The 113,099-nt window shown below is 31.1% G+C and overlaps 6 protein-coding genes across 8 annotated transcripts; 5 read left to right on the forward strand and 1 right to left on the reverse strand.

Annotated features, from left to right (window-relative positions):
• The first annotated feature begins 5,233 nt into the window (after positions 1-5,233).
• Positions 5,234-96,529, forward strand: LOC126843273 (adhesion G protein-coupled receptor E2-like). The gene is made up of 4 exons (XM_050580684.1): positions 5,234-5,593; positions 88,415-88,520; positions 91,036-91,313; positions 94,380-96,529. Exons 1-4 carry the CDS (start codon positions 5,439-5,441, stop codon positions 94,870-94,872), a joined length of 1,032 nt encoding a protein of 343 aa, XP_050436641.1. The 5' UTR covers positions 5,234-5,438; the 3' UTR covers positions 94,873-96,529.
• A 1,265-nt stretch (positions 96,530-97,794) lies between these two features.
• Positions 97,795-98,808, forward strand: LOC126843226 (casein kinase I-like). Its single transcript, XM_050580604.1, has one exon. It carries the CDS (start codon positions 97,795-97,797, stop codon positions 98,806-98,808), a length of 1,014 nt encoding a protein of 337 aa, XP_050436561.1.
• Positions 98,809-99,506: 698 nt separating this feature from the next.
• Positions 99,507-101,196, forward strand: LOC126843275 (adrenodoxin-like protein 2, mitochondrial). 2 transcript variants are annotated; one of them, XM_050580688.1, is made up of 5 exons: positions 99,508-99,736; positions 99,823-99,935; positions 100,009-100,141; positions 100,232-100,315; positions 101,076-101,196. In XM_050580688.1, the coding sequence occupies exons 1-5, from the start codon at positions 99,645-99,647 to the stop codon at positions 101,080-101,082; spliced, it is 429 nt and encodes a 142-aa protein (XP_050436645.1). In that variant the 5' UTR covers positions 99,508-99,644; the 3' UTR covers positions 101,083-101,196. The 2 variants fall into 2 exon arrangements, with proteins under 2 accessions (XP_050436644.1, XP_050436645.1); XM_050580687.1 differs by lacking the exon at positions 101,076-101,196 and having other exon boundaries at positions 99,507-99,736; positions 100,232-100,325.
• Positions 101,008-101,790, reverse strand: LOC126843276 (dolichol-phosphate mannosyltransferase subunit 3). Its single transcript, XM_050580689.1, has 3 exons — positions 101,498-101,790; positions 101,357-101,434; positions 101,008-101,235 (listed from the first exon to the last, which is right to left on the reverse strand). Exons 1-3 carry the CDS (start codon positions 101,642-101,644, stop codon positions 101,182-101,184), a joined length of 279 nt encoding a protein of 92 aa, XP_050436646.1. The 5' UTR covers positions 101,645-101,790; the 3' UTR covers positions 101,008-101,181.
• Positions 101,791-101,886: 96 nt separating this feature from the next.
• Positions 101,887-103,373, forward strand: LOC126843274 (RNA pseudouridylate synthase domain-containing protein 1-like). Its single transcript, XM_050580686.1, has 4 exons — positions 101,887-102,138; positions 102,200-102,446; positions 102,686-102,962; positions 103,051-103,373. Exons 1-4 carry the CDS (start codon positions 101,968-101,970, stop codon positions 103,205-103,207), a joined length of 852 nt encoding a protein of 283 aa, XP_050436643.1. The 5' UTR covers positions 101,887-101,967; the 3' UTR covers positions 103,208-103,373.
• An 855-nt stretch (positions 103,374-104,228) lies between these two features.
• LOC126842883 (phosphoinositide 3-kinase regulatory subunit 4) lies at positions 104,229-110,760 on the forward strand. Of its 2 annotated transcripts, XM_050580095.1 has the most exons (25): positions 104,229-104,308; positions 104,703-104,826; positions 104,900-105,080; positions 105,145-105,294; positions 105,377-105,549; positions 105,632-105,733; positions 105,818-105,944; positions 106,003-106,178; positions 106,248-106,358; positions 106,445-106,550; positions 106,656-106,796; positions 106,882-107,152; positions 107,226-107,374; positions 107,457-107,609; positions 107,750-108,061; positions 108,152-108,280; positions 108,356-108,561; positions 108,631-108,719; positions 108,783-108,972; positions 109,082-109,297; positions 109,358-109,560; positions 109,637-109,762; positions 109,833-109,990; positions 110,171-110,346; positions 110,410-110,760. In XM_050580095.1, exons 2-25 carry the CDS (start codon positions 104,735-104,737, stop codon positions 110,618-110,620), a joined length of 3,948 nt encoding a protein of 1,315 aa, XP_050436052.1. In that variant the 5' UTR covers positions 104,229-104,308; positions 104,703-104,734; the 3' UTR covers positions 110,621-110,760. The 2 variants fall into 2 exon arrangements, with proteins under 2 accessions (XP_050436052.1, XP_050436051.1); XM_050580094.1 differs by lacking the exon at positions 104,229-104,308 and having other exon boundaries at positions 104,600-104,826.
• Positions 110,761-113,099: the final 2,339 nt, after the last annotated feature.

A 113,099-nucleotide genomic window follows, 5' to 3' on the forward strand; every position in this document is an offset into this window, starting at 1 on the left:
TGGAGGAGGTCTGGTAATGGGAAACTGCTGTTACATCTTGTCTGTACATTCCGTCGTCGGCCAGAAGCAGAAGCAGTACTACCGCTAAGGACTTGTATTCGACCGGTGTACGCTTACACCTCAGGCGAGAGTGGCACTGCTGTTCTTATAATTGAATCAGAAAATCATCCTTTTGTTTTGCGTGGTGATGACGCAACGACGCAAAAAAAATTACATAATACACTACTTAACCGACCAACCGTAGATGACCTATATAAATCTATGTTTTATAAAAAAAATCATCTTCAAGCAACAGAAATTTATAAATAACTATCAGTACTAGGATTTTCAAGCACTTGAACAATGAACAAAAAAAAATGTCAGTCACATTCTTTTTTTAACAAGAAAAAACAAAAAAAAAAACAAATGACACTATCATTATAATCTACTTTTTGTAGATTATAATTTTTACCGTACCTATTTTTTTTTTCTGGTAACTTGTAAAATTAATTTTGGCTCTGAAAAATTCTAAAACAGCTCTTCAATATTTGTTTCCGAGTAGTCGTTAACTAACTAGAAACATTCAATAGATTTCTGTTGCATTCTTTTTTTTTTTAATTTCTCACGAATAATAATATATTTGTATCAGTCAGTGTTAAATTATACTACACGTACGCTTACTATTAAGTATTGACCCAACAGCCGCAACTATTTAATAAACAGGCGCGAGTAAAAAGTGGTTAAACAAAAATCTACTTGACCTTTTATATAAAACTGTAACGAGTCATTATATTTTCAGCGAAAGTTTTTCTTTTCGACTTTCATGACACTGCGAGTGCTTTTTAAGACTGCTACCAACAAAATAAGTATTGCCAAGTCTATAATCGATTAAGTTTCCTTTTTTTTTATTACTCATATAAACTTTTTCGCAACTCAAATTTTAAAGGCCGAATGACGCGACATACTTAGCGACAGTGCAAATGTTACACAGCAAACTGGTGTTATAAACGATATTGTACGAAAAATACTGTTTAATTCGAATTTATTTTGCTCTAAGCAATTTATTTTAGATAATTCATAATAACATGTACAAATAATAAAGTAATGGCCACTATTCCAACAAGTTCCTCGCCGGTCGACCGCGTTTTATCGGCAGAAGTCTCTCAGGGGTTATGTTTCTAACTCGGGTATTGTTATCAGTATGAAACTTTATAATTAGATTGATGTCCACACACAACAGTTCATTAAACGTGTCTTTTGTTGCGCTGCAGGAAACACCTTAAACCCGAAAATCCCTGTTAGTAGTCGTATAGAGAAGAGGGTTAAGTGGTAGACGTTTATAATGAGTTATGTTAATATTATTTAAGTTTAGCATTATTATTATTTTTTTTTACCTCGCATACAGTAAAACTGCGGTCTTTGCGGTGATATTTTTTCACCGTCACTCTTAATTAACTGCTGGAAAAATGTCAGTTTTTATGTCAGACGCCGCACTGGTGTATTATATGTACCCTGAACGTATATTCAACATGAAAAATGGTAATTTTTAATATAGAACCAGGAACTCGTTCAACGAAAATTTTTAAATAACTGTGAAAAACAAAAGCCACAAACTATGTAAAATGTCACTTACAACGTATGTATAAGCCAGAAATTATTTATGGAAAAAAAAGAGTGACCAGACGTTATAAAAATGTACAAATATCTTAGAACGTGCCCACTTGCCTATTATGTTTACTTAATTATGCCTCGATTCAAATGCTGTAAGCACATTTTTAATCAAATTGTCTGGTATTGTACGATAATCTGATAAAGAAGAGGAAGGCTATTGTCGTGCGAAAACGTGATATTAAATCACTAAAGTAATAATTATGGATTTTTTATGTTATGGAAGAAAAAATACACTATGTTAATTGACATTGGCTTAACGTCAATGTATTTCAATTTGTATTTATTTGTTTTTAAACCAACTCGACATTTTTTTTTTACTAATTTTTATTTAATTAAAAAATCCAATTAATTTTGATAAACTTTATATAGTGTAAAGCCTGTATACGATATTTTGATAAGTAATTGTAATAACAAATCTTAAAACGGCCAAAATATTTCTTAGTAAAATTTCAGTGAAGCTTAACCAGACGCCAGACCATTTAATGAAATCTTAGGCTGAAACATTTTAATGTATTTGACACATTGTCATGAATTATTTTACATACATTAAATGCTAAATTAAAAATCGAATTATGGAAGCTTACGTAGAATTGTTTTTTAATGTATTTCTGGCGTAAGAAATGTATAGTACAAAATTAAAACCCGAACCTGAAAACAAATTTAATAAAATATTTTACTTGAAATACATAAATATATTTTTAACGAATTTTACTGGCAACAACTGTTGATTGAAAATAAATGCGACGTGATGTCTTAATTGTATATAATTTTTTTGCTCGAGAAAATCGAAGCTTTAAGTCTTTTTTAGTCAAATTATTCTTAAATAATTAAAGTAAAACGTTCATATTTATATGATATATTAATATGTTATATTCACCTATATAATAGCCCACAAATATGAAATGGGTATTTATTGAATTTTTCGTACCTCATAGCTATGTTATTTTTTGCTTTCATTCAAAAACAATTCATATTATAATCAAATAATAACATTTTTTTTAAGGCAAGGAATGAACTCTAAGGTCAATTGGGTGTTTGTTGTTAAAGTATTTCTCTTAAAGTGACATATTTTATTTTTTTTTAGGTAACGTAATTCTCTAGAAGTTGGCTTTGTTTTGTTATTTGATTAGATGAAATAAGATGTTGCTGCGGGCGCTGTATTACTTCTTGCAGCGATCCCGCATAGTTTTTTGCGTTTTTTTGATCTCCGGCTTAGGAATATAAAGCGTATAGGCTGTAAATATTGTTTAGCGGTACTTAAGTGCTGTACTTACATACCTTCCAGATGTGTTACTGGAATTTTAAAGGAACGTTTTTAAATATTGCACATATCGATAGCAGGTAAATATATATGAATATTACATACTAGACGTCTGGGAATAAAAGATAACACAGGTTAAGATCTCAACACTAAATTATTATATTCCACAATCATTTTTAAATAAAACATAGGGTACAAAGATATAATATGTTGTGTTATAAAATATATAAAAGAAAAACGTTTTAACCAATTGGTGCAGTTTGGCTGTAAAAATATTACCGTAGCTGTTGTTCTATCATATTTTATTTTTGATGAGAAACTGAAAACATTTCGAAACGGAGTATCCTCCGAATGCACTACGTTTTATTTTCCTTATATAAATATATATATATATGCGTGTGTGTGCATATAATGTATATTGTTCTTCTGCGAAGTATAAGAATAAACAATGAAATTATCATAATTTATAAAACATACAAACAGCATTTATTGTACAAAATAAATTGTAAGAGCCGTTTTGGATTCAAAGCAATACTATATGTTATCCGAATAAATGCACAAGTCGATGTGGAACGTTATGATTTATCGTAGTAATATGTAGATAAACGCTAAAACAACTTAGTAGAAGTAAAAATAAAGCCGCACTTTACATTCAATGTTGCATTGTCTCATTTTGATCTGTATGAAAATATATATCATATTTTTATACAACATTGTTTTTGTACAGAAATAATAAAAACACATTTCAATGTGTCCTGAGAAAACCAAATATAAGCGTTATGTGCCACAGCGGAAAAACTATCACATTTGTGAGCTATCAGAAAATATATAAAATAAACTTTTAACGCCCTCGACGATATTGAAAATTAATTTAGATTTTTTTTTTCTTTTTTTCATGGGCTTGTCACTGTTATTTTTTTGTTTGTTAAATGGCGTTTAATCGTTATTCTTTTCAAAAGAATCTAAGCCGGTTAGAGTTTGACCGAAAAACCATTAATCTTCATCGTCGTCATTTACCCTGTCTTTTTATCATAAGCTTTACACTCAAATCAATCTCTACATCGATACCGGTCGTCGGATACTACTCAATCAAAATAACATCATTATACTAAAGCCTCTGACGGTTCTCGTTGTCTATATATATAGATTATGTCCAATACTAATAAAACGAAAACCGTCATGTCCAGTGTCGGGTGATAAATTTCGTTAGGGCAATAGTCACATCCCCCGCGAAATACAACCACTGGGATAGACACAAAGAAGGGTGAATATAAATTGACAGTGTTATACTGTTATGGTGCTTAAAGTAAAACGATAACCCTACTTTACATTTTACACCGTCTCACCACTGTAATTTTATTTTAATCATAAAACATGCAATTTCGCCTGAACACTGGTGCAAATGAAAAATAAAAATTATACTTTAAGATTTAATACTAGTCATCGAGGCCCTTTAGAACACACTATGTAGTTAGAACGGAACTGCGAAATCCGGATTTAATTTCAATTCTAGTTTGATAATAAATTTACTGTTGCAAAACTTGTATATGTATATACACACATTTTGCATTTATAACGTCTATATAAAACAATAATTTTATTGCTTTACTTAGGTAGAAAAAAATATAATAATATCCAAAAATCCAGGATAATCCGTCTAGTCTGAGTTTTCCAATTGGAGATCTGGAATACTGAATCATTACTATATATGTTATATTATATAATCTAATGAAATACTTCAGGTTTGAAAATTCCGCGAGCATTGAAATGTACTTTTTAGAAATTATGAAATTCATTTTTTGGCCATTATTATTCAATACACCATTAGCATGGCTATTTCGAACACACTTTTCAGTGCTTCACTGAAAACTCGCATTTCGCTCAATTGTATTGTTGACGAATTTTCAACGTAGAACGATAATCATTAATTTATAGTAATATTTCTAATAATAATTATTCGTACCACGTCTCTCCGAAGAGAGGTAATTGGTAATTCTATTGTATTCGAACGATTCGGATTTATAAGCTAACCCCAGCGTATATACAACACGGGTTTTGAAGCTTGGGCATTACTGGAAATCGGGGGAGTTTGAGATACTATAAATACCTTTAAACTTACAATTAGCGCTTTTCAAAATACCCACGTTTATTTTCTAAGCGAGAGATTCGTTGAAATATAAATAAAAATGTACCATAGTCTGTGGCGGTTAACAACGCCGGCACCCCGGTAGATGACACACAGAGCGCGCCGCCAACACGTCAACAGACACGGGAGAGCCAAAAAGGAGACAGTGGTTCAGTCGCACAACGCGGCAACGACTACTACGTCATCGGTCGTCTTAGCTGAGCGGTCAAAAAAAAAAAAAAAAAAACTTTTAAAAAAACCGTTAACTTTAACAATACAATATTATTCGAACGTCGGTCCTTTTCGACGGACAAACCGGACACGGTTAAACGGCACTCGAACAAAGTTTACCGGCCAATAATATAATATTGTACATTGCGTTGGATTGGATATCGCATATTGATGGAGAGCATTTACCCGAGACGCGTTCCCATCGTGGGCAACCTGACCGGGACAGGATGGACCGTGGCCAGCCAGGAGAGCATACTTTCCTTGATCGTCGTCCTGGGCAGCAGCGTATCATTGGTGGGACTCATATTCGCGTTCATAACATACAGGTAGGTACAAGCGCTGCATTTAAATCACTTTACAACGCACCGTAGTATAATGTGTAATAACTGCACGACAACAGTATATTTACGTACATTGTCTCAAGGTTTATTTTTTAATTTTTTATTAATGACTCATCAAACGTCGAAATGGACGATTTTTATTATCTATACGATTTCCTAAATTCGACTGAGACTTAAATAATTGCTTCACGCTCTCCATTCTGTTAAAAAGTAAGTGGCCACAGACACGTGTAAATCAAAATCGAGGACTACGATTCAGACCACATGTATACCGTTTTGCTACCACTCGATAAAAAATCATATTTAGTAGTAAAAATTTCCCCCCCCCCCCAAAAAAAAAAACGGTTAGATACATTTAAAAAAAGGGTACATATAGGATTCATTTTGATACTGACGGCGTTACAGCTCTTCAAGCGTACCTGTGAACTTGTTTTTGTTAAAATAGAAATACCTTAACGATAATAAATATAAAACTGCGATGACAAAATAATAGCGAACTATAAAGAAATATTTTACAATATCGGATAAACGTTAAAATATAACGCAATAAAAATAGTGTAATGGCTAATTTTAAACTAACGGCTCAGATGCTTTAATGTTTTAAAGTGATATAAATTACTTACAAAAAAAAAAAAAATCATAACGTTAATCTTTGTTTTACAATGTTAAAAAAATAGTCTAGCATGTAATGTTTTATTTTTATAATTAATGATTCGTGTTAGATAGTAATATACTAACCTCGCGTCAACACAAAGTCAAAAAAATTAATGTTGAGATAAAAAGAATCTATGTTTTGTCATGCACCTAAGATTTATTAAAAAGGTTTCAGTGTACAGTAAATGTATTAACCGTATTATTAGTCTTACATACACAGTTTTGAGGTGTGTAACAAAATACATAAAAGTCTTGAAAGTAAATTTGTAAAATTCCTTTGGATTTCAAGCCGTGTCGGAATTTTTGGGTAATGAAATTGCCGATCGTCTTGCCTTTGCTATACAATTTTCCATTTTAATATTTCATCATCTGACTTGCTTTTTGGGCACCGTTCGCTTTTACAATCGTACATGGCAAGCCAAATGGTCCATCCCTCCTACCCAGTTACGCTTCCGGGAATAGAAATATCTCACCTTCAATTGCAACTCGTCCGTGATTCTGAGGTCTTGACGTTCCCAGACATCTTGTAGTTGACTTCTCTCGGTTAGGCACCGGTCACAATTTGTTTCTCTTCTATTGTTATCGTTTCTCATTCAGTTATTTCCCTCTTTGTCTTTTGCACCTACCATAGATGAATTGCGACATTTCACATATCCTTTTCAACTGTCCCACTCTCCTTCCCAGTCGTAAATCACTTGTTTCTCTTATGTCCTGCATTGGTTACATTTTTCTTGATATCCAACTTTATCTAAAATTGCCTTTATATTAAGCGCTAGCTACCTAATTTAAATATATGTAAATATTAACTATTTATTGTATTATTTTGTATCATATAGTGTGCTATAATGTGTAATCACAAAAGCAATTTAATAACAAAAAAAACACAAAAATGATATTTTACTCGTATTAAAAAAAAAGGTATTAAATATTAGAAATTTTCCATCTCAAAATTCAATTAAAAATAATGACCTTTCAAAAAAAAAAAAACCCCTTGACGAACGAAATATTTAAAAAAATATATATATACATATAAATATAACAATACTTCATTACTCTGGTTTAATCAGTAAAACTAATATCCACCATTCAAAATGTATATGGTACTAAAATACAATATAAATGATTTATGATATACCATATTGAATGAAAACCATAGAACATGTTATAGCTTTAGTCACTGTGAATTAATATGCATTAGGTATATTATAAATATTTTACTTTTCCTCAGAAATTGTATTTTGTTCTCATAAAAACTCAACAATGACTTACTGAAAGTTAGACATGACCAAATTCAGTGTTATTATTATTCAATTATTATTATCTTGCCATCCGCTTATAGTTATGATCACCTATTTATAACTGGTATTACTATTATTGTAGTTTATTTATTTATATTTATTCGTATGTGTATTATTACTATTACTTTTATATTGTTATTATTTTTAATTTTTGTTTGTTACCTATATTTTAGTTATAATTTGTACGCCAATACCATGTCATATGCAAGAAAAAAAAATATCATTAGTTATATATTTATTCGTACACTATATAGTTAAATTTAATTTAATTCTTCTCAAAGTTAGTAAGACTTGAGTGGGGTATTGTATTTACACTATTTACACAACTTGCGGTTATTCCCACTTGAGTAGTTTGACTGGCCTACAAACGTTTCGGAATACTTGCACATTCCATCTTCAAGGCTGTGGTTCGATGTTGCTGAAGATGGAATGTGCAAGTATTCCGAAACGTTGGCAGATCAATCAAACTACTCAAGTGGGAATAACCGCAAGTTATGTAAATAATGTAAAATCTTCTACTTAATATAAGAATATTGATTTTTTTATAAATGTGTACCTATACTTCATTGGCATTGTGCATTGTGCAAGAAAGTTTTATTTGAACGTTTCGATAAAGTCAATTATTTTATTTAGATGTAAAGAAAATGATATATCAACTATATGACCTGAGATTTTCACATGTTGAGTATGAAATGAATGTCAAAATGCTTTTGAAAATACAAAGAAATCTTGTAGGTCATGATAAAGTATTAAAAAACAAAACGGATTGGATTTAGATAACAAAAAACAGTATGCATAATTTATTTAGTTTTCCTGGTTTCCACGTGGAAGGAAGTAAGAAATCAAAATAGACAATATTTTCTCTGGCTGTCGAAAAACAACAACAATAGGAGTTTCTGATTTGAGAGTGCTCACGTTGTTGTCAATAAAATAGTTTCTAATATTTTTAAAGCTGTGGCAGAATGAATTCGATAACAATTAATAATAAATATAATATGCTATTCGTTGAACAAAGATTTTGTTTTGATTATTTGACTTTTACCAAAAACATAATAAAATATATGTATAAGTACAACTTCAACTATGAGCATATGCCAAACAGAAATTCGTTTAAGAAAAGCTATATTTCCTGTTCAAGTTTTTCAAATAAAGCACCTTTTTCCAGTTCCTCGTTCTTTGATTTTAAACGGAAATGGTTACACGTTTGTTCTTACGAAAACAGCTTATTCCAGGAATCTGTTTCTCTTAAGACGAGTTCTCCTTTGAATCTGCTATACACAAATTAATATTGAACAATAAATTATATTCACATCAGCCAGTTCAAACGAAAATAAAAATTAGTTTTACATAAAACACGTGTAACACGTTTCGTTAAATTAAAATTAAAAAATCAATAATGTTATAGTTAGTATATCTTATCGCACACAATTACTAAACTGCAGTTAGTAAAGTCTAATAACAGAAGTGTATAGCTTTGTAGCAAGTTCAAGGACAATAAATTACTCGAGTAATACGTTATACTATGACAATGTCATATCTGGTGTTTTTAAAAATTAAAATTGAGAGCTTGAGCTCTTCGGAAAAATGTTATTTTGGAAAGTAGTTTATAATATAGGTGCGGTATATATTATATTGTATGCTAAACTTTTAGAGAAAATATATTAAGAAATAACAAGATTCGTTTTCCGTTAATTTAATAAAAAAAAATAACATAAATTTGTAATATTAAAAGTATGAAGATGTTCTCAATTGAAAATTATGTTATCAGCGTATGCCTGATAGGTTTAAAAAAAAAACTCAACCGTTTTGCAAACTTGTGGGATCGTCGGAGAGATTAATAACGTAATTGTTGCGAAGTTCGGCATAACAGTATTTCATTACTTTATTTAATCATGAAAGATGACAAGGATTAACCGCGGGATAGCGAGAAGAATATTGGATTGCAGAACATATTATTATAAGCATTGACTTGGCGTACTCTCAGAATTTAGAACTCTCATCGGGCCCGTATTGAATTTGTATAAGCCAAAGCCTCCTCGGACTCCGAGTAGGTAAATCCTTATTAAATTGTTAAACTCATTTGGGGTTTTTTTTTTTTTTTGTAATTTTGTAAAAATAAATTAAAATAAATATCTACCTACGACGTCTGCGAGACGTTGTTGTGCACAAACTCGGTATTGCAAATAAAATACAATGAAAATCATTAAATTTTCAAGCACGGTATAAAGTTTTTAATTCAAAACACGGCGAACGTTGCTTTTGTTTTCCTACGGTAATTGAAAACACCGACAAACGCGGCCAAGTCACGGCTCGATATTTGCCTCTACAGCTCGGGTACTTATGGCCGCATAATAAAATAATCATTGTTTTTTAAATTATGAGCGCATTGTTGTAATTTCCACGCGATTTTCGAGATTAGAATTCATAGTACTCGTAACCAAAGTGACTGCACACGCAAAGGGCTCGGGCTGTGCCGTCGCCACTAGGTTTTGAAAAATGGGTCGGCCAGAGTAGCTGATTTCGGAAAAACAAAAACACTGACAATAAAAAAAAAAAAAAAACAACAACAACAAACAAGAAAGAGCGCATAATATATAACCGAATCGCACGGTACATAAGGCGATTTTACGGACCGTTGGGCATGAGTGTCTTTTATAGTACAGACAAAGTGCCCGTGTAATAATATATATATATATATATTATTATAGTGTATGCATCTGCCTGCACGAGGGGGGAAAAACGTCGTCGACTATCAATGTCTTCGCGGAAAGCTCAATTTACCGGACGGAGCCGACAAAGCGAAAAACTGCACAAAGGTCGGCGAACAATTAATTCCACGATAAAGCACCCGGAATAACTATCTTATCCGTATGAGCCTCGCATGGGATAGCTGGACGTTATCCGAGATGGGAACGCGCAGCAGCACTGGAAGTATGGCGATAACGTTTTTGTGCTTGATCCATCTTTGTTATATTTCCAACAACGACCGTATATATGTATTTAATTGTAATATATGTTTTCCGCCGATTAGGTACTGATAGAGTTGCAAACGAAACAAATGCACCGTTTTAATAAAAACCATAATCATTCCTCATACCGCGTTGGAACCGACTGAAGATATGAAAATCGCCCGTCAATTAACGTGCTGCCCATACAGGACATCTGGATTTGAACTGATTAAAAATTTAAAACCATAATAAACTCTCAAATACTCGGGTAACCATAGCGATTGTTGTTAAACACAAATTATTTCCATCGACCGGCCGAGTGGCTTGTCTAGATGGAATGTCTATATTATTATTAGCTAAGTATAGAAAAACCAAACGCCCGTGGTGTTCTCACGACATCGGTTGTTTCAATCAATTCTGACTTTTGGCGGTTAAGATATATTTTGAAAACCGCCGTATGCCCGGCACCGTCACCATCAATCAAGCGGAAACAAAACAAACGGCTTGAGACGTATACCGCGTCCCGTAAGACTTTCTGTTGGGACCATCAGATCTGCTATATGCTGTTTGAAAACGACGTCGAAAATCGTTTTGAGGATTTACTTGCCCGGAGTCAAATGTGTTTTCCCCTCGACGCCAAAATTCTAACATTTGTTCACAAAAATATAGCCAAACATTCAATAAAACGTTGTATGGAGCATATGTGACACACAGACATATTTCTCAATGGTGAACGAATATTATTGCACGCACTAGCCAGTCACAGTATAATGAAAATAATTGTTAATAGGAAATTAGGGCAATAATAAATGTTGTATCGCTTTAAAAAAAAAAAATTATCGATTCTTAAAAAAATAATGTGTATTATTTACATTAAAATATATATTTTATATTCTACCATAAATAACGAGACTGATGTTTAAATGTACCAATTTTCTTGTGTTTCTCCAAATTTTGTTTGAAACGGTTTGAAGGTTTCTTTTGTCCACTGATCGCTTCTATGTATGACCTTTGACCGTCTCAGCCTCAATATGCTACGTCCTACTTTGTCACATTACTGTCTTTTTTTATTTTACTTTGGAAAACTTTGTATGTTAACGCTATGTCAAAACTTTTTTAAACAGGCATATGTTTAATAAATTAGCAACAAGTTTAACAACTTGGTCTGACATAACTGCTGTTTTACAGCTATTTCTTCTTCTAAAATTGTATATAAGTACTCAACCCCGGTTAATGATATATTAGCTTGTTTATTAAAATAATACTTGATGAATACAATACAGATAATATTATCAATTGGTTTTTTTTATGCTAATAAAAATAATTATACTGAAAACAAACAAAGTAATAAAACAAACGGATATTATGTTTGAACCTAAATGTTATAATTTCGCATCCGGCTCAAAACGATCAATCTCATGTTTAGGAGATTTTGGTTATTTATTAATATGAGCATTAAACATTTATTTTTCCATTAGGACGTGAGGTTTTATTTTTGTCTTTTTTAACCACGTTTTTAGTAATGCTAATAGAATTATGATTTTTTTTTGTCGTTTATACGACACAATGACATCCAATTAATTACACAATGATTTGTGTGATTGCGTTTTTTAATATTGTATATTTAATTTTAAATAATTAAATTTCCTCCAAAAATATCTGAACGAGTTGATGCCTAACCCGAACACGTCAATAGCAGTAATTAGTGTGGGCTATCGAACGGTGTACCGATTAATATTATAACACACAAGTTACTACTAGCAGTAAATGTAAAATTACAGGAAATCATAATATTGAACGTATGATTGTTTATAATTTTGCCGAACACCAGATGCCTTTCCGCAGCTTTCGCTGGAAACAGATTATTAATCAACATTTAATTATCCGTTCAGCCTAAATCACAATCATAAATACACCAAAGTATACAATTTGTATCTTTTGATAGAAAAATATTTGTTTACGGTTACCGGCATATTTCAGTAAAGTGTAAAAAATGTGTAAACTTTTTTAAGGGTGATTTTGTACTATATATCTTAATAATGATGTTTCTCCTTAGGGACTTTAGCGTACTTATTGTTAATGTTTCCCTTGGGGACAAATTCTGGTCCGGCCTAATAACGTGGTTCGATAGGAAAAGCAACATAATCATTAGAACGGAGCATCCGCCGCAATCAAATACTATTAGTCGGATTTCCTTTATCTTGTCAAACATTCCGCGATATTACATATTATGTACTTGGTATTAAAGTCCAAAATATTCAATAATATTATATCCGGTTTCAAGTGTCGACAAATTTAATGCCTCCCAAAAAAGGATTTGGTAGGTATCAGCATGGCCACACATAGATGACATCGAATTCACGTTTTAGGTACTATACGTAAGTACATAATAATATATGCAATCAACCATTGGTTTTGAATTTTCATGAATATTCAATACGGTTACCGCCGGACCCATAATGCGAGTCCAAGTCACGAATGACGTTAAATCGACCAAACCAACACGGTACAAATGATAATAATAACATCAAAAGTTCAAACAAACCGTTTGAACCGTACATCCATCATGATAAGAAAGATCTGCATTCAAGTTTATACAGACAAAAGGGCTGTAGGGATTTCCGAGTCAAAAATGTGAGGAACATTAAAATGTTGAAAATATTTTATATTTATAATTACACAACTCAGGCTGTTGTGCTAACCGTTGAATATCGTTAAACGTTAAATTAATAGTAATTTATTTTTGAGAGGGGGTTGGCTAAAATCTTATGTGAGAAGACTAAGCCCTTTCAAAATTCCCCCAAATTACGCCTACGCACGTATGATATAGAAAAATATTCGTATGTGAACAATAACTTAGCTTTTATTAATATATTATTTATAATTTTTCGGGGAATTCAGATATACAGGTACATCAGCTACATCTTCAGTCTACCTATCTATCTGGCCAACACGAATTTGCCGCTATTTAAAAAGCATATTTAATGCTGATTTTTAAATTGATTCTAACTTATCTGGAAGTATTAAAAACACACATTTCTATCATAAATTAAAAGATTACTGATAATGTGAGCTGTCTAGGGTCTATTTAATAATTACCATAAGTAGGTATATTCTAATGTCAAATTAAGTGAAATTTTATAATAAAAACGACTTTTCTAATGTTCAGTGATTAAAAAGTCACAAAGTGATCTATAATTGAACCATGTAATTTAATTAAGCGATAAATCGAACACCGCGTACATACTGGTTTTAATAGCACATTTTATTTACAGGTTTATGATGCTAGAAGCAAAATTTTATTGTGAAAAAACATAAATTCAAGCAGACGTTTAAAACAGCGAAATTAACAACCCTAAGGTCTTAAATAATAACAAAAACACAATAAATCCCAGTGGGACATCCTCGCTATAGACGAGAAACGCTATTTTCCGTCTGTAAAAAAAAATATTCGCGCTGTAAATAATATCTTATTCTTATTTTTCAAACCGCAAACCGCGGTGTTTGGTAATTTAATCAAATCGAAATTAGTATTTTGATTTGTTGCCAGTAAAATGGAATTTTAATTAAAACGACCGAAAATATGTTTTCGATACAAATACTTATGTCCAAAAACAGCCGACAATAGAGACAAAAAAAAACATCTTATCAGCTGTAAATTTGCACTTATTAATACAATTAATGTAAAACAATCGAGTTACCCACATACACTTGCCGACTTGCCCTTCTTCAGATATTGATTGTCAACATAAGACAGATAAATTGCTGTAACGTTGAAAGACAGTTCGTGCTGTTTTTGAGGCACGAAATATTTTATTTTCTCTTAAACAAATTCGGTTTAGAAAGGCTCTTTTTTGTATTAAGGCTTTAGAATTCCGAAAATTGAGTCGAGATTAAATAAAACATATATTTTTGTGCATTTTTAGGCCATGCAACATTTGGAATATCGTTGCACCGAAAAATAGTTCACAAAACCATCCGTCGGATTCGATATACTGGGAAAATGGATTGTTTTGTTGGCATTTAATTTTTTTAAAAATACCATTTTAAGATGACGAAATATTTATATTTAGGTAGACACGTATAAAGCTCTTAGGGTTATACACTTCACTCAGACAACGGAATATTTACCGGTGCGGCGCGAATATAAATCCTCTAATTAAATCCACGGGTATGAAAGAGTCAATATTGGGTCTCGAGCAATGTACACACTGTAATATACAAACTTGACGATACATTATGGACACGTGAGTGTTTGCATAATAATTATAGGCATAGCCACGATGGTTGTGTAGTACACAGTTTTCCCTAAAGTGCTCTAAATGCTGTCCGTTAAGTGCGCGAATAAGACATTTTAAGAATTCACAATATATTTCTATCGTTTATAATACCAACTCATTATCGTAATAGCGTCTCTTCTCCGTCGAATGAAAATCGAAGGCGTGACACTTTTGTGCGCTGCATTAACATAATTGCCCGGTCAACCCGGCCAGGCATGTCTGCTCGCGAAATGGTCATAAGTATTATTGTCCTGCGCAAAGTGTGCGGGAGTAGTACTTACTTAGGTAGAAATTTCTATTAAAGCGATGGCGACCGAAGACGACAGCGGTTCGTCCGGCGAACGCACAATTAGCTGTTATTAATCGTTATAGTCGTTTTTTTTTTATAACGATATCCCCCCCCCCATCATAATATACCAAACAACCAGAGCGGTATACTCGTTTTTCCATTAATTTAGATGGTAACAAAAAAAAAGTTTACTAAAATTAAATCGACCTTACCTCTAAGGTGTCGATTGGATTTGTACTGTCCAAGTGAATTATCTTAAACATCGCATCACATTAAAAATTGAAAATTATATGTACCTATATAAAATATATTTAATTAAAAAGCCAAATATAAACCGACAGTATATGTTCATTAACCACCGGTAGTTTTTGTTTTGCCATAATATATGTATAGTGTAATTGTAGAATCGTTAAAATCTCATTAGCTACAATGTTTTTCTTCCTATTTGAACCGGAATTATAAAAAAAAAAAAACAACAACAAAAATGTATCCAACACACACCCTGAGTAATTAACTAGGTAACTCGTTGTGTTTTACAGTATTTATACAACCGTTCTTCTAACGCTGTATTTTTTACATTAGCATAAATTCATCAAACAGAAAAAAAAATACACAAAATAGCGCGACATTTTCGGCTGCCATAATGTTGGCAACTTAAATTTACATTAGGCGTTCCTGGAAAAAAATGTAATAAAACTATTTTTTAATGATTTGAAATCGACGCTATTCCGAGAATCACACGTAACACTTTGAAGGAAAAATAACACCCATATTCATTTTTTATTTAAGTTAAATTTTATGCAAAAACAACAATTCGTATCAATTTCGGTTGTTTTAGGTTTAAAAACGTTAAGCGTATTATTTATTCAAAATAAAAATGACCAGACTGATACAAATTTTTTTTAAAAAACCGTTTCAGTTCTTTATCCCTTTAGACATTTTTTCTAGAGAAAAAACATAATTGAACACCACAAAATTTAAGTACGCCGAGAGGCTCAAGTTTATTACAATATAATATTATTATCTTAATAATAATATATTTCTGGAAAAACGGTTTTTTTATTAACATTTCCAAAGAAATCATTTTTTAAAATACACCCGTAAGCGCATTATTTTGAACGTTTTTAATATAAGTAGTAGGATGTTATTATTTTTAATATATAAGCTTTTCCGTAAAATACAGTCAACACAATTTTAGTAATGCCAATAATTGGATAATCGATTTGGACCGTCAAAACAAACATATTGGTTTTGGATAAAAAACGGAATTGTTTGTTTTGTGCGTGAAGTACCCAATGCCCGAGGACAGTAATTTTTTTAATAATATTAATTAACAAATAATTACCAATTTTACATTGTACCCGGCATGTAGATTAATGATGCAAACATTGGATTCAATGGCACAACAAGGGGAATGTACAACGCGCTGTTGTTGTCCAAACACAAAAAGGCATTTTAAACTAGTTAAACCGTATTGGCAAATTATTTCATTGAGTTATTCGCTTACCACGGTTCCCGTTCGTATTTGGTCAATTAATTTTGACGGTATAATCAATAGTTTGAAATTTGAGTTCAACGCGAATGTATATTATATTGTATGATAGTAATTGTCATAATAACAATAATAAAACACTTTTACGATCATTAATCGAATAAACTGGTACGACAAATCATTAAGCGATTTTCCAGCTGTGACAAAAATACACACATAAATAAATATACGCTATACACCCGGTTTAACGTTGGGTTTAGTTTGGAAACTTTACAAGGTACAAGTTTTAGTTGCAAAATGGTCTATATTATACTTAAATTGAACAACGGAGAAACTTCATAATTCGTCCAAAATCATGTCGGAACAGTTATGGAACAAGTTGTTTCCACGCGACATTATCAGTGTATATGTTTAATTCGACAGAACGCATTATTAGTGTTACAATAATAGCTCAAAAATATTAAATAAATAAACTTATTTTTCGGTTTTACTGTAAATGTAATTACGAAAATAATCAGTTAATGATAAATTAACAGTGAAAAAACATTGAAGCGAGTAAGAAAGGTAATTTTGAAATTTCCAATATTCAGAGCTGCTATCAAACCTGCTCGAAAAAGTCTGCTATACAAGGTGGTTCACTAATTATAAACCAGTCAGTAAGGTATTAAACTTTTAAAAATAATTATTATTTTGGCACTAGTTTTGAATATTTACTTTTAAGATTATTAAGGTTAAAAACTTATGGCCACAGGAAGGGTGGGGTGTAGTATTATTTTTATCTGCGCGCATTGATCTACAGTACTCCATCTTCCGTCCTAAATGAAAAATTGTAATAACTTTAAAAGTAATTATCCAAAACTAATTAACGCCCAGTCAAAATGTTCAGCAAATTATTCTTAATTTAAAAAGATATTTAGGGTATTGTTTAAAAATCTTAAGTTCGTAGGGTTTTTGGCACACAGTTGAAAAAATATAGCGGATTTACTGAAAACTGTGAAAATATGAAAAATCTAATATCTTTTAATATATCGACTGGTCCATAGCTGTTGGTGAATCACCCTGTATTATTGGGTTCTTAAAATGTATTTTCTAGAGCCAACAGTAATCCAACATAGTATAACAATATTAAACAGTGTGGTGTAGCTGCCTGGAATTTTCGTTGTGTCCCGCCGAGCGAATTAAACGAGTTTACCTAAGCGTTGTTATTAACTTTGCGGTGTAGGTAGGTGTATAATAATACGGATAAAGACTATACTGAAAACCTATTGAACCGAGTGTGCGTTTTATAATACTGCATAATATCGCTTACACGAGTAAACGGATATACCCCCTATTATAATAATTATTTGTCATTTTGCACAAACTTTCTAACGTTATTAACGAAAATAAGTTTCGCGTACAACAAAGTTCATTAATTATATCAATTCCAAAAAGGGGTTTAGAACGCGCGCGACACATAGCTTACGCCTATGTAAAATTGTTTTAAATTAATACTACAGCGTTACGCCAAGCTTCGACCGTGTAATATTTTACTATTGCACTGTGTATGAACGTTCACTTAAAACCAGCAGCCAGCTGGTATAACTTTGAAACCCATACTTTATTATAATATAGTTTAGAGCACAGGTTGAAGGTATTATTTTAATAGGATATTCATCAAACTATATTAACTATAGATCAAAATGCGTTTAAATTATTATTGGTATTTAATTTTCTTTTTTTTTTGCATTTTCAAACCACTTCAACACTGGCGAGTCAATAACTAGTCCCGAGTAATTATTTCATTATTTACAAGCATTAGAGATTTGAAAATACAGAAGACAAGACTGTCATGAAAATTCTAAATTAAAACGAGTATCTCTCGAATACGTCCTCTCTGTGTACATTTCTCTACATAAAATAGTATATGAACAATGGTTTAAATAATTAGGTAGGTGGCCGCTCGATGCTATCAGTGCCCTCGACAGACAACATTCTATATTGGACCCTCTATTAATATGACCTGTATACACGATGACGAATAACTAAAGTTTACAATATGACATTATCTCTTGAGATTTAAGCAAACATTAATTTGTTAGTGAATGATTTATTTAATCTTGTTTCAATATTACAAACATTTGTATTAAAGAATGAAAATATATCTCAAAAGTCCAAATCGAATTGATAATATACATCCATAAATCATGTTTCAATAATTGAATTAAAATAATTATTAAGGTTTTTTAATTTACTTTTTTACAAATTATTTAATAGAACGATATCACAATAGAAGCAATGTTATAAGTTATAACTATTAAAAATAGCACTTTTAAAATTGTTAGATTTTAACTTGATGACTTTTGTCAAAAACTAGGTGTTATGATCCTATAGAGTACTCTTATTCTTCTTCTTTACCTTCGCCTTACACTCCCAATTACATGGGGTCGGCCACCTTAGTCCTACAACCCCATAGAGTTCCATAGATGCTCCTTAAGAGTACTTATAGTATTTTATTTATTTAATCAGGGCTTGAAAAAGTTTTACTTAAAAAAAATACCGGAGGAGAAGAGTGGGACGGGAGGAAGCTGAGAAATATTTAGAGAATTTTTTTTAATTTATTAATTCTAGCTATAACTGCTGGAAACTAATAAAACTTTTAAATTAAAGTTTCTAAAAGAATACAAAATTCTTATCTTACAGAAACTTTTATTATGCACTTAAATTTAAGGTCACCAATTATATGCCGTTTGGCTTAGTTTAATGAACCACGGTTTTATTCAGCTGCGGAAAATAACGGCATACTATACAGATGATAATAATAATAATAATAGTATCTAGACTTGTGTAATTAGTTATTTTGTTTGTAATACCAGTAGGTAGCTTATTCCACGATATTAATGTGGGACAATTAACAAACACGCCGTGTAGCACGATGATAAAATGAAGATAAAGTTTGAAATATAGGTACATATTTTATTAGTTACATGTTACACTAAACTGAAATATTTTAGCAGCAATACAGTAGTTTGCTAGAAGTACAAACACTCGGTTGGTAATAACAATTTGTAATCGTAATACTTAAACGTTATGACAAGGATTACACACTTTTATTATTATTGTTTTTTATGATACGCCCATAAATCGCTTAATCATTCCAGTAATTTGCAACGGTTAAAGGTAAACGAGCCGCTTGCAAATTGCGCACGACACGTTTCAAATGTAGGCATGGTCCTTGAGAGTGCCATTGAACCGTCCACTGTTCAGTTAAACAATCAAAAGCGGTTAAATGTAGTTTCTGTAATTTTTTTTTAATATTTTTGTCAGTGCAGCGATCGTTTGATTAATGAATTATTTAAAATTTTCTATGTAAAGTAGACAAATCGGATACGCAGACAAAGCACTGTAAAATTAAATACAACTGTCATTTTTTAATTAAACAAATGTCGGGAGTAGTAAACAAGTATTAAAAGAACCATTTATTCGGAACAAATTTCTAAGATTTTTTAATCATTCGAATGGTTGAAACTAAAATTTGTCCGATTTTGGTTACAGTAAAAATCCTAATAACGTTAGACGTTTGATCTTGAACGGCGGAATTGGAATTACTCAAAAAATGCATTTAATCGCCGCATATTACAATTATTAAATATTTTAATCGAAAATTAAACTCGCCATCGAAACAGCCGATATAGCCGTTCGGGTGTTCTGACTGTCTTAAGACACCCTCTGGTGCCCTATAACGTCTACAGGACGCCTAACCCGGTGGCGCTCAACTTAAACGGGTGCCGTCGTTAAAAAAACAAAAGGGTATACGTCATATACTTAATACTTATTATACATGTTTAAACGTGTGCAAGCCAAAGCGCAAGAGTTAATGAGACGGTGAGCCTTTGTGTGTGGGCCGTTTTTCTCCATAGGTGGGTACACAATACACAACAGGCGGCAGATAGACGGGCGGTATACGCGACCCCCGAGCAAACGGATGTCCGAATATTCGGAAACGGCAGTCGAGCACGCGGACCGGACTAGTTATTTATGCGATAACGTTTCAAATTAATAGCTTGTGCGTTTCTTATAGGAGGGACGGCCCGCCGGCAAACGTCGTTTTGCATGCCAAATTGTGTGTGTGTGTGAATCCTTTAAGCTGGCACAACAGAAAAGTGGGAAACACGAGGTGGAACAGCGGGTCAACGGGTAAAATATTATTGTATACACCGGCGGCTCCTGTATTATGTATATCGTGTATAATACAGCTTGCCCGGTAATCGCCACCGAACGAATCTACCCGTAAGCCGTCTAATTTGCATACAGCACACACCCAGCCTTCGCGCGAGTCCGTGTGTATGGCCGTTTGCGAGACAAGACTACGGGGAAAACAATGGAAATGATGAAAATGATGGAAAACGTTTTTAAAAAAATATCTAAAAACCGAATTACCGCCGAAAACGCGCTCCGTCCCTCGGTGGTCCGAAAACGTAGAAACCAGGAGAAAAATATTTGTTTTATGTGTCAATCGTGAATTTTTTTGAAATTTTAGATTCTCGTTACTCTTTTGTCAATGCAGTTATGAGTAGAGAGCGGATTTTTATGTTTTTACATATTATATTTTTTGGATTTATGCGGCTCACCGTGGGGGGTGAAAAATCTAGACGATTTGTCGATTACAGAATACGAAGAAAGAAATGTACTCTTGCTTAATTTGCATAATTGTCTGTAGAAAACCATATTTGTTAATTTCACGGGTTTGTATGCTTTTTTTGTTATCGAAAAACACTTATTTTATCATGAGATATAAAACGACACACATTGTATATAAGTATATATATATTAATATGTCCAATAACTTGTTTGTGATTAAATTGGTAATGTTGGTCAGTGGTCACTCTATCTGTTCTTCTAATTGTGATTGTATTTTCTTACAAATATCCATACAACCCTTGTTTTCAATTAAATCTGTTATCATGACTTGACATTATTCACAACATAATATGCATAATATATATATTTTATAGGCTTCATTCAGCTTTACGGGGGTGAACAATTTGAAACATGTGTTGATCAGAGAATTTGTTGAAAAAATATTATTTTACATATTAGAGCATGTATTTTGAAGAAAAGAGACTATTTCGGGTTTGAGCATTTTCTCGGATTTTATTTTAAAAATTTGTTAGCGCATATTAACATCAAAATATGAACATGAAGTCGGAACTTATCAAGGTTACAAAAAGTTACCTATTTTTGATCATAACAGGTTACTAAAGGTTACTACCTTTGTTTTTTTTTCTTTCCGGAAAATAAGTAGGTATACCATTAAAAGCTGTCGCTGTTGTTGTCGTGGCTGTCACCGGATCTAATGGTTTTTGTTTTGGTCGTCGCCCAGCGATGTCGGTCGACAGAGCTGTTGGAAATATAAAAAAAAAAAAATGAAAATAAGAAGAAACTTTGTCGTTCGGATCGGAAAATACATTTTCAGCTGGCAAGCGGCATGCCCGGAATACTAATATTACAAGACACCGTGATATCGTTACGATTTAAGGGCAGCCGGGTTGTGTCGTCTCAGCAGCAGCGGCTTGTCGATAAACAACGATTTCTGATGGGCTTTTTTCTCCTTCTTATTATTACTTTCGGGTACTTTTGATGAAATCCAACGCCTTCATTATCCGATAACCGTTTTATCCCGACCGTGCGATATTAGCAAATGTTCCGGATTACGGTTACTGTTATTGTTATTGCAATAGTAATGCACGGTTTCGGCAAGTGCAATTTCGGTTTGGCAAATATGTACTAATGGTAAACAGTGTTCGACCGCACACAATTATTATTATCGTTTCGGTTGGCGTTTGGTTAAAGCGGTTTTATCCAACACATTGCCACGGCAAGACTTTAACCGAACCGGCGTTTACCACTGCCGTTCCTGTTAACAGCGCCTGTTCCAGGACTCCTCGACCACGAGCATAACAGTGCACGCCATTGACTGAATGTTTCAATATGGCGTTTTGGTTGGCAACGGCTCGTTTTAGGGTTTCGAAAGAAAGGAGTTCAAGAGAAGATGTTGTTTTCGTTGTTTTGTCTTCACCTTCAATCGAAATAACAAATTATTATAAGCGTGATGAGACTTGCACGGTTTCTTGCATCTCGGTTGATTTTTCGCTTGTTAAAAATCAATTAAAAAATAATTTAAAGAGATCGTCCATTCAACGTTTAAACGTACAAATGAATCCGAATTAGTGCTTTATCGATACTCGTTTTCCGAGCTATTCAATTTAATAATAAACTTTTAATATAATACAACATTAACTCGTTTGAAAATATCATTATATTTTTATTGGTATTAAAATATATTTTTGATGGCCCTAGAGAAATCCTACGGAAGATTTTCCCGAAACAATTATACAAACAGACAACAGTTAACCGAAACTAATACAGCTCAACAAAATTTAAGCTCATCCTTTTTTTTTTTTTTGAGTGTAGTCGCTATATAAATAGAAAAATTAAAAATCATTATTCAGTTTTCGTTAAGCCAAGGGTCTGAGGTTAACTACGCAGCCCCTCCCCCCCCCAAAAAAAAGGCGATGCCGCTAAGTGGTCGAGGTTTACTCGGTTATTGACCATCGAACACCGATTGCGTGCATTCTGATATCTTGTGGTCATCGATTTTGCCATTAATAATGTCGATAAGTTCTTGACCAGTCGCGGGTCACATGCTTGATCTGAACATCTGACATCAGAATGAAATCTGGCATAGCTCGAAGATAATTTTAAAGAGTTTCTAGCTGCTTCGCTCTGGGTTCCAACACAAGGACCGTGGACAAGTGTGCCTATTCCGTGTATTTAGTCACCGTGCCCGACATCTTCGACCATTTTTACCGGTCTGTTCATAAATTAAATCCTCGCGAGATAAGAAGAAAATTTTAGTAAAATAACGCGAACCTCGGTAACTGAACCGCCGTAAGAAATTCCACGGGTTAATTAAAAGTTAACGAGTTTCTCTTCCGACCCAATTAAGTAGGAATTGCACACTTTATCCGTGTCTAAGTGGAGACCGTTACTTTTACCATTCCAAAAATTACACCAGCTACCACTTGTAACAACTACGAATCGTGGAAATCCTACACCGGAAATAACACTTAGAAATTTCCATTAGATGGCCGTGCGTCTTTGATTGTTAAACGTGTTTTGTGATACTTACAATGCAAAAATTCAATTGAAATAAACACATATTATTTTTGTTTCGATTCGACGGTCAAGAAGATCATTGATTGAAAACCCGAAAACGCTGGTAGACATGCAACGACGTCAGGTTGATTACGGAGTTCTATAAATCATAGCACCGGTCGACGGTGCCATAACCTTTTGTTGAGATCTTTAGACCACCGAGAAAAATATGTGTTCCATTGCTAAGGTTTTATCTTTTATTTTTCATTTTGCTCGCAGTAAGGAGGCTGTATTTTACGCCTCGCTGATTTATTACCACATCATCTTAGTTTTATGCTAACAATAAGTCAATTCTTTATTTTACCACTTTCCTTAGCTTATTCGCACGCGAATGAATTCTTATTCCGTGTTGGCCGCACCTACCCGGCTTATTACACTCATGATCATTTTTAGAAATTTTTCTCCAAGTACTGATTTCCATTACGAAAATCTCTCATATTTTGCTTTTAAGCTTTCTACCGATTCGTTATCTGCTAACACATTGTATATCATCATGTAAATCCTTGATAATTCCATCGAATACTAGAATAAACAATAAAATAGGCTCAAAGCTAAATCCTGGTGCACTTTCAATTTTGACCTAAACATTTCTGTGTCTCCACGGTTGTCACTTTATCTTTTATGGGTTATCAGATTTATATTCACTTTTGGTACTCCCTTTGACGTTAACCAAACAACCCCTTAAGGATCCTATCATACATTTTTCCTAATCTATAATTAGTATCACACTTACCAGGTTTCCTCTTTTGGTACCTATACTCCTCTAAACCTTGATTATACATTTTAAAATATAGAGCCAACTTCATTAGTTTCCTATCTAGTTTCCGTTACCGTGACAGTCGAGTAATGTTATTTTTCATAAAAAAAAGAACTTGAACAACCGATTACAGTTAACGAATGAGTCGCGATAACGTATATTTTAACAACTTCAAATTTGACTGTAAATTGAATTTGATAGATAAGTGTTTAGCTTCGAGAAGATATTGATATGATGTTACAATTTTTTTATTAGATACCTTTTATAGCTCACTAAAATATGTACTTATGTCATAATTTAAATAAATTTCATAAAGTTTGTAGAATTCTCTGAGTTTTCAAGTTAATACTTCCAAGTAATTTTCACCATACGACCAACGTTTGTATGATTAACAAATTGACTTTGGGTTAATAACCATATTTTCAAAAGTATTTACCTTATATGTATGCACTCGAACCAAATATACAACCCACGTGACCTAATAAAGACAAACGATCAAAATAAAAAAAAAAGTTTATACAACTTTTATGTACTTAACAATATTATTTTTACAGTTACATATTATGAAAACGCAAACACGTCCCTATAAACATGTATGGTATCGTTTACATCAAGCCGGTAAAGTGTCAAACCGAGAAGTTTTTATATTTTTTTTATTCTTAATTGAAAACAAAATACAATAATTTATTTAATTCAGAAAAAATATTTCAAACTGTTGTGTAAAAAAACAAATAGCGATTCAAATATTACAAATTTTGTATTATTTATTTCATACTTTTTTTTGGTCTCATTTCATTTTTTAAAACCCACAATAAAATCAAACGTATAAAAATAATGTAAATGCAAATACCTATATAATTTAATTACATTGGTATTTTTAATTACTAGGTATAGAACCTCTTTTTTTCCTCTTATATAATAACACTCAATGTGACCCTAGACGCATATTAAATACACACACGTGTGTACTGTGTGTAAATAATAATACACTATATATATATATATATATCTGAATAAATTGTTAAGCTCACAACCCTTTCGTGGAGTGCATTCGAAAACAGTTATACAATATATTTTTATTTTTATTTCCGTTCTATTTCACTAATAAATACTTTTTTAAATTTATTTTTAAATATTTTTGTATTATAATAGATAAGTTATTTTTTTCATCAACTAACCATTCCGAAATAAATACTGTATAAAATATATTCCGCTAAAATTAACCTTAATATGTAGCTAGGAAAAAAATTGTTTATACTATTTTATACATTTTCAAACTTAAGTCGTCCTAATGGAAATTTAATGGCATATTATTTTATAAGACGGTGTAAAAAAAAAAATACTGTGTGCTAGTGAACGTTACTACATCTATCGATTGTGGGTGCGCATTCATCATTAACGATGCTGGAAAGAAGCCCTTTTTGTAAATAATTAATGTTGAACTTTTAAGACTTAACAAACACAAATACCGAAACACACGCGTAAGATATGCCCGGAAATATTTTTGAAAGCGGATGTACAAGATTTTAAAAATGGTCTCTTAGTTGTTATAAATTACTTGGCTAAGACCTCCAAACAAATTACAGTAGCCTTAAGACATGTTTGCGAAATTAGTCAAGTGTAAAAGTTTACCGAGCTAAAAAAATATAGTCAGGACTGTGGATAAACGTTTATCTGGCAAAAAGTTAAACCGCTATCAAATTTGGTCGTACATAAGCCGTAATGGACGGACCATAAACAATTTAACGTTACGTCGTTACTTATAGTACCGTGAGGGAAAAAAAATACCGTACACGAGCCGTTTTAAACGGTGAATACACTACTTTACTGGACTTGCAGTATCCACACACAAGTCTAGAAATTGGGAGTCAGTAGTTCTTAATTGGGCCAAAATACTTTAGCAAATACACTCAACAATTGTTATTTTTAGTAGGGTTTTCCTCCTGGGATTTCAATTTCAATTTTGGATTCCATGGTAATTTATATAAAAAACCTAGACCAAAGTCGAGTCTTAGCAAAAGGTGTGTGAATAATTCCTGTTCAGTACTTTGAGCTAATTAAAAAACGTTTTCAGAATTACTCAATTTTATTTTTATTTATAATAATAAGATTTATTATAAAAATAGATTTTCCATATTTTTTATGTCTCATCATACCTCATCATTTTTCGTTTTAACCATGAAATCGACGTAATAATATTATTATTTTTATCTTTTGTATAGGTTCCAATAAAATGATATCCAACAAAGTTATATAGAATATAAATTATTGACTTTAATGTTTTTGCTACATAGTTAGTCGCGGGCACTATGATTGGCGTTTAGAAGGCTTGCCTCCGCACGTGTTATTGACGTTTTTAAAGATAATAGAAAAATTGAGGGGGTTCTAGGTACAAAAAAAAAAGTTAATTAACTTAGGACCACTCCAATGTTTATAATAGGGATAGGTGTGTGAGAAACGGTTCAATCCGCTTTTGACGAACCCGGCGGTCCGTGCAAGCTTTATCAACAGCTAAACACGAGAGGGTAATAATTTATGTTTAGTAAACAATATTGTATTAATTAGGTATAATATTCCGTACACACTCTCTCTCAAAATAATCATCTAAAATTATTAATTACAGAAATTAGAACAAATAAAAATTGTCGGCGCCTAGAATTGTATTGTCGGTGTCCGTACTCGTTTTTCGTGTGGACGAGTTGAATTATTCCTTTTTGTTTTCGCAGTTTTTTTTTTTTTATTCGATGTTTGTCATCCATTGATAATAATTCTTATTGTGTTTCCTCGGTGAACGGTACAGTATACTTTAAGACACTTCAACGTCCAATCTCCTCACGGCGTTGACGATCCGTAAGCAATTGTTGTCACGTTAGATCGGTGTCGGATTTTGGGTATTTTTCCAACGTTGGTACCCATTTAAAACGGTACACGTATAATAATGTCAATAGAAATGCAAACGGTATGAAAACTTTTATCTCGGCCAATATCCTGTACGGCCGTCTCGGTCGGGTTCTGCTGCATTAAGTGACAGCCGAAAGCCACTCGGGTATATTGGTTTCGCGGGATAAACATATTTTCCAAAAAAAGGCAAAATCGCTTCGCAAACAATATTTTCTCTCGTCGTATACCTGATATAGAATTTTGTATTTTATTTTTTTATTTTCTTACACTTTCGAGTCAACGTTTCCATGTCAGAATTATTGTCAAACTAACATAATATAATTTTGACAAGACGGTAAACACAAACGGGTAGAATATTTTCTAACTAGGTGACGGGCGCGATAAAGATTGCGGCCACACCTTGTTTGATTGTCAAAGTTTTATTTTAATGATGTCTTAGGTTTTTATAGTAATAATAATCATCGTAGGTCACGTCTCGACAATAATAATAGTAATATTTGACTTAAACGTATTTTCTAACGTGGTTTAGCCATAACGCTATGGTAATTGTACTTTTTGAAATTGAACGTATCATTTCATATGGACATTATATTGATTTACGATTTTTCGTTTTGTTTCAGGTAAACGAATGGAGTGGCCATTGACCCATTGGGACGGGATCGAATATTTCCAAACTATTTCGTAGAGTTTTCAACCACCAACATCAGTAGGTGGAATGTTCCCGGCTAAATGCTATCTATGAATAATGGATATACCTACTAAACACAGTTGAACATTTTATAACACGATGGACTAATAATAGTAGTACAAATATATGAATTTAAATAAAAATAAATAATACAAGGCAGCTAAATAGTATTGAATTAGGTATCAGTATAGTAATAGTAATAATTGGACTGATTATAGTGAGAATATTTAACTAATAAGGTCGTGTGGACGACAGCGTCTTAGGCGTCGTTGGATTGGTGGATTTATGTGTAGATTTAAGTGAAGTGAACCCTGTTTGATTTCAGCAGTAAACTATGGAGTTGTTCCGCTTGGGTGTTTATGAGGTCCTGGATTTTTTTTTGTCTTTGTGTAGATTTTTATTTCGTATGAACCAGGTGGCGTTTGTTGTTATTTTTAGTATCTTATTTTGAAAAGTTTTAAATTGTTTGAATTGAGTTGTCCAAGTGTGCAGGTGCGCAATTGTCCCAGATAGGGTTAGCATAAGTGAGTAGTAGACGTAGAATTTTGAACATTTTTTATTTAATATAAGAAACAACATCGTAAGGCGTTGGTATGCTTTACAACAAGCTTTATCAACCAAACTACATTTCTGCGCTTTTATTTATTATGTTCTACTAAAATCTATTGTCTAGTTATAAGCCTATTGTACGGTTTCGGTCGGTACACTATGATTTCAATATTCTTGTTCGGCGCCATGAGTGAATTATATCGCACAGTTGACACCCGCGAAACTCTACTCTAATTACGGCACGTGCGAAATAAACGGCATTCCTATTAATTTTATTCACCGATTACGTTTCTCGCATCAATTACTTCACAGAAGTACACAGCCTTTGTATCAAACCTCCTACGTGCGTTGCGCAGCCACAATATAATACCAAGTTTTAGATATATGCGGTGTATAAATCAAAGATAGACAGACTTATAATATATATATATATATATATTGTTCTTTCGGCGAAACGTCTCGGCGCCTGTACCGTCAAAAAGTTGCACGTGGCAAAGACATAAACATTTGCTCATAACCGAGTTCTTGATTAATGCTTTTTTCCCTAATTGGAAATCATTCGTATAACACAATGTAATAGTTTTACTATTGTCTAGATTTATGGCGGGTTCAATGAACGAGAGTTGTATTAACCATAAAACATTTCATAGTCCCTTGAATGTTTGAGCGTGACCGGTCGATTACAATTTACTGGCCTAGTAGAGGGGTAAACATTTTTTTTATGCAAATTGGACATTTCATCAAAGTTAAAAGAAGGTTCGCGACGGACTAATTATTGTAAAATAATAAAACATTGGTCGTATTGCTCTCACATCAATATTTCATCTGCTAAACGTTGTCTGTGTAGACCACCATCAATTGCTTACCGGGCACGAGGATCTTTTATCTTTAAACGTAAACTCGGCGTGGCGTTGTTGATTGCGGCGGAGAAGAGTGTTTTCGCGGAAAAATTGATAATTAATATCGTTCAACCGAACCGCCCCTACTTTGGAGTTTTCGGATAGTTGTTGTCTCTCGTTGACGACCGCAGCTGTCGCGCACGCATTAGGTGTTTAATTGTTAATGGCTTACCGCCGTTTCCGTCGAGGACATTTTTCTACCGTCTTCTTGCCGTTAACGTCTTGACAGATACCTATTACCGTCGGGGGGCTGAGGCGGAGGGGTACCTGTCGTTCTATACAACACACCTGGTAGTCGTCTGTTGCTAATTAGAGACAGGCCATCCGCACTGTGTGCAGACATCCCCACATCCCTCGAGACCCAAAAGCAGCGCCACGTGTCACCGACAACACGGTAAATCAGATCAAAAAAAAATAAATCCGTAAATTATGAGGGTTTTTTTTTTATAATTACCCTTGTGGGATAAAATTTAATTTGTAAAACCAACGTAGGAAAACAAAAACGGAATTAAAAAATGATGTCAATTCTCCTCATACGTTCGACCCATATCGATATGGCGAAACATAATTATTAGATTTAGTTCAAAGTTTATGGTTTTTTTTTTTTTATCAGCCGGGCGAAGAGAAAACAAATTTAACCGAGGTACTATCGTTTTTATTATTATTAGTCTCGTTATGTGTGTACTTTATTTTTTCCCCCTTTCGACTGGAATAAGCCACGTTTTAACCGTTCCGCTCTTTTTGTCACCGGCGAACACACCCAAACGACGACGAATTGTAAATGTTCTGCGGCCTACCTAAATGTTAATTATTTTACAGCGCTAGCCCTATATGATGTATATTACATATACATAATATAGAGGTCTGTACTTTGTCTGTATGTATCTTAAGTATAGGATATTATTCAAAACATTCCGTTAGGCTTCGAAACACCTGGGTGCTTTTTTTTCGATAAGTACTATAATATTTCAATTTTTAAACATATTTGTATATAAACATATTATATGTTATATTTACACAATAAAACATGTACGTCGTTTAATCATTTTTACTGGTCAGTTTATCGATTTTCATTTTAAAAAGAAAACGCCGCCAGTCGCTGAGACGCCGAGTTTTTAGCAAACCGAACGGACGGGAATGCGAACTTAGAGAAACTTCTTCTTAATATCCATTGTCGTTTTGTTACCGAGAATCGGTTCATTCGAAATTCTTCGCCAAATGATATTGTAGTTTATTTCAATCCAACGTCCAGTGTTTACGTTTGTCAACTACTCTTTGATTCTCGACCGGCGTTATTAAAAAAAAATACCCAATTCGTTTCAACAACTATAATATTCTAAATACAATCCAATAGTGCACGCAAGGACACAAGGACTTTTTCTACTTTCAGTCTTGTAACGTACATTCGACAACGGTTGAATAGAAGTACCGTAATTATTTATTTCAACAAATCTCTCACTAAAAAAATAAATGTAGGTATTTTGTAAAGCACTAATTATAAGTTTTAAGATTTTTGTTATCCCAAGCCCCTCCCCCTCCCTGATTTCCGCCAATATAAACTTACATACGTTGTACACAATGTGTGTAAAATATAAGTTCCGTTTTACTATATTTGTATATTTCCTTGTTATTATAATTAATGAAGATTGTAACATTTTGGTAAGCTCATCATTGTCCTGCTGGCTATTGAATTTAATTATATTGTTTATATTGAATTTAATTGAATTGATTTTGGTTGTAGCGGTATATTTTCTCATTGGGTTTCCACGAGCACAGGTGTACAACAATTACTATACAGGCGGAACGAAATTGGCATTTTTATGTTCGACCGAAACTTTCTGGGCCGTTTGTAAATCTAATACAAAAATGCTCGCGTTTTTCAAAGTAATACAAACAGTAAATAATATTACTGCGGACTTCGGATCTTATTATATTTGCACGGTCGTCCAAGAGCCAAAAGAAACTAATTATGTTAACAGAACAAAATACACCGTCCTTATCTATTGGTCTGATTATTAACGTTTTTAACATCACACTGCATTACTGTACACAACTTGACACACGTTGGATAATGATAATAATTTAAAATTACTCTCTCGGAATATTTTTGTCTAAGTTAATTTGGAACACAACAGTTTGAACATAACAACAGATCTAGTCCACTAAACATACATAATATGTATTGATAGTTCCGCTTGTTTTGTGATTGCCGGGCTCAACGCCAAAACCGTTCGTATACATTTTTTACTTTATGCTATTGCGAAGGTCGTTGACATAGTTTAAACGACGCAAGATATGCATTTGAAAAAAAAAAACTTAACAACATCGTTTTACATCAGTCAGGAAATTTTGCAAAAATTATACAAAAGATTCAAGACTGTTTTGTTTGCTTTATGACGGTTACTTAATGTTCTGTACAACGCTAACTTTTAAGTATACCTAACGATTCAATTGTCACGATTTTCAAGTAGACCATACACTGCATTGTGTACTGAAACTTTTTCCCCACTCCTCATAAGTGTGGGATAAAAATAGGATTTTTCGTGGGTAAAATGTTTCTTTTTTGTGTTCTATATTATCATTTGTCAACGGGCGGAATGTGCTTACTTGTTAAAAGCTTATCCCTTTACGTTCTACCGGAGATTGACCGTTTGGATGTTTATAACGGTTGTCGGGTCTACGTCTGCATTGATCTATCGAATCGAATACCACTTAATAGTTGTGGTCCGTACCGGTTAAATCGTTTTGAGCGATAACAAAACTTCAGTACCTACAGAAATTGTGAAGTGAAAAATTGTCAGAAAAGTTATTACTTTTCTTTTTTTCACGTTACATTATTAAAATATTACAATTACATTTCAATGCAAATAACTAACTGTCCTAGCAAAAGCAAAATTGTGTCAAGACGTTTGAACAAACAAACGGCTATTGTAAAAATAATTACAATATTTTACTGTTTTCCATTTTCCCTTAAGTAATTGAAACAGTAGACTGGAATTTAAAATGACTTGCTCTTACACAAGCCTGTACATATTTTATTCAGCAACCTCATTTCCAACATTTATGAGAACAAATATACATATTTGGATAAATAAGACAAAGCAGCGACGATTCAAGAATTAAGGTCAAAATCATTATACGAGTTTACTCGACAACGTCCCGTGGTTACTCTATAAAAATAGTTCTTAAGACAATGTTGAACACTATCGATGGAACTAAATCTTTATTCTAAAACGCAATATCTATATTATACGAGCTTTAAAACTATACAGAACGTATCTTAAATACCTTAGGGGAAAGCCGTAAGTTGAATCCCATCAAAATTAATGTGCGGTCATCGGTTTCAAAGTTTATTTGGTTTAGATAAAACCAACTTTGATTAAGGTCAAATACGCAAGTCAGAGAGTCCCTTTATTACTAAACATATCTTCTGAACATTATCGTCCAAAGTTCTATGAACCACATCGATGGACCCGTCTGGTCTTGAGGACTTCAAATCTCAGAATCGGCCAAATCGTCAAACACAAAAGCCGTACAAGATTTCCAATCCGTTATTCGTTTCCATCCAGATTTGTCACCAACAACAAACTGCAACTTTGTATAAAATCTAAATATATATTGAGTTGACTTGAGTATCAACTGTATATTAAAAAACAAGGGAATAAACATATCTTCGGAAATTCGTCAGTTTAAAGATGAAATTGTTTAAAAGTCTCATTTATTGAATTATTTCAAACGTATTGTACCATTAGGGCGTGGTGAGAGAGTGAAAAAAAACATTCAAAACAATATGCGACCAAGAATACAACGAAGACACTTTTTTTTCGTGGGATATTCTAAGATGGCAACGATAAGCTATTCGTTTTTTAAGTTTGTTTTATCGTGTTGTCGAAGTCTCATGTATGCTTGATTTATAGTGATTCGCCGCTATTTTTATTCTTTTTTTTTTCGCAAGATTTATTAGTGTTACGATATCGTGATTGTGCTATTTATGAACAACAGTTAAATAAGAGTAAAAACTAGAGAGCTATTCAATTTATTGCAAAATACAAAACGCGTGTGATAATTGATAACGTTAAACCATAGACCATAGTTGAAAAAAATTGTAATTCTATTGTACTGATTGAAAAATGTATCATAGAAATTATAAAACAATTTTTATTAAAACTACACTATTTTTTACCCTGTTTTATATTATGTTTTAATACGTTTTCCACATAAATATATTATGTTTAACCGAAGTGCAAAATTACAATACATTTTTTTATGGACTTTTAATAATGATTGTGTAATAATAATTTTGTTTTTTATCAACACTAAAATCGTGTGTTATTCTTAGTTGCTCATTATTCTTTCATATTTCATTCCAAAAGTCTCGGTTGTTTTTCAATTCCGTCCATCGTCTTGGAAGTTACAACCTGAGAGCCGGTCGTCGGATAGGAGAATAGAAGGGTTAGCACAAGGTATACTAGTAGTAATAGTATTAATAACGATAAAGAAAGCAATATGTATACAATGGACGACTTGTCTAACTTTTTTTGCTGAAACGACAAACGTGAAACAGGGTGTGTAGGTTTTGCTGTGTAGACATTTCGATCATCAATTTTTACTCCCTGCGGATAAGAATAATAATCTGCTAGGCGATTTTCCACATAATCCCAAAACAAGCAATACATGTTTTCGCTGACATAAAAGTCGTTTATAACCAAAAAAAAAAAAACACCTATAAACGTTTAAAAAAAAAAAAAAGACTGGCCACTGTAAAGGTGTAAGGCCGTTGCGAATAAAATATAATGTTTTGATTGATTGACACAAACCCATACAGAAAAAATTACAAAAAAAATAACGCACGAAATTAGCAAGCCATTGTAGATGGTTTCAAAAAAAAAAAAAATGTTTATCATGAAAATTTGTAGTAGGTTTTTGTCGCTTTTATCACTATACATACTACCTACTGAAATATGTTAAAACTTTTCTAAAATAAAAAACCATACTTACAGTTTTTAAACAATCGCATTCACACCAGTAAATATTATCATACAATTTCTTTGGCAATAAATTATCATAAAGAACCCATTATTCTTCGGTGTAAATGTTTTAGTGTATTTTTTTGTTTTTTAGACTTTGTATCCCTTACATTTTAAAATACAAAGATCTTACCTTACATTGAATTATTCAGAACTTTTATAAAGATAAAAATTCTGGTTTTTAAAGGTATTATTTTTTTCTTGGAGGGATAAGAAGATTATTATTTTTTCCTAGGTTGTCGTAAAATCCTACAGAAATGTTTTCCACGACTTATTTCATTTTTACCATTAGTGCTATAAAGCAATAACACTAAAGCAAGTCGATTTTCGAGGCTAAAAAAGTTCTGACCTTTAGACGTAACATATCATTATCACTCTTGCTAGTAATAATTTCTTTCACTCACATTGATGCAAACAAACACAAATACATTCATCCGATCGCTTTTCACATAATATATTAAAACCCACTCTGACATTTTAACGTTGACTCTACCGGTTACATTAATAAAACATGCGCAAGCCATATAATTTATTCATGTGGACATTTGAAAGCGGTACGTATTCATTAACTGAGGCCATTTTGTCGATTACAGTTTATTTTTAAATATTGGCATACATAATATAACATTTGTACATATACATTACATATAGTTCGAAATAGTTTCCTAATGATACACATTTATAACAGGACGACTTAAAGCGTGTAATACATGTATTTTATTTTCCGCCAAATACACAAATAATTTCAAACTTGTATTACAAGTAAAAGAAATCATTAGGCTAAGTAGTAGGTGGTATAATATGTTTCTTATAAAATATTTACCTCAGTTAATCATTTTAAGCATTTTAGCTTCGATGCGGAGCAGCGATGCTATTATTTAATAAATCGCTCAGTATATCTATATATATTATATAAGTTTATAAGTATATCTATACATAAATATTATTTTTAAATACATAATAAAAAATGTATAGCCACGAAATATCGACTTTTGTGGATAAAGTTGAAAACTCGTTGTATCTATCAACAATATAGTACAATCTGTTTATTATCAGTATTATTTTTTAATATAGTATTTAAGCTCTAAGAATACACCACTAGCCGAATTATTTTATTTTAAACTATATATAATCAACCGACCGATTCGGGATAAATGCTGCAAATCTTATATTATATATTTTTTATTTCACTTTATGTACAAAGTATTGTGTTTATTGTAATAATAATATTACGACGGAAACGATGACAGAAGTGCGGGGAGCACCGTAATTTTAACAATTTATCTTTTATTCCTTGTCGGTGGTATTGTATACAAAGTCGGTTAATCCATAATGTTTATGCAAAAAAAGCGCCTCGAGAGAAAAAAATCGAATTTTTACACTGGAAAATAATTCCGTTCTCGACGACGACGGACTCGGATCTAGTTTAATCCCTGTAGAAATGCCGACGGTGTTCAATGACCGAATACTTTAAGTGCATCGGACCAATCACAATGCGTACCGGTTGTCCGTGCTTGAGCGTGACGTTAAATAATGTGCTTTCACAGTCAGGAAATGTCGCCATAAAACGCGGTATATTCCCACTGTGTTGTTTTCAGTCAACTTGGTAAAATTGTCATTGTGGCCCTGTTGGATTCAGTGTAATTGTTTATGAATTACCTACCTATATTTTTAGATACGGCAATAGGTACACTTTGGCATTCGTTTCCTAATACTTTTCAGTATTTCAACATTCTGGCTTCGACGAGAAAATTAACCAGACCAGATCTTTATGAAGTGTATATAAAATTCTATAGCAGTTATTGTATATTATAATTTACTACTAAAGAGTCGGAACAGAATATTATCAAAAATGTACACTCCACGTCATGGTGATGTAGTCGGCCCGTAACGAATCCGAAGAAACTGAATCAAAGGCTTTCGAAACGTACAGCTTTACAAAATTATAAAATACAAATGCATGACTTAAATCGAGGTTAGAGTGTAGTGTTTCTGATTAGTTTCCATGGTTACGGGTTATTAAATTTACCCCGATAACGAAAATACACGATGAAAGTTTTTGAGAAACGGTCCATGTTTAGGTAGCCAACATTTTATTACTTAAAATTAAACAATAATAATCGACCGTTGTCTTGGGGATCGTTCGGGCCGGTATCGCAGAACGTAATCTGAAATGGGACTAAAACTTTTTTCAGAACTCTTTTTAATTTAAAAAAAAAATATGTATAATTTGTTTGACCAACAAACCTAATCGGAGGCCCAGTTTTGTATTAAGCGTTAATTAAGTACAATCATATTTATAAAAACCGCGGTTAATTGACTAAATCGGTTCATCGCTAAAAATTAGTATAATAACGAATATTGAATTATTTATTTCCATTACACTTTTATTACTTTAAAAAAATAACATTGTTCGTTTATTATACTACATCGACCATTTCATTATTAAAAAAAAAGTAAGTTAATGAATTTATAAATGTCTTTTGGAAATTGAAAAATGTACCCTTAGCGAACGTTAACGCTAAACTATAGCAAACGATTTTATTGCTTTTTTTTTTTTATAAAAGTTATTTTCATTGCAGCAAAGTACTTTTTGACACTAATGATTATAGTTTTATAACTGTTGTTGTTTTACTGTAGCTCCGAGAAAGTTGTTTTCTTTTAATTTTGTTTCTAGGCACAGTTTTTGAAACTCGGAGTCTGAAAATTTGATTGAAAACTTACATACAATGTACGTCAACTTAACACAATTTCCGTAAATATATAAACACAAAAATAATATTAAAAGACGTTCCAATGGTGTTCTTAAATTTCCTTTTTTTTTATGGTAGGTATACTACCAACAAATGTTGTTTGATCCTTTTATACTATACTACATTATTTTCTGTTTTTTTCTTAAACCATTTTTGTTTTGTTTACTCTAACGATGCTATTGTAGTTTGTTACTTAAACTAGAAGTACTTCAGAAGTCTGAAGGTATATTTTTTACTTTTAAAATATATAAAAAAATACCGAACATCCGTTTGGATAGCAGGTAAAATGTTTTTGAAAGATTTTCAGTTGCGTCACACATTTATATTATCGCTGTTTGTTTCATGTGGATTATAGAAAATCCGTTTTGTTTGAACATAAAACCTTGAGATTGCAATCTTGTTGAAGTAGTTATTGTATTTTTGTTTTTTTTTTTTTAATGTCATTTATTTGTCAAAAGCATTTCGCTTAAATTAATTGTTTTACATTTGTAAGTCAGTCGCTTTTGTATTATATTCTTGCATTTTTTTTTGTTATATAAACCGTAAAAGATTAGAATAGGAACTTTTTTTACTAGATAGTAGTTTTCATACATTTTTAAAAATGTATCATTTCAAGTGAACTCCAAATAAGCCTTATTTATGTCCTTAGGTAGATGAATTTCCAAAATGTGGATTTCAGACCTCATTAAATTAAAAGTACTATTTATGATGTACATTTAACATTTTCTGGTTAGCTTGAATAACTAAAGAACGTTCTTACACTTTATTTGAAATCTATAGATATTGTTAAAAATTTTAACATTTTTAACACTATATAATATATATATATATATGATTTATGGTATGTTTTTATTTAATTATAAACAGTGTAAATACAAAAGAAATGTACATGTACAGTTGGTACGGAAACTTTTCTGAACATATTAAAAAAAAAAAACATTTTAAAACAATTTTTAGTAACAACTCGAGTTCATATTTTCCTCTTAATAAACACATTGAAGTATACAGAATACGAGATGGTCCCTGGAGTTTGAGAATACAAGCCATATCTTATATGTATCGACTGAGTTGATTTCCAATGTGATTTCAAAAGTTTCGGCTTAACTCTAATAAAATATTCATGAAAACTTTACATGGATAGTATTGATAAAGTCTATCCTTGAATTTACAAGTAACTTTTAAATACGATATCCAAATCATGTTCAACATGTATTTTTATTCAGAACGCACTTAACAAGGATTAAAGTTTTCGAAAATACTTATTATACAATGAAGTAATATTATATACTGTTTCTTCAAAACTTTTATAAGTTAATATAAAACATGATATAACTTTATTATTTAAGGCCAACACACATAATAATATGTTACAGTATTTTACCATTTACAGTAAAATCCGCTTACTGTAATAACGGTTAATGTGATCTAACCTATATAATATTGTTAAGTATAGGCCTGATCTGTCTTATCTGCGTATTAGCCTTAGTATTGTTTTTACCTTACGAATGCGATTCAATTAAATAGAGAAACATGGTTAACCTTAAATTAAAATTTTTTAAGGAAAAGATAAAACAATTTTTTTTTTTAAATAATGAATTTTCTCACAAAAACCGTTGACATCTCTATTCGACTTACAATAGCCTAACATCTAATAACTATACCTATTATGTCACTCAATGATTTTTGAATTGCATTTTATCGACGGTTGTATTTTGCCAATGTTGTGTACCAAGTTAGATAGAATAAAATACATTTTTATTAATAAAACCGTAAATAAATTGTAGTTAAGTAAATTTTTCTGGTCAGGTGGCACTGCTGAGAGCCTTCCTATTCACACATTATGGCATTGTATCATCAGACTTGCTGATTATACATATTTTGTATAAATTATAAATATAGGAAATATATTTTTAATAAAAAAAAAAAAAAAGTTAAGTAAATCCATTTTTACTCTTCCTCGAGTACTACCTACCTACGCATGTGATGACAATAATTATTATAATAGACATGCGACAGAGTTCATAACAACCCCTAATATCGGATTACATTGAATACTGTAAACATATTAATTTACCAATAGTAGCGCTCTCCAGTTGATATATATTTGTCAATCGATTATTAACACAGTGACCTATTTTTTTTTATATCCATTGACAACCACACACATAACATGCTAAGTTAAAGTATACTTTTAAAAATTTTTTATTTTTGTTACTACTAATATTTTATCAAAAGATAAAAAAAAAATTGTTTATACAATTTTCGAACCTTGTAAAATTGACAAAATTTAAGACGATTTTTAGTAGTTAACTCGTTTTTTATTATCTACCTGCGATTATAGTAGAATACATATTGTAATTAGTAATAAACAAATAAAAACCGATTTTTCGCAATATGTTTAAAAATGCTAATTTAAAAATATAAGCCACTTCGAAAAACGTATTATCAGTATTGCATAGGTATACCAGAGAGCCTATAACTTAACAACACACTGTTTATTAAATTACGAGTATGTTTTACACGGTTCTGTGTTTATAATTATCAAGCAATAGGTACCTAATGAAAATATATTATTAAACAATAATAATGTAATTTTTCATAACATGATGTTTGCATGCAAAATTAAAAACGTTGTTAATAACTCAACGTAACTGAATTGTGATAATTAATTAGTTTAACGTCCGAGAGGCGTGTTTGCAAGTACAAATAAATAAAAAATATACAACGTATTAAAAAAAAAATTATAATAACAAGAAGAAAAAAATATACAACAATATAAAATAACAAAACTATACTAAAAATAATAAATTTTAAATATAAACAACGAAAAAATGCGACAATAATCGATTAATGTATAGGTTATTTAAAAAAAATCACTTCTTTAAAATTCCTTCACGTCAGAACAAACAAAAAAGTCGAATTCATCTTTGAATTCATTTCACATAATTTTGTAATTTGTTTGGAATGTTAAAAAAAAAATAAATTACAACTATCTTAAATAAATATTTTTTATCTTTCATTTTCTCATAAAAGCCTAAGTCGACTCTTTAAAAAAAAAATTAAATAAAGTAAGAAAATTGAAAAACCAGCTTTTTACACAAATAAACTCAAATTTAATTTAAATTTGATATACATACATAGCTTCCATTTGTATTAAAACCCTATATTAACATAATATGGTATGGTTTTTGTAGATAATTAACATTTTAATTTTAATGTCGTTTCTGCCACGGTAACTGGTTTCATTTAATTAAGTTTGTATTATTTGTTTAAATCATATTATATAGTTAAGGTTATTTTCTGCTAAAGAATTAGTTCGTTACCGCGTAAGAAATAATCAAATTCAATTTACAAAATTAAAATACTTAACAAAATAATAATGTTTCAACTATAAACTTTGCTACGGTAAAGCAATGTAATTTCGTTCATTGACAATTATTACCGTAAACGTGTTTTTAAAAAAAAAATCATCATTTTTAAAATAATATACAATATATTCTTGATAAAATAATGCTACAACAATTTAAATTTTCTTTAACAGGATTTTTTTTTTGCAAGTTAACGAGTTTTTTCAAAGTTTCAGTAATGCTATTATACTTATAATAAACATGTTCGATTCGTTGTTGACTTTTGTATATTTGGCGTTGACATAGACAACTCCGCGATAATGTGCTTTATAGGGAATTCCTCGAGTTTTGAACCGTTTTATATAATGTATAAAGTTTCTCCATTAGTTAGAGCTTAACATATATTAGCGGAATCCAGACTTTGAAGTATGAAAGACATTATCTCAAATTATATGGACCCTATACCGAACACTCTAAAGTAATTATTAGCTATCCAAGACGGCCCATACATCCATGATGGTTAGTGGTGACAAAGCACAGTATAATTATGTATGTAATGCGCGATTATAGGTTTCCAACCCATTACTACCTTTATAGTGTCGTATTCACTTCTTCTCATCACATGTCCCAACCATGCCTCTTGTCTCTTATATAGCTAGTAACTCTGACATTAATCCCATTTCTTCTGGTAGTTCTTTTCTAAACATTGTTCTCCGTCCATTTGTCCTGAACTGGCCCACATAGGAATCTGCGCATTTTGTTCTCAACATATTATGTCCTTTTTTGGTCTTCCATCGGTTACGAACTTGTAGGTTATTAATAATCAAGTTGTTTCTTTCTGTGCACGTACCGGGACAATATTGCTGTTAACCGGCGATAATATTATACAGTGTTATTTTTTTAATTCGATACTTCCAGCCATCTGTTGCAGTTGGCTGTGCCTCGCACACGAGGTAATGAAGTCGGTCGCACCGGTAACCCTTCCAAAAATAAATGGCCTCTGCAAAGCCGTTGATCGTAAAAGTAGGATCATTAATCACCAGTGTCCATCAGTGACCATCCTAATGGAGTCGGGGGGGAGGGAGGGAATGAACGTGTCCCCCGACAAGGGATGGATGTCCGCCGATTCCCCGGTATCCTACAGGAGTGCCGTTTTCGACGCCGCTTCCAATTGTTATTGTTCCCAGTGTCATCGCGTTATTGTCATCAGGTATCGACCACAATCGCTTTGTCACCTGGATGAGTATTTATTGTAGTTGTAGGTATTATTATCTACGCACTGAAAAATAAAAACCCGAAGCCGCTGGAACGTGTAATGGGACAAAAAAAAACCCTCTCAATTCAATTTTACACATTTTATTATATTATCATAACAGGATTGATCTGCCATGACCATAATATAATAAATAGGTACATAAAAATGTAGTACCCATTTGAAACTGTCAGACGCACAGTGGTGACTATATCGTTTGACGGGCAAAGCGGCTTGATGAATAAAAAAAAATTTTTTTTTTTAATAAAAGTGCACGCCCGACAATAGAGGGTTTTAATTAATAAAAAAATGTATGAAATACGACCGAATCGAATAAAAATTACACGAGCTTAATTTCTCGTCCCGTCAACGTTTTGAAAAATTAATATGACGATGTATACTGCTCGAGAAAAAACCGTGTATGTATATTTTTTTATCAAATATTTTTCCTACGCTTGGAGATTATTATTCAAACAAACACAATCGACCTCCATTGTGTGAAATTTAATTTAATACAGCTTATATGCATGTGGTTTACCGTTTACGGCACACGTGTGCGCAGTGGTTTTGCATACTGCGCTTAATATCATATTAATTTAATAACCCCATCAAACAATCAATATAATATATATTATATATATAGCTAAAATTAATTTAAAACCCTTAATTCCAAATGGTATTTACTAATCTTCACTACTTACATAGATGATATATTATTATACGGTTAGGTCAAAATATTATACAGGTTTTAAGTGCAATCGTTATAACATAGAAAATTATCAAAGATAGTACTTATTTCAATACATTATTAATTATAGAATATAGCACAATGGAAATACTAACTGTAAATTTTATGAATTTAGTTGAGACTTTAACGAAACTGACTGTTAGGGCTTAGGATGTCTAGGATAAATTTAGACATGTACTGAAAGTGGCAAACAGAACGTTTTTCTCAATACCTATCTATTTTAAACACAAACACCTAAGACATTAAATAGGACACTACATTTGGAGAGTAGCTCGAGAAATGTATAATGCTATAATATTACCTCAAATATAAAGGTACCCATTTCACAATTATGTTATATTTTATTTTTTCATAGCGTTACTATAATAGAATACATTTATTTTATGCATATTTATATTATTTTTTATTGTAGTATTATTTGTAATTCTTAATTGCTTATTGTATTATAAATAAGGTTCTCCAATTTACATGTAATTTTATTACCGTTAAAAATATATTGCAATCGTCATCACTCAAAAATAAAGTTTACGAGGGTAAAACATAGTTGTTGATTGTTTTTATATTACTATAGTTTACACACTTCGAAACAAAAAAAAAAATCTTAAAGATCAATCAGAAAAAAAATTAAAACTAAAATTTCATTTTTACGATAATTTAAAAATTTAAAACCTACCAGGCGGAATGATACAAACTGGTTTTTTATATATTTTTTTTATCTCAGCATAATATTTTTGTTTATAATTACAACAATTAGTCTGTAATTTTGAAAATTAAAAAATGCATGATAACACTAATATTTAATTAATAACATAAGAAAATAACATTTTCTGTTATAAGTATATATGCACTATATAGATTTCTTTTTTTGACATTTCAGAATACAATTATTTTATACTGTCTAAATATACCTTGAAAACTATATCAATATTAATACTTTTTTTTTCAGTCGTAATATATTAAAATACTGTATTATTTTTTACTGACTTGTTATATTATTTTTACTTTTTCTGTTTTTCCTCCCATTTAAAATGTATTTTATTTATCGTAGTTATACTTGTTTTTTTCATTTCATACACTATTCTATAATTTTTTTATTAAATAGATAAACTCATATAATATAATGCAAATTGAAAATGTATTCAGTCGTTAATATTTCGGATCGAGTCATGCTATAATAGATTTAACGTTATCAATCACGGTTGCTACTGTCCTCTCAAAATGCACTAACACGTCGGCAAATAAGTACCCATATACCTATAGGCCTGAACATAGTCCTGAAATTTAATTAATTTTCGTAAATCGAATTACGATGGAAATTAAATTAATTTGTGTAGGTACGTTGCTTATAATTAAAATCAAATTAGCAGAGTTTGCGCTACCCGGTGTACCACCTGTAAGTCAGCGGCTTATAGATTATTTCATATTAATTTGTAAAAATTGTAAAAGGTTAAAGAAAATGACTATAAAGAAATGCGTTTATTAATATTAAAATTTCTAAAATAAATTTTAAAAAAGTTTAACCTTATTTTCAAGTACGAAAAGTTGAATACAGTTAGGTATAAGGTGAAGGAAGGTATTTTCGTGGCATAAGCAATTTCGTGATATAGTTTGTTGATCGTATTGCGTAATTCCCTATTAGAAAATTGTCTTGAAAATCACACTGATTGTTAAAATAACTGTGTTTTAAGATTTAGTGTGATTTTCAATTTTCTAATAGGTAATTACGCGATACGATCAACAAACTATATCACGAAATTGCTTATGCCACGAAAATACCTTCCTTCACCCTACTAACTTTTTGTATATTCTCTTTCAAAAGAGTAGTATTCATAATACAAATTGATACATTTTGTTTATTATGTTAACATATTTAAGTAAAATATATTAAAGTATGTGTCTGTGTGGAAAATATAAAAATTGTGATACGGATGGATAAATGCAGACCGCAGAAAGAGAGAAAATATTGAGAGCAAATGTAAAAGAAAATTAATAAAACAGATAAATAAATAATTTCCACGCTAAAGATTGCCTAAGTATTTTCCACCATATTATTATAACTAAACATTACTTTTTATATAATCTTATCATTGACACAGCCATTATACTTCACTCTGTTACATAATTAAAATGGTTTGTTGGATATTTTAATTTTGAAAAATTAAAATGTATTTTATAGTGTTCTTCACAGCTAAATTAGATACCCATTTACTTCTCTGGAACACTACTAAAATTACTATAGGAATAGTTGACCCAAGGCAAGTTTGTAATTAAAAAACTGCGGTGGTTTCATTTTGTTTGACAATGAATAATTAACTTTGACTTGCTACGGATTTTAAGAGTTATTTATTTTTAAAAACTATTTTAATGAACTTTTAACATTGAAACGTAATATTCTTCAAAATTTAATCAAAATTATTTATCTATTTTTCAGACAATATATGTATAATATATTGATTATTAAATATGTTTTATATGTTTAATTATCAAAATGTTTACTTTTTTGGTATTTGTAATGAATACACATGTGAAAATTAAAACTGCTAATAACTGATGGGGAAAAAAATGAATTGAAGAACATATTATAATATATTTTGTCGTTTAAATTATCACAATCATCACAATGCCTAATGCACTGACTAAATATAGACGTCATTAATGTATTTGTACATTAATACAAATGTTGACATATAATGTCTTATGGACAACTTGCGCGTTTTATGAACTTACAAGAAATGAAACTTTTAAATAAGCCTCGTTAAAGGATTTTTTTCACTTCGAAATACCTCGACATTTGTGGCCGCCGTGGCATTTATTTAAATACAATAAGGACTGAAAATATGATGCGTTGTCATTGAAACAAAAATAACAATAACGCTCCTCTCGAAAACACTCTAATGAAGTGTGTGCCTCGTACAAATATGTGTCACTCGTATATATATATATATCTGGTGGAATAGCATGGTAAGCTTTTTAAACAACAAATATGGTTGAGTTCCACTGAGAATTCCGTTAATAATACAACTCTCGTTAAATGTATGGATCACGCAAAAAATGTATACAACCAAAGTATGTCGGGATCTAAAAACCACCGTCATGAAATCTGGGAATTATAATTTTTCTGTAGATGACATTTTTTCTTGTAAAGAGTACTCACGTATTCGTTAAACTGAAATTTAATAACGAGTTGTATTTAACAGGAAACCAAAAGCCCAATGCGAACATGCCGTTTGCACGATAATTAAAAGCTCACAAATGTTTTTGAACAATTTGAATCTTTAGCCCAATGCAGATTAGAGAATGTTCTTAAAGCCAATTCCGGCCAAATAGTTTTATTGTGGATTGAACTTAAAACACTTGTTAAAAATATATAATCTGATAGTTTTCCAATGTTAATCGTTTCTTTCTGACTGCTTAAGTAGTACCAATTGAGCTAGTTGTAAAAATCACACTTTGAAAGTATTTTTTTCTTTTTTAAATGGTTTTAGTCAAAAAATACAAAATCACTATAAATTTCGACCGATTACTTATAAAAAAAATGAAGTACCTAACTTGTCGTTTAATAAACGGTTGTACGCTGAAAGGCTTTTATGCAATATTATGTATGCGACCAGAATAGATGGAAAGCTATGTTGCGTTATGAGTAAGTAATCATATCGGATTCATCGGTTGAGTGAATAACTACGTGACTATAATATAGCGTTCAGATCAGAATAATGCCTGCGTTTCAATGCCATACTCGTGGGGATATTTTTTTTTACCAGTAGTCGAGTCCATTTTTTGCTTCTTTGTATCGTTTTACGGTGGTCTGTTCAACAGTATAGCATTCTGTACCTCGTTGCTGTTTAAACTCACATGGATCTTGGGTGATTTTCATAATAAACGACACCCAAATCAGAGTTTTGTCGATTTTTGAGCAAAATTTGTTTTGTTTTTTTAACACATTTGTATGTTGTTTTTAAGTAAATTCATTCGTCAGTTGGGCGAACCTATGTATAATATATCAACTTTTAAACCGTCGCCTGGTATAAACTTGTAGGTAGGAGTTTCGACACCGGTGTTTTGTTTTAGTTGAGAAGCTCACGTAGGAAAATTTCTGCACCACACTCCTTTGTTGCTCGGCACGGTGTATTGTAGGACGAGCCTGGCAAATATTTTGTTTTTATTATAAACTTACTTAAAAATCCCACAAAGTTTGAATTTAGCGTGGTCCGTCCGTGGCGTATAGTATCCAGTCCAATATTTGTCCAAACATTGTTGGCACGTTTTATTTTCTTTACACAAGTAAACTTTTCAAACGAGCTGTATTGTAAACCATGTAATTTTAACCTCGTTTATTATTTCATTTTTTTTTTTTGCTGTATTTTCACTACGAGCACCGAACAATTGTATAAGGTAGGGCTGTATTATAATATTATATTAATCTCGGGACACAGAAGCTTTTGGAAGGCACTTGCCAGTGTTGTTTGGCCGGAAACAAGCACCAACCGCGACCGGTGGGTGAACGCTTGAAATGCGCACAAAAATCTACATCGCACTGCGTTATAATATGCATTGGTTTTTATTATGAAAGCAAAGCGCCATAAAATATAAGATACACATAATAAAAAGCGCTGGTACCTACCCCGTGAGGATTAATTCATAGCAGTGTACTGTTGAATATATACGAGTTTTAAACTTCGGTTTGTTTAAAACTTTGTTACGCTCTCGTACACTACATATGCATTGCCGGTTTCAAGTATAAGTTCATTGTTGTTTTTTAACAACACAATAACACATAAATAATATCTATAAAACCGTTTAAAATACTCGAATAATCGTTGATAGCGATGACACGATTTGAATAATAAAAACCGTTAAATATTTTAAAAATGTAGACTAGTTCAATGTAATGCTATTATTGTCCACGCGAATGATAATTTATTTAAAAAAACGCCGGTAAATTAATGATATAATATTTTATTTTCAAAGATTAACAATATTATTTTTAATTATTATATAAATACATTTGCTGGACTCTGCAAAAAGGCGGCCATCCTATAAGACTTCAAGTACTGAATATTGTATTGTGACAACTGACAAGTCTCACGAGACACTCTATGTGCAAGTTCGAGTCTAGTATATTAATAGCAATGATAGCGCTTAGTGTTTTGATTTAAGACGAAGATATAGCGAATAGGGTTGTACGGGTTATTATGAAAACCCCATTGTTTAATTGATGTCTAATGATTGTTTTTTATGGTTTCTTTGCGGCGCTATATTTCCCATAAGAAACTGTGTGTGTAAGTGCGTGTCCCATTTAATATAATTGGCCACGGAATGTGCTTAACGGTCAAACTTAGTTGTAACAGTATAACGGCGTGTGTTACCATAAAATCGTTTGTTTGAATAGCGGGGCGGTTGTTTGTATTGAAGTCATAACATTACACAGTTCACTGTAAAGTACACAGTGGAATTGCGAACGGTGTACTTGAATGTGCGAAAAAAGACAATGTTTGTGTGCGACCAATAAGTATTAAACAATTAAATCCCTGTGAACGGCTACTAAAAATGCCCATAAAGTTGTCTCGTTCTATTATAGGAATGTCTATAATTTGAAGAAGAAAAAACGCACAATATTTCCACTAAAAATGGTTTTAAACCGTTATTGACGTTGTAAATCATGTGTTTTTTTTATAATTGTATTTTTCGATATTTCAAGAAAAAAGCGGGGGGGAGTGGGATTTTGTGTTCGGAAATGTTAGAAAAGAAATTACACAGTTGGCGGTCCCTCGTCTGACCTAAGAAAAGGCTATCCGAGAGAAGATCCCAATCCCAGAGGATTAATCCGGGTTTGCGATGGGCTTACAGGCTATAGTATAAAAAAAAAACCTTAGTCAGAGATGCCAACGGTTTTAACAACCGCCGAGGAGTATAATATTATTTAATTGAACTTAATAGGTGACCTGATCCGGAAAATCGGATTTTGATGATATAATACAGGCATTTCCAGTCCGACGGTGATCCCCACAGGAAAACTCCATAATTAATGCTAGTTTTTTTTATTAACCGAGCACACATCCAAGATATCATCGCTCATCCACCATTATTTTTGTTTCACGGCGTTCTAAATTGACATTCAACGTACGTTTACCGTTTGGAAAATGTGCGCGGTGTTCATATCGCGCAACGTCTCAATGATAAGTATGTACCCTTGAACCAAACGGAATCGCATATTTCAGCAGTGTTTTGTTTGCCTCGAATTTATCTCAGTGAACAGCCCGACAAACGTGTAATGAATACTTAAACATTTTGGCTCACTTGAGCATCAGCTGAACGATTCCGAAACACCTGATGTTGAGGAAACGAGCGTTTTCATCCGAGCGGATAGGTTAGGTTTGGTTGAGTGCAAAACACATTGTTTATTTAAATTATATTTCCAGTTTTATGTCAACACCTCGAGAGATGCTGTATTTTTTTTAAATATAATTTATACTATTTTATTATATTACACATTATTTTGTGTTTATAATGGAAGATAGTGTAATTGCCTTATACCATTTTGAAGCTTTGATAATATGTTGTGTGCCAATTTGATTAAAACGTCATTTTGCCACGAGCAAATTGTGTTAAACATTCGAAAAGCTTTGTTAATGAATGACAGCCAACGTCAAAGGTATTATTACTTAGGGCTGGAATTCGAAACAGGCGATTTGAACAACATTCGTTTTCAGATTATTTGCAGTGCTGCAAATGAGATTAAGAAAACTGATGTTAAAATAAAATACCAACATTGTTTTCGCGCGACGTGGCGTGACGTTAAATTAATTTGAATGATATTTGCAAAGTATAAAATTTGGGACTCTGTTATTGTCGCATAATATTCTAGGTGCACAGTTAACTGATTCCTTTTACAAATTGTTGTTCGAGAAAAAATGTTCATATGTAAATTTCACGGATTTGCCAAAAGATAATCACTCGTCGAAGCCAGCATTATCGATTTTCATTTAACTTTTACATTTTGTATCCTTGAACGAACATCATCATTACACATTCGTTTGTGTTTATTTACTCAAAACCGTTTAACAATCATTTTCTCGTGGTCGCTCATTAAAACTTTTCAAGTGTTACATCATCGATTTTGCTTACAAAGCTTAAAGTGAAAATACCGTTGCCAATTAATTATTAATAATTGGAAGGAGTACCCGCGACTAAGCAACATTTCCTAATACTTAAATAATTCCTACATAAAGTACCTACTTCGGTTTATTTATTCTTATGCGTTATACATTTTGTACTAAGGCGGCGAGCTAAGTCTAACGCCAACAAAACAGCGTTGTAGATTAGTTCAAATAAATATTTGGATAACCTGTTACCAAGGGTACGGCCGTTAAGACCTAATATCAATTCCCTTGTGTGTGTTTAGGTATAAATTGGACTTTTAACTTCTTTGTGTATCTTTTCGGGTACTTTGGTCACCTCGGCCGAGTTCGCTCACATAACGTAGACACCGGGAAAACATAAGCATAAGTTTGGAAAATGTGTTTTAAGAGAATTAATTTGTTATGTTTAAAAAATGTAAATTAGTATATTGTATAAACAACAAAATAAGCGAAACAGTTTGCTGGTTTTACTTTTTGCATTATTGATCAATCAGTTTAAGACCACTTATCAAGTGAAACAACTAAACTGCTTTGTAAACAAAAAATCGCTAAGCATCTTCTACCATTGTCAACAAATTTCGTTAAGAAGTTCACTCTCAACTTCTATCAACCCAAAATATATATTATAAACATTACAAAACAAACTCTAAAACTAAATAATTCTAAATGATAAACAAGTTGGCCTAGTAGTTTTATATTTTTACTTAAGTTAAATCTTACCGAATATTGCTGGTTATATTTAAAGTTTTATATTTATTCAATGCACCTAGTTATTAGTTTTCAGGTCAAGTGTAAAATAAAATCGATAAAATGTATACATCTATAATTATCAACAGATTCGTATTTCTAATGAATAAAGACTCTCGAATCTTCTATAAAAATAATAGCACCGAATTTATTAAAAATACTATTCATTGGCCCATATTGTATTGTACACCAACATCCTTTTTAATCTATCTTCCGTACATAAAAAAAAAAGACAATCTCAGAAAATCAAACCACAATAACGTATAATCTTGAATAATAAAATATATGATTAAAAAATATATATTAAACTTTATTAAACCATTAAAAAGCAACCAATTGTAATGGCCTTGATGTCAATTCTTGTCTTTATTCTAAAGCTACTTACACATATATAAGTACATAAATATATAATCAATTTTACTTTCTTTTTTCCAATTATTTTCTCTATCAAATATATTTAACAATTATTTTATAACAATAGGGTCTATCATTTTTTATTTAATGTCCTCTATTATTCTCAATTTATCTTCTAAAATAAATAAATAAACCAATATCACTTTTATAACAGTTGTAACCTTTATAGTATAACAATACACTAAAATCCAACTCAATTGTTGGCCTTACAAGGATATATTTTTTATAAAAATAATCATATTTAATCATTTTTCAAGAAAACAATTAAAAATCTGATTACAGTATTATTTAAAAAAATATGAGTTTATTTCGACGAAGCATAACGATAAAGAATGAATACGAGAAGGAATTATTTATTCCACATAAAAAACTACTTGTAAGATTAAATCAACACTAGAAAAAAAAATAAACTTTAAATTATTCCTTTAATATGCTAATTAAAATTTATTCCAAGATGGTAATAACAAAAAATACTACAACCAACAAAATAGGAAGGCATTATATGTAAATGTTATTTTTCTAATACCATATTATGCTGTTTATGACAGTTTAATTATTAAATTATTTTGAAATATAAACATAATGAAATCGCTCCTTTAATTAGCTTTAAATATTTAAATTTCATATCATATACCATAGCATATTATAAATACTACATTCTTGTTTAGAGATAAAAGTAGTTTTTTTCCTGCTAATGACATTCATTTACAAGAAATTATCTTAAAATGGTATTTCTGAAATTAAAAAAAAACCGCTAATACAAATATACAACTTTTACCTACTACAACGGCTATACGCATTTATGTAACTATAAAATAATTTTTATGAAATATTCCTATTTGATTTTGTAGTTAATATTTTTTAAACGATTTTACTACGGCGTAAAATGTAACTGTTAGTTTAAGTAATAAACGCCAGGAAATGATTGGCGAAATGAAATTGTTTCACAATGTATATTTTAATTGTCGATTTTACAGAGAAGAACCGAAGGAAACTTTCTGTGGTAATTGAAAACGGTATTGCTTGGACAAAGTAATAAAAACAACCGTATTGTGCCCACAAAACCATCACCGTTAAACTTTCCAACAGTTAAGCACTAAGCAGTAAAAATATATTTATTATACAAAAACCTAACAGCTATTAATACATAAAATTGTGAAAATCGGCAACTTAAGTTTAAGAAGACCACGCCCCCGTTTTATATGTACAAAATATTGTAGGCTTGCAAATTTGTGTGCTGCCTTTTTTAGTTTTCAATTGTTTTTCACTAACGTTTAAATAAATTTTACTTAACAACAAATGTAGCCCACTCAATATTATCCTCTCAATTTAACGTCCCTTCGTTTTTTTGTTTTAATACATAGGATCCATATTTATGAGTTAAAATCTTGATAGAAATATTTTTTCCAAATATCGTTCACCGTATGTTGTGTGGATTCTAGTTGATATCTCAATAAGCTTTATTTTTAATTGCACAACGGCGGTGAAAACGCATTAATTAAATGCGGATTTTAAACAAATTCAATGTCTTGACAAACGACGAAAAATATATAATCTTTATCGCGACTAAAATAATATCTTGAAAAAATTGAATTCTTCAAAATTATTCTGCCGCATTACAATCTTCTGATGTAACAGCGTGGCACACTCGATACGGGTTTATTAAATGTACCTTTATACGATTTTGTGCAAATCCCCTTTCGATGCGATTGCCGACCGTAATAGAATACAGCAGCGATGCGGTTTATTTACCATTGCGATTTAGTTCCATACGAGGGAAATATTCTAAGCAACTGGTCTTGGGATCATGACATTTGCCGGTAATACTACTTATCATCGCCCACACTCCCCCACAGGTTGTACATACTTACGGTGTATTGAATCGGAACGCTCGCCCTACGGTGTCGATGAAAATATGACTTGATCTTTACAATACCGTTTCAACAATGTTTGTTTAAAACGTCGCGCGTGTGCGAAACCATAGCAGCTGCACGAAAATAATATTCGATTTTCCAACGCATGTTCAATTTATTTTTCTTCTGTACACCACTCCGGCCAGAACCATGAGGTATATATATATATATATATATATGCGTGTGTGTGTATTTCCCAGCGTGTAAACCTATGACTTTATTGGTTTAAGTCGAACGGTTAAGGCTTTGTACAACGCTGGGAAACATAACGGGGTATAAACTCTCAAGATCGCTTGCAAAACTTTTTTTATAACGAATAAACAACCCTTTTTATTATATTTCCACTAACGCTATATTATTATAATGTGCGTAGTTGGTCGTAGTTTCTCTTGAATTTTACCGTCGTAGCAAAATCTAAACTATACCGTGCGATACTGGAGAAAGGAAAATATTCACAAAGTGACAGAACAAAACGTTTTACTGATCACAGGACCTTTAAACCGAAACCAGTGTTGATTAGAGTTTGTATTTGAGATTTGCCGGCCATAACTGTTGCCAATACCAGAAATAGTGCAGGCTCCGCTGGCATGATATTTATTCATAAGACACACAATACCTGTTCGTCGTCGGTGGAGAAGACATTTTTAAGGCAGTGATTAATCGTCGGACGCGTTTGGCAACTCGTTTTCAATGTATTTAATTTTGTTGAGGCGAAAACCAATAAAATAAACTACTGTGTCTGTAAAGTATAAATATTATAAAAATCTTTGATTCACGTTTTTTTTTTGTATAGTATAATTATATTTGTTTATAACACACCTCTTCTTCGGTCTACCCCTACCTCTAAATCCCAAAGTAGCTGCACTAGGAAAAAAAAACAGTTTAAGTCTAAAATCGATACCATTTTCTTTGAGCTCGGCCAATCTTTCTGTATTCTCCTCTTATTGATGTTAAAGTCTTAAAATATATTACAACTAATAACTCACTGGTATTAAATGCATTCCATGAGCTGTATTGGATTAAGGAAAGTAATTGCCTTATTATACCGCACTAAAGCCGGCTAGTGTCTGAAATAGTGGCCAGGTAAGATTCAATAATATACGACGCTCCTTTTTCACATATGAGTATTGTTATACGTTTAAGTCAAGTAGGGGAAAACTACTCAAACTGAATTGTCGGTGGATATAGATTGGTAAAATTTCTACCACGTGAAGTGCATTTCCATTTTACTGAGTTCCACAAACAAGTGCCCTTATATATCTACTTTATATGATAAACACATCTTATAGCAGTAAATAATTCAACCGACCGTTGCACACTCGATGCTTATAAGGTGACATTTGGAATACATTACAAAACTAATGTTTCTTATAGCCACCTTTTTGTAATAATACAATTAAGGATCTTATATTTTATAAACTTTTTCTATGTTAAATTACAATTTTTTCACCTTACTTCCCGTTAGCTAATACAATTTTGAAAAATCGTGTTTTCCCCTCTTATTGACGTTAGCCTAATGTTTTATCATTTCAAAAATATGATGTTTTCCTACAATTTTGTCAACAAATTCTATCCTAACTCAAAAATTGCACCGGTAAGTCATAATTTTTGACATGAGCTACCTTCTACGGTTTACCTTACTTTATCTTAACTTATTTCAACCACACATGTATTTTGGATATAGAGTTTTTATACAAATATAGAGTTTATACACTAATGGAAGTGGTCAAGTGGTCTGGTAACCCAACCACTTGAACTTTCTATATAACCACTCGGTACGGTTTTGACACGGTTCAAATTCTAATAAAGTTTATTTTTTTACTATATTTTTTTAAAATTTTCTTTTGATCTGGAAAACTGTCCACTCATGCATTACGTACAGCAATAGATCCAAATTATTATAACATAATCGTATTAAAGAAATAATAAATACCACCTATAGTATTGAAATAATAAAATACATAGTGGTGTATCAGATTTTTTCCCTAATTCTCTTATGGTAGATTATGGAATTGTGGGCAAAATACAAACCAAACGCAATTAAATTTATGCGTTAGGTATTGTAGAATTTCGTGGTTTTTAATTACAAACATAGCATGTTTTTTTTTTTTAGAAACAATAACCTAACTTGGTCAAGTTTCATTTCAGTTAGTTGGGTATTCAATTGATGCATAAAATATTCGCAGTGTTTTTAGACTATATAGCAACGGTATCGACATTACAAGGTTGTTGCTCATTGGGCATGTATAACGGGCGTTTTGATATCATAGCAAACCCATCCAAGTAGAATCAAGTTAATAGGATTGTGTTCTGTTTCACTGAGTTATCGAGTAACCCGGAACGAGATGTAGATACACGACAGTAAAATATTAAATTTAATTTATCATACAAATCAAATGGTTTTGTTATTCTGCGTAAACCTTGTGTTCGCGTACGTGTGTGTGTGTGTGTGTGTGTTTGTGACAACAGAAAACACTGACTTGTATATTTTGTAACTATTATTATACTTTACGCTTGAATAACATGGTAATATATTTCTTTGTAACCAAATCAATCGCTCGAAATCGAAAAATACGAAATGCGAACGAGCCAAAAAGAAAACTTCAACGGTTGAAAACCATTAAAAATATAATATAATGTATTTTTAATAGGTCGTATAAAGTGTGCGGTGAAAAAGTCAAAATGAAAATTTTACCGCCGCTATTAATTTACAACTTACTTTCACCTTGCACACTATGCAAACTTTAATGACCATGAATAAATTATAAAGTTACTTATTTTGCACGTAGCCCGGCGACCCTAAAACTTTTGCGTACCTAATGTACTATATATATATATATATATATATGTATACATAGGCTGAGCGTTAAGTGTAGAGGCGATTTCCGCACTCCGATACGTACATAATTATCGCAGTGATTTTAGTATCAAGCTAATTTATTCGCTATTGTAACTTACTTAACTTACTAACCAATAGTGTGTCATGTAAAAATGAACCCAACCAAAGTATGCACTACTCAGAATAGTAGTGTTGTCATACGACGTTTGGCATGGATCAGTATTTGCCATTTCGTCTATAACTTGTAGATGTATTTTATTTTGTCGATGAAAACCATTCAAACGAACAATTACTAGGGAAATTCATAAGACCAACATTTCCCCCTTCGTTAGTCCTATAGGAATTAAAATTCATCTAATTAATTAAACTTTTGAATGTAGAACAATTCCACGAGACTTTCTGGGAAAAGGTTTTCGCGGTTTACCTTTCTGAATAACCGGTGTTATTGCAAAATGATGATCGATTGCTCTTTCGTTTACCATGCTATGTGCTCGACCTGTTTATGTATCATTCTGACATCATTGAGCTCTTTCATTCGCGCTCTCTCTCTCTCTCTCTCTCTCTGATGACTTATTTTCCTTTTATAACGTATATATATTTTTTTTATTCTACAACATAACGCTTTCGCATGGCAATAAGAGAAATGCTGTATTTCCCCTGGGTTTTGATTCCGAACATTTCTCATTTACCACGTGTACAGAAGTGAATTCTTCAGATCAAATTTACATGGATTTTTGTAATCGCGGAGTCACAGATATAATAACGTTGTGTATCGCAGTAAAAAAGTGTATTTTTTATACCACAAAATTGCGTCTGTTCAAATATTGTTATATATTTACGGACATCGCATGTGTGTTTCGTTAACACATAAAAAAATATACCAAATACTCGTGTAACATGTAATGGGGAACTCGCAAATGTTTATTTAGCCATTCGTTTTTTTTTATGTATGCAAATAAACCATTCGGAATTTAAAATACGCTATAAAAATCAATTACCCTTACTCGCGAGACTAATATAATGGCAAACATCAAAACAGTATAACGACTCGTCCGAATTTTGTAATTCGAATACCCGAATTATGTATATTACCTATTAACCGAACTAAAATAGTATGGCATAGTATACTATTACCCGCCTAGGTATTAGTAGTATAATTATTATTGGGTTTGCATGGAAAGTACATACTCGAATCGGTTCACTAGCTCAGCTATTCACCCGACAATGAGCACAGCAGAATGAACTCTAAAAAACTTTAAGCCATTAGCACCGGTAGGTAGATTTTATAAAATTAGGATAACGCATGAACGATCCAAACTAATTATTCAGGTACCGACCATTATCCGGTAAAAACATTAAAGATCAAATATAATGTACATAACAATATCTTCTATATAAACAATTAAAGGAGTGAGTGGATAAAGAAGTTAACTGACAATTTCAAAACTGTTTAGAGGGTATAACAATATTTTAGTTAATATATATTCAAATGCTTGGAACTTTTTTTAATTTTTAAGCTCAACACACATTCATTTGTAATAACATTTTGATAAATTGCATAGTGTATTCTAGCACTTTCATTCATTGAAACGCTTCTAATTTGTGTACCTTTGTATAAAGTTAGTTTATTTTCAGGTATTTTACAACCATTCCCACTTCCTTGTTTCACAAACGATTCGGTAAGGGATTTTAACGTTTAGGCTCAACTCTTTATCCAGTTCAAAATACATTTAATATATATACATCATAATAATTTGTCCAGAACAGCATCTATCGATAATAATGTCAACCCTTCGAATGATATCAAAAGAACTTTTTGTACTTAAAGGTACACAGAAAAAGATAAAAAATATCGTGTCATTGATATTCGTTCAGTTCCAAACCAGATTAAATTAATCAAACAGAAATACCGACCTTTTCTCATTTGATTTGATTGAATCCTATACATACCAACATACGAGTACACGAACAAATTAAAGAAATAATAACATAATGTGTTGTACTCACTGCTCGTTAAATTAAACATACATATATTTAGAATGAGAGAGAGAGAGAGAGAGAGAGAGAGAGAGAGAGAGAGGGAGAGAGAGTTAAGATATAATAATGTAATGATCTTTTGGTTGTAAATACATATTATACAATTTATCAGTGTTCACCGTTACCATGACAATGATTCTGTTCAGTGATCTGATGTGAAATGTTATGCAGAGAGCAACTATATCTGAGTTCTTCTTAGTACCTATACACCGTAATATGACTACAATTCCCGTAACGATATGATTTTAACTACTATACATCCCGTTCAAATAGAAAAGCAATATGGCGAGGTTGAATAGTATTGTTACCCGCGTATGAAGATCGAATAAAAGCACATCTGATAACAATGTAATAAAGTAAATATAAATATAATATATATATATATATATATATATATAATATATATATATATATATATATATGTATGTGATAACTGAAGAAACACGATTGGTTTTTCGTTATAGCAAATAGTATAGAAATCCAAAGCTCAACTTGTTTTCATTATGTACCTAGTTTAAAGAACACATCAGTTAAATTAAAAAAAATAACAGCTATAGTTTAAGCTCCCGAGTTTAACAGAACTGATTCATGGTTTATGTTTTGCAGTGTACTGAGACATTTATACATGTTAGTACTCGTAGATATAACTGGAAATAAAATCGTATTGCTCGTCTCCGATGGATTTGAATTGCACGCTTCTGGTGAAATGTAGAAAACTTTCCGGCGTTAGATTTCCCCATATTTCGTATGAAATGGTTACTTCGAAAATTGCTGAACTAAATACTAAGTATAGAGACGAGTAAACAGTTTGCCGGTTATATTTTTTTATACTGTTTATCAATAAGTTCGATACCACTAATAAAAACAAACCCACCAACTACTTTAAGAGTCGTTGATGAAATGATCATCGGCCGTATTTTCGTTTAAGTGCTAACGCACAAACCGTTAACTAGCTAAGTAATAACATGCACTAACTAGTTTTGTCAAGTATCTGTATTTACACGAAATGCGTTTTAAACAAGGAAAATTCCTAAGGTAATTATTACATAATATAGAGCTGCCAAATTAGTTAAATAATATTGATTTTTGTTTGGGCAAACGAGGCAATTGTAAACGAATGGAGATGCAACTTTCTGTATAAATAATTAGATTTAATTGGATGTTTTTTTTTTGTAAGATATAAATAAGCCAAAGAATTAATTATACTCAAATACATATTGTGTTTGTTTTTTTTCTTTCTACTATCAAATTTTATTTTATTTTGTTTGTATGAGTACATGCGTACATGCGGCTTAGTTTTTTTCTAACAACATTTTATGTTTATCGACAACAACCGAAGACAACAAACTGTTTTCAACGTTCCAATCGATCACAGTAGATTGCGTGTGTTAACTCCAAAACTTAAGCACATCAGTTGGAAGTTTACGAGTAAAAAAAAAATGTATATATATTCCCGGGAGAGACTCGAAGCAGATAACTGTGCAAATGTAAGTAATCTTCATTTGAAAAAAAAAAAATCTTTTTGATCGTAAAACTCCTATTGTGTATATTGCAAATCGAACTTCCCCCAAGTAAAACTCGAACTACACGGGAATGAGTTGCCGTGTATACAATAACAGTAAATACATAAAACGCGTTTTATCGAATTGGGTTGATTTTGTGTTTTAATTAAACGCTATAACTTTCGTTTAATTTACAGCGCCTATAGATATTATGTTTACAATAAATCTTTAAGCCCCGCCAAGGACGACGTGCACATTATTTATTATTTGGATATGGTGAGCACAAATGGCTTTGGTAGCCGGTAGGACTGATCCGAGTTTAAAGCTGTAAAATGAAAACTTTAAAAAGTAATATATTATTTCTATTATTCTCATTCCGCACAGACCTCGGCGGCTTATAGAATTAATTTGTTTTACTCGGCTTCGAGGAATATGCAATACTCCTATATTCCGTTGAACTTAACACAAGCCTAAATGGAATTTTATTAAATAAACGCGCGATAGACCGAATATACTATTATTTACCTAGGCGTAAGCTCGTATGCTAGTGATGACTTAAACACAAAAATATTATAATTTATAAATGCTTAAGCAAAAAATGTTGCAAAATAAAAAATAAATTATACATTAATATAAAAATATATTTTTACAAATAATAATGTAATGTTAAAAAGTATTTTTTTTTTCAATAATGGTCTTTCTTCTCCCCGCAAAGCTTTTTGGGGTGTAGGTTTAAGGTAATGCCGAAACGATAAAAGCTATGAGTATCCACATTTCATGCTGATTCACCAATACATGGCTATTTCCTCTAATCTAGTATCTCTAATCTATTATCTCTAATCCACTGTCTCTATTAATCCACCTCCATACTCCTCCTCCATAATTCCTCCATAGATCTCCTCTATAATACTCCTCTATTATCCCCCTCCATATTCCCTCTATAAGCAATACTTATTCCCTCCATAATCCTCCATTAACCGTTGAATCATCGTAGACCACATGCGAAAAACAATTTGAACTTCGAAAAAAAACGGATTTCCGTTAAATGAAATCCTTTAATAAAGTTGATGTTGAAAAATAAAAGAAAGTATTTTGTGACCGATATCAACACGTGCGGTGTAAGGTCAAATACAAATGGGAGCGAACCGATGGGGACTTCTCGTTTGAAAGTTCTGAAACGTTAACGGTCGTCAGTTTGGAAGTTATAACGACGGCAACTCGAACGTCACGTAAAAACAACGGCAAGTATACATGGCCGGAAGCGCCCGGAACCCGCAGATATCACGTTTCCGGTGAGTTCAGACGGACATTAGACGAAGACTCTTGGCAAGGTGATACCGTTAGGTACGGTAGTGAAGTGGGCGCCTTTACCATTCCCATATCCAACGAATTGCGGGCATTCCCAGTGCAAAGTTTCGAATATCAAACGCTTCGACACCACAGCCGCCCGAATCTCTTAGCATCATGTTTGTTTTCGAACAACACATTCTATCGGAATAGGTAAAATATAGAATATGCTTTTGCTTATGTCTACTAATAATTTTCCGCCATAGTCATAAATTTGATTTCTAAAAGTATAATTAAGTTAGTTAGTATTAAGGTATATTAATGTGTCTTCTTTGTGTATTTTCAAACCCTGAACATTGAAATATGTTAGTCAAGACAAATTTTTGTAGACTAGCCCGCTGTAAAAACTCTTTCCACCATGGTCTGTGGTAGAGGTTATAATGTGTTACGGCTTAATTCACTTTGCCTTTCGATAAATTGACTTTTTCAAATTTGGTTACAATACTTGACTCAACTTTTCCGAAATTGTGATATACACCACTATGGCTTTAACTTTCTCATATATATACATATATATAGGTATAGTATGCACATTGCACATAACACATATTATATTAATTATAACAGCTATTCAACCCGCTGGAGTTGGTGCTCGGCCTAACGACAACGGTCAATTTTCCGCATACATAGCAGCAGTCTGCGGTTTGTTCGCTATACCGGGCATATACATAGGTTGTCATACCAGTTTACCTATATATTATAACACAAGGCGGTCTACGGCGCAGTTGTGTAGCCCTTTTTAAAATAAAAAAAAAATGAACATAAGCGTTAAATTGAATTTACGCAGAACAGGCGACATGGCCGTGTACATTATACCTGTACAGATCCAGAAGGATTCGGATATACTTTGCATCGGTTCGCGGTGGGTTGACAATATATATATATCATTCCGGATTACCAGTATCGAAAAGGTTTTCTTGTTTAAATAAAACACCTACATCGTTTTACGGTGTAAATTATTAATGAGATTTTGTTTTGGAAGGAAATATAAAACCTCGGCTAAATTGACAGTAAGCTGTCGACAATCTACTAAACTTACAACATGCCTAAATTAATAAATACAATTTTCAGTATTGTCCAGATAAAAAAAAAAATTGTGTTATACCCGTAATATCGATATCTCGATTCGAAAACGTTATCAGTACAATTTTAACCAAAATGGGTTTGCTGTATAATATATGATTAAGAATGGAAAGGGTTTTGTTTTGCGATTATGTGATAAATGAAATAGTCCTTATTTCAATCGATAGAAATCGTGAAAATGCGTTAAGTACAGTAAACAAATATGAGGTGAAAACTTGTTGTACTTATAACATGTTTCAATTAAGATATATTATGGTTATTGTTTGCATAATATTTTTAATTAAAGATAAATAAAAATATAATATAATACTACTATTGGACAATATTATACATTTTACCATGGTACAAAGATAATAACAGTGATTTTTTCTCCTTTAGTTAAAAATTATACTAGCTTACGAATGAAATAAATTACAATTGGAATACATGTATCTTTTTACTTGTGAATTTATGTTTTGTTTCAAACCTCTTTAATAACAAAGTAAACCGTTTGCAATTGTATGAATTCTCGGAGGAACAATACAAAATAAAATATACAGTTTTTGTAGAACACAAAGGTATTAAAGGTTTCGTGTACTTATTGCACAAACAAATTACACAATACATACATTTTTCATTATAATTTAAGCGAGATTAAAACAAAATAACAATAATACAATTTGTTTAAATCTGATAAATTGTATTAACATTCGCGTTTATTTTTTCAGGTAATTATTTCACGGTAAAACTTTTCCTTCGACGCCTAATAGACACAAATATGATAAACAATGTTTGATATATCACTCAATTGGTAAGTGTACATATTATTATATCACATATATAACACCTAGTCGAAATCTAAATGCGTGTAAGAATGGTTGTATGTACTTCTTATGCAAGCCCAAAACGATGAATCGATTTGATACAAAATAGGGGATTTTTCAGAGACGGCCTGTGAAGTTAGTATTACCTACTATTGAACTAAAATTTACCCGACGTTACCCGAAAATATGGAAACTCAGTTTGCCCGGAGGACGGATATAAAAGTGTCGTCAATGTCAATATTCAACCCCTTCGACCCACTAAAACTTCTCTTTGTGGAAAAATTGTGGTTTTTCAGCAATTAAATTTTCAAGTTAAAAATATAATGTGTAGTCGAATGAAACGAAAAAAAAAAATATAGGTCTTATTGTGGTGAACTAAAAAAATATGGTTTTCATCTATAATAATAAGCCAAGATTTTTTTATACATCTCTCCATCTTTGTAACTTAATAATTTTTTTTAAAACAAATTCAATACATTTAATATTAACGTTTTCTAACAAATCCCAACTGGTATAATGAATAAAATATTTAAAAAAATCAAAATTTTTAGACAAATACTACGTAAAAGAGTTAGTTTAAATTTAAAAAAAAAATGTAACTTATTATATTGCTGTGGCAGTAAAACATTTATTTGACATATATAAATATTTGTCGGTGCAAATATTCTAGAATATCATTATTAAAGTGGTCTAGCGGTTGACAGTGAGAAGTAGAAAAGAAATAAACCATATGTCATAAAGCGGGAATAAGGTTAGGAATATATATGTATTAAAGTTGACAGTTGACACATATTGCATTACGACCCACGAAACGTGTAAAATATACTATATGTCTCATTAAAAAAAATAAAGGTCAAAAGTTTTTTTATTTAAAACATTCCGGCTTTTTACGCAAGTATTGAATTCTTTTTTTCTAATATTCTCGCATTTCAATGTTTTTAAAAACTGATAAAATGTTTAAGTGAATATCATATATCAACAATTCTGCTAAGTGATCTGATAGCCAATTAAATTAAACACCTCCTTTTTTTCTGCTGTGGTCTTATATTACACTACTTAGAAAAATGCAGAATTTGTTAATGAACCCTGATTATAATTACAAAACTATTTATATACTTTTATACAATACACACTGTTTTGTATGGCATATTTAACAAAACGGTATTTTATCAAATATTTACCTCTAGGCTCTTCTAAAAAATATAACATTATAGTCAATTAATTATTGTAAAATTAATTTATTTTTAAACCCCATTTAAACGGTCATCACCGTTTTTTTTATAGATGTTATAATCATTATTAATTAGGATAATCATTTCGGTTTGTATGTGAATTCAAACAGTAAATGCCTATTGTATTTTCATACTTCATAAGCTACAAAATCGAATATTGTTTTATTGTTCACGTTGAAATAATATTAATATGAGTATGGGTGTTAGCTATTAGTACCCGAAGGACTTTATAGTATCATAAACAGTATACTAATAAAATGTTAGTTTAATTTTAGTTTAATCAGTCCAATTTAAAGTCAACCGGCGCATTAGATATGCAATATTGGTACACCAATGTACTGAGTAACAAACGTAAATGCCTATAATTATTTATACTCTTATATTTTCTAAAATATAAGAATAACTGTAATGTAATTTTTACATATAACATATTGTATAATATAATTATCAAAAATAAACAATCCATCATTATGCAATATGATTTATATGTATGGATTTTTTCGTAGACTTTTAATCAAAGTTTACAATTTTAGCTTACATGTTCTTAATATAAAACTAAGTATTTATGGGAATTTTAAAAAAGTATAAATATTTCATAAAATGTACAGTAAAATATCAGAACATACTATTTTAATTCGTAGTCACCTAGTTAAAAATTCTACGAATAATTAATTATACAGTTTTTAGTACTCATTACATTTTTAAACTTGATCCGTTAAACAGAAAGTTTTCCGGTCTTTAACTTCCGTTTTTTCACTGTAACGACGACCACATAACAGTATTCCGAATATTAACAAAAAAAAAATGAACAAAAAATTGATCACTACATTTTTTTATTAGTCATATTTCCGACTAAAATAATAAAAATACTTAAAAAAAAAAAATTCAATTGAACAGGTCTCTTATTTATGGAAAATTTGGCTACTTGATGTATAATATTATTTCACTAAATCGTTGACTACCTACAAAAAGTAATTATTACTATAATAAGTTATAGCAAATATTATAATAATATGTTCGACATTTTTTTATAAAAAAAATTGTTTATAAAGTATATTGTCTTATTAAAGTTGTTGTATTTAATAAACGGGTTTTTTCAAACAATCAAGGCAAATAATTGGTATCTACTTGGACGAGTAGAACTAATTAAAATAAAATATGCAAAAATAATATTTTTTTTAACTAAAAACTTGTATTTTCTATGCAATTGTTTTTTCGTGTGGAAAAAAATGCAACACCGCGCATATTGTTAAGTTCAAAAGCGTCAATATTATTTTTTCTTCGTACTTGTTAAAAAAAAAAATCTATAAAATCACTGGAAATATGCCATTAAGAGTTCAGACATTTTGTGTGGTGGATTTTACTAGCTGCTTAGCTTCCGGCCGTGCATAATCATTACTCCCACACGGCACTTGATTAGCGTACACTTAAGCCGTTTGGATCCTTTATGAAATGTTCGCGTACAGAGCATACAAAAGGCAACTGCCATTCATAAAACACTAGGCGACCTCAAACGGATGTCATTTTCTTTGTCGCCCGGACACTTCATGAGTAAATAACCAAAATGAAATTCGGTCCACAAGAAACTCGATTGGCGAAACACCACTTGGTTCGAGAAACGAGCCTTGCCGGGACTACATTATAAGACCTTATAACGCTGCGAAAGATTTAATTCCAGTTTGGATGCCTGTAAGACGAACCGAGACGGTTCTATAATTTAATATATGTATACACATATTATTTACTCTGAGCTAAAGTGAAAATTCACATTCTCCTCGGCCAATTGTGTTATAAGAACAATCTTCCAAGAACCACTTTTTACCCCTTGTGTTTTATACTTTAGTGGATGATTACCAAACGGCCTTGATACTCGCCCTCGATAAACGAGTACCACATAAATAACTCGTTGAATATGTTCCAAGCACATAATTTATTACCAATTAAAACTACAACGCGGAAAACGAAGTACAACACAACCATAACACACAAACAACGCAAAGGGTTAGCCTAACCTAACGTTCGTTTGGGTTTTTTCGATAACGATCTCTCTTTTTTTTCTTTCTATTGCTTGACAAAAAATACCTATTACTATTTCGGTGAGTGTATTTTAGCATGACTTTTATATGGTCGTTAGACCTGGATAACGACAGTTATCTTCTTCGGTTTGGTATTTTTTTAATTTTTCATCGATATATTGCTACAAATTGAAAAATAATGTTAAAAAAGACAACCGTTGCAAACAACAACGATGAATATAAGATTTAATATTAGAGTTGGCTTTTATAATGATTATAATAACTGTATTTTATTTTAATATGAACATTTTCAATTAAAGTCTCTTTCATTCAAAATATGCGTTCTTTGTTCTTTCAATTCAAAACACATGAATAGTTTGCCAAAATATTTCCTTTGTTATAGTAATTTTGCTTGGCTAAACAAGTGTGGTAGCTATACAACGCGATCTTCAAGGTAAACAAATTTAACAAGATTTACCAATTATAAATTGTCTGTGTGGTTAATAACGATTTGTATGAAAACTCAGTATGTCATTGCAAAGTAATGACTTTAATTTTATAATCTCTTATTTGGAGTGATCGATAAATTGACAATGAAAACAAAAATTTTACATTTCATTCAAAATTTAGTTATTTTTTCGTTTAATTAGTTTCATTGTTTTAGCTGTTATGAGATTTTCTCAGTCGTTAGATATGACGTGTTTTTTCGCCGTTGATGTTACATAAAACGTATCATTAGTCTTTCCTCCAACATTGCTATTAATATAAGCTACACTATAGCTATATTGCGGTTGTAACAGAAGCAATGTACATCGTACAACAACCGCAGTGGTTCAGTCGCTGTAGCCAATTAGTCGTTACAAACAATGTCGACAATATGATGTGATATTCAATGCACCTTGTCTATATGAAACAACAACAATAGTTATTTATACCTTGTATTCTGTACTTGGAAACATATAATATATTATGTTGATTTGTGAGAAAACAAGACCATACAGACAGACACGGTACGGCCGCAACACAAAACATGGCTAGACATACCGTGGAATCATTAGGATAGTCTCGTGATAATTGTGTAAACTTCAGTACACAAGTGAACAGACACAAAGCGACGTCAGGGATTATATGTGGATTTTTAAAAATAATTTAGAAGGTCTTTTTTAAATAATTGTTTTCTAAATTAAAATCATAATCTATTATTTATTATTATTACTCAGCTCATCGGCCAAACGTTATCTGAATATTAAAAACAAACACCGGTGAACCATTTGAATGGTCGAACTACAAGAATTTAATGTGAAAATGTTCTCCTTAAAGGGTTCTTTTTTTTTTTTTTTGACAAGGGTGAAGTACGATATTTCCCATTACAAGCGCAAAATTCGCGTGAAACCAATGGTGTATTATATTAAATACGAAACACGCAACAGCCAGTCCCATTGCTTATCCACCTTATTCACGGTACACATACACAAACACTAGTATACATGTATATTATAAGTATACCCCATAGGTGCTAACAAAAGTACCCATATGAAATTGATAAAGGGGCGGCGGGCGAAGCGATGCAAACGGTAGACAGTGAAATGATGAAGAGAATATTTCGGACCCAGGCAAAATCGTTTATCATCCCTACTCTAATGGTAGTTTCGTGCGATTGTTATGTTTCTAAGTACACACGCCTACATAAATAATAAAATAATACTTCTGGGCCGTACCAACGCGTTAAATCGTATCATCGTTTAGCCGAAGCGTAAACACACAGTCGTGTTCAAGTTCAAATCTTAGCACGACGGCGCGAAAAACGTCGATGAACACAATTCAAATAAATATATTACGATATACCTACCGAATAAGAACTGTGGGCCATTGAATGTGAACGATCGAAAAGAACATCATTACACAATATTATATAGACTAATAATAATTATAATACACAGTAGGCGGCCTATACCGACATTGAACAGAGAGTGGCAGTTTATTTTTCATTCAGTTTTCGATCAAGGCGAATGTACTTGGAAGTTATTACTTTTCTCCGTCTGATAACAATAATAAATTCATCATCCGAAAAAGTTACCGATGCGATGCCGATGGACATAATATTTTCTACTCGGTATTATGTTATTATTTATTTGCGAGGTTAAACTTCTTTTCAGTTTAGCGCCATCGCACACACGTCGCGTCGTGTTATTAAATATGCATGTTTAAAAATATGTTTGAGGTATTAAAGGATTATGATAAAACGGTATCCTAATAAATACATAATACGTGACGAGATTGCCATAAGATAGCTACTACAGTAATAGTCGATATTAAAAAAGCACCATAATAATAATGCAAAAATCGTACACCAGTTTCACTGGTAGTGGATTTGTTACAATATGAATTCCCGTTAAAACGTGATTAAATATTCAACCTTCGGTATTTGCAACATAAATAAAAACTTTTAATAAAACGGACGATGCTTAAAAATAATTCTATTCAAAATTCATATAACAAAATAAAAACAAGTAGGTATACATATTATTCGACTTACTTTAACCACTTGGAGAATAAATGTGTACGTTACAACGAAAATACAAATTACTCTTTTATAAAGCGAGCAAATACATTTGTTTGTTAGTTTAAATAGAAGATCATTTTGGACAACCGTCTATTTTTGTAAAATTTGCTTTTCTTCAGATTTTATTTGTTCTAAGAAAATCCAAAAGAACACCAACTTTGATACTATATCGTAACGTAACAGGGGAGTTATTAATTATGTCTTGATAAACGTGATTTGTAAACCGATTTTGAATTTTAGACTACAGTCTAATACATAAAAACTAAAACATAAGTCTAAATTTGAAAAATAAGTTAGATTTTTAACGCTTTAAGCGGTAGATATTTTTAAACGCTGATCCAATTAAATATTGCCTACTACTGAAAAACTTTCATTGATCAAGTAATAGTAATAACAAGATAATAGTAGAAACTAACAATCCGGTTCAAGCTAACGTTCGAGCTCTAAGCAGTCACTTACCTGAGAATAAATTATGAATTTATACCAACTAACTTAATTTGTACATTAATTAGAGTGTCATTAGTGGAATTTTATGTTTTATTTTATGATGTATGTGACTCATAAGACAATTTTGAATATTTTAATATTCCACAATATTTTTTTGGCCAAGTCAAGTATTTGAATTGTATTTTTTTTATTCGCGTTCGAGATCATATGCTGCAAGAACAGCTTTGAACATTGAATGCATTTAATATTTTTAAATCGTACTAAAAAAACACATTAAACACAAATTGAAAAAGTACAAAGTAAATCCATTATAAAAATTAAAAAAATACCTGCCGTTTTAATATTTTTAGTAAAGACAATCATTGGCGATTGCGCTGAACGTTTACAAAACAAAAAATATTAACAGCTTTTTTTTACAATTGTTTCTTGAACTCAATTTATTTGCTATACATGATATACTCTACATAATTATTTTATTAATAGTAATGTTCTTAAAAAAAAAAAAAAAGAATGAACGCACAATTTTGATGCCTATCTGTCACAAAGTTCAGCCTTAACTGTGAATGGGAGAAGAAGTATTTGTGTGTTACGTAAACGGGTACTGCGAGAAGTTTGTGTAATATTAATAAAACTGTGTGGTAGTATATTATTAATAGTTTATCCTCCGCGAGTTCATTTAATAAATTGTGAGCCGTTTATAGGTTATATACATAATTCCCTATCTCAATGGCGTATGTTGAATAACTGAATAATTTAGATGGCAGTTGCGGTTTCGTTACATAATTTATAGAAGACCTGCTATACAACGTGCCAACGCACGGATGTTAATAGTTCTCTATTCGTGTTTTAGGATTATATTTTAGCCGTTTTGACAGGTTCACAGTTGTATTTCAAGAGGGTAACATTTGTAAATGTAATAACTACAATTGCCAATACTAGCAAAATCCAAACTGTTATTATTTATACCCAATCGAATAAATGTATGTTATTGGTATAGTTATTAAGAGGACGTCATGCCCCTCGACCCTCCCCCCATTTATTAAGGAGTTGGGTGTAGGCATTTTTTTTGCAAAATCTTATTTAAAGGTTAAACTGTGATTATTTGTTCGGTAATTTATTTGCCGGACTATCGCAGCATCTTTGACAGCGATTTAAAATGATATGTAAAGTAAAATTTAAGTTCTTTAAAAAATCTGACGAGAGAACCTAGATAATATAGATTTTCTTGTTTTAACAGTATTAAACATTTTTTTTTCTATGACCATTTCGCCTTGACCTGCACGCTTTTCCGCAAATTCGTTAGTACGATTATTTTTAAAGGGTATGACATCCTCCTAATATGACGTAATACAATGTACACAGCGCTCAACACTTGTATTATTTATTTAGTTTAATTAACCCTGTTTGGGTAAAATTATAATTTATACGGTAGTATATTTTACTCCAATACAATAATTGTATTTAAATTTTAAACGTGGTGGTACACTAAATAAATCTGTTAAAATATAGTCTTTAACGTTAAAATATAACATTGTATAATATATATGTGTGTGTATAAAAAAAGGTTGAATTTAAAATTTAAATTTGCATCATTTGTAAGTGTAATGAATTTTGTTACGGTCATTATAGTCAGGAAAATGTCCTTAAATGTTGCGACTTGTGAATAGTTAAAAAAATGAAATACTGAGAGAACTTGATACACTACAGTATAGTAACTTGAAATTATAAAGTTTTTGAAAGTAATAAAAATAAAAAGTTGACCCATTACCGATAGTAATCTTCAAAGATTCTTGTCGGGATACATAGATGTATATTTTTTTTATATAGTCTTTTAACGTAACAACTAACAAGGGAATTTTTCAGAGTTATATATTTCTATATAAAGTATCGTAATACTTGAACCCATTTATTATGGTTTATTTTTTCGGTCGGTTATTATTCGACATAAATTTCCGCGTTTTAGACGTATTATTCCGACACAAGGACGTTGGTATTTCGCCATGACGATTTTAAATTATTGATAGATAGCAATAGCGAAACGAATCGCCCGAATCCGGTGTCTGTGACATATTATAGATTTTATTGATATGATGTATAATGCGTTCGGTATATATATATAAGTATATTATATATGTACGCCGTATGGCCATCGTTCGTTTTATTAAAGTCAAAGTTAATCCACATTTTTTTGTAATCGCGTACGCTCTCTGCATATGAATGCGATGGTTACATGCCAATTTAGCAGTCATTCAGCTCGTGTTATGCTTTTTAAATAATTCACGCGAGTTTTTTTTAATAGTACCTATTCAACCTTTTTTTATTATTATTATTGTCTTTGGGATTTAACTAATATTTGCATAAAATACGTCTTGTTCATTAAATTATCTTTTAATTTTTTTTTTATTTTACATTGAATTTGTTCATACTTTGCATTGTGTACACCTATTGCTAATTTTAATAAGTACTTGTTAAAATATGGACATTAAAAAATGACAGTTATTCTTGGTATATGATTAGTGTTATTCTAATCAACTTAGCAAACCCATGCGTTTATTTTTGTGAATAATTTTTTAAACATGTAACGGAAGTGAGAATAATTTTGTTATTGAATTATATTACAAAGTAATGTCGGCTCAATATTGATTATTTATATTAATTTTAATTTTATATCGCATTTATATTGACCCCATTAGGATTTAACTGCCATACTTGACTCTAAAATATATTGAAACATATTGCGTTAGATTTTATTAACACTATGTACAGTGTAGCTAAAAGCTTCGCCTACACGCGAAAAAAATGACAGCTATTTGTAATGAGTATACATTACAGCTACATTAGACTCGTTCATAGATTACTCTTTTATTTAAACAGTATTAGGTGTTTTCTATACGAGCATATCGTTCTCAGATGTTCTAAAAATTATCAGCGTCTAAAAACGTTACTGGTTTTATTGTGTCAAACCGTTATTCAGTGAACGATATTCTAAAACAATTGAAATTCAAGGACTACGTTCTGTTTCTTATTGGAAAATACAAAATACATTTATTTTATTTCTACTGAAATATAGTTTCATATTTTGTCAGTACTCGGTACTAATTACTATCCAGTAAAAACAGAAATATGATCAAACGCTTTATATATTATTTACTACTTAAGTTAATGGAAAAGTTTTATACATTTTTCCAAGATATTTCGTAAAGACATAACATCACGAAGTCTATTTCTGTCTCTCTCTTCCTCTACTCCAGGCTACAATTAAATATCTTAATACGCAATAGTTATGTTATATAATATTATGCTGCGTGTTAGTGGATATTTTTATTTAATTTATAAACATTTATTTGTTAATAGGAGCCATTTTTCGAAATTATTTAGGATTGACGTGCAATCTATCAATTAACCAAATTGAACAACAAGTTACATTTATTATTAACGACAACAATAATATAAGCAATAATAACCTATAAGTGAAATATAATATTTTGTAAGATTATATTTTGCTTTTTACTAATATATTTCTAAGTAATATAGGAAAATACGACTGGGCTTTTTATTGTTTCTTTTGTGCCTTTTGTTTCCGAGCGCGTTTATCTTAATAATATAAAATGTTTGAACATTCTGGCATTAGCTAAACACAACACATATATGTATGAAGTGATGCGAAACAAAAAAGTTACAAGTTCAGGTGGGACATTAAAAACTTTTTTTACCCATCTAAGGCCACCCCGTTTATTATTCAAATTTAATAATAACTGTTGCTTCACGAACGAGAAAGATAGATAACTCAATTAAACTATAACCATATACTGTGGCCATGGACGAAGCCCTTTACACTTTTTTTCAAAATAAGTTTTTGATCATACGAAATTTATCGATGAAACATATTTCTATTTCCCTAACTAGAAAATCGGGAAATCCCCGTTATATTTTCTGCATTATATAGGGAACCAATAGGGGGTATACGTTCAAAATCTCCATGCTTGGGTAACTTCTCAACTGTTCGATGTTACTAAAGTTGTGTTTAATTTAAAATTCGTTATCATTTTTTTAGGAAAATACTAACAAATGACACCCATAAAAAAAATATAGAAAATAGAATTTTATTTTAGCTTTCTTGTAGAATTGTACAAAAAAAAAACACACACACCTTTTTGGTTCTCAAATGCGAAAAAAATATAAAAGAATAGAACTCTGAACGTATACAAAAGCTTAATGTTTTTCTTTGGTAGATGAGATTCTAGAAAAAAACCCAATCACATCAGTTAATGAGAAAATACCACGCAAGATTAATTTACAACACAATCCGTGTGTTTTTCTTACTTTTCAAATGACCCAAGCTAGTTTTGAGATTTTTTACGGAGCTTACAAAGTAATTCGTACTGCTTTCTTCGTCGTCATGGTTTTATCTTTCGGTTTCAGTAAAATGCGGTTAAATGAAAATGTACACATCGTTTTTATATCACAGCATAAAAATGTAATTTCGAAACAAAATTGATCGTTTTCGTTATCATCATCTTTACAGCGGCGTTAAGGAAAATATCTGAAAGTTGGGATCGCAGGGAAAATGTATTTTAATCTTTAACTCGTCATATCTGATTTTGGTGTGCATGTTGCGTTTTTTTTTTCAATTGAGATTTCAATACAGCTATGAAAAACCGTAGATGACCGAGCGTCTCATTTTTCATCCAATCATCCATCATCGTACTGCAACACATATTGACGGCCAAAGAGTTAGCTTGTCCTTTTTCCATAGTCTGTTACTAATAATAATATTCATATTATGCCGCTGTCGAATTCTCTTTCATTGATTGATTTGAACTGATGCCCAATATAAACGATCAAATGCATTCATTTTATTTTTTGCGCGGAATTCATATTATTATACACCCACGTCTCACATAAATTTCTGATTTTGTGAAATGGCAAACACAATTAACACTTTACATGAGAGTTATTTAAATTTACCTACACAACATCCACCTAAAGTTTCTTATCAATGCAATAAAACAATAGACGGCGGCTTAATCAAATAGATGCAATAAGCTAAAATTTACTTGAACTGTAAATCCCGAACATAATTTATAACCTCGGTTTCACATCTCCTGGAATACATATCTCTTAACAAGTTAGATTAAGCAAAAATCACTCATTAGTATGGCTATTGTGCATATGAAAACAATGTGCATTAATTACTTATTCGTTGGCATCATGGGTGTTTACAAGGAGCACGGAAGGAAAGTAACAAACTACATGCAAAATTCACTTCCCTTGCCATTTAAGTAACGATAACCAAAACTGAATAAGACCCTTATCACCAAAAAAATAACAACTTTCGCTTGCTCTGAGGTTATACATCGTAATTACTTAATTGAACAATATTAGCACCCACCATAGGAAAAAAATCCTATACCTGTCCGCGGCCGATTTGATTCTATATATTATATTATTGAAACGGAAATCGAACGAAGATAGCATTGATATGGCATTACTTTATATCTACCCGAGTGGTTTCATAAAGCGTACGGTCGGCTTTTCGAATTACCATTTATATTGGTAGTTGCAGACAATCTGTCACGTTGCCCGTTCGCGGCACATTCGGTATAAATAACTGACATTTTCGGTCAGCCCGAGTATGAAAATCCATTGCTGAGGTGTAGTTTTCGTTGGCAGATGCCCAATCGTTCGGTTTTAATTTCACCGTCTCGGCCGCCCGCAAACTGACTGACTGACAGACAGACAGAGAAGAGATTAACAGTTTTTATTTTCACGGTCCACGGGGTCCATGGGTGCACTGAAGAGAATTCCGTAACGACTCAACAGCTGTACAAGCGGGCCGAAACGTCGCGGTTTATTGGATTTTACGCTCAGGCGAAAAGACGGAGAACAAAACAAAACCAAAAAAATAATAATAACACTAAGAAAAAGGGACGGGTTTATGTAATATCGGCAAAAGTTGTACCGGCAAGTGTGCACTTAAGTCGTTTTCGATTGACCGAGGGGACATTACGAGGGTCGGTGAGACGTAGGGACGTTGATAGAAATCCCATTAAGTGTGTCGTAAACACGTTTTACGCGAGAATTACGAGGTGAGCATAATTTTTGAGAATAGCCCATGTAATATCATTCACGTTCTACTACAATAAACGGGCACTTATGGAAAAAAATAAACGAGAGACATAATTTATATAGTATTTTTGCAGTGTTTTTTTTTCTTTGTACCGCGTTCGATTATAAATCAAAAGAAATATTTTTTTTTTCAAAAATACCCGTTCCAAATAAAAATATTGTTGTGAGATTACTCCCTCGACCATAACGTGACACCCGGTCGAATTGCTTAGTAAAGTCCCTTCGTGTATGTTTATATGTATATAATAAACTATAATTTAACGCAATACATGCTCTTGAAATGGTATATTATGCTATACTGAAAACTCTGTCGGTAATCGCACATAGAGAAAAGTAGGTTTGTGATGTAGGCAAAATCGTGAGGCAATGAATATATCTTATTGAAAAGTTTAAAAAATTAAGATATGCGTTCACCGTACAGGGTTGGATACCCTATAATAGCACTGGTAAGTCGAGAACTTCCCATAAGCTTTCCAAATTCTTATTAGCTATTAAGATAAATTGGAAATTTTAAAGTGTTCTATCGACGTGCAAAGTAAAAATTTATGTTTGCACCTGATACATACCGGTAGAGGGTTCTAAACCTATTGTACACTCTGTTTGTTGTAACCTATTCTAAGTGTTTCTTACAAAGTGTGGTTGGGCTATTCAGCTCAAGATTAGCAATTATTACAGTAAATTAGAGGAGGGAAATGATATCAAAATGGTATTGAAAAAAAATTATAACAATTAATATAAAATATATTTCTACTTAGCTGTTTTAAGTACATATTAATTAATATTTATATTTATTATTTATCATGTGTAGGCATTTTTTTAATAATACAATATTATTTAAAAGTGTCGAATGTCTTAGTAGTTTTATTGTTTTTCATTTATTATTTTTAACACAAACTTACTAGTATTATGTAAATGAATTCTGTAATCTTTTGAAACTTGGTTTCCTCAATATTTACACACCTTGCTGAAGTATTATCTAATGTTTATACATAATTATTATGCTTGCCTATACATTATACTGTTTGTTTTTACAAAATCCAAATTTGAAAATATTGCACAAAAGTATGATCATTAAAAACTCCAAAAGTAAATGAGATTTAGTTTCGCTAAGCCTAAATCCTTCTTAAATTTAAGATACCAGAAAAGCATAGTTAGATTTACTGCCTACTATTCTTAATGTAATTACCAATTCCTGTAATAATTAAGGATTGACAATTTTTCGTAGAATGTTATTTTAAAAATACAATTGTAATGTAAGTCAATTACATTAAAATAGTACAATATTAGTGAGGATTCATAGTGGGTTTTTTTATCAAAGTTTTTTTTGCTTCGTTTAAAACATTCACAAAATTAATTACCTGTTACCATGAAATTATTTTTTATTATTAATACTTTTGGTAATGTAGCTGAAAAGTCGTAATTTAATTTTTACGAATAAAAAAAATTAATTATACAAGTATGCCTAATTAAAACATTTTTATGGGCACAAATAAAAGTTATTATATACTAATGAAGTCATATTATAAACAGCGTTAAAAATTTACCTAACATTTATCTCTGTCGCAGTGACTTTATTTTTTTTTTATTTACTAATCAATTAAAATGTTTAAAGTAAACCAGTTGTAGAGGATTTTTTAAATAATTTACTAACATACATCTATTACTTAGGCCTACATAAATTATAATAAATAAATAAATACGCTTTTTTTTACTTATAGTAACTAACAATTGCGAAAATTGTGCATGCTATCCAACTTGAATGTTTTGCCAAACGAGCATGCATTAATGAAACGTGAAAGCAATGTGTTAATTAACAAATTGCTTTCACGTACCGACACCTGTGGGTAATACCATATGTGTTTAATGGAACCGAGTAAACGATATGAACCATTATGAGGATTTCAACGTTAAGTTTAAAATGATGTGAACTGTAATACAAATGTCGGCCTTTCATTTGCCTTTAAATATTACGTCTATTTTTTTAACCAAAGAAAATAATATAATAATTTATACTGCTATTTTGAAATTAATCGTTTACACAAAATGTTATTTAAATACATGTTTATTCTGTTTATATTATTGTTGATCGTTATTATTTTAACAAGAGTGCTTTATAAACTTGGTATAATATTTACTAATTGTTAATAATAATTATAACGATTCAAGTGAGAAAGTAAGGATTGATTTTTCGAGAAAAAAGTTTTATTTTAGTAACCTGTTCAACACGTTTTATTGCAAGCACATTATCAATAAATAATATGCTTTAATTTAAGTGTTCGATAGATTTTGAATAGATTCAATTATTTGCAAGATATTATCAACTGGTATTTGAAAAATGTTTGGAGAATATTGTTACTAATTAGTAATAAAATTGATTTCAGTATACTACATAACAATGCTCATAATGAGACAATTTGTTTTGAGGAAAACATTTTCATATTGTCAGAGTTATTCCGAATTCTCCCGGTTTGAACATCCATTTACTAATGAAAGGAGATGCGATACAGAATAGGGATGGAGAAAATATACATAGAGGGCTGGTTTTAATTTCAGAAATTTGTTATTGACCCAATTAGTAATAAAACATTTCTGAGTGAAAAACATTATTATTTTAACATTTCGATACTGCGTAACGGAAAGCGAATACAAATGAATAACTGATAAAACTAAATTGGGGTAGGTATATTTATAGTATCCAATTTGTTTATTTTTATTTTGCATACAGATTATAAATACAGTTTAGAAAAATAATCTGATAGAACGACTAATGTAGCTCATCTCACCTCAACGCCACGTCTATTTTATGACATTTGACAATATTCAAAAATAGAAACGATAAAAGTTTCATAGGACTAAGAATTTATAGGTATTACAAATTTTTGTATGCCCAAAGTAACCCACAATAATTTAGAAAAATTGGAAACAGGTCACTGAAATCAACTGTTTGCAAGTCTTACAAAAGTTTACAATTTATATTCAGAGCCTGAAAAGTTTCATTAAAAATCAAAAGAATCAAAATCAAAAAAAAAGTTAAGACAAATTACAACAATTATTTCATAACACATTGTATTTATTTTATAGTATTTTGCTGTAAGTATGACAAACTTCTGTATAAATATAAATCCCCTCGCTTACTTATTCGTTCAAGACACAATTACCTAGAATAAATATTATTTCAAAATGCAGGGTTAGTAGGTTACTGTTAGTTTTCTATGAAATCGACTGTGTATACACAATGACAATAAAGTCTTATGTAATTCTCTTATTCATTTACATTATTTTAGTGAAATATTATTTATTTATTTTAAACAACTGACACTGTAAGTGGAAATCTGAGAAAGACGCCGATTTAGAGTCAATTTACATGCTATTTAAATTGAGTGAACGACATTTTATTCATTCAACTAAAATATATATATTTTCAGCTTCAGTATTTCAAAAAGAATCGTGTTAAATGTGCGTTAAATTATTTTTTTAATATATTTGAACATTGAGTAATATTACACTATAATTCAAAAGTGTATCCGAGAATTCGTTCTAAATTAAATGTAAAAAATAATAGACATACAATTAGTATTACATTTCACCAACGACGCATACTTATTAATAAAATTACTGTTTTTTATTTATTTCCAGTAAATAACCACGGAAAAAAATTGTTATTATTGAATAGGTCTCAGAATTTAACTAACAATAGTTTCTTTATATTTTAAAAATGATGACGGTATGAAAATTGTAATAATTTTAATGACCGTTCTTTTAGAAGTGTAAGCTTAATTGGCATGTTTATGAGTATTTATGAGTAATTGTTATAAAAAAACTTAAAACTAAATTAAATTAACAATTTTTTTAACTAATGAAAAATTACTTTAATTTATGGGCGAAAATAAATTATGATTATTAGCTGTTCCATATTTAATGTATGAGGTTGCATGTTAATCCATCTACATATATTGATTTGAAAACCACGCATATATTATGATAACTACGGATTATACCTAAATTATAATTAACTTTATGATATTTATTTGATCGTGAATACATTAATTTAAAGGTGTATTCGTTATGACCCTATGTGTGTAACGATAATTAATGACAACTATTAGATATTTAAAGAAAGTAATGAGTAATATAAAATGTATACATTTTAATAAATGGCATTTAATCAATTATACAATACTACAAAATATAGTACTATAATCGTTTATGACGTATAACCGATCAGTTTGTATATTAATTTAATTTAACGTGAGAAAATGAAGTACCGAGAAAGCATCCTTGATGTATTTAGTATTTACGAATGATGCCTGTAAACAATAAGGTAAGACCAGGGCAGAGTTCCTTTATAACGGAAAGCACACGTTATCTTGAGACCGTCTCCACGCCCGCGTTATTATTTGAGTATACAAACTAATAATTAATAATAATTCTTGGAAATGTGCACTCAGAATTTAGCATTAAGTATAGGATTTTGTATAATTATATTTCACAAGTGGGTAAAAATGCATAATAGGTACCTAAAGCGTAAATTAGTGTCTCGGCATCAAAATTAAAACTAAACAATTTACTCATCAGATCTCATGGTCTCGTGTGAGTGAAGGAAAAACAAATTCAATTTGATTTTTAACTAGCATTCTCGCTGTTAAGAGCTTTTATAGCAAGTTAACTTTTCCCATTGTTGAATATTTTTATCTCCCATTTTATTGTATTTCTAAAGTATCAGCCGTATATTAGTTAAGAACGAGATTGGAAATGTATAGTGTCGTTTGGCAATCTACAAACTTGGCAAATCGCCGTTTAAAACTAGTTTTACCTCTTTTAAACGTTTACTATTGTTTTCATGCAGGTAAATCGTATAAAAGAATAAAATAAAATCACATTGTTCAAATTAAGCTTGTAAATCTCGATGGAATTTATTTTAGAAACATTAAAGAAAAGTTTATATTTAAGAAAATTAATCTATAAAGTACAATATTTTTATTAGAAATGTCAAAAATAGTTTCTATCAGAAATACCTAACGTGTTTTCCCTTTAAATTTGTATAATATGTAAATTTTAAACGATGGCGTTAAATACATTTCACCTAATAACTCTGTGTATACTAAAAGGCTAGTTATAAAGGCTAGCTACTAATTTTAATAAGCAATTAATTTCTGTACACGCCTACTAAGTTCTAACAGTAATGTTTACTTCACAAGGTCAATACATAAATTATGTTTAACGGGTTGGGGACTTCGACTTCAAATAAGACGCCAAAGTGATATCCTTGGATATGTCCAAAGTTTGAGACCCACTATAGACCACACTACTGACACTATACTCCACAGCACGATAAGCAACAAATCAAATTTGCAACCAACGAACAATTTTCAAACTTTTCAAATAATATTATAATAATATAAATTAGATGTATAATAAATTAACATGACAAAAAATATGAGCAATTCTGAAGTCTTAACCTAACGTGGAGCATTATCGAATGACTCGACAGACAACCGATTATTAAATAAACATTTTTATTGAAAACGAAAATAAATAACTCATAAATAGCCAAAAATGACAATTTTGTTTAATAGAAAAACATTTTTTCATCGAAAACAAATATATAATTTTAGTAATATTTTAACTGTGTTTAAATTTGTTTATATGCTGAATAGATGGAACGTCAAATCAAACAATATATCAGCCGGCCTTGACCTATGAGCCTTTTTCATATCGTTAATATTTACCACATTCTAATTATATAGCTACTTATAATTTTTTAAATCTTTGAACAAATTTAAGAGAATCTTATTTTTAATAAAATATTTAAAAGTTTGCTATACTCGTGTGACACTAGCAGTAATATGACTATAAAATAGTGCAACATTTTCAAATAATTTGTTTAATCATAGAAATGACAACCCTCATTTTTCTGTAAAATTTACCCATAAGAAGTCTATTTTGCCAGTGGCAGTATACATAGTTTTTTGTTAAAACTTTCAGTAACGTGTCTCAGAGGAAAACTCTAAAATGCTTCTGGGTAAATAACAATCACTCAACCTAAAACATATATATATATATATATATATATATATATATATATAAAGCCACTCACGATATTGTTTGAAATAAGAAAAACATACAATAAAATAGTTACACATTTTCTTTATTTTTCTCGTGTACAATATCAACGAAAAATTTCAATTGTATTTATTATTTACATATTGCTAAGTCACAGTCATCAGTATATCAGTAAAGATTTGTCTTTATACCTACTTTAGCAAAATTAGAAAAAAATATCTCAATATCACCTTATATCACAGTATTAAATAGTTACAGTTTATAATAAAGTATAAAATGTTTACTATTTTCTTCTATATTGTAAGTAAAATTCAAAACATACATTCTTCAACTTTTATATAGCTTTTTATGACACAAATTTAGTTATAGCCTCTCTAAATCACGATAATAGTAAAAGTATATAAGTAGATAGTTCCATAAAAACCTTCGATGATACATAAAAAGTTTTTTCCTAAATCAAATCTTATTTTAATGTAACCTCAACAAATTTTCTCCAAAACTATTATAGTTTATATTATAATATACACATTTAATAAGTTTGTCTATTTAAAGTATGATGAAATTGAGTATAAAAATATGACCACTTATTTGGTAGCGGCTACTAATAAACTAAACTTGAATGAGGATGAACTGTACTCTTATGATTCTTTACCTATTTCCGAAAGACAATTGAAATCTTTCTTGGAACTTTGAATATTTATGTCCTTTTTTTAGATAAGTATCGAAAACTTTAATAATAAAAATATACTTTATTGACTTCCTGAAAACATTCAACTTGTATTATACATATTTAAAACTTTTAGCAGATCACAGTATAACATCAAATAAAAGAAACAATATCATACTTTATTCAGTGTCTACTAAGTTTTCACACGATAATATAATATTTCGTACTTTTTATAAAATTAATTGTTGAGCACTATCACATACTTAACATGCATATCCAGTTAGTTTGGTAATTATCATTTCTACTTTACCTCTACTTTCTTTTGTGAAAACTTCAAGAGTGCATTCTTAAAAACAGACAAAAGCAAATAAGAAAAAAGTTGGCATATTCAAATTTAGAACTTATAGAATACTCTAGAAGAAACTAAGACTCCATGTTATAATGTGCAAGCATCAATTATTATTATTGGCCTTACTTCATTACTGCACATAATGAACATATTGTCTATTCGTACAAACAAAAATTGATTATTTTCTCTTTAATTTGAAAGGAATTGATTTTAAAAAAAGCTGAGCTCTTTCTATCCTATAACCTTCAAACTATACTATTTTATAAAAACAATATATATTGTAACTCATACACGAGTTCAACATATGTATCTAGTAGTTTAGATTATGTAATAAATGAGCAAAAAAAATAATTACATTAATGGACGATACTGTTATAATAATATAATTATCAATAAAATGTAAGAAGTTAAGTAGATTTAATAATAGCAGTTGTTCATTTGTGAGATTAAAAAAGAACTTATATAATTACTCTTATTTTATCATAGTAATACCATTTTTAATTTTAATTTTTTACTTTTGTTTGGGTTGGATAGCTTGTTACCAGTAAAGTTATACTAAAAAGTGAAAATTAATTTTAAGCTTTCAAATTTCCAATCCTATTATTTTGATAATCTAAGTTTAAAATCATAAAATAGAGTTTTCTAATCGAATTATAAAAGAAGTGTAATAAAATATTAAGTTACTATGCCTAAATGTAAAAATAACATTTGTATACAATTTTTATAATTATTTTTAACGTGTCATAATTTATTTTTATTTATTATTATAAGATAGTTGATAATAAGGCGAAAAATTCTGAAAACTGTCTCTGTTTAATGAATTATTATTTAAGAAGTATACAATTTTTGATAACAAAACAATGCAACTATTGAGAAAATATTTAAAAGCAATTCTGTAAACATACCATAATGAACTTTTTGTTGAGTGGAAAATAAATACTTGCAATGTAAACGAAATTGTTTAAGTCTAACAGCTTGGCCGCGAAGGAAACAACCAAGCCTGCAATTTACATAATGTAAATTTTAATTTAAAAAAAGAAAGTAGAAACAACATTAAACAATACCTTCTTTTTCATTCATTCTTTTATTTATTTTTATTTTTTTCCGTAGTTCATTTGTATAAAACAAATGTTACAATAGTGTACAGTGTATACAGCATTAAACCCGGAATGGACGCAGGCAAATACAATTTCAATTTAAAAGAGTTACGACAAACTACCTAATCTCATTGAGTATACATTTTTCAAGAGACTTAGCGAGTGAGGAGGGGGAAACATGGTTTCGAATTGAATAATTTGTAAACATATAAAAAAACAAATAGTATTTTTTAAATTAAACTATATAATTGTATGACTAATGATGCTTATATTAATTAATTATAATTAAGAATGAATAACTTGATTATTTGTTAATTTATCTGATGATAAAAATTATTATATCAATTTAAATATTTGAACAAAACTGACATTCAATATATATATGTATATAACGTAAATTTTTCAGTTCAGATAAAAAAACGAATAAATTAAAAAATAAAAATGTATAAAGACTCGTACAACGTGTTGTGTTCGTAATATGTGTATAATATGTTATTTTATTTACTTAATTATTGTCGTTCTTAATCAAAATGTAACTAAGCAGAAGAAATGTTCAAGCGTAAGGTTATTTCTCAATTAACGGTAGTTTTTATTGTAAAAGAAATTTGGAGATAAAATGTCCTACATTTTCGGGCGTCAAATATTTTAACATCATTAAAAATGAATAACCTTTACATTGTATACATTTGAAGAAACCTTAGACCGCGATTGAGCATTTCCATTTAATATCAACAAAGTTCAGTTAACATTTGCGGTCTACCATTACGTTATTTTGTAAGTTCTGTTTTAGCCGTACGATTTCTTGTTAAAACATATTTACTTAAGTACTTAACTCCAAATAATAATGTCTTAATGCACATGGTCGTTTTCCATTTTGCATTTCAACACAGGTATTCGTTATTTGGCTTAAAAGTTAAACCTAATAATGTAAGATATTGTGGATTAATAAACATTATAAGTTCTAGAAGTTTTCTTCCGTCTTCTTTTGAATGTCGGTTTTTGAGTAATAGCACACTATTAGCATTTTATTGAGCAAAATGAAAACTTTATGTAAATCGTTTCGATTATCATTGGTTTTACTCATTTACATACGACACGCCCCATTGACTTAAAATTAGTTTAGACGAGAAGCAATAATATTTAAGCTTTGAATCCGATTCCTTTATATTTAAATATTATTTTCTCTATCGATGACAAATTGTATTCAATTAGAACTTTCAAAAAGCGAATTTTGAGGTCCAAAGTTAGGAACGTCTTAACACTTCATCAAACATTTGCATAATATTTATAAATCCGTCGTGCCATATTATAATATGTTATAATACTTCTTTTTAAATAATATAATAATAAGTAATAACCAATACATAACATCTAAATAATTTATATGTATAAAATATAATCGAATTTATTATTAGAAATATAATTGTTTGGAAACATAAATCATTTCCGATGACTATTTTCTATCTGACATTCGAGATATTAATTTTAAGTTGATTTTTTTAATGATTACAATTAAAATATTCTAACAATTAATCAAAATATGCACATACCGAGCTACTTAGGAATTCACAATTATTATAAAAATTAATTTGTTTATTCCAAATTGTTTTGTTCATATTGTATAGGAACAGTGGTCTATTTTATACCCACCGAGGAGTTGATTTAAATATTATACGATTTACTTCAACCGCAGTGCTTCCATCTCAGCGACTAGATATTTTTATACTATTAATATACACCTCGATATCCCTTTGTAACAACCAACCATTTATGGAATTTATGTGTCTCGTTTAATATAATGAATTTTCCTTGCGATAACAGAAGTAATTTACTAAAATATACGTACTTTAAGGTGCCGAGGCTCCCGCATTTTAGATATCAATGTTACTACATATACTAGATAACCTGAACAAATAGAAATGGTACAGCTAATTCGGACGACTCACGATATCTACTGATGGCATGGAATATAATAAATTGCTCGCAATTAGCCCATTTGTCGGATAGTTAATGATCCGATTAAACTCAATCTGTTGGATTTGGATTCACTATTAAATTCATAAATCCTTCCTTTTGTCTGGTCAAATCGCGTAATCAAGTAAATACAAAACCATTACTGTCCAACAAAAACATATCTAAAGGATTTAAAGGTGAAAAAACAAATATATACATATATATATATATATATATATATATATATATATGATTATTTCTAAAGCCAAGCCCGATGTGCTTTTTTCCATTTCCGAATTGTGTCACCTATAAACACTAAATCACTTCCCGTTTGCTTCGTGTGTGGCGAAAGAAGAGTTAACCGAAATTAAATAAAGTCATATCTTAAAAAATTTGTGTAAAACGTCGCTCGGTCTTTCCATATACATCAAAACACTTCAGACGTAAAGTGTAAGCGTACTTACTTACAAGTTAATGCGAAGTATAAAATATATTCAGTTTTCATTGAGTATGCTAGCAAACACTCGAAGTAGAATTCTCGCTAGCCGCATGATATTTTAAAATTCTCTTTGATACTAATGGCCAAGTTACCCACAAAGTAACGGTAAAAGAACACGGAGTAGGTATAGTTAAATAATTGAATTTGTTTCTATTTGTATTTATTATTATTTGTATGCTCTACTACTGTTTGCTTTTAATACACAATAATACAAAATTCTTCCGTTGAAATTCGCCTCAAGCCGAAAATACCTTCTTCTGGTTTAACGATTTTTGTTATTATCTCTCCCGGCTAAATATTACTCTAAATACCTACGCCCACAAGTCTCAAGTTTTAGACACACATTTTTGCAACGTCACAAAGTTTTTTTTTCATCATTATTATTTTTATAGTATTTGTTACAAAAATGTATTGACATAACTCACAATATGAATTCACAACTCACTAAGCTTGTTAACGCGATAAAAATAAAACGTTTTTCTTTAAAAATCGATTTTCACCCAACAAAAAAAAATACTTGTGAGTTAAAATCCAACTGTTGGGTAATGTGATTTATATATTTTTGAACCAATATGAACAATATTATGACAGTTCTTAGAGTAAAATGTCAGCTATTTTGTACAAAATTCTAATGATATTGTATTAAAACGTTGAGTGGTCCATAAACAGTTTTCAGTTATGCAAAATCCATAAACAAATTCCTTGAATCCATAATAACTTGAAATGAACTTTTTGAACGACAATATATAATAATTAGTATATATTCTATATGGACCGAGTGTAAACAAATAGAGCTAAATTCGTGTATCCAATTTTTAAATTTAATTTTGTCATGTTTTAAAATTTGATTATAACTAATAGTTTTCAATTTTTTATAAAAAAAAAAAAAGGTTAATTAAGAAAATTATATTTACCTGACCTTTAAGTAACAGAGTTGGTGGTGGGTTCGCCCCACAACTCTTAAGTACATTCTGAAATAAACATAAAATAATCTACAATAGTCAACCTTGAATCAATGTACAAACTACTTATTTAAAAAAAAACTTCAGCCGCCGGTGAGTGTAATTTAATGTGAAATTGAAGTAATTTATTGTTTCGATAATTTTTTTAGATTCAATACTGTGTTAATAATTATAAAATAGAAAAATGTGTTTTTAAGAGTAATAAAAGGTTATAATAAAAAGGCTTTGGGTTGGATAGATTTAAAAATAGCTAAGTTTTTTATCACATTTGCTAACAGCAGTATGGCCGGCCAATGGGTACCAAATTAGTTGTAGATCTCCGCTGGGATGAATCGCAGTAACAGTGGTGGTGCTCGGGTAGCTTGAAAACACTTATGTAGTACTATCTATGTATATTATAAGTGGATATATGCGTTTATGCGATAGACCCACTTTCAAACTCCTAATTCCTAGAATTCCTAAAACTTCCGAAAAATATTTTCCGGAAGGGTTGTAACGAATTTGAAGACTACAATTTATTTAACAAGTCTTACAAACTTGCAAATGTTCGACAAACTCTCAGAGCTCAAAATTATAATTAGATTAAATGATCTTAAATCATGTTAAGTTTCCCCCGAAAATTAACGCATATCTTAGCAATTAACACGAGAAAAAGTACCTTTATAAGTGCAAGTTTTATAACGCATTATGAAACTTGCATTCAACATAAATCATAATACTGTACACCCAACTTACAAAAAAAAATTGTATTCATAAAAATATCTGCGATGCGATAAGACCTAATACTCGACTAGTATAAACACAAAATTCCCATTAGAACTATAAAAGCTATTCGTATTTTTTACCTAACATTATTTTTATTTATTTAGTGTTTAGAAACTTTTAAATTATTGATACATTATGCTATTTTTATTAACCAGCGAGGATTACCCTCGGCAACATTTGCACTGTTAGTTATAATGTTGGTAGTCGTTTTTGTGACCAAATAATAAGCATAAAAAAAATGAATATGCATTTTACAGTAATACGTACCCCCTATATAGGGGTCTACCTAAAATATGAAGAATTTTTTACCCGCTTTTTTTAACTTCGTCGTATTCGTTATGAACGTTTTATTTTTTATACTTTACTTCGCTAATTATTTTAATCGCTTAAATGAAAATATATTTTTTTATTTTCTGTAAAATAATATTGTGCTTCAGACGTGTCTTTTCGCGCTCACGGCTATGATTAATGAGTTTCACACAGTTCACCTTTATTTCTTCGTGTTTATAGTCTAAAGTATACACAAGACAAATAGAGAAAAACCAAATTTAATCATTCGAATGCCAAAAGCAATAAAGTATTACCATAATAGTGTCAGAAAAATGCGACAGAATTGTAGACAAAAGATAGGACGAAAAGCCCTTCAGAAGACTTCCGCGAAATAAAGACTTAGCGAAGACTTGACAATAATGATGACGACGCATCTGCAGAGAATATCTCTGTGGACACAAAACTGTCACTTTAACAAATGGTACTTTGTCATGCTTTTTCACTCCAACCATGTTCTGCTCTGTTCGTGATAATAATATCAACGTTGGTCTCCTTAGGGACAACTAATACCCAAAAATTCGTTACTGAACGCGTACCGTATTATAATATTGACAGTTGTGAGTTGATTTAAGCATAACGTTTCATCAGCCTAACTACATATAAGAAAACACCAAATATCAGATACAAAAAGGCAACACTCGTGTATCACAATAATTGGGAACACTATGCTTGCAAATATTTATCAAATAATAAATGTTATACCCTTATCCAGTTCCACAAACGATAACATGTTTGCTATCTCTGATCTATGTGATTTCCTATGTAGTATACTTAGTATACTAAGTATACACGTCATGTGGGTGCCTAACGTGTTGTTGTATTTATGTTTCAGCTTGTTTTCCGACCTGAGGACCATGTCTGGTACTGCTTTGATGTATTTGTTGGCCAACATGTTTTTGACTCAACTATTTTACGTTGTCGGAGTCGGCGGTGTTCAGGTACGGTAAAATTAAAAAAATATTTAATACATAATATTTGTTCATTGTTTCGATATGAACGACACAGGCATTGGACACATTTAAAAGTTTTTTTGATAAACATGCATTTGCAAATTTAAGTATCCTTAAAATTATATTTTAGATAACGATGAAAATAAAACATAAATACACAAGTACCTAATTAATAAGTATTAGACAAACATTTTATAAAATATACTTTAATTACAATGTTGTTTTAATATGAATTTGTAATGGATACGTAGGTTGGTACTTATCTTATTTCATGTAGACATCTGAGTTTTGTTTCATTAAACAAGCGTGAATAAATAACGATGATTGTAGTTTGAAACACAAACAGTATAAGGGCTCTAATATTATTAATACCAAACACGTCATAGTTAAAACTTATAGTTCTACATAGAAAGTATTAATATCCAAAATCCTTTAAACCAACAAAGTATAAACTGATTTATCGTTATACTTAACCCCTAAGGTACGATGAATTTCTCGGTTTAAACATATTATAACAGCAATCACAATTATTTCTGTGGTGTTTGAGCAGAAGAATAGAACCGCAATTAGACTTAAAGGAAATCAACCCAAGTTCTATTGTTGATGCATCTCATTTTAATATGTCTTTATAAAATCCAAGAGATGGACATATCCGAAAAATTACAAAATAGCTGTTATTGTTGGAAGTTATCAGTTATTATATAATTTGTATTTTTATACAACATTTTCAACAGTTTCAATTAAATATTTATGCTTTTTGTTCGTATTGTGTTTTTTAACAATATTTTTAAATATCTGATTCTTTATATTGCATATTATTAAATCGTATTTCAAAAGAATTGTAAACTATAATAAAAACGCAATATTAATTAAATTTATTTTTGTGCGCCGTTAATATTGTTTCTATTCTTATTATTATGGTTTAGAAGATAATAAGAATACATTATTTTCGACCACCAAGAGTTTTTTATGTAAAATAAATTGAAAACTTTATTAAAAAACAACACAGTACCTAAAAAACGTTAGTCTATTAGTGTAAAAAAATGCGAAACGTTTTTCATTGTTATATAATACTCGGAGGACGAAATAAATTTGAATGTTCAAATAAAACACATATTTTTCTAGTTGTTTTTCTCTTCCTTTGATATTTATGAAGTGTACAATACCTACTTACTTATTTTTTTGGAATTTTGTTCGAATTCGCGTCCGGTCGTCGACAACGGATACCGTTGTGGATCCCTGGGTTTTTACGTACCAACGGACTACCTGCGAAAAACGACGGTCAAAACTTTGTAAATTGTTTTTTTTTTTACATTATATAATGCTGTGTTTAAAGTAGCAACATAAATAATGATTGTGAAAATATAACAGTATATAAATATACTGTGTAGTCAACAGGCAAATAAACGAAATATAACTTTGAGGTATGTATTTATATAGAACCCGTATTCGAATGTGCAACGAAATGAAAATAAAAATATTAATATATCCTTGGTCAGGTTGGATTCGGTTTTATAGTTTTTTTTCGTATCTCTATAACATTTCTTGTTAATCCCGGATTTTGTTATCCGTGAGAATTGTTAAAAAAAAAAATGTACAAGTATATATCATATTGTATTCGGGTACCTGAAATTAGCAGCGCTCAGTGATAATATTATTCTTTTCTATGAAGGTTGAGACACTTGTAACGTTTTGATAATTCTGAGATAATCCTGTAGTTTTTTCCCTCTACCGAGCATGGCGAGGATTGCAATTTGTCCTCTGAACCGTGAAATCATTACTCCGGCCGGCGAGTGGACGAACAGCAGCGTTTCCCTTAACAACCCGCTTACACTCGCTTAATTTATCTTGTTTTCGGGATGGAAATTAGTCTGAACACACCCAATCGGTGAAAAACGGACGAATTTACATTATCCGTCAAATGGTAATTTATCAATTTTGTTATGTTGATCCTCCCCCTACCCCCGGCTGGTGACAAATAACTGATGGGGGGCCATGGACCTTGCGAAGACGGATACTCGCTTCTCGGCCGTGTGTATTGCTGTCAGGCAATTTTAGTTATCGCCGGATTTGCAAATATTTTCTAATTATTCGATCCAAACGACACTGGATCGAATACCCTGTATGTAAGAACAAGATGTGTTCTCACACTATCCAAGGGAACGCCGGCTAGAGCGACGTGTCTTGTTGATGTTGTAACGCGTTGATTGCCAAAAAACCGTCCTAAGCAACCGAAAAATGTACACGGTAGCGCTCCAGTACCTCAAAACGACAGCAAGTAGCAAGTTTAATATGTATATGTACCCCTCGAAAATACAACCTACTAGTACTGTCCAGACGAGCCATGTCGAATCTATGTTATGTTATCATCAAGAGTGAACAATGGCCGGCTTACGTTGTGTTATTACAATTGAATTTTGGTCCGAACCATTGACTTCTGGCCAAGTTCTAATACCCTTACTGTTGGGCGTTATTCAATTTAAAAATTGTTTTGGGATTTCAGGAGGACAGCCTTTGTTTGTGTTTGGCGTTCGGAATCCACTATCTCCGCTTGGCCGTCATCAGCTGGCTGTGTGTCATGACCTACGACATGTTGATCACATTCCGGAACAACGTTAACCTCAACCCAAGACCAGAGCCCGTCAACGTACTCGTGTCCAGATTCGTCAAGTACAGCCTGTTTGCATGGGGAATGCCATCCCTGTCGGTGATATCGGCCAGCGTCATGCGGGCAATGACCAGTCGTCAGATCATCGACAACCTGAACCCTTACAACTGTTGGTAAGCTTTATTTTTTTTCACCTTAAAGTTCATCATCAAAACCAGCCAATACAAGCCACATGTACAGTAATAGGTTAACGAAGTCGTGTAAAACGCGATCGTCAAAAAATGTTAAGTATTTCAATCACTTCGACAAACGCTTACACGTGAATCTTTAGATAGTATACGAACAGCCAGCACAGAGACTACATATCAAAAAATACCGATTATACTACTTCATCTTATACCGTAGGTTTAAACAAACATAGCCTCATAATTTCGTTAAAAAAAAATTGTTTTTAACTGCTAACAGTAGATTAACATGGAATTACAAACTTTTGCATAATAATAAATCCATATTATACATCAGTTGTTAATATTAATTGTATACAATACAGAATTAATGCTACATTTGCATTCCACGTAAAATATCTATAATCTATGAAAGCTTATCATCGCATTATATTGTGGTATACATTGTTGCTGGGTGCAAGTAAGGGTGGGAGAGGTCGGGAGCTTAGAGACAGTTTAAACTGCCCAGATTATTTAGGCAATACGCGCTTGATAATCATTGTCGATTTTAGCATCAAAATTAAGTTGACAAATGCTGTTTTTTTACACTAAAAGTGTTTAAAAGTAAATTTTTGCCTGGACAGCGGACAGGAAAAAATTATCTTTACCAAATTTGATACAACGTGTGATCGATTTAGGTAGAACTCGAGTAAAACGGTCCAGTAGGAGTAAAGCTAAGATCTTACACTTTAATGACAAGGCAAAATATGTATGTATTTAAATGTAACAAACCAATTAATAAATAAACGTGTGTATCTGAAGACTTGAAGCAATAGGTTTTAAAGTTATAAGAGTTCAAAATTAAGAACAGGAGGAAGGGGGAGTGAAGTATTTTTTTATCTGCACGCATTACTCAACCGCACTCCACCTTCTGTCCTAATTTTTAAACTCTAATAACTTTAAAAGTAATTACCCCAAACTGATTATCGACGAGTCAACATTTTCATCATCTCATTATTCTTAGTTTAAAAAGTTAATTAAATATATATTAAGAATATGTTATCATTTAAGTTTCAAAAGTTGATAAAGCTTTGAAAAATACTAAAAAAATAAATTTAAAAAAATATATAGAGATAGATTTATATTAGTTTATTTTAAAATTCTGAGAAAAATATATATTTTTTTCTTTTAAGAAAACCCTAAAACTGCGAAAGATAAACAGGCTTAAAACAATATTTACTTTATTTAAATAAGTATATTTTACTTTATTTTGTTTACCTAACGCGTCGACAAACTTGAAGAAAAAACACTACCGAAGCCGTTTTCAATTATTGTGTTTAATTTTTTTAATTATCTTCAATAAAAAAAAAAAAAAAAATCGTCTTTATAATGGAGAACGAAAAGTAAAGTAGAGAGTTTTTATTTTTTGTCCGTGTAGCTTTGCCAACTCGTTAGCTTATGCAACGTAAAAACCTCTTTTTTACATTATTTATAACTTAGTTATCCGCGTTTACCTTAATCCGTTGAATAGTGTACAACATTGTTGTTTTTCGTTTACATAAAGTGTTACTGTTACGTATACAGTTACTTTAATTCAAAACGCACACCCACGTGTACTCGGCTCGAGTGAGCTTTAAATGTATTCAAAAACCGAGTGTGTTCCGTATTGATACGGTTATAAACATCAGCTTATGCCTAGCTGTTTTTACTTTTATTGTGTTCATAAAAGCGCCCGTTTTGACACGACTGCCTTTTTTTTTATAAACGAGTGGAAATTTTGTTAAAAAACTGATATTTCAGACACGTTTCGGTGTCTTAACGCCGTTAAGCGTTTACAAACATTCAGTCTACAAAACGTCAGTTAAACTCGGTGCGAATACTAACGAAAACTTTTGATTTCGCAATAAGCGGACAGCTAAAACAACAATTATTAATTGTTTAATATTCTGATTTGAAGCAAGTTGAATAACTCAAGTCCTCTCTTTTCGGTTAATTCGAGAGAAAAACAAACACCCTGAAATAATTAGTACCCGGCAATTGATGTGCACGCAATAATATTATTTTTTTTACATCCCACAACGAAATTTCGAAATTAAAAATGTTTTCCCATACTGTTTGGTCGATGATTAGTAGGATGTGTGTTATAATAGTGTTGAATTTTTGTTTGAGGTTCTGGAACCTGTTCGTGTAGACTAAAGAAAATTATTAAATGTGTAATATTTAGTATATCGAAACATTTGTGTTTTTTTTTCACTTTACTTTATTTCCTTAAAAAATTTGATGTTAACATATTATAGGAAGTTTGTGTCTGGATCATACTTGGGCAATCAGTAATGCTATCAGCTGTACTCTAGGTTTACACGATTTGTTGGGCGTAATCGATTATATGGTGATTAAAATTCTAGTAATCGATAACTAAATTAATGGCTAATGCATTAATCGTTCTCCTCGGGAGAGGCATCGACCACTAAAACTACTGCTTCCACCACTAATATACGAAATAGGTATCAAGTACAACATAATATAAAACCATCTATTACTTAGTATTAATTAAAATTTAATAGCTGACTAATTTAAAAGTAAACGTTTAGTAATAAAGTAAAAAAAACACATTCAACAAGTTGGTTTCCAAACACTGTAATTCAGTCGTACAAATTAGGTTAAGATTGATTATGATTAATTTGTGTTTTATGAAATTGTTTAAACCCACAGTAAAGTTTAATAATTAGATTAGAAGAATATAATAATTAACAGTTAATTTCCGCATTAATTACTGTATATAAGCGTAGTATAATGATTATGTCTGATTTGTAATCGTTAATCATAATACTATTTGTGGCCGACAGTTACCACGTTTATACTATGCCGTCGTCAATGCGCATTGGCGTTTGGGTTTATATGTATTTTGGAGTTAGATTTAATTCAATTGGAGTAATCTAATTAAAATAGTGTTAATTCGGTTTGAATTTTGAATTAATGCGCGTTAACGGCTGCTTATAAACGTGTTAAATATTCGAAATGTAAATTCGGCGTCGTGCATAACGGTTTTTCAATCGCGTGCGTTTTGTTTTTCAGGTTTTTCGAAACGGACATCTATAACGTGACGTTCGTGGGACCGGCCCTGTGCTGTTTCGCCGCGATCGCGGTGTCGCTGTTCCGCAGTTGGCTTACGGTCAGGGCCACCGTCGGCATGCAAGTGGACAAGAAATCGCGGTTGAAGATGCACAGGAAGCGCACGCTGCAGCTGCACCTGTACGGCAAGATCGCCGTGCTAATGTTCGCGGTCAACGTGTTCGGGTGCGTGGCCAGGAACGGGTCGCCCGCGTCCGACCCGGTTGCCTGGATCGCGTACAACGTCGGCCATTCGCTGCAGGGCATCCTGGTGGCCCTGGCCGTCACGTGCAACTGTCAGGTGCTGAAGATCTACACGAGGTCGTTCTCCCGGCGGCGCCGGCGGGTTTCCAGGAACGGCAGCGAAGTGGCCCTGTTCGACAAACGCGACAACGACATCAGCGACACCACTTACCTGCACAACCTCACCTGGGACCCGGTCCCGTTGCCCGTCTAGGCAACCCACGGCGCATAACTCGCGTGAGTTGAGACCACGGCTAGTTCAACGTTCAACGAAACTCGAGTTGTCTTGCACGTTGGGAAAATTCGTTCTTCTCCTGTCCGACCCGATAAAGACGTTAAGTTTTTCTTTTACAACTCGTCCATCTCATCTCTATACTTCACCCATAATAATAATACAGTGAAAGTGAGTCACAGTGATACATCATAATTCGAAACCCAGCGGTCGCTCAAAGGGTCAAAACGAACTGGACGGGTTGTATTCAAATTGTATTATATTGGGTCTTTTGGGTCTGTACACAAATTATTTATATTTTACAAAAATACAATAGAATTTATAGTTTTACATTTTAAATTATTAAAACTAAATAGTTTATGATTATCATTTTACTAAAAAGTAAAACCCTAACCTGATAGTTATTAAGCTGATAGTTACCCGCCGTTTTGTAATCAGAAAATAAATATTATTTGTAAAATTTAATTTGTGGGCAAAATCAAAAAGTAATACAATCAAATAATTTTTCCTTTTCGATAAAATAATTTATGTTAACATTGTTTTCACCCCCAAATTACCATGTAAAAACATGTTAATAGATTTTGACTTTACGAACTTTCTAATTTGTTGTATTGTTTTAATTGTGTACATATTATTATTAAATAATTTATATTGATTGTCGACGGAAACCGTTTAACAAAAAAGAGGGACGAAAAAGTGAGACATGCATAAACAGAATGATCGACTTACGATTACTTACCTACCATGGTAATGCATAGATAACTGTTTTGATAATGTAATAAAATATAAATATTTTACATTATAATATATAGTCATTTATTGTATTGATGTATTCTCAACGTATTATAACAACTACAATTAAATTTATGTTAAGCGAAAATAGTGTATAATATATTATTATCTAGTCGCTATAACTTATAGTACTTCTTCTGTATTATATTAATTGTAAATTATACTCAAAACTTTATTTTATGACTATGGATGTATTTTATAAAAAGAGTTCAACGGTTTTTGTGTTGTATTGATGTCGAGTAAAACAATATTGGTCAAATATCAAAATATCGGTAAAACATAATCATTCCGTATAATTTAATAAAACAAATCACGGTGATAAATATCACAAAAATTATAACTTTTCGTAAAATATTTATATTTGTTTTGTTCTTTTATCTAAAATCTACCATTCGAATATATTATTATATTATTATTATACTTACTATCATTAATTAATTTCTTGTTTGCACAACCACAAAAACTATTAACTTTTACATATCTATCGGTTGAATAAAAAAAAAACTACCTGTTATGATCAAACCTCATAATTTATATATATTAGGATAAAAGATAAACTATTAAAGTATAATTATTACAAAAGCGACATTAAATTGTTTATTTGGAATAATCATTAAATATTATAATTTATAAGCGCACTAAATGTACACCGTTGATGTAACTTACGCAGTATTGTCTGTTTAAGTCGAGTGTTTAAAAAATATTACAATTAATATCGTTTTATTATTATAGAAAATATGATTATCGTGTCATAACAATTGCATTGTTAACTTATTTAGTTTTCGTTTTGTTGTTAGTGTGTATATCTATATTAATGATTATGAAATTTTCTTCACATTGTATATTGTTTATAGCCATGACGATAAAAATGTTGTATAATAAACGCAACAGTATTGCGTACTAGCAATCTGAATAAAATATATATTATTTATTAGAAAACAAAATCAACAAAATATACTTGTATTGTTTTTATTTTGTTTTGTAAATTGAATTTAAACAGTTTCTTACGAATATTATATAATGCATAATATGTTCCGTCGAAAACAGCATCAATAAGCTCTGAACGCAGTTAACGAATGCAAGTACAAAAATACCGTATCTGATGTATGTTTAAGGGACAATTAATTATTAGAGAGACTATACAAAATAAAAACAAAATATGTTAATAACATCTCCTCCAGATAATCAAACATTTTTTTTTAGGAACATACAATAATTTACAAACTAAGTCAAATCAAAAGAAACAATAATGTTTAGACAAATATTGTTCTTGTGGAAACTATAAAATTGTCTTTAATAATTAAATAACGATTTGTTATGCCGAATGAAACAAAATTTCCTTAGAAACAAAATTTGATAAAAAAAAAATGTATTCCTGATTTTCAATTTGATATTTGTACATTAAGTCTAAAAGAGCCAATCGTATGTAATTTTTGAAATTTTAAATAAAAGATCTTGTTTGTTATTTTTTCCATAAGCTCTATGTAAAATGTATTATACATTTTTTAAAACCTTTTACTTTTTACACAATGTAGAGGGTGTTTTAATTTACATTAAAGCTAAAAAATGACATCGGCCTTTTTTAACCCATGGTACAATTATTATTGTTTATTACTATTATCCCTAAACCATATTTGGTTACTAACAATCGTTAATAATAATAACAGGTGTATTCAAATTAATATAATTATCAAATAAATGAAATATTAAATGTAATATTGCTGTGTTAAAACTGGATTGACTGATATTGTTAGATATTTATGTAGAGTAAAATACCAAAATGTAGCATGACCACAATAGTTTTATTGATGATAACCAAATGCTATGAATCAATTTGTAGCACATGCTGAGTAATAATTCATTATCATAAACTATTAACTAATACATATTTTATATATTTATGAAACTGTGATATCTAAACGTACGTATTTTATTAAAACTTACTAGTTACTTAGTAAACAACACTTGGCCATACTATTGATTACAGGAAAATAGAACTCTGTGTACAATTTAGAAATCTATATCTCATCGTAATTGAAAGAAAATATACTACAAACCAGATCTACACACTATAGTTACTTTGGCATAGAAAAGGCCCAGCATATAATTAATATGGCTGAAGTCGTCGGTGCGGTGTTCGACGGATTGACTTTGGACGGTAAGTACCAGTTAATTGGTCACATCCGAAGTCAAGTTTTTCTGGGCCACGACAAGTTCAGCGGAGAACAAGTAGCCGTCAAGATTGAGGTAAACGACGCGAACAGTAAATCGCGACTTCGGCACGAGCACGAAGTTTACAACCACCTCAGAGACGAAGTAGCGGCTATACCGTCCGTCCTGTGGTACGGGCACGTGGGAGAGTACTCGGTCATGGTAATGGAGCTGTTGGGACCACCGTTGGACCGTTTGCTGCACAAGTGCGGCGGCACGTTCGCCGTAAGCACCGTGGCCCGATTGGCGGTGGGCGCGATCGGGCTGCTCGAGTACTTGCATTGCAAAGGATTCGTGCACCGGGACGTCAAGCCGGCAAACCTGCTGATGGGCCTGGGCGGGCAGGTGGGCCGCGTGCACCTGATCGATTTTGGGTCGGCCAAACGGTACCGAAACGGTAAAATGCACGCGCCGTACGGCGAAGGGATTCCGTTGGTAGGAACGCTCGAGTACGCCTCGCTAAACGCGCACCTGGGCTTAGAAGTGTCGCGGCGGGACGACATGGAGTCGCTGGGCTACGCGCTCGTGCACATGGCCAAGGGCCTGCCGTGGGACGGTCTGGAGACGGCCAGCAGCGTGACGCAACGGCGTGAACGCATATGCGAGAAAATGATCTCCACGTCGGCCGAAGAACTCTGCGACGGACTGCCGATCGAATTCGTCGCGTACTTGGACCATTGTCGGCGGCTGCGGTACGAAGAGGCTCCCAAGTACGCGGCTTGTAAGTACCTGTTCCGGTATATATGCGGCGATGACGACGCGCCGTACGACTGGACACTGTTGGGCCAAAACGAATGCGTCCGGAAAATAGCCGCCGTCGGCAAACCTGACACGTTCGAAGTCAGTGCAAACGTCATCACACCCGACACGATTTCGTCTCTTAACTGTTCTGTACACACATCAACGTTTATATAACTCGCAGTTTATTAATGATTTGTGTACCAAAACTTATTAAATGCCAGTAGAATATGTACATAAAATGTCATTATATTAATTAAAAATTAAGAAATTATTTATTGGTATAGAATTTACTGATAAACCTACTCGTACTGCCTGTGTATTCGCTATAACGTGGTACCTTCAATTATTATTTAAATAGTTTTTTTTTTTTTTTTATGAAAGATGATAGTAGTAAAACTTATAGCCAAATTTCTTTTAGACGAAATTATGTCTAACTACAATATTGTAGGTACAGACGCATCGCTGATAATGTAATATTTGTAAAATTAATAACTTCTCAGCTTTGCACTGAAGCTAAGATGTTACTAAAAAAGTTTTATAATTCATGATAATAGTTATTTTTTCTTTATGAAACGAATAGTTTCTATAGTTTTCTTTACGTTCAGATTGTAAATGTTATTTAAAAAAAAAAAAAAAGTAAGCAGAATGACACAATAGGACGTGGCATGCCACATGTGCTTTAATGTTGTGTGAATAGGTATTATACCTACTGTAATGTAGGTATATAATTATACTAAAGTCAAAGCCAAGGTTAATATTAAATCTCTTAATGAATTGATATAGATAATATAATATAGATTAATGATCAAATCAAAGTAAAATGATTTTATCATTTTTAACCATATCAACATGAGTGTTATCATAAAATTGATAACACAATTTCTTTTTGTAGTAGGTAGTTTTAATAAATTACTCAAATTTTTTTTATTTTCTACCGTGTTTTACATATTCTAACGGTACTGCGGCTCTTCTGGTGCTAATCTTGTAAGGAATTTTTTTATCATCAAATAATGTCCTTAAAGTTATTTAAAATGTTCACTATGAATTGTGTAAAAAATAGAAATTTATCAAGGTATATGAGTACTGTAGAGAACAAAAACTTGTGAGTATTCATCAGTGTAAACTTGTACATTTTATTCAAATTACGATCCCATTAACTATAATAAGAATGAATTATTTTATTTTCAGAATTAAAGTTACTTTTTGTAAAGCTAACGGTGACAGAGTCACGGCCGAGGGGAAAAAAGGAGATTCACTATTAGACGTTATCGTCAACAATAATTTAGATTTTGATGGATATGGTAAGATTTATTTTTATATCCTGGCTTGTATGGTTATTATTTGTAAAACAATAGTTTTTTATTTACTTTTTAGGGGCGTGCGAAGGCACATTAACGTGTTCCACTTGCCATGTTATTCTAAGTAAAAAAGATTATGACGCGTTACCAGAAAAACCGACTGACGAAGAGTTGGACATGTTAGATTTAGCGTTTAACTTAACAGATACGTAAGAAATCAGATTGTACCTTAACTATTTACACTTTTTTTTTGACTGTTCAATCTAAAAGATTTCATTTGCAATGCGTGATAATTTCAGATCTCGATTAGGATGTCAAATAATTTTAGAAGACAAATTAAATGGCTTAGAAGTAAATGTACCGGCAACACTCAACGATGCTAGGTATAACTAAAAATACCTAGTTTACACTAGTAATAATCGTATAAACTAACTATTGTGTTAAGCATTTCGACTAAGAATGATAACCAAAACATTATACTAAAACTTTTTTTGTACATTTTTTAAATTAAATATTTTTGATAATTTAATTACCAAAATAATTATAAATACATAATAATATTAAATTTAAATCTTATAAGATATCTTACAATTGAAAAAATGTTTAGTATTAACTAAACATTTTTTTATTATTTAAATTAAATTAATATATTAATTAAGGTTTAAATTATTAAATATTTCTTTAACAATTCCAATTATATTTTAAACAGTTTGTTAATTAATGAAAAAAATATATTTTGATTGTCTTGTTATGTTTGATACTTCAAAAAATTGTTCAACATTTTACAAACTAGACTATTTATTTATTAAACTCATGATATACAATTTTCATAATAGTAAAACAAAAAAAAAACTTAAAATTATAAAGTTAAAACAGGTTAAATATTGCATATTTTATTTGGTCAATAGAACAACTATTATGTTGGTTGAAATTTTGTACAATAATGTTTTTTGTAGTTATTAGTTAGTGTTTTAGTTTTTTATTTTATAGAATCATAAATCGTAATGTTGTTTATTACTATTTTTGTTACTCATTAAATTATTTAATACAATCTTAACTAGATAAAAGAACAATACACAACATATATTATACATTTTTTATTGTTTGATATATAATTTTACAAATAAATTGTTTTTATTTCAGAGATTAAAAAGATACTTAAACATACGTTTGTAATCAAAATGTTATACCACGTTTTTATGGAATGTTGTTTCTTTGGACTGTTACAAGTAAATATAGTAAATAAACGTTAATCGAATTTAAAGCCTTTTTGTTGAAGAGCAATTTTTGCTTCTTTTATTTCCTAAAAAAAAAAAGAAATTGTACAATTAAATAAATATAAGATATGTATAAAATGAAACATATTAAATTGTATAAATATTATTAGCTTTTATAAAAATAAATAAATCAAAAAGCTTGTTTACCCCTTGCAAATCCATGGCTGCGGAATTGCAGTTGTTGAAAGTGGCGACTCGATATAACACAACGATTACTGAGTATATCTAAACAGTTACAGTTATAAAACTAAAACAATAAGTATATCGAACAAAATAATGTATACTTACACCAAATAGCCCTATAACGATTATCGGTAGAAATTGAATTATGAAATAGTAGTCATTTACTATTTTTGAGTTTTTATTCAAAAGTAAGCTTAACCATAAAGCACACGCTATGTTTAACCCGACTAACCATTGAGTTAATTTATTCATTTTAAAATTATTTCCCTGGTTTATTCATTCACAATTATTACACGAATTGAAAATTGTTGATCACGGCTCTATCCTTTTTGTGAATCTTAATAATCTATAGATTTGGAATAATATGAACTGTTACACGCGTTTGTTTACTTTTTTTAATCACATTATAATAGGCGATAACAGAATATGATAACAATATTTGTTATCATTTCTATTGTGCCGATAAGGTATAGCAAACTGCAAACTGTTCATTTTTAAATTTTGGCTCACGTTGTTCTTAACAATTTTGCATATTATTTTTCAGTAAATAAAAAAATGTGGATATTATTAATATTATGACATTAAACACATTAATTTGGTTTTTAAATTTACTATTGGGAAAATTACGTTTTTTTATTGGTTTTTTAAAAAGTTCTCATCATGATATTGAAGTTTTATTCAAATCTGATGATTATTTAATTGTCAATAAACCCGAGGATGTGTTTTTGAACAACCATTCAAAAAAAGTTAGTTGTTGAGTTTTGTTTGTTGTTAAAACATTATATTTGACTAATTTTATTATTATAGAGCCCATCCTTAGACGTACTACTTATTGCCAAATTCCCGCACTTGGTTGTTAAGAATTTAGAACATGGTTTTTATTTTGTACATCGTTTGGATTATGTGACAAGTGGTGTGATATGTATTGCACTAAATAAAACAGCATGTTCTACTGCTTCGAGTAATTTTCAAAAAAGAATATCTAAAAAATATTATTTGGCGCTACTCAGAGGACACGTATCTGTGGATAATTTGGACTTAACTAAAGCCATTGGTATTTTATTACTTTCTGCATAATTATGATAAATAAATATTACTGTTATATTTTTCTACTTGTTAAATTCAATTACTTATGAGATTTTTCATGACTTAATTTATATTTCCTTTACTTTAACCGACAACTTTTGTCATATACGCACACTAGTTTTATGACTACATTACCATTATGGTACAACTCACGCATAGGATCGAGGTCATAAGACTCGATCATATGAGTTTAAACATTTGTTTTAGGTTATTGCTCCGAAGAGATATCTGGGAATCACAAGATGTGTACTGCAGAAAATAAGTGTTGTTTATCTCCACGTGATGCCCGGACTCGATTGTCAGTTTTAGAACGTGGTATATTTATGTCGTATCCAGCTACCAAAGTCCTAGTGCAGTTGGTAACGGGACGTCGTCATCAAATCCGCGTACACTGTTCTGATATTGGTCATACGATAATTGGAGATTTTACATATAGTGGCCGCAAAGATATAAGCCCGAGTAGAACATTTCTACATGCATACAGGCAAGTGTATATTATTACTATTGGTAAAAAAATCTTAATTTTCCCAACTATGAAATTATTTTAACTAAACATTTATTTTTATTTTTAGACTAGAATTGTATGTTAAAGGTATAGAAGTTCAGACAGACGATCCTTTTACAGAAGATAAGTTACAGGGATTATGGAAACCAGTTGAATTTATTAAACAGTTATGCAATCGTGACACTTTGAATCATTTTAGTCAATCTGAGAATATTGTTTCATAGAAACAATATCTGAGAATATTATTTTAATTTACTGTTGACAATAGAAGTCTGATGAAAAATTATTTTGAAATAAATGTTATATACTAGAAATATTTTTATATTAGTTAACCACATAAATTGTGATGTGTAATATAATTTATTTTTATACAAATTTTATAGTAGTGTAAACCCGAAAATATATTAAAAATAAAACTATTTGTTTTTTTTTACACATTAGTCATTAAAAAAATTAGTCTCAACGATTCATGTAAAAGTTAAAGAAGTCAGTATTAAATAATGTTTTCTGATAGTAAATAGTAAATAGTAAACAGTAAATATTTAGCTATAATTAATTTAACTACACGTAAATACCTGGTATTTAATGTGTTTTTAACACATCAACACGATAAGTTTAATGGATAATTTTAGTATATTGTTAAACTACCTATAATTAATTTTTTATATTTACTGGTGAGTGGCCATAAATATACCTATCTTATAGCAACAGTGTAACCAGTGAAAAGTGAACCTTTTAATCAGGGAGACTATTAAAAACAAATCTACACTGTTTAATGTAAGGTAATAAAAGTGTTGGCTTAAAACGCGTAATAATTAATTACTTATGATCTCAATTTGTTCCTATACTTTGCAATAATAATAATCATTACTATTGCAATTATATGTAGGCATAAAAATAATCTTGTTTTTATTCAATTTAGTTATTTTTATTTAAACATTTAATTACCGTCATAAATGTAAATAGGTAGGTATTTTAATTAGGAAGGGTATCTGGGTGTATTGTCTAATGCTTTAAAAGTTTTCTTTTAATTTGGAAAATAGTTCACTTAGCTTTCAAATAAATATTCTTACCAAATTTAAAACTAGATTAAAAAAAAATAATATTGTATTATTTTAATTTTAATAAGCCATTTATTAATTTTTAAAAAAAATTCTATTTTTTAAATTATATTGTTTTTAGCTTCGACTCGAAGCTGAGAAGATAATTTTTTCAACTGACGTGTCAGTTATGTGACTAAAATAACTATCGAAGTCGACTGTCACTGGAACAAAAACTTTTCACATTGATAACTTTTGTTTTACTTTGATCACGATAATATCTAGGTATGTCAAACTAATTGCGAGCCATTAATTCTTCCAGTTGTATTATAATATAATAATTTTAAAAAATCAATCAAATTTAGGTATATACTTATTCTATTAAAATTTACTGAGTTCATAGACTATAGTACTATACTATTATCTCGCCTTTGTTAAACTTTTTGCTCCGTTTTCAAACATTTTTATTTGGCGACAGCCGACAACAACAAAATTGTTGATAAGCGTTTATTATTAATATTATAATTGATAACAGCTATATGATAACAATATTTTAAAATCTGTAGCTTAGTATGTAAAAATCTTGTCTATGGTAAAAATGTTCGATTTGTGGTAATGTTTTTACTTTTATTTTTGTTGAGTGTCTTATAACAAATGTTTGTGGTCAATTTTAACGTAGTTTTATGAAAGCGGTTCAATCAAAATCAAGGCATGGGCAATCAACTGGTTGGGATTGCTCCATCGGAGATATTCCCAGTCGAACACTATTTAACCGATCACACACAACTACAGTTTGATGCCAGGTAAGTTTAAATTTGTTTGTAATCTTTAGTTGATGTGAATAAATCAAATAATTTTTTTTTTTTTTAATTTTAGTTTGGGCAGTACAAGGTTTTTCAAAGTAGCTCGTGCTAAATCGCAAGAAGGCATGATTGTCGTTAAGGTATTTGCCGTTCATGACCCAATGTTGCCATTAGTTAAACATCGAGTACGCGTAGAAGAAATCAAGACAAAATTACAATCTGCAGTTAATTGTTTATGTTTTCAAAAAGTCATAGTAAGAATTTAAATGGAATGTTTGTACCATATTTAAGCAATTCATATACAAACTTTGTTTTCAGATGTCTGACAAAGCAGTGTTTTTGATGCGGGAGTATGTCAAATACAGTCTGTATGATCGAATAAGCACGAGGCCGTTTTTGACAATTACAGAAAAGAAATTTATCGCTTTTCAAATATTATTTGCTCTTAGACAATGTCATACCTTAGGTGTATGTATTTTTTAGTTACACAACATTAGTCCATCTAATTTTCTATTCTAAAATATTAAAACATTTTAAATTTATTTTGTAGGTATCTCATGGTGATATAAAACTAGAAAACATTATGATCACATCGTGGAATTGGGTTTTGCTTACCGACATTGCTTCATACAAACCTACTTATTTGCCTGACGATAATCCTGCTGATTATTCGTTTTTTTTCGACACTTCTCGTAGACGGCTTTGTTACATTGCACCTGAACGGTAATTGTTAAAACCTTGATAATAAATTATTTATTTCTACTGTATATTACAGTCTGAACAATAATTAAAATAATGTTTTTAGTTTTGTTAAGTCATCCACGGAAGCTAATAACCAGTTGTTACCATCCGAAGATCACATAAAAAAGGGAGAACTGACACCAGCTATGGATATATTTTCAGCAGGGTAAACTCGAAAAGAATTCAACTAAAATTTGTATTTTTATTATTTTCATATCGTAGTGCTAAAAAAAATTGTTTTTTCAATTAGGTGTTCAATAGCAGAGATGTTCACTGATGGTCATCCGCTTTTTGATTTATCACAATTGTTAGCTTATAGAAATGGAGAGTACGATCCAAATCCTCACATAGAATCTATAGAAGACCAAGGAATTAAAGTAATCTATTTTATAATTCAACGAATTGCAGATTATTAATTTTTTTCTTTTGTTGTAGGATCTTATCAAATCTATGATACAACTGAATCCAGCTGATCGTTGTTCAGCTGAACTGTATTTGGATGAAGAAAAAAATAAAATTTTTCCGGATTATTTTTATTCCTTTCTACAGCCTTATTTACAAATGTTTTCTGCCACCGATCCCATAATTTCGCCCGATGAAAAAATTGACAGGTAAAATTTTGTTTGTTAGCTGATATTATTGTAATAGATGAATTTCATTGTATTGATTTATATTTTTAGGTTAAAAAGTGATATCAAAGGAATAATCAATATGTTACTTCCGTCTAACGATTCAACCGAGTGTACAGAGGGTCTTGTGTTAATTGTCCAATTAGTCACGTCGTGCATTAGGTGATTTATTTTACTCTATTCGTAAACTATCGTAAATGTTAAAAACTATTTTAGGGTTTACTAATTTGTCTATCGTTACATAACAGAGGTTTACACTTGTCAACGACAAAAGTTCAAGCCTTAGACGTCCTACTCGAGTTGTCAAGGTACTGTTCCGCCGAGACGGTTTTGGACCGTATCGTTCCATACATTGTAAGTAATATTTTGTTGTATTGTTTTAATGTTCATTTTACAACTATCCTATAAATAAAAAATAATTATAGAACAATGTATATTTATTTAAATTTATGATTTTAGTTTCACATGATTCAAGATGTGTGCCCGGGCGTACGTAAATCTGCTTTACATGCTTTGAACAACATGTTATCGACAGTGAATAATTTAAAACCGAGCGATGCCAACACTTTTCCAGAGTATATTTTTCCAGGACTTATTAATGTGAATAAAACAAATAATAATAACAACAATACATCTTATGAAAATGTTTTTTCAATATTATCTTAATTACTTGTAATCGTTTTAGGTTGCTCACGACGATGCTGTTATAGTTAGGACAACGTTCGCTCAAATCATCTCGCAGTTAGCACAAACGGGTTTGAGATTTTTGAAATGTTGTCAGAAAGTTAAAGACGACGAACCAACAACGAGTGCATTTGAAACCGAATTAGCCACTCTACACGAAATGGTACAACAGTCAGTGTCTGTTCTTCTTACAGACAGTCACAATATCGTGAAACAAACTCTCGTCAATAGCAATATCGTTGAACTTTGTGAATTTTTCGGCACACAACGAGGTACTTTTAAAACGTCATACTTGTTTATGTGTAAAAATTAATTTTCTGACTTGTTGATTTGCAATTATTTTAGCTAATGATGTTATATTATCTCATATGGTGACATTCCTGAACGATAAGACCGACAAGCATTTGCGTGCATCATTCTTTGAAAATTTTGTCAACGTAGCTTCTTTTGTCGGCCCTCAATGTTCACCTATATTGAGTCCGCTTTTACAGCAAGTATGTACTTCTCATCAAGTCTACAATCTATTTAAGTCAAACAATATAATCCTTACATTTTTACTACTAATTGCGATTGCAGGGTTTTTCCGACAGTGAAGAATTTGTAGCCAAAAAAGCACTCAACGCAATGACACTGCTAATAGAAAAAGGTTTATTACAGAAGACGGCCCTTTGTCATTTGATCAGTGATATATCTTGTTTTCTTATACATCCAAATCTGTGGATAAGACAGGTATGTAAACAAATACAAATGAAAATTTATTCAATTATAAATTGACTTGAAAGTTGTAAATAAAAATATGCTTAAACCATTTTTTTTAATAGTGAACCGATAAAATGCTGAATGCTATAAATTATTATTATTGTTTTCAGGCTACTGTAGGCTGTTTTAGTACTACAGCGAGAATATTGGACGATGTCGATGTCCAGTGTAAAATTTTACCTGTCATGAAACCTTATTTAAAACATTCAATGATTCTAGTAGACAGGGAAGAATTAGTGTTGAATACTCTAAAGGAACCTTTGCCGAGAAATGTTTACGACACTGTAGTTAAGTGTTCTATTGTAGATACATTTGTGAAAATATTGGGAGAACGCAAAAAAGCCAGGACCATAGCTAACACTGGTCATATACCTTTACCGAGTGTTACCCAATCAATGCATCAAAATAGTGCCTTAAGAAATGTAAGTCATGCATAACTTGTAAAATATAAATATGCAAAACCAAAACTTAAGCCGTTCATTCAAAATTAATAATAATTTTCGCAACATTAGTTGATCAGGAAATTGGAGTCGGAAGGAATGACTGAAGAGGTAGAAGATCAATTGTTTGCATTATCTGTACACATTTTGAAGGTCCACAGACAATTAGCGTTTGACAATAAATATGGATCAAAAGGAAAAGTATGTGTACATCATTTACATCTGATTGAGTACATTATTATTATTATCGTTTTCAACAAATTGATTATTTTTCAGATAAAGATTGGAAATTCAAAAAACAATGTAAACTGTCATTCGGTGTCGTTGATGCAATCTCAAAATTCAAAACTTCAAGAGTCATCAGCTACTAATCGTCGAAAGTGCGTAGACGACCAACCGGTTGCGAACATGAACGACGAATGGAAATGCATGTTCGGTGGACAAGAATCTTCAAAACAGATGACACATTCCTCTCAAAATCCGTAATGTCACTTAATTTTTAACCATTCTTTACTGTTGTGTTGACTAATTTAGTTTATTTTCATCAAAAGATCTCCAGTTGGCGGCTCTTATACATTTGATGTACAGCCTTCGCCATCTCATAGCATCGAAGGACCGAATGACATGTCATATATCCACTGTGAGTGCTTTATTTTAAATATATTACAATTAGTGAGTATTTTTTAACATTGTTTCTGTTCAGACCGCTATGCACCGTGTAGGCTAGAACTTGGCAAGCTGATTTCTCACCGACAAGAGTGTTACGAGATGACTATGAGACGACACGAGTGGGCCGAGCAAGAAGTTTGGAAACCGAGACTTCCTCCACCCGGTTGGCGACTACGTTCACAGTTAGTTGCTCATCTGCATGAACATAAAGCTGCAGTAAATAGGTACTTGATGGTTTTTTTTTTTTTTAATTGTTTTTCAGTTGCTTAAATGTATGTATGAGTAAGTAAGGTTTAACAAGATTGCTAATAATTTTAACTTGTACATTTTCAGACTAGTGTCCATTCCAAACACATCGTTATTTGCCAGTTGTTCGTCGGATAGTTATGTACGCATTTGGGATTGCGTTAAAATGGAGGGTAAAAATATTGCGAATCGTTCCAAGCAAGTGTACAATCACCAAAATGGAGCTTTGTACGGTATGACGACTTGTAGAAACAATCAATCATTGGCGACAGTTAGTCATTCGGGATCAGTAGTTGTTCTCAAGTATGTTAAATAATTATGTACACAAAAACAGATTTTGAATTTGTATTTTTCTGATTTTAGTATAGATTCAAATAGTACCAAACTGCCCGTCATTCAGTCCAAACAGTTGGATTTGCACGAGGATGGATGTGCTATCGACGTATCTTATTTGGACTCTGGATCCCAAATGGTTCTTGTGTACGCAACCGTGTATGGTTCTCTCGTCGGTTGGGACCTTCGAGCTCCCAAGTTGGCTTGGAAGGTTAATAATGACATAAAACAAGGTAGATATAATAACAGAGAAAAGAACAGTTTCAAACGAATTCAGTTTCATTTAGAAATCGACTTTGTATTTTATAGGAATCATAACAGCCATGTGCTTGGATACAAGGCAAAGCTGTTTGACTTTGGGCACAAGTAGCGGTTATCACACTTGTTGGGATTTACGTTTTAGGTTACCGATTGCCACAATAGCTCATTCTAAAGGTAATGTTTGCATATTTTACAAATATTATTATTAAACGAGTAAAACTTATGAATGGCATTTTGTTATTAGCTGTGCGTGTCAGACGACTAATTAGACATCCTACAGAGTCGTCGTGGATCATATCGGCCATGCAAGATAACAATGAAGTGACCGTGTGGAATTTGGAGAGCGGTTCAAAACAGCAAACTCTTTGGGCTAGCAGTGCTCCCCCGTTATCAAACAGTCAGGTAATAAAAAAAAAGGCCATCACAGTAGGATCTAAGAATAGTGAGATTGGGAAGGCCATAAGGTCTTTAGGAATAGAAAAAAAAACATTATTGTAAACCAAAACCTACTAAGCTCCGCATCAAAGCTAAACAAATTATCAATGAATCGACATTAAAAACCCAACAAATAATTTGTTACAGACTAACAACCACAGCGTTTGCGCATTGTACACTATGAACACTGATCATGGTCCAGAGCTTTTAACCGGCGGCACAGACCAGAGGATTCGCAAATGGAATCTCACGTCACCGGGTGATTCGTACATAGCCATACCAGCCGCAAGTGACGTGATGGGTCATTCGCTTTACTGCTACGAGTGTGTAGATGTTACTATATTTATTTCATTAACTTTCATCTTAAACCTGTATTTTAAAATTAGGTGTCGGCTGGTGGACGGCACTAACGTCGTGCAAGAGGTGTGCACAAAATCGAGTAGCGCTGTGATAACTGGTGACGAAGAGCCGCCGTGCGCTACTGATCAACCAGCGCCGGGTCACGTGGGTTCTATATTGGACATCACATCGTGTATGGCATCTCAATGTTTTCTAGTCTCGGCGTCGTGTGACGGTATCATCAAAGTGTGGAAATAATGTGATAAATACAAAAAAACAAATATTAATATTATCTCGAACACTGTGTTTCGGCCGTTTCAATTTTTTTTTTTTATATATAAGATATTAAATAATTATGTTATTGTGATAGTGATGTAACAAACTTTTGGAGTTGCACACGTTTAACTGTATAATAAATTTATCTATGTTATTTTTAAAAACAATATTAGGCATTTTATCATTCTCATATACACCATTTTTTATTGGTAAAAGAACACAATTTTCAGTTTTTACAAGTCTGATGTTGAGGAAGTCTGTAAGTAAGATAAATTACCAAGGTACCACTGTGTTTCTGTTGAAATTTAGTGTTATTTGTTGGGGGTTTATTTTTTGTAGTTTCATTGATATTTACTGAAAGTCTTATACAGAATACACCACCTTAGAGTGTAAGTTAAAGGTGTAAACTCGCTGACTACATTTTAAAATCCGTTTGTTACACATTTTTGTAAAGAGAAAAAAAAAGAACTTTAAGTACATAATACAAAACAACGTCACGACAAAGTACTTTGTCGTCGTTCAAAATAAATATTCCTATTATAAACATTTTTTTTTAATATATTATTTTCCTGAGGCGTAGTACGGTGTACCGTATCAAATAATAGTAAAATATATTCAATTTTTTAAGATTTACCATCGAGAATAGTTGTTGTTTTCTTAACAAATAAAAATACAAACGATAAATATTATGACGCCAAGCATTTTGTCGGTCGTTCAATAACGGCTAAGCACTTGGAATTGGCCTATTTGGCACAGACAAAAAAGTGACTTCTCCGTTTTTAAGAGCTCTTTATTACTCTCATCGCTATTAATTGACACTTCCGGTCGGTATTATTATATTTGGTGTGATTTTCGACTACTCTGTTGTTAAGCAGTAACGAGGATAAAGAAAACTTTCAAGGATTTTGCCAGTCGTATAAAATTTGACCCAATCAAAGCGGCGCGGCGCTACTGTGTCAATACAAACGAGTTTTATATTTTGCGTTGGGCCAGTTTTTTAATGAAAACAAAACAGATTTTACAATAGGACAGACAGCGCTTAGACGAAGCGGCGCCCCTTAACAATATTACAATAAATTATTTGTCTTGGAATTGTGCCAACGGATGACTTGTTTCCAAATAAAACGCCGACCATTATCCTATCTGTTTGAGCTCTTTTAGCATGGTTTAACGTCATATTATTCTAGAGTAATCTGTCCATGGGCTGACCGTAAAAAAAAAATATTGTAAATTAGGTACTTGTACGAACCATAAAGTGCAAAAAATATCATCTTGACAGGGCCCGGGCAGCAGCTGTGACGTTTGGGGAAATGTTAATTTGAAGAAATAAGTTGGAATTATTTTTTCATAATAATTATAAAATAAACGAATTATTTCGATAATTTTTAAACATAATATGTACTTTTTCAATTAAACAAAATGTTTGTTTCAATATGAGTTTTTATTCGAATAAAAACATTTTAGAAAGATTCTTTCAAAGTAAATCGTTTTTAATAATAATAATAATAATTTAAAATAAAAATTCAATAGGTACCGAAGTTTTACGAACCCGTGTTTTAGAACTTACAAATCTGAGAAAAGTGCTCATATAAAAAAAGACTTAAACGAATTATGTGACAAGGGTATTTCAGCGTAAGCATTTTGATTAGAGGACCGAGTTTAGTAGAAAATGTTTCCAATTTGCTGTTACCAAATTCGCTGAAACTCTAATCGACAAATGCAATTACACATATAATCTGCAACCGAGAACGGGTCGACTTGTTAAACGTGTGACTTTACGCGTCTAACGAACCGATACTGTCCCTTTGGCCTTATTATATAATTGCAGTAGGTACACTCACAAACTCGAGCCAGCAATAATAAAATAGGGTCAATTGGGCAAAATTCAAATAATCGAATATTAACCTGTCTGGATGGGTTAGTAGTGCACGCAAAATTCGAATTTCGAAACATAATTTTTTAAATATATCGATATGGATAAGAACATTAATTTTACTATAAGCCCGTAAAGTTGATAAAATACTAAATTCAGTATATTTATGAGTGTCGTTGAAATGCTAAACGCAGGTAAAACTTGCCCGCTTACCGTCAGCTATAACATTGTGTTCTGGTAAGTAAGTTATATTATACATTAAGCATTATTATTGTCCTGTTTGTGGTTTCTTTAAGGAATTCAGGCCACAATGCACAAGTCTTTCGCGGCTATCCGGCAATACCCTTTTTAATATATTTAAACAGGTACGTTTCGAAAGGTTACAGTGCACGAATCAAAAGTAACATTTTGCCTTCTTGATTTTTTTTTGTTACTAACATTTTCCAATAAGTTATACGCATTTGAAAAAAAAAATAACTCGTTACAATAATATTAATCAATATAATAATACAACCGAGGAACCTGGTAACGGCGGAACGGATAGCGGTGACTTTATTTTAATAACGCTAATGACCAAGTACAATAAAA

Source organism: Adelges cooleyi, unplaced genomic scaffold (assembly GCF_023614345.1).
Source record: "Adelges cooleyi isolate 19-005CV unplaced genomic scaffold, UGA_ACOO_1.1 ACOO_flye_CR_arks_rails_tigmint_CR_PRNA_574, whole genome shotgun sequence".
Lineage (NCBI taxonomy): Eukaryota > Metazoa > Arthropoda > Insecta > Hemiptera > Adelgidae > Adelges > Adelges cooleyi.

Excerpts from the sequence above, each read along its gene's own strand:
- LOC126843273 (XM_050580684.1), top strand. The coding sequence starts at position 5,439 with ATGGAGAGCATTTACCCGAGACGCGTTCCCATCGTGGGCAACCTGACC. Across the intron at positions 88,521-91,035 it reads TCGGAGTCGGCGGTGTTCAG|GAGGACAGCCTTTGTTTGTG; the intron begins GTACGGTAAAAT and ends TTGGGATTTCAG. Across the intron at positions 91,314-94,379 it reads CTGAACCCTTACAACTGTTG|GTTTTTCGAAACGGACATCT; the intron begins GTAAGCTTTATT and ends TTTGTTTTTCAG.
- LOC126843226 (XM_050580604.1), top strand. The coding sequence starts at position 97,795 with ATGGCTGAAGTCGTCGGTGCGGTGTTCGACGGATTGACTTTGGACGGT.
- LOC126843275 (XM_050580687.1), top strand. The coding sequence starts at position 99,645 with ATGTCCTTAAAGTTATTTAAAATGTTCACTATGAATTGTGTAAAAAAT. Across the intron at positions 99,737-99,822 it reads ACTGTAGAGAACAAAAACTT|AATTAAAGTTACTTTTTGTA; the intron begins GTGAGTATTCAT and ends TTTTATTTTCAG. Across the intron at positions 99,936-100,008 it reads TTTAGATTTTGATGGATATG|GGGCGTGCGAAGGCACATTA; the intron begins GTAAGATTTATT and ends TTTACTTTTTAG.
- LOC126843276 (XM_050580689.1), bottom strand. The coding sequence starts at position 101,644 with ATGAATAAATTAACTCAATGGTTAGTCGGGTTAAACATAGCGTGTGCT. Across the intron at positions 101,435-101,497 it reads TCGTTATAGGGCTATTTGGT|ATATACTCAGTAATCGTTGT; the intron begins GTAAGTATACAT and ends GTAACTGTTTAG. Across the intron at positions 101,236-101,356 it reads CAGCCATGGATTTGCAAGGG|GAAATAAAAGAAGCAAAAAT; the intron begins GTAAACAAGCTT and ends TTTTTTTTTTAG.
- LOC126843274 (XM_050580686.1), top strand. The coding sequence starts at position 101,968 with ATGACATTAAACACATTAATTTGGTTTTTAAATTTACTATTGGGAAAA. Across the intron at positions 102,139-102,199 it reads TGAACAACCATTCAAAAAAA|AGCCCATCCTTAGACGTACT; the intron begins GTTAGTTGTTGA and ends TTATTATTATAG. Across the intron at positions 102,963-103,050 it reads ACATTTCTACATGCATACAG|ACTAGAATTGTATGTTAAAG; the intron begins GCAAGTGTATAT and ends TTTTATTTTTAG.
- LOC126842883 (XM_050580095.1), top strand. The coding sequence starts at position 104,735 with ATGGGCAATCAACTGGTTGGGATTGCTCCATCGGAGATATTCCCAGTC. Across the intron at positions 108,062-108,151 it reads AAAATAGTGCCTTAAGAAAT|TTGATCAGGAAATTGGAGTC; the intron begins GTAAGTCATGCA and ends TCGCAACATTAG. Across the intron at positions 109,298-109,357 it reads GGATCAGTAGTTGTTCTCAA|TATAGATTCAAATAGTACCA; the intron begins GTATGTTAAATA and ends TTCTGATTTTAG.